Genomic DNA, 121,896 nt, shown 5'->3' on the forward strand with positions numbered 1-121,896 from the left:
TTCGAAATCTTCCACCGTACCGCTAACAAACGGTTCTACGGTAACTTGCATTGGATAGGTAATGTATAATATGATATAGGTAATTTTATTGCAACATTCTCTGCCTAGATCTTGTACAAATCTTAATTTGAATGTGATTAGGTCTTACAGTCCGTCCGTTTTTAGACCCGTTGCAAAACAGTAGCAACGCGATGACTGTTTTCTTTGATAATTAGAGAGTAGAGAAGTACTTAGCTTATTCTAAGACTGAAGTCTTTTTTGCAGCTAACGCATTTTTGCTATAGCTTTGCATCTCTTGCAAATCTTGGCGCCTAACCGGCTTATTATGGCGGTTAATTCAAATCAAGTATTGTGCAACGCATCCCATCGGCGAATATTGACGGCACTGTTAATTAATCATCAATTACCTTAATAATTCTCTTGTGATGTGTATGCCTATTGACTGATACGACTGAGAATATACAAATGATATTATTATGACCCTAATAACGGATTCTCGTATCATGTTCTATCTTGATCGTAATGCTTCCTTTTCAAATTGCCATTTTCAACTATGCGTGTAGATGTCATGACTGAGATTGTGGTAAACATGGCCGCTTATTTGCAGCCTCGACCCTTCACTTGATCTAAGGGTAAATTTATGAAAAGAAATTAGATAATTGGACATAGAGGATGCTAGAGATATTGTAAACTAATGCAGTGATAAGTACGAATGATTTAGTTAAACGAGCGTTTGCATCACTGTTATATATTATTCCACCTCTTTCTGCAATACGACAGTTTTAGGAAATACAGGCTTTGCCTTACTATATTTGTAGACAATGTATAAAAGTACGTTTCGATTTCGAAATTAACATTGACTTTCAGACTTGTCAACCTTTCATTAATTGGAAAACCTCCGCACGAGTTAAGATATATTGAACGCAGTTTCCCTTTTTTTAAGTTTTTTCTTTCTAGTTACTTTGCTGCGTACTCATGCGGTTTCTTTTTTTAAAAAAATCGTACTCCAGTAAAATTCTCTTAATGGACGTCTAAAGGTACAAATATGTATAGGCTGGTAAACATTCAATGTTCAAATAGCGACTATGTAAATGAAAAAAACAAACAGTTCTTTCAGCAACAAGGTAATAATTACGCATCATAATTCTAAGAAAATTTAGTCTGGTATGCTGATTCGGTACCGTCATTTTTAGGTAATTATTTCAATGAATAATCATAGTTCTATTGATGATGAAAATTATCAAAATGCACATAATAGTTTCAAGATGAATTTAGTGAACAAAGTCGCACTCAATATGGCTTATTAATTTAATCTAGCGAACAGTAGACAATCCAATAGGGCCTGTCAATATTGATTTAGCTAAAATATGGGTTCGACTTTTTGACTTTCGCTGCAGCGGTGGTGATATAGCTTGAACAGTAATTACGGTACGGTGCCAGCAGTAAGTCTAGGACGCGAAGTCAACCTGTCCCGGTTTCGCGACAAATGACTCTTACTGATGCTTACTGGCCAAACTTTGAGTGCTTCGTTAGCAGTAGTCCAACAAAACAAGGTTTTGTTACGTGTGTTGCTTCCTCTTTGCTGGACGTTGCTATCGTCTATCGTCCCTGCTGAGGATCGACGACGATGCCTTGCGACCGACAACGTACAATGTGTCTTTTGTCGTGCGTATCAGCCTTGTCAGCTAGTATTAGCCGACCACCTGCATTAACGGTGAAATGATGGACGTTAACTGCGTTTTTCCGCGTTTTCGTTTTGTGCTCTGCTGTCCATCCTCCTTTTTCTCGCATGCACAAATTCCGATGGCCTCGCTCGATCGAGTATTGTGTCACTAATCTGATAAGTGTACAACTTGCTAAGCTTCGCTTTCGGAATGAAACGGACACAAATGGCCAGAAAGACCTTCGGTTGCATAGTAATAGAGCCACGTTCACATATACTTACACAGGGTAGACATACATAGAGAAAGGAGACCTGGGTTATCTATCTGGGTGATTCTGATAGTTCTCGCTTGTGAACGTTCAATCTAGCCAGACCTGTCTCATGGTTTTAGTTACTTTACTAAACGTAGAAAGACACTGCAGCTTCAGCAAATGACCACTAGAACGCTTCTTACGACAACAACAACAACAACAACAACGCAATACTTAACACTGAAAATATCATCGTTACGAAAAATTAATTACCGACCCGGCAGTCCGTGCTATTCCTTCAGAACACGCACTTCTTCATTCGTACCCTATCCCATACAACCCTGCGGTCCACCCCGGCTGCAACCACCTTCACCCTCTACAAATAGCTCCAAATATTCGAGTGATTCCACTAACAGCGAGGATGGATAAGCCCTGAGGGTCGCATCATAGCCGCGGCCGAAGGGCGCAGAGCTACTGGAAGCCGGAAGAGGGAAGGCAACACGGAGAAGGGTGTAGAAAATATCAAAGATACCAGCGGTTATACTGCGCGCCGTCCGTTGCCGGGTAAGCGGCTCATGATCGTATAACCCCCATACCAGCAGGTATATATGTGAATGAAGATAGACGAAGCTGCAACTGGTCTAATAGTCGGAATGGGCCGCGCCAACAACGGCCGAACCAGCTGCGATGGTAGCAAGACACGGCACTGATGGCAACGGCAACGAAGATGGAACTGTCCAGGAGTCAGTGTGAACGGCGCAAAAGACATACCCCTAACTTCGAGGAGCGAGAGCTTCTCTTTAGCTGCTGCTGCTGCTGCTGCTACAGCTGCCTACTTTTTCGGTAGCGGCTGGCTGCCTTACTATCTGACCGCTAGTGACTAGGTACAGGCAACGAAAAAGTAATTTCCTTTTGGCAGAAAAGAAGTCAATGCTTTAGTGGCGGTAAAGGCGGAGAAACCGCACAGAAAGACCCAGGCCCGTTTTGTGTACTACACTAGTCACTCAAACTTGGCGTAGGACAAATAAGGGTAGGCCACGAAGGACTTTAGCTGCAATCGTGAGCAGGGTAAATAGGTCTGTTGATTGGTCCATTTGGTAGAAACAACCAGTCAGAAAAGGATAGCCTGGAACGAGTGCTGCTGATGGTGGTGGCTTGCAGAGCGGTGATGGCGTCTCGGAGAAACCAACGAAAAACAGACAGCCTTTTCTACTGCGACAGACTCCCTGGGGACCGTCAATAAAAGCAACACGATTTCAGCTGCCACTGCAGTAACAATAGTATTTATAGTATAGTCAGTAAACGACGATATATCGAGCGGTGCCACGAGGTAAGGGCCGCAGTGCTTTGTTGAAGAGTTACGGTCAACCCTAATTGAGCTGATGAATTGCCTTACAGGAGTACGACGGTCCTTCTCTCTAGAGATCGTAAAATGCCTTTTGTTTATATATACTTTTCTGCTATCGTACAATTTCATTTCTCAAAGGATTGGAGTCTGAGGAAATCCATTTCATACTGCATGGGTCAACAGGCATATGTACCCACATCACCTGTTTTTTGTAAGGCTTATTTCGTATTGGACACCGTTGCGCGCTGTGGAAGAACCAATTGTACTTTCCTTTTTTTTTTTTTTTGCTACTTCTTGAAGGAGGATACAGTCGGCGCGTTTTCTGTATTTAACTTACAACCTCGTATTCAACCTCGGGTGCACTTAGGAAATACCTAGATTAAGTAGACTCCAACGAACTTTATTAAGAGACCTACAAGTCTTGTCCCTCTATCATTGATATGTTTACACTTTTACGGTTTAATAATAGTTGTTAGAATTATTGGAAAATTCTATATGGCGCTAGCCATTGTGAAGGATAGGTTCTTTTGCATCTCACTCCACCAGAAGCTATGAATGGAAAACTGTTTAATAAATAAAATAAAATATATAATAGAATAATATATAATATAGAATAAAAATTTAAAAACCCGTATCATTTGTTGCAAATGATGAGTCATATTAATTTTATAGTTAAGCAATTTCACAGCTGTCAAAGCAGCGAGATAATTACGACGTAACTATTTTGTTTACTCCTAGCTACTAGAATAGGTTATTACTAAATGTGTTCACGTAATGTAGACTTCTGACGGCCTGTACTTCTAATCCGGCTTGAAATATAGTCGGACGAAAATGCTAGAACGCTATCCCTTATCGGTTATATTTTGTTTTCAGGTATTGGTTTACGACAGCCGTTAATACTGTATGCGTTACTAACGCCAGGTCAAACGTTTTTTTTGACACGAACAGAACGTACCCTTCTCGGGTTGTAAAAGGCGCTCCCGCGTTGGTGGGCTGACTGAGCCTGTATGGGTGTCATCGTATAGAGTGCAGAATAAACATGAACAAAATTTAAATAAATAGTACATATGCTATAATTATATTACTACCCATGTATGCTCTGCACGTGCAACTTACATCATGTTGAATAATGCATTAACTTTTATAAAATTGCTCTCTTTTATCTAAAGAGCTTCGATCATAGTCTCGTTCGATTTCCCATCCTCGACTTTTGCATTGAATATAGCAGTGACACGTTAATTTAACGAAAATGTTAAAATGTGTTTCGTAGACAGAAGAAAGATACGGAAACAACGGTATCCGAAAAAATTCACTTCTTGCCCAAGTCGTCCTTCGAAGCAGAGATTGTGGACAACGAGCCTGATGCCCTTGTAGAATAAAGTGCTAATTCCGGATAACAAATCTTTCAACAGAAGATAACGGCCATAGTAGTATAACCACTAAAAGTGGCTCATGTTCCCGCATTCGAACCGCCTCGAGTGGCAGACCCTTCAATCAGTTTGCCCTTGCGTTCGTGATTGCCTTTCAAGTCACGTTCAAAGTCTGGTTCCGCGCTGGATTTTAACTACATACAGGAAAAACTCCGGAGCAGAACGTTGGGAATCTCCGACGTTTAGTGTGCTTAGCATACCCCCAAACAGACGCCTGCTTCAAGAGGACCTAATCGTTGTACAGCTGGCAGCACGAGTAAACGCAAGCGTCGGGCGGCACAAGCTTCTTTCGGGCTTTGTGTCAAACCTGACTAATACCGCGACACGTATGTTTTGCCACGCTCGGATGTACAGTCTCATGATTGTCGAAACCGTGGTAGGAAAACACACCGTAGAAAGTTAATGAGCGAACATGGATTTGGAACAACTGTACATCGTTTAACATGTATTCCATTCCATGTAATATTACAGCAACAGAGCAGTTATTCCTACAACAGAGATCTCTAAAACGGGTTCTCGACTCGATAATCTCATATATTCGAGTCGACTTCAACAGCTTCCTGAGTTGTTTGTTACACTTTGCTGACCTCATCGAATGCATCAATCATCAACATGTCTCATGTCAACCGTATATATATATATATATATTTCCAAGAATAACGAAGTGAAATTTACGAACGGTCTTCAGTATTCTCAATTGATATTCAATGTTAGATGACATGATAGGAACTGAGTTGTCCGCTGGCAAACATTTGTATACAATAATATAATAGGGTATAACATAGACAATTATAACTGGATCGATGTAATGTTAAGGGCACAAATTTGCTGAAGTTTCACAATCTTCTTCATGAGTACATTCGTTATAGGCCGGCTACTAACGACTTCGAAGAAAATTCATCATTATGAGCATCTCGTATACGCGGTTTCTACGAAACAAGAAAAAAAAATGTTTGAAAAGGTTTTTATAAGTTGTTACCCAAATACACTATCGAAAAAACAACGCGTGCTTCCTTTGTTGGTATAAAAAGCCTAACCGCTCTGTATGTGTCATCGAGATTGAATTAGCTACGTCTTCTGAGTAATCTCATTGAGAACCAAACCCCTCATAACCAAGCCCATTTTACCTCGCAATCTCAGCTTCGGTCTAGTTGATCACACCAGTAGTGTCGATGATGAGTGAAGTAAGAGTCGTTTTAGGAGGAAGAGATTTCTCAGAACTACACCCTATAATAAATAAACAAATCTTGCTACATCATTGGGCTAGCACTTTTAGTTTAATTGCTTTCTGTTGACAAACCGCATTTCAGCAATTTCCCTAATGCGATCTACGTTAGCTATTGGTCAATATATTGAATCGTATGTTTCCCTATACACAGCTTTATTAAAGTCGTACATCGATCCAAAAGTCCGAATCGCTACGTTTGCACCGCTAACGATAAATCTGCGTTTCACAGATGATAAATATGTCTATCTTGGATTCATTGAGAGTACCTTTTCTCGATTACGCGCATAAAGTCAAAACTGAAAATTCTTATCTGTAAGTGTGGGTAAGCACAGCTGTTTCTAGCCGATTCAAATTGGGGGCCACTGAGAATCGAACACTAAATCACAACGCTAGTTTAAAATCTACCTTGGAAGGACTGCCACTTAATAAGCCTAAAATACTATCAAGATCGGATGGAATAACATAGGATGATGAGCGTTACAATGAAATCCTTATACCTAATGAATGAATAAAATAGCTTGAAATTGAATAACAAGAACGTGTTAAACGTAGACTGTCTAATATGAATTAAACTGTGCCCTCTTTTTTGTCATCATCGTATGGATGAGGCGGCTTGTGAAGGACGCACAATCAACGCGCTACAGTCTCTAGCGCCATATTAATGTCTACTTAGTACGTACTGATTCTATTAGAAAAACAAAACATGTTTTGTTGAATTTCTAAATGTTCCTTCTAGCGTTAAACTAAATGAAGCACCTCTAACGATAAGTGGGTACGCGCGTGGTGATACTGTTAAATTTATTGCTTTCGTAAGGTATCTACACTGTGAAATTTTGTTGACTTTAGCCTGTGCCGGCAACCATAGTGTTACTGGTCAAAGGCAGAACTTCTTCGAGAATGTTGTGTGACCCGCGGGAAATGGCCACAGGTTAACCCACGTTAAGGTTAGTTGTCACTAACCTTAAAGAGCGCTGGCTCAACAACTAGAGGGTCCGATTGCGCGTTGATAAACAGCAAACATCTTATAAGACGAGTTTCCAAGAACGAAAAAATGCGACGTCCAACGACACATAGGATCTCACAACGTTCTAATTCTTAATTTAATAAAAAGTTAACAAATCGCTTAGCGCCGGCAAGAAGATCCGTAAAATACTTCGTTCCTTTCTGATTAAGTATCTACTAATGGACAGAAGCATTGATTGATTTAAGCCGCGAATAGCATCCATTGTGAGTAAGTGAAATCGTTGAGTTGATTGTTTTTATCGACTTCGATCATTGTCATCTGAAGTTCTCAAAACGATTGCATCGCACGACGGCTTCTTCTACAGTACAAATCTTTACAAGGCTTTTTCGAAGTACCGTCGAATGTCTAATATACAGGGCGGCAACAATGTGCTCCAAACACAGATATAACACTAATTTTAACTCATGCGATGCTATTTAATATCACTGTTGTATGCGGTTATTAGAGGTAAATTTTTTTGAAATGACTAGATTCGACCCGGTTTTTTGCAAGCACATTTCTCTTCTGATAGAGTCTTTGCCTGAATCCCAGATAATCAACATAGCCGATGCCGTTTCGAGATATACATATTATGAACTATCCGTGGATGATGGGCGACTGTAATCTTTTTACTAAGTCGGAACTATGCAGGTATAAATGAATAAGCACACACACTACGTAAATGCTGTAGTTATGTAGGGTTCTAACATTATTGGCTACAGAAGGGTACAATCGATCATCCTGTGGGAAAGGCGATCAGGAGCTTTTACATCATTAAATCTCGATTCAGCTGTGGCATTGTTCTTTTTTTCAGCTTTGGATGCCCGAGTTCTCATCTTATTATAGAATCAGCGACAAAGGGCATGAAGTATTAGCAGACAGATGAACTAATCGGTTCCTACATGTTTGTCGATATCCGGAGTTAATTGCTTAAATTTCTCGTGTGGATACATCAAGCGGGTAAGGCCTTTTGGCGTTAGCTCAAATCCCGGCTACAAGAAAATACCTCAACTGTGTTAGTTTTGAGTTTAGGCCGGTTCATTGGTGTAAGTTGGTTGTTTTTGCGTACGTCTCTTGCTTACAACCAGGCGATGAGTTATGCTGTATTCTGATGGGGTTGCCAAAAACTTTGCGAATAATATATGTATATATATATATATATTATGCAATACAAAAGAGCTCGCTCGAACATTGTAGACCTGAGTTGATCGTAATGTCTTGGTCTGAATGCTTTTTCTTCTATTCGCTAGTGATCTTGTTGGTGCATTTTTGCTAGTGGTAAAAAAATAATTTTTCTAAAGTATCTCTATTTTTTTCAAGCGTCCGTTATAGAAGAGACTGTTCTATAGGAGATGAAGCGTTCATGGATGAATAGGTGATATCTATTTACACTTCGGCCGGACGCTCACTTAGACCGCAGCGGTAACTGTCTGAACACAGGAGCAGCTTTCCATTTTGGAATTATACGAGAAAAATCTGCGGCCATTAGTGTGAACCTGTTATATGAAAGCAATCATCTTGTTTTACCGGAGGCGCTATGTATGTAACATACAGGCGTATGCTGTGCGTGGGTCAGCAAATCGTGCGACTGAAAAGTGCCATTTGCAATTATTAGGATGAGCTGGGTCAAAGCGCGCTTCTAATTCGCGGTTGATATGAATGTCCTCAAAAGAAATTATTCTTTGTGATGTCAACGCTAATTTTACAATGTCGAATATACGAAAGTTAACTGAAGTCATCTTTAATGAGACTCAGGAACTTTTCGAAGTGTTTTCTCTATCGGGTATGACAGCAATGTTGATTCACATTCAACAAAGCCTAAGATTATACCTTGCAACAAATTCGAAACGCTAATGCACCTAGCTACCCTGTTACTAAATATGTTTTTAGCTTTATGCTCGGTTGATTTTTCGTTTTGCATCACTATTTACTAAGCGTGTACTCAGGTTACTATGCCAACCCGCACCCATCCGCTACCGCTATCATAGAATAAGCAGACTAATGGCGGGGGTTTTGCGAACAGAAGCAGGGGAGAGCAATGTCGCCCAAGAAGGCAAGAGTGCCCACAGAATATAGGTGACAGTAGTTTACCGTTTTCTTGAACCAGTTATAGTAATAATAGCGCCCGCTCTTTTAACATTTTACCCATAGCTATTGTCGTTCCGCTCTTCTCGGAAGGCTTCGATGTCAGAATAAAGAGGCTTCAAGGTTGAAGCCTGATCTCAGTACACCAACAGCAGCAGCAGCAGCAGCAAAGGTTGTGATGTGGACGGGCTGCCAGGAAGGCTAGCGGATTAAAGCCGAGGGCGGTTGGGAATGGCATACAATGAAAGGGACTTCCCTTCCGCCCGAGTCAGATGTCACCCAGGCCTGTGATCGGCCGTTGACTGCTGTGGAGACGGCTGTCAGAGGTCCAAGATCCTGTACGGTGGCCTACCAGGCGGTTAGAGCGTGGGTATGGGAGGGTATAACATCAATGTCCTGAGAACCTCGGCCCATGGTAGGCTGGGTTTCTCGTAACTCTCCGTACCATTCTTTGCGCTCCTCTAGATTAGAAGAAGCTGATGAGCAAGTGCGAAATCCAATGGGCCACACATGCCTCTGGGAAACGAGGCAGCATACGGAACGCGCACAATTGCCAAGCGCCAAAAAGGAAGTCACAGCAAGAAGTTGGCAGCGGCGGTAATAGCTGGCTAAGCTTTGTTATCGTCGCCATGTGATTGTATTTCGAGTCGAGTGCGTGGCGGGTGAAAGCCCTGCGATATGACGATAGGAGTTCCTAACGGCACTCCTGTGAAGGACGCACTTATATCGCAGTGCCCATGGAGACCAGTGCCACTACTGCTGCAGCTGTTTTATATTATGTTCATACACTTGTCCGATCCGGTAAAGTCGCTCTCCAACTGATTGGTCCTGTTACGCTTGCTCTGCCTTAAGCCGCTGCTCCCGTATGCAGATTCCAAGCATGTGCACATCATCTAGCGTTATGTCAAAATTGGTTATATCGTCTATCCTAAGCACGCCCGTCTAAAGAACTCTTTTTTTGTCTGGCAATTGACTCCTAGGTTGACTGAATAAAAGTTTCAATAACAAAAAAGAGCCAATTTTCAAAATTCCCGTCAGGATAATAAGGCTATTTGTTGAATATTGTCTGATGATTACGGTTTTTGAGATCTAAATGTTATGCGGGCCTATAAAGAAACCTTGTTGTTGAGACTTTTTGCCTATGACTGGCTGCTCGTCGAGTCTTGTACTACGACTTGTACTTAGCTGATACATCTGTATGTCTTCTGGAATTAAAACACTTATTCAGGCTATGGCAGGCTATATCATCTGATAGTCGTGTCGCATTTGAGAGCAAAATGAGTATTCGAAGTCTGATAGTCGTGAGTTTCGAATTGAGAGAGCCGTATTATGTATGATGCCTGGTAATTTACCATAAAGTGCTTTCAAATGATTTTAAACCGAGGAATTTCACCAGCACAAATGCCATTTAAACGGGTATGTTATGGCAAATATAGAGACTGTCAAATTTTATAACGGAAAAAACATACGAATTATTTTAAGACGACTAGTAGAAGAATTGTTGGGAAGTAATTTTCTTTAGCCACTTAGACAAGGGAATCAGATATAGGTTGTAATCTCCAAATTGCTACTTTGAAAAATTTACGTTCAACGAGGCAGCATGTAACTTGTCCTTTTTTTTGTCAGACCCTTCCAGTGCGATGACAACGACGCCCAATCTAAAGGTGAAGAGTTGGGCAGTCTACTAGCAGCCTTACCTAAGGCAATGCCCTCAAGCCAATCTAGGCGGCAACAAGTGCGTTGGCAATGCCCATAGCGTAGAAGATTGTTAGTAAAAGGCTTAAGGCTTGGAAGAGACAAAGTCAATTTTTAGCCTCCATAGCTTACAGAAGGCACCTAGACAAGAAACAACATATATTGATCATAAGGACTATTTATATCTGTAGTTCTTGTCTCGTGGTATGTATATCATAATAATATTGTTGTCTGGACGTTGTTTCGAGTGAGTTATAAGTAAGCCAACGTAACTATTCGTAAGCGTGATGATCAGGGAGACATCGAACGGAGTATAAATAAAATCACATATATTTTCAGTGCGGTGTCCCGTTAGTGAGATCGATAGCTTGAATTGTCACAGACAGTTTTGTGTACTCCAAGAATATAAAGAAAGCGTAAAATCACGTTAGGACGACGATGACAGTCTTTTTGTCGTTTGTAACTAGCCCTAGCTCATACAGGGCATAGAGTTAGCCTTTTTCGACATACTATGGGCTAAATGAAGCGTGTTTATTTAGGGATAAAGGGGTCGAACAAGCTTACAAAAATATACCAACACATATATGGTGCTTTGCTATGAAGATCGTCATTGTTTTGCGATCGCCCGTTTGCATGCATGCTGCGATCTTCAGTATTTAACGGGTGATGTCTAATGCTGCAAGAAACGTTTATCGCTAGAATATAGATGATTATTTGGCAAGCACAAATTGAATAAAGACCAATCAACATTTGAAAAACGCGAGGAAGAGCTAGCCAAGTTTGAAATACTTTTTATTGCGATCCATAGAGCACTGGTGACGCGTAATACTCGCTTTAAATAAAAATTACTTAAATGAAAACGCAAAGGAATAATAACTATCTAGAAACACGACGTTCCTCGTTTTACCTCAAATGCAAACGGGTTAATAGACAACCAGCAAATAGTCAATGTCTAAAATATTTGGGCAAGCAGCGGCAGCTTACTTTCACATCAGTAGCTTAATATCACGTGTTTTTCCTCTGTGTCTTTGTCTCGTGTGTATAACACAGCAAACGGTGAGAAGGAAATCGTTCTGCAGAGGGAGGCTTGTCCACTGTTCAATGTATCGGTGACGCTCAAGATCGTCTCGTATCCAATTTCCATTGCCTGTGGCCAGGCTTCTTGTTTCAGGTCTTATCGGCAGGGTTCCGCAAGATACAACAGTAGCCAACAGCACCCCACTACCGCTTCTAGAAACCTTTATTTATACTAGAAGCATTACTTCGTGCCTACCGTAGCTATCTGACTGCCTCGCCTTTCCTTCGCTATCTCTTATCCATTCTCCCGTTTTTCACTCTGCTATGTTTCCACCCCGTCCTACTGCTCCGCTGCTTCTCTAGTTGGCGCGCGGTCCAACAATGCAAACAAGCTCTGTCAAAGTAAGTAAACTGTTTCCGCCGAAACGAAAGTTAGGACATGGGTTGAGCCTACACTACAGACAGGGGGAGTGCAGGCAGAGAAGAGAGGGCGGAGAAAAGGACAATAGAGAACTGCCCCGGGGCACTTCGAGGCAACCGTCGTCCCTTCGAATATTTGGCCAGCAAGTAACGTTCTGTCCAAGTTATGACTTGGTCACGCAGTGCGGTCGTTTTTTGCGTTGTCATTTCGATCAGTGAATAACAGCCATCCGCTAGAGCGAGCGGGAAGCTTTGTTAAAACCAAAAGAAGCACGCGGGAGACTAGATTGAAGGTTCGGTGACCTTCGAGAAGGGCGGGTAAGCAGAATAGTGTGTTAGGAAACGGTTGGGGGTAACATTAGGATAGCGCCAACAGCAGACAATCTTTGTTCATGTATGCTACAGGGTATATCGAAATCTATCGCTACGTGCTAGTGGCGTCAATTTTTTTATGTTGCCGTAGCACGAGACTGGGGTTGCTCTTTCTTACCACTCATGTTTGCTTTGAATCGGCAACAAAAGTGATGGGCGACCGTTGACATAACACGTGTTGTTATCGTCGGCAGAGACAATGAACACTGTGGGATCAAATGAAATACTCACGATCTCGAAGACAAGTCGTGCTTTTATTGTGCTTCGTTGAATCGCAGTCTGAATCTTCATGTTAGATATCTTTGGTCATCTATGGCCCACTTGGAGATACTGACACGTACGAAACAACAGAATAGATATGGGGAATATAAAGAAAAATCTCGAAGAGGTAAGGTATAACTCCCATAATGAAAGGATAGAAGAAGTGTTTTCACCACGTTTTACTGCATATGCAGACTTTAAAAATATATGTTGAACGTTGAATTCGAATATAATTTCCGGGTAGTCGATTTGATTATAAACGCTACATCGTGTTGAGCTTCTGATAATGTGTTCTCATGCTAGATCAGCAGACGATAGAAATGAATATATGTTGGGATTGGTGTTCACCCGAGAGCATTAGACATGACCAGCCAAGTTTTAGCTTACATAAAACTGCATATAATGTTTATCAGTTCAGGGGGCGAATGATTTCCTTGACGAGTCGGTTGATTTCAACTTAAAAGCTTTGAAATTGATTTCGTCCTTTAAATCACCATTTTGTAATCGCGTTTGCGATACGTCTACGGATGGAATAATTCGTGCCGATAAGAAACACACGTGTGTGAATATTCCTACGATAAATTATTAGGGAAGAGGGAAAAATAGTGCGGCTGAGCCCAAGGCAAAGACTATTGTTCGTGTCCTACGTGCTACGAAATCTCGTGTTTTCTTGCAATAATCGTAGCACTTGATTAATTTGATTTGTGTCGTATAAATCACTACATAACTTCAGTCGTCCCTTTATTGAATGCTTGTTGCTTTGATTACAGCATATGCACGTTATGGATTGATTGGTTAACCCAGCAAGTGACAGACACGCTTATGCTCTCTAAGAGACTCTCTGGCATACATAGACAAAAGTCTAAAATCTTCAATTTGTATATGGCATTTGTCGATTTGTTACGAACGTCGGACAAGTAAGTTATACAATTAAGTTTGGTAGCGAACACAGATATTGTAGGGGACTTCCAGCGTGGTAAAGCATAATCGAATCTTGTGAACATGGTGTCGTACTCGTCTACTCCCATTACTATCTGCTGCTGCCTTTCGTGGGCCTTCAATTTGGCCTCAAAAAACTTGCCTGCTTATACGTACACAAGGTAGATAGTGGACGGACATTTTTACGCGGAAACGACTCCGCGATTATAACAGAGATATGGACTACAACAATTATTTTATTATTTATATATTAATGTTATATATTATATAAAAATGATTTATTTTGGCAAAGGATTTGGCCGTTATCTAATTCGAATGGTACAGTGTAAGTGTTATCGAAAAAATCACGATGATCAAAACAAATTTTTTTCCAATGTCAAGCCCACGTGCGAGACAGATAAGCTTTTTTGCATTATGATAGCATATTGTACGGTCAAGTGGTGGGAAAATGAACAAATAAACGTATTTGTTTGATAAAAAGAAAACGCTGTCAGTAAAATAAAACTCCTTTCTGGTCCTAACACCAACGAAAGGAAAGCCTAAATCTGTCACTAGATGGAGTTCTATTTCCCGACTAATAGTTTGGAGTTTTGCGTCCGGTACTACCGTTAAGTTTCTGCTATAAACCGTTAACATAAAATGTGTTTTTACTCAGTTTCGAACCTAGATCATGTCACGTGTCCTTAATTTTGTTAAACTTAATAATACCTGGTAATACCGGACGTAAAGCTTGAAACGTTGATTATACAGAAGGTGCCAAACACGCTACAACTGAACTTTCGCAAAGTGAGAGTGTAAATTTTTTTTTTTATATATTTTTACTGAACAAGAGAAGCTGGTCGTTGCAGCATAACTACCTATATCAGAGATAATGGTAATTTTAATAAATCAGTTGATTAGATAAAACAAATAAAAATACTAATTTATGAAAGATGCTTGTTCTTCGTGACCTGTGCATCTCAAGCAAAGGCAAGTGTCTTGTATAAAGCTACAATGACACGGCCAGTGTACAGGGTGGACAAACAGCCAGGTGAAGTGGCTATTCATATTTGCAAGAAAAGGCTTTTAGAAAATGTTCTCAAAAGCACACTTAGTAGTGAGTTGCTCCTGAATTACTGTAGTAATAAATGCATCGAAAAAGGTTTGAACCGTTGAAGTCAATGAAGAAGAAAGAATATTGGTCCTTTGAAATATCCGTTTAATTTATCGACTTGCGGCAAATGTATTTTTTGTTAATATAATGTGTATCAAAATTTTGTTCAAATCGGACACACATTTGTCTCTCAAATAGATATAGTTTCAATTAAAACATAATTAATTATAATGTAGAAGGTATACATCGTTAAAAAAAAAATAGGGAATTTTTGATAAGTTGGTTTAAGTTGTATGGAGCGTAGATCTGTTGTGTAGAAGAGATTATATATCATTGAAATCTAAATCTGTATTTTTTCCCTAGTACTTCGTAAATTCTTCGTATCAAAAATAACAATAATTCAGTATTCATTCATGAGTTATACTTGCAATTATTGCAAGTGTTTGTTAACTAGATAAATCATAGCGGAAATAAAAAAAAAAAAGCTGCGAAACAGAGGAAAAATTTATTTTACACGATTATTTTACAGTAGCGATACCATATCAAGGTGACTGATGGTACTAAGTTGAATGCAGTTGTCCGTTAAGTGATCTATTTTATGACTTAAACACAGTTCAAGTACTTCAGCTGTTGATTGCACTAGCAATGCTCGGAGATGCCGTTATTCTAATCTATCTAGCTGAAAACTCAAAGGATCAACCAGCTCAAACTAGATCTGATTGCGTTTTTCACCCATAAAAAAATAATGTATAACATCATTAATTTTTCTCTTGCTTATTCAGTCACACATGTTAATAAATATATTATTTAATACTATTATATTACAAAAGTTACTTTGCGACGTGGCGATCATAACATTTATTGTGTAGATCCCGACCCGTTAGATAGTTATGAGGAAACAATAGAGCGCCACGGCCTGAACAACAAAGACTCTTCTTGGTAATGTTGACCATCGACCTGCCTCTATACATTCATCTATATTGGCTAGCGAGTTTGAAACAGTTATTGAAACGCTGCTATAGGGATCCAGTTATATATACATAACTTACTTTCCGTTTTTTAAGAGTGTATGCCATCGAAGTACATGGCTAAGCATAAGCACGCATTAATCGAAACCTGTATCGTTATGTACTATATAATTCTATACAATGTGTTGCTGTTTCTATAGCAATCGAAAATCTCACTTTGTGTCAAAGCACGCGCCTAAATCGCCCACATCCCAGTTATCGCTTGACGTAATCGACGCTGGATCGTACGTTTTTTTAGTTTTTGACCGTTTTCTGACCAGTTATTTTCTACACTATAATAACGTTTTCTAACTAAAATAGACTTAAGCCCAGCTCTGGAATTTGATGGATCGTCCTAAATGATTGTATATTCGGGTGTTACTTGGGCTTGCAGCAGACCAAATATGATGAATTCGACGGTTGATGCGACTGAGACACTGGGTTTTCACTATAAAAAAGAACGGCATTGAAGAGGCGATGCATTATTACCGTGAAGAGGTGAAGGCTTTTACGCAGTTGTTTACGCTTGAAAATTAGTACATACGTGCTAGATATTAGTACGTATTATAAAAATGTGAATTCGTTACTCCCGATACAAGATTATTGCGATAACAAACATCGATTTAAAGTAATTGAAGTCGTTATTTCTGCAGTATGTGTTGTTGATAGGGCCTGGAGTAGCGACACCTGATCATCTCCTTTATTTCATATAAATAGATAGAGGAAAATGCGTGGCAGGCGTATATTGGTTGAAGTGGTACGTTCCATTGTATCTCGTTTTGCCTTTACCGTCTTACATTGCTGATAAGCTCACTGTAGGGGCTCATATCGATTTGGAGGACTGAATCTGTTGTCAAGGTCGGCATTATTCCTGTTCCCGCCTGTCGCTTTGTGACAACTTGGCGATGTGCAATGCCAGTATTCCTTCTTCAAGATAAAGAAAAGCTGGACTGGTCCAAAGAAGGGAGCAGCTTCCGCTCTGTGCTTCAATAATGCGGCCTGCTTGTGAGGCGGAAATTATCGTCCACAGTTACGTGCTTCGCAAGGATGCTGCAATCTAAACGTACTAGCCTCTCATAACAAGACATTTCCTACAGCTTTAATCAAGGTGGTGACGTTTCTATTTCTCACAGTAGGCTGAAGACCAGAGCTATCTACATCTTTAATTATCATACATTTAAAAGGCTGAGAGATCCTAGGAAACATTTTAGGAGAATTCTAGGTTTATTACGAATACCAGAGTTGGAAAATTTATCGTTAACAATCTGAGATCTGACAAGAAATGCAAGGCTCAAGACAGAAGCATATCTTCGAATCTCACTGTTAGAGTTAATAGAAAGAATACTGTGCGCGAGAAGGAGCAAAAATTTATATTATACCCACCGTTGGTTACCATGGATAATCGAAGTGATCCTGAAAGGTTTTAATCCTGCAACAAACCATAAAATAAATCATTAAACAGCACGCAGCTTTTACTATGAATTCTATCCTTACAACCAATGGCGTAACTAAAGGCACATATGCGTCAGTGAAACCAGTCTCTGAAGGACACAATGTGTACGGTACTTCATTTCTAAGGGAATAATACTTACGCTGTTTAATTTTAATTTAATTCATAGAGCCTAGGTCATATCCTCTTTCAGCGTGTGTTGTCATCCTTCAATACGTACGAAGCTTGGACCTAGTGCTATCATTTAGTCAGCATAAGCATATCCCACTGGCTCGCATACGTCAGATCCTGCCACGTTTTACAATTGACTAAATAAATAGCGATTCTGACCTAACATTTACCTTTGAGTTTCCACTTTCAGCGATACACGCTTATTATTAGGAAATAGAGGGATCATGTTAACCACGTCTCAGAGAAATCCACCGATAATTTTTCTCGTTGCCTGTAGTCGATAACAGAAAGTAAACCAAATTGCCCTTACGTAAATAAAAAAAAGCAGCGAATTGGACTTGCAGATGGGTCGAATTTCCTGCGCATCTGATTTACTCATATTCGATGATAAATAATCGTAGCCTACGATTAAGAAAACCTCAGTATCCAGCCAACACTAGCGAAATCGACTGATGTGATATAGGCCAAGACGCATAGATGAACAAAGTAAGAGGCGCAAATGCGGTAGAAACAGCTCCATGTAAAGATCCAGCCAATAAAAGCATGACGAAGCATTTGACAGACCGTCCAAAGGTCCTGAGGCCTTCGTTTGGAAGTTGTGACAAGAGTAAAAAGTAACTGCGATAAGACTGGGATGGGTCGCAGGAACTGTAGAGATAATTACAAAGGGAAAGTGCCCCAGCTGTTGTCCAATGAACAGGCTGTAGTATTCGTCTTGCGCTGACTATCCGCTCTACAAACGTCCGCGAACGGGAGCACAAATGAGTTTCTGAACAGTGCAATCGTTGTATATCTATAGCGTATATTGTTGCAATGTTCATTCGTGTATGAACGTTTCTCCCGCAAGATGCACGCTTATATTCTACTTTTGTTATTGGGCAACATGGACTGAATGAGCGCTAATTTATTTGTGCAAAAAAACATTTTTGAGCGATTGATTTGGACACTTGTAACAGTTATAAGTTACCTAGCGGCCAATACAATATTGTCTATATGTGACTGACAAAGCAATATTCATATAGTTTAAAATAATTGTCCTTGGAAGTTGTAACTTTCGATCATATTTTCATAGGTCTCAGCCTTGTCGAAATAGTACAAGGTCGTCGTTTGTAAAGGAACTTTTCCAATGAATGCGCGTCTTTCAAAGTATATATTATATTACTTTTAATCTAGCACAATAAAACTCTACTCATTCGCCAACTTACGTCCAAGGTTATCCGTGATACAATACTAGATACTTTTATTTGGCGTATGGTCCTGGTAAACACACAGCTATTGTAGTTCTAGTATTAAAGTAGTTTTGATAGCTTCTCTATTTTTAAAAAAATTCTAATTCAGTGATGGTTGACACCTGCGTGCAGATTCTGTTAATGAGAAACAGATAGGATATAACAGATATAAACTTATTGGGCCATTCAGGTCAACATTCCTCCTGCAGGGCGTTGGACGTAATGCGGACGGTAAAGTAGCTTTAGTTAACTATGGACACAAAAGCATATTCAAAGGCATGCGCATGAGTGATTATCTACATATGACCCTAAACACACGTAATTACGCTCCGGTATAGATTATTTCGCCAGGTGTTTATAAGCGAAGTGGAAATAGCTCGTTTGTACGCGCATTCTGTCGGAGTGAGTCAGTGGATCCGGGAGAAACAAAGCTAGGCCTAATGGACTAGCTGTGTGTCAATGCGACGCTACATATACGCCATATGACTCGCCGGCGACGGGGATGGCAGGTGGAGCGGACTGCAGTGGTAGAGGACGTCGCCTCCAGATGAAGATCGCACATGATGAAGTAAAAGCAGCATCAGCAGTTGTAGCAGCTGCGCCGGGATCAGTGACATTCGTTTAACGTAACCCAAAAACGGTTTGCTTCATTATGCAGTACGCAACGCCTGCCGTGATGCCACTCTATTTCTGCAAGCCGTAGGATGGATAGGCAGGCATTCATCGTTCTTCTGTGCGGCTACCAACTATCCCGGCCTACACAGCGAAGGCGATTCGTATTAGACGTGTGTACACTATACGGATATGCCTGTAATCACTATGTGTGAAGACGGGATGCTGAATAGGAGCTTAGTGATGTTTTACCTGATGTTCAAGGGGGGCACCCGACACTGGACATGCTAAAATACGAATTAACCGAATTATTATGTTACATGTAGGGTAGGTTTTGCTACATAACTCATCTTATCGCATCTGTGATGCAAGAGTCTTTTATTCTTGCCAAACATCCTATACCATGGATGTCCTGAGAAAGCATCCGACGAACTTGTAAGACAATTATGATTGGCATCAGCCTTTTAGGGCGTTATAAATGGATAAGTTACGTTCCACCAACGATATATAGCATCAATGAAAATGATCCGGACCTACGAAAGTAATTTTACCGCTTGGTCGAGGACGAGTGTGACCAGGATTAATCACACATAAATTGCACAACTGATGATCTGCTGATGGTTTGCTGAAGCTGAACAGCTTCAGCAAAACGAGTTGAAATCCTAGCCGTATTTGGGGAAACCCGAAAATGAGCGTCGAGTAATCATCTAAGAATCCCTGTGCAGCTTATAGAGCCAAAGTTCCTTTGAAAACAACAATGGAGCGGTAGCAGTAATCGATGGCAAGTTCAGGCTGGATGTCACTTAGTTGGCCATTGTGATTTGACTCCTCTCAATTTCCTTCTATGGAATAATATCAAGGACAGAATCTATATTCAACAATAAAAACAATACATGAACTAACACAGCATCCGCGCGAAGTGATTGATTAACAGCATCGAGTTCTGCACACCTGGCAGGAGATTTGGCTGATATAATTTTTCATGGGTAGGGAAAATTAATTCCCTGTACGGGGCGGATGTAGGGATAAAATTGTACACAGGTACTTCCCGGTAACCCTATGTAGGAGAGCACTTAGCCTTTGGTTTCCATTAGCAGATTTTTTTGCTGGCATTGATCATCAACCCAGTCATTCATTAATTGAAGCTTGATTACGATGCTTCTCCAAGATAGCGTGATCGTTTCGATACATCGGTCAGCTAAAACTCTAGATCGTTCTACTAATCCACGAGCATCGATTTTAGCGGACGCGTATCCCCACTTGCACCACTTCTAGGTCCTATTTCTGTATATCTTCATCATTTCTATATATCAAAATTCTGGCTGAACCATTATTTGACTATACTGCGAATCTAATTATAAATGCGAGTCATAGTTTGTAGTTTGCTTCGTTTCTTGCTACTGAAAGGTGCTTCTGTAATTAGCTATATTTTATAAAAGTCGGTTAGATTTTATTTAATTGATGGTATGAAGTTAATGGAAAAACATTTGGCTTTTCAAGAAAGTCAATTTTAATTATAAATGCTTTATTTTTGTAAAATACAATTTCTATGTTGTTTATAGACTACTTGTGTAAACTACTACTCTATACTGTGGCAAACTTTTGAAGATCTTGAACAGAACGCGTTGTCAAATTTATTCCAAGCTGCCGTAGTGCAGTGTATTAAAATCAGAGGAATAGTTTAACTACTAACCATATTAAAATAGCTTAAAAGTATCGACATGTAATTGTTTTATTAAGAAACAAGCTGACTGATATATTTAAATATAGCCTCACTAAGTACATGGTTTTTTATGATGAGCAAAGCTATTTTGTGTCACGAGTAATTCTACTATGTCTACTTAGCATTGCGGAATGGCAGCTAGTCTTATCCAGGTTAGCAGTCCATGCAAACCTCGATCATCCCTAACTTGATTGTAGTGAAGAAAGACTCACTGTCATTCTAAGGAAAATGAGAGAGTAACCCTACTCAACCATAGTCTCTAGTGTATTATACATTCATATCTGCCATAATTGACCTGTATGACATTTAATTTACCTCGAAAAGTCTGCATTTCTTATGGGCTATGCCAGCAGATTTCACACATACCAGAAGTTTCAAAGTGCATAAACTTCAGAGTGTTACGTCTTTTTCCGTGTCTTTATTCCTCATTAACACAGCCAACAATGACTCGTCTGCGCAACTCCGAGCAATACATTGAAGTATTAATTTGTTTTCGTTTCGTTTCGTTGCTTTCTGACATTCGTTTATTAGGGACCTGTTACGGCGAGAGGGGTCCACTTGCTGCTGTCTTAATCACACGCGCGTCACCGATATTTAGCCTAAACAGACTATTTAAAAAAAAAAGTGAGAAAAATTTGAAGCGATCGAATAGGTTTTTTCATTATTCAGCCAAATGTATGGCATTTTGCGCACAACTGTCTAATTAATGGTGACAATCGCTGATATATGAAGAATATTATGGCTTTAATTTGATCATTCCATACATTTGTTGGTTTTCATCTTTTTTTTTCTTTGACTTAGCTATATTTAAATGAATGCGAAGGAAGTGCAGTTTATGTACACGGTTACTCTCTTCGTGTTGCTAATTCTGCCCCCCCCCCCCCCCCCGGTATGGATCTTGTACAGAACCTTTTAGCTTTACAAAGCATTAGATAGTTTCTTGACAATCTCTTGCATTGGTCCCTTTCACTTGTTATGACTGTGCCTTTGTCAATGGATGCAAACAAGTTTCACCCATGTTCTAATCGCAGCCACACAATGCCTGTTTATGGTTAGCCTCCACCTAATGGGCGACCGCTGAAAATTTATTCTTCATCGAAAGTTTGTTGGCCAATAGCTTTTTGCCAGGAAATGCACTTTCTTTTTATTAATATCGAGCCTGTGAGCTCAAAGTCTGATGAAGGCAAATATCCGGCTTTCGGAGCATGACAATGTGAATAGATCGTTTCGTTTTTAAAGGTGGAAGGCACATGTGCAGTATTTTTGTGCTGCAAAGTCTGTTGGTTGTATTGAAGTTGGCATCAATAGCATATGAAGATCTGAGCTAAGCGTCTGATCTTCTTCTTTATATATTTATTCCTGTTCCATTTACAACACCCAATGGAATCGTGCATGTATCAGGTTGAAACCAAATGGGAAAAACGAGGCAAGGGGAATTAATTCAAAGTTTTAGAGTTACAAAAGCGTTAACTTCTTAAGCGTTAATAAGTTGTTGCAGAGTATGTGCCTTAATACCTTCTCTTTCTTATAGACGTATTATAGAACGACATCTTTAGCTTTCATTGATTTCTTCCGAAAGCGTCGGATGTAAATCAACCAGACAGATTGAGTCTTCACTTTTTATTAGTATGTCGAACATCTAACGTTGCATATTCCTCAAACGAGGCATTATGGCACCTTGGCCTATGCGAGAGAAATTTAGGTGACATCTGAAAACTTTATTAGCTCTGGATCGCGCTAGCAAGTAAGGGGGAAAATACTTAATTTTTTGCAAGTACAATAGAAGGTTTCAATGTATACATTTGTTCAACATTAGCTTTAGATTCACATGTTGTAGAACTGCGCACGATGAGCACGAAACGATGAGCGCAATATGATATAGAAAATACCATTGAATATCATTGATTCTATACCGTCGCTGATCGCTGATTTCAAAGTACTATATGTGCTTATACTATATGCTACTATATGTCCCGTACCGTTACTAGACATTCCATGAGCCGACTTGCTGCCAACACGAAGTGAAGCATATGTCTATTTGTGGGTTCGAACATAAACCATCACGTGTACCTACAATTAGCAGAAAAATACGCTACCATTAAGCTGTCTCGAAGGGTTCCTAATTACTAATCTTTTAAATGTTGCCTACAAGTAACTAAAACGGCAGTGGGTACTAATAAAGATCTGAGCGTATTGGCCATATTAGGTATCTGACTAGTTCAGATATGTTATTAATCCGGAAAGGATTGTTGAACACTTTTCGGTTTTTAGCCCTTTGCAACATCCGTTTAATTACAAACGTGTATCGTTTGACAGCCCTACCAAAGGCCGTAGGCTGCTTGTTTAAAATGTGCTACGTTCAGCCTTCACATGTATTTTAGTTTATAGGGCAATCTATTAAACGATGAAAAGCTGACCAATGTCAAATAACTATTCAGCATTAAGAACTGTAAATCTATATAATACGGAAATTGTGGCGGAAAAATACGGAAAAAAAAAACAGAATATACATCTGACAGCAGGATTTTGGCTTCTCTAATCAACCAAATTAGATGATGCGTTTTATGGTAGCTTTCTAGCCAGATAACGGTGATATCGTTGAAGATGGACTATTTTTTTTTAGGCTAATAGTTATCTTTCACTTAATTTACATTTATTCGCTAGAAAACATGGTACGATACAGTCAGTTATGCATCGTTACAATCCATATTAATGTCGTCGAACAGTGTATAGAGAAATACAATTTAATCAGATCTTATTCACTACATGTTGAATTGCTACATGCCTTAGCTTACACTAGTCAATATACTTATTCAGCCAGGGACGATATAATCATAAGCGTAACTGGTGCATGGGGCAAAATTTCACTACATAAAGTAGAGGCTAAGTTAATTTGAAACTGGCCGGAGATACTGCTTCGTCTTTAATATTAAGCCTCGTTGGTTCTAAAAATGAGCTCGTTGGGTAGTACGTTACGCATATTGATGCGGTGGTCTCGTTTTATTTGGTTTGCAAGCTGTAAAATAAAAACCAGGATATTTGAATGTTTCATTGACAGCTTTGTTTTTCTCTTTTATTGCATTAATATGACGTCCGAAAGGTTCGCGGATGCATTTCGCATCAATGGCTCCCTCGCGTAAAGAACAGCAGGAAAAATAGAAGGAGAGGAAATTGAGTCAGCGTTGTCCTGTCGTCGGCCCGTGGCAGTGGTACCACTCGTAACTCCGTCGAGTTACAAGTGCTTTGACTGCCCTGTTTTGGCTCAGGATAGGCAACGTTAGCGTGCCTTAGGGTTATGCGTATACACCTGCGCTCGGGATTGTCTAGGTATATGGCAGAACGACCTGAGAGGATACTTACTGATTATTTGGCATACCCATCTCTTTTGAACGAGATCTGCCTTATATTGCGTTTATCCATCACCTGATCTCTTGGATCCAGACATGGGACGTGAGTCCGTTCAACAACAGACATATGAAAGCTTTAGCATGCTTTCAATGGCATTAACGTTTCTCATGGCTGGATATTTTAATCTCTAAAATACTGACTAACAATGGCTCGTTGAGAGAAAAAGAAGTCTTAACCGAAACTGAAGTGAATATGTCTTATATTTTAAAATAATATTACTAAATTAAATATGCGGCGTTACCATCGATAACCTTCTTCCGTTTTTCTGGTAACACCGTAATTCAATTAGTGCAGAAATTCTGGGTGAAAAATTGTTACAGATCATCTTTACATCTTTCCATTGAAAAGTTCCGCGGCGAAGTCCTCAGATTAATACCCGTAAGGGGGCTCTACAAAGGCGAAAACAAATGATAATCTAGTGGGGCATGACGGGGTCTATACGGCGCACGTATTAAAATTTTTGATTGAAATGATCTCAATTTTTGCCAGCTAGCTCGAGACGTACATGGTTTTTTTCGTTGTTAAGGTGGTAAATACTTTTCCGTTTACTACTTCTGATCGATTTTTTCCAATGGTTTGTTCTCATTTTGTTAGCGGTTGACACTAGAGGTCCAAATCAATCGTTTCGCCAGGCTATAGCGACTCATCTCTAATTTTGGCGTCAGCGCCACAGGTTGTGTAACCTATTTTTGTTGTGTTTATTTACATATTATTGTTGTATGTGGCACACTTTTTATCGCCCGTGATGAAATGATTAAGTTGCTGTACAGTTTTGCAGAGGGAAGTACGGTCGAGTGAATCTATTTGGGCTGATTCGTGTGGCACCAAAAGATCGGGCTTCTCTTTGTAGCTGGCGTTCTTAAGTTAATTTGATGGTGAATATTTAGTCCCTTGGCAGTGTTGTAGCTGTTGGTCTCGCTCAACTTCCACAATGATTGTATCAAGTTTTTTTGTAGACTGTCACAAAAAAAAAAAAAAGTATCGTCCACATCGAAATTTCCACGCAGGATCTTTTTTCGGGAAGTTTTTTGCGACCGTGCATCTGTACTATAGTAATACAATTGTTTATATGCTTAGAATGTTTCTAGCGTAACGAGATTATAAATTATAGTGAATTTTTATAGAACTACGAAACGTTAAGTCTAAATAAAGCTATTCAAACAATGTAAACACAGTTCCGACTGTCAAATGCCCACTTTCAAATGACCCAGACGACCCAAGTAACCTGAATTTAAAGCCATCTAGATAGAAGGACAGTTAACACGTTTTTGACAATACAATATTATTAATAAAGTGCGCGTGCGAAGCTTGTTTCAGTAGAGTAATTGTCCTGGAAGCCGTCAATTCATTAAAAATTGATCAATATCTTCGCGTTTGCCTTCGCATCAGCACGCTGTCGTTCCCGACATTAAAATAATAACATTACTGTATCTGCCTAAAGTGTGTTTTTAAACAAAACATACAACCATAAATGGCGCTTGTATTGCTACCAGATAACTACCAGATGCTAACAGATACTATTCAATAAGTTACTAGTAAGTGGCATTCACTTGTAACATAGAGGAAATTAGTACGACGAATATATAACAAATTTGATAACAGCAAAATTGGACGACGTCATTTGTTCGAAAACTTAGTAAGTATATGAATAAAAGTGTCCTTTATTATTACTATTAAATATGATTAAGGCTTAGAAATGTAATTCTGTTCGTGGCTTCCTCCTATCTCAGCAATTGAGCGACAATTTTTCAAAAGCAAGATCTTTTATGGATTCAACAGCACCTGTGTCTGCCACGCTTCGAGACACACTGCCCGCGTCATCGGTACGCTTTCAAAATAGAGAGTTTCGAGATATGATTTGTTGTCCTCTATATCACTGCTAATCCTGTTGGCGACAAATACGAAAGCTAAAAGAGCTGTTCTTAGCCAATCCCGCCTGTAACCGGCAGCCATTATTTAAGGGATAAAAATGCAGTATTCTACATTGCCTTTTGTCAACCGTACGTCCTAGAAGATGAATAGACCTTTGCATGCGGGGTCCAGTGACACCTTATGGATATAGCGGAATGTCGAAGGGTTCATGGTGCGAAGTAGATCCGCCGTCCTACCGAGCCTTTATTGGAACCTGCGCAAATATTCTGTCACTTTCCGTATCGAAATCAAATCAAAGGTTTCGGTTATCATCTCATGTCACATTTACGAACGAGTAGTGAAGCTGCCTGTGAAATTTAACTGGCATTGCTCATATTCTAAAACTTTTAGTACTGCTATACGTAAACCTTCAAGCTCAGTTGCTTCAAGGAAACAGCTTTTACAGCTGATCCGTTTGCTTTCTGTGTTTTTTGCTTACGTACATCGGACATAACCGCTAGGTTTTTCCCTAAGCTGATGTTCTACCTTAACGATTTATAACTTCAATACTCACTAAAATTTTAACTTTTTGCCCGTTTTTTGGTCCTGGGCCGTTACGTGTCTTGATACGTTACTTCTGCATGAGTTATTCTGCTATCTTAATTGGACATTGTACGCAAACACATACGAACCTAAACCACTGCTATGTTGATGGACCCTAATTATTAACATAATCAGCAGCGCTTATATAAACATAATAAATGACTGAGGCGATCGTAATACTTCGAAATCTATTAAATGGCATTAAATTTAATTTTGTACGAGTTCACTTAATCTCGCAACGCCTCTCCCTGTTTGTCGAATTTTTTGCCTACGTTTTATCTAGCTCGATTGAAATATATGCGGATCGAGGGCAGTAACAACAGTTGAGTAAAATATAATTTCTCTATCCGAGTACAGATTGTCGTCTGTATTGGATCAGTTTCTGCACGATCAGAACAGGCCTGCCTCATGAAACGGCCCGAATGTTCCCGAACGAGTATACGGTTTGAACGTACCTCAGGTATATATATATATATATATATATTAATAGCATTTTGGTAAATTAAACTTTTACAAATGCATTGAAAACAATATTATGCGCTAGAAGCGATGAAGATAATCCGATCAAATAACACTTGTACTAATCTCGATAATAGGTTCTGTTATACACGATAAACGGTAGAGCTGTTACAAAAGAGGCCCAACGGTAAGTCACAGCATTTTACTCACGTGGACTGCGCGATACGAGGTCAATCAGATCCTGTAAATCAAGCCACTTCAATAAAGACTTTTGCGGTAGGGTTGTACAACTGAAGAAATCTGCCGTTTGACAGGTTGCAGTTCATATTCTTTTGACTTTGACCACGAAGTCATTAGCGGAAGATAATGGCCTTTAGCGCTGATCTTTACATGAAGTTATTGGAACTAGTTTTCCATTAACAGCGTCAAGGACAGATTGGGTCATCCAATCTAGTGGCCTAGATAACAGGCGTTCTTCATATAATTTCCATTTGAATGAGTCTGGGTTTCCTTTCTTTCATCAAAAGAGTTCCAGCACACATCTAAGACCTTCCAATATATTTTATTATTAGGCAGCAGGCGTCGAAATCCAAACAGAGAGTGGATCCGGAAGATATTAGAAAAAGAAGAAGAAGAAGACGACTGTCAACAGAATTGGTTTGCTCTACTGAATATTATAATCGGATATGAGTAATGGATGAATTTTATATTATTGATTTTCATGAAGACCATCTTCGCCGAAGGGGCGATTCTTACATAGTAAAATTATAGTAAGGTCTCTTCAAATTATCACTAGTTCAAGACAAATGCCAACAATTTCAATTGACTCAGATTCAATACGGTTGATTAGTTTTCTAGTGATAATCTAAGCTCACGCCTTATGCATTCCGATAACGCTGAGTTTGTGCTTTTTTTTTATGTATAATTTAACCACGATTATTTAATACTTTTTTTTCTGAAAATACTTGGCCTGTATTTGTGGTCTAGTACTAACAGAAAGCTCTCTACGAATCTCTTGATCTTAGGATATTTCAGTTTGCTGATGGAAGATCAAAGATATTGAAGGGACCATCCGAATATCATGGCTGATCATGTCCATCAACGGCTACATACCCAACAGCTAAGGTCCGATGCTTCGAAACATAGCCATGTTCGTATAGATATAAACAAGCAATTATATGCGGTCAATTTCTTTTTTTGTTAAGTTAATATTTGCATGAGGTTTTCAACTGATTATTGAAAGCAGACCAGGTGTAGGAAGAGGTCACAAATCAATAACTTTTACTAACACGACAATCTATGTAAATAAACTCTTACTAGACCAAGCAGCCATATCAAATGAAGATCGAAACTGTCATAATGTAATAGTTAAAAAAAAAAAAAAAAAAGGTACGATTATACTCAATTTCTAGAGAATAGATAAAACGATCTAAGTAGAAGTCTAGTGCCTAAAGTACGATGGATATACGTGTTGCGATGTCCCCAATCAGCAATTCTACGTTTGTTTCAGAATAACGGACAGAAATGGACCAGAATTCGATTTAACTAAGCTAGCATATTGACCGTTTAGCTTTGGCCTATCGTACTGCTGAAGACATTCTTCTGGTTAGTGGCCATGGATTCTGTGGCCGATATTAAGTTATTGCTAGCCAAGTACGGACGGACCGTTTTAGTCATGTCAACCCTTAACTTGTATCATTTCATTAGTAGTAACTGGACTCGCTGCTGCGCCTCTATTGGCTCTCACCAAACGATAAGTACATATAGTTAATACTAGCTGCTTTTTGCAACATACGAACTGGTTGAATTGAATTATATTGAGGTGAAACTAGAATAACATGCAGAATGATCCGAGCTGGCCTTTGTACTCGTGCCTGAATTTATAAGAGACAGTTAAGCCTAATGTAACGCATGATTTCACAACTTGAGCCTTTAGTTTAGGAAACCGATATATTCATCTTTCGATAAATCGGTAGACGTAGGCTATCCAAGATGTATTGTATAAGCCAATAATTTTTCTTAGTTCTCAGTGTCTTAATGATGTGCATTCGATATTTGAGGATTATTTAGTATACGATTACTGTAATAATAACGGCAATAACGTATACACGTATACATGAATACGCTTAGTAAAAAAAAACGTCAGATGATCCACAATTACGAGCCACATGATCAAATGAAGGCTGGCCTAGCCGCTTCGATCGTCGGGGTGTGACGGGGGTGAAACGATATCTCGGATGACGAACCGAACGAACAAAAATAGCTCCGATCCTTTTCTTCTTGCTCACGAAATCGATGCTGTTATTGTTCCTGCTCCTGCTGCATAGTCTTCTATATCGACTCCAATGGACTCTTCTCATTTTGAGATAGAAGAGCGACGAAGGACGTTAGCTTAAGCCTTTTTTTCCTACCACTTACGACGGCTGAAATAGGCTCGTTCCAGTCGCCACGCTGGCCAACGCCGATATCCTCGGCACAGCAATGTCCTAACCAATGCAGATTCATTTGGACACGCTCCAGCTAATCAGTATAATATATTGTCTGAGTAATCGATGTGTAGGGAAGGAAAAACACGATTAACTTAGAAGAACCCTCTTAACACATCACGCATAGCCACCTCTCCGCCAGTCAATTGCGACGACTCGTAACGAAGACTGACTATTCCGATCAATAAAAAGAAAAAAAAAATTGATTGTGATGTTGCGTTTCCCGCGGATGCTGTCGACAGTGAATTCGAAGACGTATACCAGAAACTGGACAATTCGTTCATCATCTTCTGCTGGGTGAAATTTATGCAGAATTTCGGGTACTTAGGTCCAAATGCGATAAATAACCAATTTGTGCGGCCTGCAAATAATCGGCAAAACAACCTAAAGGCCTTAAAAATAGAAAAGGGATAATGCTTTAGCAAAATATATTCTAATGATCATTTTGCTAAACTGCATTTGTGGTGCCTTCTCTATCTAATAATCGCTAGTCGGAATCACCCTTCTTCCTTGCCCTTTTTATTTCTGTTATTGATTATTCTGACTTGACCTGTCCGGCCTCGCTGGGTATCTTTATAGTAGCCTATTACTACAAGGAGGATTTTGTCGCACATGATTTTCATTTATCAAGCAATTGTCATCATCTACCCCCCTGCACAACTACGGCAAGAATCGACAGGGCTGATCAGATTAACTTCTCGATAACTTAACTACAAATGCCGAATACTATAGCACAAGTATAAATGGCGGATCTACATTCAAGTTGCCCTGCATTTATTAGTATTAGTGTCAAAAGCTTACGCCGCAAGTGGAGCAATTAACCAGTTGATGGAATCAGGCAGGTTACCAGCCAAAAAAAAAGATATCGTATATCCCACAATCGCGATATCTTCAATGCTATCGAAACTTTTAAAATGTTTGAATCTATCTTTTCAATGGATCTGAATCGCGGTGATGATATAAAAAAAAGGAGTCACATTCATCAATAGAGTAGTGCTGAAAAATCAGCAGGCGCGTCATTTCCTGATAAGTCGATGCGCCCGATTTTGTTTATTGGCCTATTCTATAGATTATGACTGAAGCGCTGCGGCGATTTGCGCTAGCGAAATTTCTTCCTAGCCTAAAAGGACACTAACTTTATTCTGGAGGTTTATCTCAAGCACAATAAAAAAAATCGAATAGGAAAGCCACAAGTTGTCTGAAGGTTCACTTGAGGAAAATTATAGAAGCCATCACGTTGAGTTCACTACGAAGCTTCGATTTACTATTTATACATAAATATCCATGTTCTTAGCTTTTTGTTCCTATAGTAGAGACTAGAGAAAACCCTCTGTAGTCATGATATGAGTGAACATAATTGTCTTAGAAATTAACACCATACGATATACATATATAGCGTGACCTTTGCCTAAAGTAGAAATTGACTAGGTGGGTCGAGACGATCTACTACAGGCACACGAGGATAATACCGCGTAAGTTTCAATGGGCGCAGCCAGCAGCGGCCTGCCGCAAAGAACATTGTCGCCAGTAGCCAACTCTAACAGAATAAAACGGCAGTTTTTTTTTTACAGCGGGCATTCACTGTGCATTCATAGAGCGGACGAGAAAGTTATGGAAAGGCTCTGACCAAGAATGCAGGTTCACTGGCAGGCCCTCGGTTTAGCCCTGACTCCATACATGCAAACTTTCTTGTATGTGCAGGCGTTCTTGTCGCGCGAAGTCTCTACCGCTGGCTATGAATAGACGGAACAAAAAAATATGCTGAAGGCTACATTTATACGTATGGTTTCGTTACACAGTTCCTAGGCTCAGAAAGAAGACAGCCTAATAAGCAGTAGAGCAACCGAGCTTAGACTACGCAACTCTTAACGGACGTAGAAAGGACTAGTTATGGTGAGAATTTGATGTCAAAAGCAAGCGATACGACGGGGCCCTGGCGGCGGCGGCGGTGGCAGAAGCAGCAGCAGCAGCAGCAGCTGCTTTTCCTTCTGGCAGGGCGGACTATAAAGAGGACAAAAATGCGGTAGGAAATAGCACTGTAAGAATTGCAGATGGTTCCGTTTCGCTAATAATAGAACAGTATCTTAGATGCACGCTAGTGGAAGCTCTATGCAGAGTCGAAATACGTATGTTTTAAAAAGTGGAATCATCGGCGTGAAGAAAAGTTACGGCAAATGTTGACACGTACGAGCAAATATATCAAAGTCCGAAGCACTGTTATTGCTACGAAAAAAACCAGTTAATACTTATCAAGCTGTTACGTTTTTTCATCTAATTCGGATGAATAAAAGGAGGCCGCTTCTGGCCGTAGTTCAAAATCGAAAGTTCAAATGCAAATCAGTAAAAACGCTGGTTCGTCGCGCGATATGCAACAAGGCCTTTGAAAGCACTGCTAACCAAAGTAAGCATCTCAATGAAACACCGCCATACATTCTGCACTATGTTGGTTTCGGCAAATGTTCCAATAGAGCTGCATTTTCCCGATCGTTCGATCATCGTCAAATGTATGTCATAGAACACTAGATAATATCCAGCGTGCACTCTGGCGACCTTAACACTGTTTATTCTCCACCAGTCGACTTCGTCTGGTAGTCTTCACCCAGAGATAAAATAACCGCAAAATTAGAAGTAGCACGAGCGTGCTGCTACCTCTAACTTCGAGCCCGCGTACGAACAGGAATTATCCAAGTCGATGGCGCAGAATGAGGATCTTTCAGTAAGGCAATTTCCACTAAAATTCTAAGTTCTTCTTTCAGACCCGTCAGCGTTGCTAAGAAGATTCGTACACCATTATGAACCAATGTACGCTGGCGATGTTCTAATCTAGTCGACCTTTAAATTTGTGATCCTTCAGTTACTTATATGGCGATAACCGCCTGAAGATAAACCTAAACATAAAAAAGCCATAAAGTTTCGAAAGTCCGCCTTGCAGGTATATAACAGACTCTACCAACTAAGAGATACTGAGTTGAAGTAAATAAACTACCTAAGGTTGGTTTGCGTCAAATGAAAGCATCTTTGCCGAGCACATCGAGAGCAGTATGGAAAACGCGACAATTACTTTTATTTGAATATGTAAACCATATCTGTCCTGTTTCTTTGCTTTATCAGACGGTTCACAACATCCAACACCAGCACAGTTGGAGAAGCTGAATCAGATTACGACGGAGCTCGTTGCGCTTTGTAGGCCTGTTCATACGGAGTGCCATGATAAATGGTGACTGTAGTTAGTTGTGCTATAGCTAATTACATAGATATGACCACATTCTCTATGATGGCATGCTTTCGGTGCAAATGTAGGGGCCTTCTGGCCACGGTACGGTAGTACAAATGGGTTCTTCTCGTCTAGTCCATCTCCGCCTATTAGTTTATGGTATATTACATTTTGACAGAGATGACTGAATATATGAATGAATGGCTAAGAACAAAATTACAACGAAAATCCACATCGTGGGTTAATCGTACCATTTTCACGCAGTGAAAAATTTCTGGACGATAACTGTTTGCGCGGAATATAGGTGACTACCTGTAATGTAAAGGAATAATTGATAGGAACCTTTTTACGCCGAACGGCGTCTCAACGAAACTTTTCGTTGATTCGTATAAGTATAGTGTGAGTTTAACTATTTTCGATAGATTTCCACGCTCGAAAATAACGCTCAGCTAGACCATATGAGTTCCTTTATTAGCACGTTTGCCGAAGATGAACATTCAATCAATCATTTAGATGTTTTACTTAAGCAATCAAAGAAGAGCCTGTTCTACCTAACCTGCATGAATAAAGAAAATTCTTTATAAAGTTCCATTGTAAGGCATACGCACAACATTGTCACTTCCTTAATTAATAATATGAAATGACTATGGGTGCGTTGACGATTGTTTTTGTGTGAGCCTACAATTGAAAATCATTATTCGTGCCGTAGTCTTTCATCTCAGGCACCCAGGTTACGGAAAAAAAATGTAGTTGCTGCAATATAACTGCATGTATTTTAGTATGAAGTAAGGAAAAATACTCGTTTATAAAGGTTAGAATATTCCGAATCTCAGTGGGTAGGTATACACTTCTTAATAAATGACCAGCTAAAGGAGCCATGTTTAAAACCGTAGCATACTACAACTTTAACATTGTTAACCATTCAAACGGGACATTTCAAGTTTAGACTGTAACGCGACGTGAGCCTATGACATATTCAAATTAACGTAGATTAGACACGCCATAAAAATGTTGTAGCTATGTTGACCTTTCTTGCAATAAAGGATAGAATATTTCTAGCTTTGTACCGTGATTGTACTGCGAGAAGCTATAAAGGCTATTCACTAATGTAATCTTTGTATTTTATTTGACAGAAACTAACAGGATGACGGTAGCTTTTGCTTTCTGGATAGAAAGCGATTGAGAATGGTGTTAATAGTCACTCTCGTCTCTCTAACTGACGTCTCAGAAATAACCGAAAGGGTCCGTTGTTCTCTACGCTGCTGGCTCATTTCACGGGCGACTGCTCCCGCTTTTTCAACTGAATCGCCTTAGCCAGTGGGAAGTCCTTGGCTAGGCAGACTTCAAATTTTTGATGTCGAGTGCCCTAGAAATGTCTTGAGAGGCAAAGCAATTCAGAGGGGTAACCCGTTGCCTGCGATATCCAGTCGAAAACGAGAGTGAAAATGATGTTGTTAGCACCAAAAAAAATAGCTGGCGTGAATCGGCAGCCCTTATGCATTGAGCTAATAGGACCACACAGTGTTTATAGGGTGACGGATTGTATATTGGGCCACAAGTACAAACGCTACCAGCAAAATTTGATTGTGCAATTGTAGCGATGTTTCGCGTTTGTGAGACTCGAGTTACCCATATAAAGGGCAAAATTAAGGTCAAGGTCCGGATAGGAGCGTTTTCGAGTCGAGGAGTCTATCGAGCCTTCTAAGTGGGAACATCTTCGTTTCTTATCACATTAGCAGTTAACCACCGGTATGCGGTTACATATAGTGGGTTAAGCATCTATAGTTAGATCCTTTCAAGTTTACTGCTAGGACGGAAGGGCGCTTATCGTCTTTCAAGCTACACCTTAGCGAGTTACGTAAACCATATAAAAACACCGTAATAACCTGAAGGCATCGACACAGACTGCGAACCGATGGTCTACAAGGTACAGTATTAATCTCATAATTTAACATAAAGATATTTCGCAAGACTTTTTTTTTTATGTTCGAGACGCACTTGTACGTTTTGAAATGCCCGTTTGAATGCTATCACTTGAGCTTTTAGCAGACGATTTGTAGTGAGCTATGGAAAATAAGAAAATTTAACTGATTTAGGAATATGAGTTCCATTTTAGAGCGATGGCGGAAAAGCCAGCTCATCGTGTAAGCCTAGTATTCAGTGAAAATTTTACTATTACTAGAATTAAAAGCATGTCGGCAATAACATTTTCAACTCTGATGATGACTAATGATCTGTCGTGATGGTGAAGGACGAAAAATTGCCAGTCGTGATGGAAGTCAACCCACACCAAAGTGCACCTATTTCGTACCCATGTTTGATGTATGTGTAAATTCTATATCTTTAGTCACGTTGCTCAAATGAATAAGGCAAGAAGATAGAGAACTAGGCTTTGCAAACAGAACCCTAGAGACGCTTGCGCTTCTTGTTGACCTGTCGTTGCACCGAATAGTGACTTGGGATTAAAAACTGATCTTGCACAATCATCGCAAACGGTCATATCAATGTGCCAATACAACCGAATCGAGGGGCTATCGCTCGAAAACTAATGTACAGCTGCAAAAGCCTACGGGGTCTGCTTGGTAGTTTAGCAAAGGTGTTATCCACTGCAGCTTCACGAACTATCATTCATCGATTACGGCTCAAGTGCAGACATCGACTGGAGGAGGCAACGAAAAAACGTCACATTACATAGACAAGACCAATGAACAGAGATAAATCACTACGAAAGTGCTCGACCTTACATTGAAAGAATCACAAGGAAAAAAGTTACAATTTTTTTTATCATTTACTGTACTCGCCAGGCGTTATCTCTAAAGATTCCATTTTTTTTAAACCTCGACAACTTGGAAAAACTACACAAATTTAAACATGGCATCGAAATTGCTTTCTGAGACCTCGTAGACTCTCATACCTTATACGTCTACAGCAGCAGAATGAATAGTTGTCATTCATACGGCAATAGATTATAGATAGAACTGATGCAAATTTCCAATGAGAAGAGCTATCCTCGTAAGGAAGTTCTAATAATTGCAGTTTACTATATCACGTTTTATGCCAAAAAGCTTAACATATCTACTCGTAGGCACCGCGAAACTATGATACTATGCTCATTATCCAAAAGGAGTCCAGTTTAATAAAAAAAAATATTGTGCTTTAGGATATAAGAAGTATGGTCTCAGCGACGTAGCCATTTCAAGCATAGTGCCATCCATCACCCAAATTGCGGAACTCCGCACTGCTCAGTCCTTGGATCTCTGAATCAATAACTGGCACTCCGCATACAAACTGCTTTAGAGCTTCTTAATGTCGCTTCGAGTCTAGATATTTCCCTTACTCGCATGGCCAATAGTATAGCCATATGTTTTCTTTGACCTTTTGGAGCTCAATTAACTTTTTGAAAAGCTATTGAATAACTAAGGGTCAAATAATGTGTCTCTAAAAAGATAGTGACGGGAACGTTATGTATTAATGAAATTATCTTTTCTGTTAAATGTAGTCTTTCAATCATTTTTCATCACCCTCCTAAAGTATTTTATTTTAACTTCCTCTATAGCTGACTTTCAGCAATTTTTTTAGGGCGACAACCCAACGAATGGGTAATTCTCCATCAAAGGTATACAAGCCAATTTTTGTAACTTCACCTGCGTTGGTCAACTTCTTTTATTATATCGGAAAACGTGTACATAAGCAATCATGTAATATCAATCCTTTAGATGTATTGGCTCTCTGCTGAGATATGCAAATGCAAAATTTTCATTCCTCCTTAAATCCCAAAATGACCTCCAAACACGCGAGTGACTACATGACTTTTATTATCGTACCGCTTTCCAAACAGGTCAGGCATTTACAGGTGTTTGTGTGCAGTCATTTCCATTGTCCTGCAACGTTCGTCTGCCTTTCTGTTTGGTCACATTTTTGCTTGTTCATCTCTCATCATCGTCTCCGTTGGTATCGTACTTTGTATTCCGCTTTGTCTGACCGACCCCTGTGCCGGTTTCTCTTTCTTAAGCGCTTTTCAGATATCACACCAATGGCGGTATACGCTTTAAACAATGTGACCACTATTGACGCTTGTACTAGCGCCGGCGTTGACGCTCGAAACTCAACCATAATGAACATTAGAGAAGGCCGTGAGCGAGAAACCGAGACGCCGCGAACCAAATTGGTACCATACACTAGGTCCACAGTGATCGGCGATTCGTGGCAACTGCTAAAAACCGTGCGACAAACGGCTTTCATGTACAGTGAGGTGCTAGGTGAAGATGTGCTGCTACCGCAGCTAGATAGCACGCGTGTGTGGTGTGGGCGAGGGGCTTTCGGCTTACAGGAAGAATGAAGCTATGATAGCGGAAGAGGATAGCAGAGGCTAGATCAACCTGCAGAAGCAGCAGGAAAAGCACTTTTCTTCACAGTGTAAGGCATTGTAGAAAAGCAGGCTAGCGAAGAATGCACTGAGCCCATAGGCCAACCGGGGATCTAATTGTGTTCTAGGAATAACGATCCTCAGGTCTGTGCTGAATGCAGTGGTAAACGATACAGAAGAAATGGAGCTGGCAAAACACGTCGCCAAGAGAGCAACAATACGATTTTTCAATCTTTTTTTTTTCTATTTAGCGCTTGCTACTCCGTAGGCTATGGTTTAGAATCTAGTCGGCCTCGATTGCCCTTTTTCTGCTCGTCGTTCTCCTCGTTTTGTGTGATCGCTGCCGGTAAGACGCAACGCCAAGAATAGCCAAACGCGCTGCCAACGCACGGTAAGTGCGAATATAGCAACGACGCTGAGTCGCTACTTCTGCTTCTAAGTGAGTTAGTTCTTCAGTGATACTTTAGGCCTTCCGCCTGACGTCCAAAAGCCAAGAACGTACTCGGAATACCTTTGGTTCTAATAACGGTTGGACAAAGTTGTACAACGGCGGGCGGGTGCAATGCTAGACTAGCATGTACAGGAGTTGTACGTTGATTAAGACGAAAAGTAAATGTTTTTGGGTGGGCGATGATGGGTGTGGCTAAGAGATAGGGAGTGCAAATAGTTTTGGCGGAAAAGCCTCCTCGAACACCCTCGGGCGTTAGAGCTTTAGAGAGAACTTTCATTTTTGCTTCCTACAGGTGTCAACGCCGCACAAATTAAAGCTTAAAGCGGTGAAGCTATTGCAGTAGAACATGAGTTGCCGCGATGCTTGACATTCGCTGTTGTAGTGCCAGTGGCGTTACCAAACACGGGACTGTGAAGTACATCCGGATCTATATGTCAAGGTAGCTATAATCTCGAAGCTTTTTTAGTTAGCTTTTTTTTCAGTTTAGGTGGCAAAAGATAAAGAAAAAAGCAAGCACAAAATGAATAGCAGTGCTGTAAGGAAACGGAATAGTCGGCCTTTTTCGAAGAAAAACGAGATCAATGGGGATTGCTACTTAACAACCGGTGTGAATGATGCTTTCCTTAAGGTGGCTTTCCGCCTTCAGCTGTGTGAAAAAAGAAGTGCATAAAACAATGGATGAAATTGTCGTTATATTCGAGATATGTGCGCAAGGGCCGTGTGCAGTCGCAGCGTTGACAGATATCTAATGCAGTACAAACGTGTGTGATGGAAGAATGGTGTCAGAAGGCATAGGTGGATAGTGGAGAGCAAGATAGGCCCTAAAGGCTGAAAGAAAGGGACTATAAGACTCTGGATATTCGAAAGCCCTGTGGGTGTATGATAGGTAGACTGTCCATGGAATATAAGTATAAGAGAGGGTTGCTATAGGGGTAGAGAGGTAGAGGACGGGGCACAGCGGAAGGGAAAAGAAAGTCTGAAATTGTATGCAGTCTGAGCAGCAACAATTGAGTAAGGTAGAATTGCCTGACGGAACGAGCCCATCATAAGTAGCAACAGATATAGCCAATCCTAATTAGAAGCTGAGTTAATGGGAAGCTGGGATGAGGTCAGACATGATATGTCGCTTACCATCCACCGCCCATCCACCGTTGTGGAACGATCAGGGGCAGCTGCCTTTGGAAAAAATCGTCTACGTAAGAGTTCGGGTACTTCTAATAAAGCAGGTGTTAGATAAGCAAACCGTTTTTGTACTGTGCTATTTCGATGATAATAATTTATCGGTGAAGACTGATGATTTGACTATGTCACCGTAAGAAGCTTTAGCAAAAAAAATATGACAGGCTAGGCTTGTGCTGTTCAGATGTTCAATCAATGCAAAGAAGGCTTTGTTAGAAAAGACGTAACCGTTAGCCTGGGCGGAAAATAATTATCTGCCCATTATTTTAGTATACGTCTAATAAAGGAAAAAATATAATAGATATATAGATAAAATACGCAGCTTGCAAACTTTAAGATATTATTTGATCTAAACATTCAAGCTAATGGGGCAAAACTGTATAGACTCTACAACCAAAGCAAAATCTTGCATCACCATTCCCCCGCTCGCGATCCAGTGCAACGGTTTCTATTGCTCTTTAACTACTATATATAATAGCTTGTAGTTGATTTTTGAAAATGGAAAACTCTCGTAGCTTTTGAAGCGTTGTTCCGTAAAGCGGAGTTTCACCAGCAGGGCTTCAGCACATGAGCACCGCATTCCTCTGCTGTACTTCTCTTAATAGCACTTGGAGATTGTTGTGCTGCATTTTATGCTAAATGGTCCTTCCAGGTGATTATATTTATGCATATTTCACTGAGAGTTCCTTATTCATACAGTTCAAGGCTGCTTTAGATCTTCAATGTAACGCGTATGAACTTACTTCGCGACGACTTCATTTAAACAATAGCTCCTTTACAGCACAAGAGTTATAAGGGTCATATCATTTCGGATCATCGACGCGAAGCTGGTACACAATGCCTACGCAATACTGTTAAAAGGGCATTGTTAATATCAATGAAAAGCAACCAAAACAAAAGGGGGCTTAAAGAAGGCCTTTGGGGATTGGTTCTTGACGCGCTTCTACATATGAAGTTCAGCTTCGGGTTTACTCTAACCCGATTTTTCCTGTTAATCAGATAGCAGCAACTGCAGAGCTAGTCCATTCCCTCTATATTGGCGACACGAAGGCATTTGGTTGGAAGGTTATCTATAAAACGTTTGAGGAAAGTCAAAATCTTCGCATTTGGAGTTGCGTTCCCGGCTTACTCATATCGTCCATCCCGGTATAACATTAACCAACTGCATTAAAACTATTGCTGCTATTCATAGTTTTGCTCATAATAATCCTGGGCAAAATATGGAAAAAGAGTTTATATCTGAAATTGGACCTAATCTGACACGAATCGTTTGAGAAATTACCAATTAAATGCCGCGTAATAAGCGATTATCCTTTACTATTTTTTTTTTCCTAACAAAAACCATCGATTATGAACAAAAGTTATTAAAGCTATGAGTGTTCAGGTTATGTTTTGCTAAGCTAATCCGAACACTCATATCTAACGCCATCGTACTAATCCTGTAATGTTTAAAAAAGAAAACATTTTTGAAGTATACCTGACGGCGGTGGTGTTTTTATTGTTGAATAGCATGACGCATAAATGACGATCGCAAAAAACAGCCTAAACTAACTGGGAAGTTAAGTTCATCCCAACACCTATGCCCAGCCAACCAATCTGTCTATCATCCAAAACACATTGATCTGAGCGTTAATCACGTTTGCTCGGCCTATATTTCCCGATTCCGTAAAGGGTGGATAGTGTCTCTGCCGTCCTGAATCTATTACCGTTATATTCATACAATGAACCGGGTCTTTAAATACAGCAGCCATCAGGCGATTTGCTCATTGATCACCTGAGTAACATAAACGTTAAGTGATAGTAACCAGCCAATAGTACGTCGATCAGAAGCCGCAGCGGATGTTCCAGGCTAACGCGAATGTCGAACGCCCCAGCCGTGGAACTGCCCCTACCACGGCGACCTCAACCGACGTTCAAAATCGCCAACCGGTAACAATGTATCAGCTGTTTCTATCTAGGTCCCGCTTCGTGGCAGATACCTATATGTAGGATAGCGTGTGCTTCATGTATATATATACATGTGCAGATATTCCATAGAATAATGGATTCATTCATTATTACAGACATAGGTAGCATTATCGTTATACTAACTCTTGTTGTTGTACCTTTGGTCACCAGTGGTATGATGGATGATTCGTAATGAAGAAGATTGCATGGTATAATAGAATATATGTATGTATATTTATATATAATAGATACATTAATTATCGTTATTGGGTAGAGTAACGCTCCCGCCTCCAGCGCCGATGATGTATCTTAAGTTAATTAGCAATATATTATAGCTACCGTTGTAACTAGTAGTTCATAAATTATATATGTCGTATGTATATATACGACATTCACTAGCGGTATCATCGTAACGTTATGTATAATATCTGCTATAACGATAACACTTATATATGTTACTTTCATGATTTTAGTTGTTACTAATAGTGACGTTATAGTCAAAGCGTGAAACCATTCACTCGTCTAATCGTTACCTAATCCAGTATCAAGCTGGCTGGCGATCTTGAGGATGCGGTATTTGTGTACCAGAGTAACCACGGATCATTTCGTAAACAGAATCAGATCAGACTGGCTCTTAACGAAACCGACTTTCTTATTTACTAGCGGCCCCTTCTCTCGGTTAGCAGCATATGCGCGGGTATCATGCAATGAAGACGGACAGAAGGCTTCACATCTTAATGTACTGCAACAAGTTAACTAAGTATATCTAACGTGCGCTATTCCTGCTTGTGCTTGGCATATTGCGGCTTTACGGATAGCCACCGCATGGGCAATGACCGGCAAGTTACTCTTCACAGTTTGCCTCTCACATCCGCCAGCGTGTGTCGCAATTATGCTGATGATGTAAAGAGTAAGAAAGCAACTTACAGGGTACGAGATTAATGCTGTGCTCTATGCATAGTAAACCCATTAACCAGTTTATGCATGTGATCTTATACTGAGTAGCTTCTTTTTCTTTTTTTCTTTTTTTTTTTTTCTTTTCGTCCATTCTCAGCGTCGTTGTTCCTGCTTACTCGTCGTTTTGGCGGACGTTTTCGGCTACCCGATACCATCAGGACTAATACGATGACCATGTCTTGTTGTAGCGGCTTATTTCTAATAGCGCTGAAATAAACAAACCGCCTACGTCTCTTTTTGTGTTTGGCATACCGTGTGCGCGGCTTAGTTCTCTTCATCTTATTTTCCTGCACGTACTTTTCTCTGTGTATGTATATATGTGTATTAGTATGTGTCTCATGTATGTGTCCTAGGGTTTAACGTTATTATTATTATTATGATCAACTTTTCAACAACTAATTCTCATACTGCCATTCCTTAGAACGTTCTGCATCCTTATACTTTTTTTTCTACTGCGGAAATCTAAATTAGCTTTTTTTTCTTTTCGGATTCCTCTCATTCTACCTTTTTACCTTCTCAGTATGTTTTTTTTTTTTGTTTTTTCACCCTGCATTTGGCATGGTTCTGCTCTCGTTTTCGATCTTCTTTTCAATAGAACTATATTGATCACACCCTGTTTGGATCTAGAACTCTTACGTATAGTTACCATTTTATGTTTATTCATTTACAGTTAGAGTGTCTGCGGATAGCCTTACTTGCTCTTTTATTCTCTTACACTTGCTTTCGGTGCAATAACCGTATTACTAAACATTTCCGTTGACAATAAGTTCCCTAGACCGCCCGTCTCCACGACCACAGAAATGTAACCTCAACTTGCGAACGCTGGTTCGCAGCCAAACTCATCGACCGTTTCCTCTCCGTAGTTATGATAAGCGGTACGATACTTTTCGGTTTTTTTAAACTATCCGGCTATCTTGCCCACATCTATTTTTCAGCTAGCGTCATACTAACTAATCATTTGTTTTTGTCATGTTCACTAGTACATCTCTGGGAGGATAAACTGTCCTAATTTCAAAGGTAGATCAGGTATAACGGGTAACAGGGCCCGTTACAAATAGAGACGCCCCAAAAGCCCACGTTATGTTCTGCCGCAGCTTGAGCGAGCGTTGTGTCGCTCCTTTTTTTTTAATAAACAAAGTGCGAAAACCGATATCTGATTGAAGGTCGCTTTCTGACGCGACTACTAAACTTCAATTTCACACAATTACGTGTGTGTGAGAGGAACAATTTTACATTTATTGTCATCAAACCTACAGCAAGACGGGCAACAAGCGCGAACCACAGAGTCGTCTATCGGTACATCCTAACTGGAGGTCCCAGTTTTCGTCCTAATGATAGGTTAGGGCATAATTCAAGGAAAATCTCCTCGCACCTTTTCTTTCTTTCTCCTGTTCAAACATTTTATTGTTGTTTTGTGTATGTATATATATATATATGTACATATACATATATATGGATATCCTTATTCTAGTACATGGTAGAGGCCATCACGCACCGACAACTTAGTTCCGTTAATCTTTTCTACAGCAACTAACTCTGTATATATACTTATATAATTATATTTTTGCGTATGCGTATATAGTTATTGTCTTATCTGTAATAACGTTTCGTTCAAGTTGCCTACAGCATAATAGTGAAATAGAATAAGATCAAAAAGAGATTAGGATGACCAAAGCATTCTGTGGACCGAAAGCTCAAACCATTCTATGTGCGTCTGAAGTTGCGCGCCAAACACGATCTCCCCATTCCTGAGGGTATCTGCTCTTCAACTGACGCTTTCTTCAGGCTCTCATTACAATTTTCCAGGCGCCCTTTGTCATAATTTAATAGAAACTTAGTTACTGATCGATTTTTGCGCAACATCAGACCGTCGTATCACGTTATCGCAATAGTACTTTACATATAATCGCCCTTTTTATAGTGTATTCTTAATAGTGTACTTAAAATCATTACTCAATTTAATTGCCAGGCTACGAAATGTGGTTGCAATAATATTACTACTATCCCTAAGTATTATATAGATGACAACTTCAAGTTGTTTTCAATCTACTTCTCCGCTACCTTCATCGGATGCTCTCCTGCATTACCTGACTATTATTAATAGTCCTTCTATCCCCACGTCTAAAAGTGCCAAAAACACGAATGTCAGATCTGTTCTTTTGGAACTTAACCAAAAACTGCTCGACATACATCAGCAGGAGAAATAATCATCACTATCCTACAAGTATCAAGAATTTTCGTTAGATAAACAAGAAGCGTTCCAGGATGGGAGACAAGTTGCAGTAATGGAATTGAAAATTCAACGCGTTTCTCTGTATTACCTTACTTGCTTTTTCGTACGCCGAACTCACTCGTAAGAAATACGTTAGATTCGAAACTCAGCAGACTTCACATTTCTGATGTACCGCCACGTAAACTGAACGACCAGTAAATAAGTTACCAATAATGCTTCGACAGCCTAGTAGTGACTAGCAGCCGTGGAGCATTATAACAGGAAACGAAATGAGTTTGCATTTTGCCTACACGTTGCTGCTAACGCCTCAGGTATCCATTAATGCCCACCGTCCATTACCACGTGGCCATCTGCTCTGTCGGGCAGAACTTTTACCTGAAGGATATATATATATATATATTGATACCATGGTGAGGTGGCTCGTGGAGGGACAAGTGGGAAATTCGGCCGTTTAATTCGAGGTCCCATACCTTTAAATCGTCGTCTATGTGTCATTACCCGATAAGGAACAGAGAGCACCACGTTATTCGGATGTGTTTTCTATCCTTATTTTTCGGCTAATCCGCTTTCGTTTCTCAGGTCTTCTACTATCATAATTACGTTTTCAAAAGAGGCAATAAGTTGATGCAGGTCCTAACTGTAAGTTAACTAGCATCAAAGTAATTGACATCACTAACAACGATTACAAATTGTTTTTTGTTTTGCTAATTCATATGTTAGGATAACGAAATACTACGACGATAAGTAGCTTTTGTTTCTGTTGACTGTTTTATGTCAATATATAGCATACATGTATTGGGATAATGCTTTTCTGTCATCATTAGGGCTTAGTTGGTAAGGAGTTTTGGCGGGGAGGTGGAGGTCTCACTTGTCTAGGAAGCGGTAAGGTCCTTGCTAGAGTTGGACGGCGGATACTAGAATATCTTGCGTGGTCCTCCCGAAAGCAAGGTCTATCCTTCTCGCCATGTCTCCCTTTCGACTGGCGACTAAATCCGAATAAGACTGAATTCACTTGTATTTTACGTTGTTGTTGCTACTATTATGTTTACTATGTACTACTAATTATTTTTATTATCAATTAGTGGACTTTTTCACAAGGTTACTTTTTACTTTCTCACTGTCGCTTAATCATTACGCACAGTCTTGCTCTCTATTTATTATTGTATGTATATGTATTTTAGCTTATCCGCTGTAATTTGAATTGTCCTCAAATATATAATTAGTTTATTATTTCGTGTCATTATCTTGTTGTCAGTAATCACGTATCCGAACCTAACAGAATCTAGAATTGTTGAGCTTTTAGTATTTTTCCTGTTTATTTACTAGCTGTTGTTAACCTGGATGCATATTATTGATGCTATAATATATAGCCGCTAGACTGTTTGTTCTATTGGTGTTCGGTAAGCCGAATTTCAGTAACATGCTTTTCATTTTCCGATGAGTTAAATCGTCACTCTAATTTCTAACAAAGACAAACTCATTGTAATGATTCCATCGTTGCTCTTCTGAATCGAGGCCGGGTTTTAAAGGTTCGCCGCCATTGCCGCCGCATGAAGTACCCGAGCCGCAAGCGCACACGCACTTTATCGAAAGCATATAACAAAATATGGAAAAAGTAACTTCAATTGCTAGTCAAACTGCACGGTAACTACGCGATTACTATAAAATTATGGATGATAACAATCCAAAGGAGAATTTAATTTTTGCTGAAGTTTGAAGGGAGATAGTTCTTTTTTCGTATTACTGCTCAGTTATTACTTAAAGTAAGGTAATAAAATTTATCAGCAATCCATTTCTTTCAATCAAATGGAAATTAATTTTTCTTTAATGGTAAAAATAGGATATGAGTGCTACACGCATTTGTTTTCGTCATCCATAATCAAAAGGCGTACTTTGTGCCTGGGCGTCAGTTTTACCTGAAAGCGTGCTTCTTGCAGCATGTCGAAGGCCTGCTCAAGGGAATTGTGTTTAAGAAAGAACCGTGAGGTGTAACGATCATCTTGGCCTCGATCTGGGTCACGCGATTCGTTCAGGGTGTCCCCGAATACCTCCCTACAGATGGTCACCTTTCCACAAACGAGGATGCGGGTTAGCTTGCGGAACTTTACATCCGCCAAACCGTCGCGGCCGAAAGCAAATGTCCCCCTGGAATGAAAAATTATGTTTTCCATTAAGTAAGGCGATAGTATGCGCACGGATTGCGTTGGACACTCACTGATGTTTTCTTTTCCAGATTTGCTCTTGTAGAGTAAAGCAGAGCTTTTCTACAACAAAGAGGCCTAAACAATGAGCGGTATGTTGGGTGCTAGCGCAAACAGAGAACGCTTGGCCCACGGATCTGGACTTGGAACAGAGTGAACGGGCTGTTGTCATTAAAACTTCATGCGAGTTAGAAACACGGATTTTGAGAAAAAAGAAATTCACTAGATCTACATACAATGTGGTATCCATTATAGATTCTATGTTTCAGAATGGGCCTTGAATAACCAACAACTCAGTTTCCAACCTTTGTAAGACATTCACTATCTGAACGGTCATAAAATACTGGTACTCTGATGTGGTTCGCTGGTTGTACTGAGAAGGTAAATGTATGATGATAGCGTATGAAGTGGTCGATGTTCCCCCGGTTTCGTACCAAAAGCCGTGCTTGAGCTGCCTTGACTTGCTATTGGTTTATCCATAGACGCCAGAAGAGGCTAAGTTACTTTACTGTTTATATTAGAAAAATCTACGAGCGTCAGTAACACAAAGTGGGTTATTTGGTTACGATATTGACAAATAAAACAAATTTTTATTTTCTTAGAGAGATGATCATATACACGCACCCAAAGCGGTCCATTTACCACTAGATGTTACAATATTTTGGCAGAGTTGTTACTTCTATCCTAAACAAGTAGTTAGCACTAGTTTAGCCGAACATTTTTTGTAAAAGCTATCTATAATGCATTAATCAGTATCAGCTATCGCGCGCACCTTGTACAAAATATACCCTGAGCAATAAACTTTAAATCACGCTTGGGTAATGGACAAGTCGAATGAGGAAGGCAGTTCATACTTTCGCAACGTCTTCTGGCCTTTCGACTGCCGGGAACACGAAAAGCAGCGGCGTAAGGATTACGGCCGAGTTGGTCCTATGTGAGATAATTAGAATTCCAGAATTGGTAGAAGAACACCAACAATGACCCTCTACTACAGCTACTTCCTTTACAGGTATAGCTAATTCGACTGCATGAGCCAACGGAAGTTCACATTAGTCGATAAAAATTTGTGAGACCAAATGGACCATTTGGCACTTCGGCGGACGAACTTACCACTGCATAAAATTGTATATAGTACCTCGATAAGAAGAAATTTTTTTGTTTATCTCTTTCTGCGCGTAATTTCTTCTATGTGTCACAGTTTTTTTTTAGATGTGATCTTAATATTTATATTTGCTAACTTACTACCTGTCGTCCACGCAGTTAACGACACCTATTCAAGGTTAATTGCCTCAGTAAGTACCAACGTGATTTGACTGATTTTTCTTTTTGTTAACTATGTCCAAAATTCACTCGTTTTTTTTATAAGTGAACGTATCTACGAAACAGTGTCCAGGTAACATTTCACATGAAGAGTCTGGCAGAAAACGAGTTGACTATGATCACATCTTCTTTTTTTTTCTTTCTTTTGCTGTTATTAAAATTTTTTGTTTGTTGTTTCGACTTTTGCGAATGCGGACAAATATATAAAACACGACAGTTGGTTCTTCCTCAAGTCAAATACTTTTAAGCAATTTCGTACAATTAGTTATCGTTTTGTACGTAAAGGTACTAAACTAACACGATGTTATTTCGTTTTGGCTTGTGAACATTTTTCCGGAGAACAGTTATGTTAAATAATTGACTATTTCGGTCAACTTACTTATCTCCCCCAAAGAACATGAAAAGCTATCAAGCATATATTGCTTCCTTTTGTAAGTGTACCTCTTAGAAGGGTAGGTAGGAGAAGGACGAAACGCGCGTTGATACATCTTGGATCAAAGTACAATGAACTAATAGCCTTCTTTTAGGAAATATTCTAACGATCCGTGAAGAGACCCTTATGTACGGTCCTTCCCTTCTTTATGCAAGTATGGCAAACCTCAGATACTCGCTTGACTGCACTGCTATCCTTTTGAGTGTACAAAGCATGCGTGCGCACATCTGCTTATTTAAAAAAATAATATACCTATATATAGTTCGTTTACTCTCAGACGCATCCGCATAGACTAACGACCGCATTTTGTTAAAAGGAATCTCAGTGAAGCCTATGCTTGTATAATATTTTGGTGAGATTATTTGGAGAGATTTGCCCTATTATTGTATACGCCATTGGCAGTTCCCGAAAGGAAGAAGACGTCTGTATATGATGGATGTTAGAACAATGTGGGGCATTTGTTAACGAAATACATTTTATTTAAAGGGGGAAGAAAAAACACGGAAACAACAAAAATGATGATAGCACAGAATTTGGGTTTTCTGGTGTGCATGTGGTGGATTTGGAAGCAGTGCCTTGCGTCTAAATTGATTCCAAATGTATTGAGGAGTGCTGGCAGAAAAGGGCGTTACGAGACGCCAAGTCCATCGTAAAAGACGGGTAAAGTGGTTTTAGGGTCAGAGGAGCACAGAAGTAGTGCAGCTCGGCGCGTCTGTATGAGCCTACGCCTGGAACCATCCAATTGGATGATGCGATGCCTAGTTAGCCTTAACCAGGCCCTCTACCTAATCTGGCCACAGTGTAGCGCTCGCTCTGGCGAAGGATATCGGCTTGTTTTAATATGAGTATTCATCTCTTATGAAACCAGTAGCGTCGACTAGCTAGAGCGAGGTCAAACAAAGGCTGAAGGATAGTTTATGTCGACCCTTGAACAGTCTGGGAAAATCTTCAATGTTACGATGTTGATACTATCTCGTCGTTACGTACCTAGTTCTATGAGCTGCGGTTCCTTCTCGTGGGTTAAGGTAAGGCTTGATAGGGTTGCTGCGCTCGCTAATACGTCTTTCGTGTCTAAATAGCCTCGAACTTTCTTAAAATGTGCTATATAAGCGTATGGAGGTTGTTTACTTGTACAATTTGAGCTCACTATCGTGGCATATCGTAAAAATTTGAAATAAACGCGAAGCGGACAAATTATATATTACTATTATTCTATTATAGCAACTTGAATCGTATATGGAACTTACCTATAAATTACTGTATATAAACGAAACTATGATGATCATTTTTCTGTCAGAGCTGAGCATCCACCCTCACACGAAACATTGCATATATATTGCACCCGCATCAGCCAGGATTTAAACGAAGAACCTCGCAGTTGAGAAATTCATGCTTCGTCTAGGCATCTCCTTTTTGTAGCCACTGAATATCTAAAATGGAACTTACCTACTTCTCATATCGGAAATAAACTCATAATTATTCGCCTTATCTATTAGCATTACTTGACTCCCATTTTAAAATCAATAGGCTTCTCTCGATACACAGATAGAGACCGTGTATGAACACTCACAGTACATTAGTTTCTGTTTTCTGGTTCATCTGCGTTAGCTTTGCCAGTCTGCCTTTCAAGTCACCTTTTTTCTTGAGGCCTTTTGCTTCCAAAATAAAACACACTCTAGCGAATATATTTACCTTGGCTGAAAAGGAACAGACTTCGGCTTTAGGTTACACCTTTCTAACAGCGTTCTCTTGCGAGCCCTTACGATTAAGAAGGAAGTTAAACTAGAATTCGTGACGCGATCCAGGTATGGCCTGCTTATCCATTCTGCACGGTATTTTGCACACCGAACCCTGGCCAGCGTGTGTTAGAGACTCAACAGGAGTGCACGTTCAAAAACAGAGAAAAACTCGTAAACTTCTTATCATGAGATACAACGACGAGTACTGAACATGTCAATACTAAAATACGTCTATAGTTATATATTTGTTAAGTTCTCGAACCGTACATAAAACACATCCCTCATAGTCGTGCAGTCGCACACAGAAACATTCTACTAGGAGATCTATCCTGAATTGGACACCTGATATTGGCCTACTACATATATACACATGCCAAGACTACTAGGAAGTGCCTTCGATAGTATTTCGATATTGTCCCGTTTTGAGATACAGCACTTTCTTTAGTAGCATAGCTTCTTACTATTGGCTCTGCAAAAACATTAGTTATAGAAAGTTAAAGAAAGCTAAATCTTTGAAAATGCACTTAATGAAGGCGTGCGTATATCATACCTTATTTAATACACAATAGCTGGCTATGTCCGTAGAAATCATTTCACCAACCATGAGATGATGTATTTAGAGAGCGTAATGTTTTTTAAAAAAGAAAAAAACTACGTAATTCTGATGGTACGTATAGCTCGTTGCCTTTAATGGATAGTTCATTAAAAATGTCGAGGCCCATATTACCTAAAGCACAGATCATTGTCCAGAAAATATGAGCACTATAAAACGGAACTGATAAACCTTCACCAGTTAACTAAGCTATTAATCAATGAATCAAGTTTTTAAAGAATTTCTATGTTCTGTTTGCTGCCATTCCTACGAACAGTGAGTAATAGATTTAATGTGTTGGCCCCGACAAGCATGTACCTATTAAAATTAATTTCGATAGTAATGCGGGAGGATTACCCCCCACTTTATTCGAAAATGCATTGTTTCGTTGCGAAACTTGTCAAACCGTATAATATTATTCCAATTAGATAAAAATCTTCCTCTTTAGCTTACGGTATATGCCAAGCGAGATATTTAGCGCACTCTAAACCCACACCGACAATCGACGTCTGTCTAAAAAGTTTTATTATGTCGAACAAAATGCCCACGTCAAACGCTACTGATCAGGTCTATTCTTGGCGCAAGGCAAATTTACCTGTAGCTGACCGTGACGTAGCCCGGCTGGCCGGGGAAGGGTACGAGTGAGGTAGCATTTCCGGAAATGTTGAGGGCAGCCGAAAGTTCGGCCAGCCGGAAGAATTCGGCCTCTTGGCGAAGTCGTTCACGCTCTGTGAAGCCCTCAGGTAAAGTCACTTTACCGTTGCGAAGGTAGTCGAGCACATAGCGAAACAATGCACCATCACGGTCCACGAACAGGCGACCCTAAATAGAAATCCAGGACAAAACGACGAAATAGTATGATAAATAAGCGGAAAGCAGGGATCTACCCTTTGCCCTGTTTCACAAAATCATCGTATCTGTCTCTATTAGTGAAGCTACTGATATTTTGTTCTGTGAGATATTAATAGTATATACCGATAGTTGCGAACGGTTGACAGCATTCATTTGGTGAAATCTGAATTATTTCTTTTTATAGCGCTCAATGCTAATCGACAGTTAGCAAAACGGATTAGTAGAAAATTGGAAGAAATGAATTATCCTATAGAGGAAATCTAAATTATTTGATTTATAGATTAGTCAACGTAAGTTATCGGGCAAAACAGCAGAAAATATTGTATAAATGAGCTATCGCTGAGACATGGCTCATTGCCGTGCTTAACAAACGTTAGAAATCGGGTTTGATCTGAATCAATGATCTGAAGCAATTAAACGTATTTGTCCTTGAAAACAGCCCTGTAGCAGTGTTCCTTAACGTTAAAAAAAAAATCCAGTCTCGAATTAAATTCAATTTTGAAATGAGGGCAGATAGCCTGCTTCGATCCTGACGCTCATGAGATGACTCTATCATTAACCAGAAAATCGTTGATTTATTAGGATGTGCAATAAGAGCCAAGTGAATAAATTTTATAGAACCTTTATATATAGAACCTGGCTGTTGGTGCCAGTACCGTAGATAACTGAACAGGGGCCTACTGGCGCGTCCTCTACGCAGGTACTAGGCTGTAATCATTTCTATAAACTCTAGCAGTTCAAAAGCAACAAGCCGTAAAGTCGCTAACGGCCATGTTGCTTCCGATTCATTTCGTGTCTCTTTAGTCAGCCTTCTGTCTACCGTCTTCCGTCGAATGATAAAGCAGCGTCACTGAAAAATGCTTTCATTGTTTAGTTTTGCTTTGGATACGCGCTTGCGGTGACAACACGAAAAAGCAGCTGAAACGTATAACGGAAATTCGTCTGCTTTGGCGTTGGCTTTTCTCTTATTTCGTAGCTCTGGTGCGACTTGTAGCTACCACTAAAGGAGACGTTTGCCTCTCTCTACGCAGTGTTCGTCCCAAGTACAAACGGCCCACCGAATGGCAGTACGACTTCACTGTACTTTAGAAAGTGGACCCATCACATTGACAGATCTTTGACTTTCACCACGTCGTGATTTCGCAGTATCCCATTATTGTTATTAATGAAATACTTCGAAGCGAAAATTAAATTTTTCTCTATCCAGCCGGTCAGACGGCAGACAAAGTTCTCGTATAACGCCCGACGATGGATGGATGGATGAATTGCCGAGAGAATCAGTTCACTGTGTGCTCCATGCCGTATACTGTACGTTATTTAGGTGTAGTGTAGCTAGGCCGTGGTAACTGTGAAACGCGGCGCGAAATTTAACTTTTTTAGATGAAAAAGCTGGCTTTTACGTATATTACTTATTTGACGTAAGAGCATTAAAAGGGTTCTAACTGTTGTGTACAACTAATGTTTGCTATTGATGTAGACAGCTAATGGGGAGACTTAATAAAGAGCCATACGACTGTTGTAAGATCAGATTGGGTTACTAGTTAATGCTAAAACGATCGATTTTCGATCGTTTCAGCATTAAGTGAAAGGGACTTTTGAATTGACAGTAAAGCGATCCGAAATAGGAATGAAGGCAAGACGATATGTTGATAAAGGTAACGACAGAAACCTGTTTGCAAGCCCCGTGTGCTTCACGTAAGTGTACGCATTAGCACGAGGATTCTATGTTGCCAGGTTTGAATTACGTTATAATAATTCACTATATACTGAACGCCCGCGATTCGCGTAACTACCATTGATTTCATGGATTTCTCAGTTATCAGAGCGTATAGCTCCATCCAGCTCGTTGGACTAGGAGAAAATTTGATCATGTACTTTTAGACATGTGGAACTGTTAAAAATACACACGCGAACGTGCAATCGTCACTTTGGTGATAGAGCGTCAACGAGAGATTGGAACATTGGCACTACTGCAACGTCCTTCACACATCCTCCAGGGGTACGTTTTTTTTTACAGGGGTCATCGAGCAAAATCAGTAGATTACAAAATAGAGGGGTTGTTCTTGTACAACATGGTGTCAGGGGGTAGCTGTACACGAAGGTGTAGTTTATAAGAATGTCTGCACGAGTTAGCATTATCTTTTAAGCGAATACGAGGAAAGGGTCAGCATTAAGTTGTGTCACGTCTTGTGAAAATGCGGTACATTACAAATCAACTTCCCCATCATAACCAGCCTATAATTTTCGTATGTCTTATAAAAATACCGTAACGTAAAGTTTACTAGATGAAAGGTTAGCGGTGACGACTGGGGAAATAGTCATACTGATGTATTCGAAATACATATAGCGCTATTACTAAAAAAACATGCTAAAAAATATTTAGTTCTTATTTCTTCTAAAGTTTAGCTTTCGTTTGTTGACGTATCAATCGTGCTGAACTGTTTTTATTAAATTCTAGTAAATCATCTACTTATGAATGTAACCGAAAATATTCTGTTTAGGTAATAATTGTGCTTTTTACCAGAAACTTCGTGTGAAGTCTCATTTGGTGATTATAAATATAGCAGTCAAGCAGCGGGCAAATCCATATATGATGCAATGATTGATGCCGGATTATATATATAAAATAATTGTAATGAGATAACAACACTAGCTAGAACCGATCGGCTGGTAAAAGCTATCATATCTAGCTGCGGGTATACCAGAGCTTCTCATCGAGCCTCATTCTTCAGTCGTTCTCAATAGCAGCTCAGTAGATCGGTTCTATCGGCCAAATAAACTACATCAAGCGGGCGTCGCTGAATAAAAGATCGACATGTATCTCGGTAAGAAACGAACAGACGCCTTCAACCCTAAATCTTTACAAATTTAAGAATACTTGCAATTTTGACAAGAGCTTTATTGTTGTGGTACGGTGATTAACGTGTCCTGACGCACGACATGCTCATGAAAGCGTATAGGTGGGCCGCCCTTATACGAAGCCGTAGTCTATATTATACGTTTAAGATGCTTCCATGTAAATCATATAGTAAGGTCATAGACTATGTAGCCATCTTATAAAAATATCTACGTCAAAGAATTTGTTTTTTAACAACGACAAGATAATGTACTTACCAAGTTTACTTTGTGTCAGGATACTGGATTAAGAGGTATTATTGAATCACCTATGCGCAATTTTCAAGGCCCTGTAATACTTTGAAGTACCGAGGTATTCGCACAGTGCTCTCAGGCGTAACGAAGTCTTCTCAGCCTCTTCCCTATCGCTTCCATGTGCATATAGATATGCTTCAAATTTATTCAGCTTCACCCAATACATCAAAGCTGACGTTTCATTAATCCGTTTACGTACGGGGCAGATTTATCAGACCAATCTTGCAATTATTGCCAGCTGTGGACTAAAGCTTGTCTTCTTTCAGCTAATCATTTCTTCTGACAAATTACCTGAGGGCTTGCATCCGAGCAACGTCTTTTTTAGGACTAAGATTTATGAAGCTTTATGGATTCTTTTAACTTAAAAAAAACAAGGGTTTTTTATGCAGCTCTTACCTGGGAGTCTTTGGCTCCGTCAGTGAAAAGATCTCTGAGAACACAGGATCCCTGTTCTTTCTTCATCAAGGTGGACCTCTTTGTTGTGTATGAGGTCCCGCCAACATTCAGCTCGATGATTTCGTCCGACATTCCTGCATCAGGAAACGTTCACAAAACAAGTATGTACCATTAATATTACTGTTACTATTACATAATTTATTTACTAGACCTGAACTATTCAGTCAAAATATTAATTTACTGACAAAACTTGTGTTGATTTTTCTGCAAAAGGGTAATCTTAAATTTTTAATTTTATCTCTGATAATATTGGACGAATTATATGGTTCTATGCCAGAAGTAGTTCTGCGAGTCACATTGTGAGGCGACCTTTACCACTAGGTAAATGTTCTTGCATTGGCTCCAAAATAATTATTTATACTCTGAGCTGCTTCAAAGATGTACCCAAAGTATACTTTTCTACCTACAGCCCATGCCACCGTCAATAATATTCAGTTACATCCAAACAGAGCCCTAAAACCAACAGAAATATTGATCCGTCTGAAAGGAAGTTATTATCACTAGTTTTGTTTTGATGACAAGTAAATTCAACTCATGGACCGGTCTTCATGTTGTACCTGCGGTTTGTCTTTAGCTTGTTTAAAAATGGAGCGTAGCTCCTTTGTGACTACGAGAGTATGGAAGAAACCATGCCATAGACTGTATAAACGTAGCCAAAACCCTAATCCTTCTGTCTCCAAATCGTCGTCGCAAATTGGAGATTTGGCATCATCGTTTCAAAAATGCCCTGAGGACATACCTACCGCCATAATCGATCCACGATCGTAAGTCTTGTGGATGAAGGTAAACTGCAAAAAGTTTGAGTCACAAATGCGGTCGACGGAGTGAACTGGCCAATGAGCCAGCCAGCCAGCCAGCCAGTCGATCAGGTGAAGATCAATAACAATTACAAGCTGCATCAACAACATAGTTTTGCGAGATAAATCGAGAAGACTTGAGTCGGACCCAACGCGACTCAGTTGGCGAAGTAGCAGCTGAACGTGATCGCTTAGGCGGGCATAGATTTCCATTCTTTGGCCTTTTCATCATTGATCTACCCATACGGTTCGCCAAGCCTGCCTTTAATGAATCGAGTGCTTTGCATATGTTGTCGCTTGGTCGGATTCGGAAGCAAGCAATACGATAACCGACCGATTGTACATAAAATGTTTTGTCACCTAATAACTAGGATTCTGGTGGATAAACAGCGATATCGGCGTCAGAATCGATTCGTCATCCTCACGCCATCCTTTGTGCCGTTTATTCGTCCCGTCACGTCGTACAGTTACGTCGAATACCAACGGCGATGTGTTTTAAAATGTTCTTCCTACCAACACTTTCCCAGCGCTATTCGGTCGTTTCGAAATATTATATTAATGGAAAGATGGCAAAAGCCCTAAACTACGGAAATTATTATGGCCGCATTAAGTATAACGTGTGTTCGGCTAACTTTAAGTATGTTGTTGACTAACCCATAGCGTCATATTGATGCGTCTGTCCATCTGTCGTAATTACATGCTACTCAGATTTAAACAACAGTTACAGATATATAAAACGTTGTTTTATATATGGATAATTCTGAGTCTATACATCCGACCGATCATTGAAGAAGCTTAGATACTATAGCTTTATTTGTTCTCTAGTTTTATATATTCGATATGTTTAGCCGAGTAGAAACAACATCGTACTTACTCAACAATACGACCTTATCATAAGCTAAGTGAAGCTTAGTTTAAAGCAATACTTCGACAAGGCATTACGTTCCCAACTCGTCAGTCACTACCATTTGAATGATATTGCTCCATTTGATTATTGGCTTACAATCATTTGTTGACGTAAGCAACAATTACCGGCCACTTTCGGAGTGAGACGGAAGGACTGCTGCTGTTATACTTTCGTTGTCTTACGACGGTTCCGGTTAAAAGACCGATGCAACTGAAAATGCTGATGTCTTCTTCAGAGGTATCAAGCACCTGCCTGGTCAATAACTACATTGATATAAGCTGGCAGACCAGTGGCCCGAAGGGCAGCTGCAGGTTTTTTCTGCTCCGAGCGTGTGTGACCCACTACAATATTTGTGAATATTGTTCTTTTTACTAATGTCTTACGGCGAGAGTCGTCCGGAGTTATTTAGACGGCACAAAAGGATGTACAAGGTTAACCAACGACCGTCCTTACTATCTAGACCTGACTGTAAAAGGCGACGATCTAAGAGAGGCTGACATCGTCTTCTAGGCTATGATTTCGTTGACTGTACTGCTAATCATCAAAATACCTTGATAGATAGATTTTATTATACTTACGTTTGGACGAACACTTGAATACACGTCGATATAGCGCGTGTTATTACCAATAAATAATTTTTAGAAAAAATACACTCACGGATAGCACTACGATGGTTGCTTCGCAAAACAAACAGATTAGGCATTACTCGTTAAGACAAACGATTTCACATATTAGTATTCGCTGCACCCTGTACGTACTGCAATTGCAGTTAACCTTCGGAAGAAAAATTGCGGCTATATCAAAGTACTATTATAGTTAGAGTGTAAGGTCTGTGCACACACTTACGAGGCTGTATAAGAAATAGGGGCGGTCCATAGAGATCTACATTTGACACCGAATAATCATAACTCCATTCTGAAGGTCGTCCCTTTACAAAGAAATAGATTTCTCATTTATTTGAGTACATCGATTTGAAGAACACCCGATATGAACTGACTGCATTCCCAACAACAGACATCGAGCATGAAAAATTCGATTGGATATTATCAGCGAGGCTGGCTCGAAGGAGTAATGCATCTCCTGGAAGATTCTAAGATGGTACAAAGACTTTTTGTGAAAGGGCCGTTTAAATTCTTGAACCTTTGTTGGGTCCATGTTGCTCTATTGTCATCGTGCAAAGTAGTACAAGAAAAAAGAGTCCATACTGACTACGAGTCGACTGAAAAGCGGTTTGGATCAGGCCTTTTTGCGGTTACATGGCTAAATATGTATACTGCAAGCAGATGGTATAAGGTGTACGTATGAGGGCCTTTGGCTTTTGTTGCAGTAGCGCTCTCCTTTGTGAACTCGCTTGAGCGCGCCTTGTCTTAGCTACGCAAAAAAGCATTACTTTCAATGATGAACTACATTCAAGTACGAATAATGCACGCTTGAAGTTACTTTATCGTTATACATGCTCATCTATCAGCAGTCAAATACACCCGTTACTGAAGCAGAGTATATTTAGGGGAAAAAAAATGAGGAAATCATAGAAAAAAAAAAAAAACACGACTATTGTCATTCCTTCTCGGATACGAACGAATAAATCAAATGAGTTTTTTTGCCCTTTCTTGTTAACATCGTCTCGTTCCTTGTACCCTTTCATTGAGTCATGCTATCAATACAATTGAGTAGAAAGCTTCCTTAAGAATTTAATTAACTATTAGGCGGGGTCGTCGTTACAGTTGGTTCAATGTGACCATTTTAATGGGCCACCGCACGACATATGTCGTGATTACCCTATGACCATTAGGCAATGGGCTACAGACATGTTTGGCTTCTTCTATTCGAGGTGACTACTCTAACAATGACTCTTTGGAATAAAATGAGCAGCGTATTCCGCATAGCTAATAGCTGACTTCGATTTTTTTTACTAGGAGGCCATCACTAGAAGGCCGCGTACAGAGAAGATACATTTTTTCTTTATTCATTTTCCAAAAAATGATATGTTCATCTTTAATGTGATTCACGTTTATAGGCTGATAAGATGGCAACATGTCGTACCGAGTTGTTTGAAAAAAAGCTTTCTGCCCAACCCAGTCAACAATCTATAGGCACACTACAACAATGCCATGGTAGCTGCGACTTCAGGCCGAGGCCGTTTTTAACTCTTGCACCCTTCAGAAGGTTTTTCCAGTATTCTATAAACACACTTAATAAATGCTTGTCATATTATAATCACTGCATAGCCACTCTGTGATCACAAAAAGATACTGGTAGTTAAATAACTCCCGTCGTTCTCAAGCACTCTTCTTAGGCCGAATAGATATCGCTAGACACATTGTTATATAGAGCGCGAAATGATAATGCATTGCTTTATTTACATCTTATTGACCACCATGGGTCCATCTAACCTGTCTAAACTGCTAGTTTACCCATAAAAAGGGTAACCCCTGCGGTGGAGCACAAACAGCCCAGTAATATGTTGCGAGGATTCAATCTATCAAGGAGCTCTGTTCCGCGCACATGTACACAATTGCAGCACTAGCATCTAGTACGCCCTGTATACGTCGTATTGTGAAGATTATGACTATTATTTTGAGACTTTTATATATGTATATATATATACACAAACAAAACTTATGTTTCATAGATCAAGTATTACTCAATTTCGCACTGTTATCCAACTGGGTCTTGATGCGTTGCTTGTCCGGTATATGTGTAAAAATTGTCTATATGAGAGTTAAACTTTCGAAGCGGCCGATATTATTGCTTCACGCATTTTTTAATAGCAAGTTTGAATCATCAACTAGACTTTTGTACCAAAGTTTTATGCTATAACCTATATGTGCTTTCGATGTAGTCAGCGGGCCTTGCGTATTTTCATATTTTAGACTATCCCAAATGCAACTGGTCGGCTAACAAAAGATATACATATTATATATAAAAATTCAATACATTGCGTACTTAGTTTTTTATGTAGGAGTTATAAATAGCATAACGTGAAACACGTCTACAAGTACCTTCGTCTTCTTCTAGTCACTTATAACAGTATAGTGATAAATCTGCTTATTGGACGGAAATTAAGATGCCATATATATATATATAATATATATATATATATGTCATAAAATTTTAACATCGTCTAATTGTGATCAGAGGTTATTTTGGGCAGATAAATTCAAATTTAGGGCACAGATCTATTTTCGAAACTCGGGATTACAGAAACTCGGGTACCCAACGTAGATGCACATATATATTATATAATCGTATAATCATCGTAACTTTTCAGGTCCCTTTGTTTGCATTTCAGATTAACACAGAGTGATTCTTCTCGGCTCTTGTAAGTGATACGATTGTCATAAATATGTTTTTAGTAATTAGCGCGAGTGATGCGGGATCTATGAAAAACAGCTGTGCTTTATTGTAGCCTAATCCTAGCACATATCATTGTTACAATTATAAACAATATATACAATATTCGTTTTCCAAGTTTCTACTTTATAATCTGTGTTGGAAAGTCAGTGCTGCTGTGAATCTGTAACCAAGGATATGTTAATATTAATATAAAATGCATGACCTCTGTGCCGACTATGTGTTTCGGTCAGGTACTGTTTTTAAATATTGCTTCAGCGATTGACCGTTAACGTATAGGAACATATATTTACGCCTAGTTTTAGATCTGCCAATGTCTGCAAAGTTAATCGGCAACCATGCCATCACTGAACTGTCGTGGCAAGGTTTCATTTGTCTAGTGGGACTATGAAACAGGAAATAATCTAACCTTTAAGATCGTAATCAAGCAACTTCTGTGAGTTCCCCTTATTTCACACACCGAGTCTAGAATTTCAGACGAAGAGATATACTTGATGTTTATTAGGGTCAACAAGCTCTAGTCCCATAGTGGGGTTTACTATGCCAAATTTAATAGTCATAAGCAATTTCATTATTTTTAAAGCATACACCGACCGGATTTTTGAAGATAGATTGGCTAAATGCGAATTTCAACTTGCCGAAACCAGTGTAGTAAACAGTGAATTTATTGCTTTCTAGAGTGTTTTCCTCTGACTGAACTTACCTCTTCCTTTGTTGTTCGAACGAAAATATTAGTTGGAAAAGGTATGCCCAAGGGCTTTGCGTTTTGTCATGTTTTACTGTATCTTACAGACTATAAAAGAAATACTAGACGCACAATCTGCTCTTTATTTCGACCCATATCGACAGCACTTTGGCAAGCCATATGCGGCCCTCACTCGAGATGTCCCCCGGCGAGTGCGTGTCTGAGAGTGACGTCCTCCCGAACGGTTTAGGGGAGTTATATCTCAGTAGGACAAACTAAAATTTGCTGCAAACGTGGTCTTCTTGGAGAGACTTCTAAGAAAGTTATTTCGTTATACTGTGAAAAAAAAACTATCGATAGATCGTTACCTAATTAAAGGTTCTTTCTTAAACAATAATTGCTTTTAGTCCGGAAGTTCAATGATGGAAGCTTAGAAAAGAGCAGCTTCAGTGTTTCGACATGGTAGTCTTCACTTAAGGTTCTCCGACGCAGCGAAACCGATAAGTTTAGGGGACGATTAGTTAATAATTGCATTCTACGTTTAGCCTAGTATGTCTGCCCATTACCTAGTCACCGTTCCAGGTATCGGTCGTATATCGCGGCAAGTAGGTGCTGAACTGGACGTGCCGTTTAGACCGACATATTTCTTTATATTCGTATAGGGATAGCTGTTATTTAATCTAATTTGGCTCAGTTCAACGTTAAGCTGAATTAAGCGAGTTTCTTATGCCAGGACGTGCCATGAACAGTGAACACTTAACGCAATTGTTTACCACCTTCATTAAGGTGTTCAGACGATATAACAGTACACGAAGATTATAGTTCAGGATTTCGAGCCGGGAATCCTGATTGCTGATTACCTTTAGAAGCAACATTTTTCCCTCATCTCAAATAATGCAGAATAAGAAAAAAAAAACAGCTTAGCAGCAGCCTGCACAACGGCTGAGGTGCATTTAGTTTAAACCACGCTAAGCAAATACCGTTTAAGCGGAAATTTATGGAAAAAATATTACTGTATTAAAAGCTTCCATGGTCTAATTTATTCAGTAAACTAAGGTTTAAGTATCTGGATGTATGGCTCAAGTGATAGTACAGGCCAGAGCTGTTCAGACATTTAAAATTTTCGAAATTATAAAAAAACTCTATTACTTCATGGCTTTTGACCCGCCAATATCGTCGCTAGTACATCAAGGTTGTTATATGATAAAGTCAAATTCTTTTCGTCATAGAAACCCAAATAGATCTGTGTGACAAATTTAGTACTACAGTAAACCGTATTGAATCGCGCCTTACGCGATTTCCTTTAGAAACGTCTGCATTAGCAGTCTCCTAAGGCCTTAGTAGTCTACACTCAAAGGCTATTTTACATCACCTTTAAGCTCCACGGCATGTCGTGGTAGAGACAGAAAAGCTCCTTGTATTTGCCTTCGCAAATCTGCTTACGTTCAATTAGTATAATATTGAAAACAAGACTGAGAGAATAGGTTTTATCTTCTTCGATGCCAGTTCGGTTGCATTTCATAACAGTAGCAACAGGAACGACAGATACATGGAAGTCGATAACAAGAACCTTCGCAGTGTCATCAGCTCAGAATAGTCTCGAAAATACAATTACAGGAGAACTACATTGAACTTTGCATACGATAGATGGCCAATGATATTTACGCGATTTCTAGCCTTTGTCATTGCGATTATACGTATGCATACAAGCATAGGACGCGTCACGAGAACAATCGAATACTTCTCAAGATCGAATGCTGCGGCACATAACGCACGGCGTGATGTCGAATCATGCGTACATACATCGATTGCTAAATAGGATGAAAAGAAAAGCTTGCCTTGGCGGCTTTTGCGTGCATAATGCCTTTTTCGCTATACGATAACAAAAACTACTACTCGTTACTAGACAAGATTTTTGTTGTCAAACGAGGCACCCATCATTAGCATACACGAGTGCTCGCCTCCATATATGAAGCTGTCAGATGGTCATACAGGTTTGTCCTCGGAGGGGTTACGCTAGGGTTTGAGGTTGGAAAAAATAAGGTCATACGCCCTTTATTACATGCGTAAGGGATTTTTGAACAAGAACCGATTTTCCTTCTCTATTTAAAGTTCATTATTTGGAATGAGCTTCTCTAAGACGAACAGGCCAGTGTTTACCTTTCCTCAATCTAAGGCATTAAGCTTATCGTTTGTAACTTTCCAGGTTGTGGCAGGCTCATTTAGTTATTAAAACACTTATTGTTGCTTTTTTGGCCATCGGCTATCATCGGTGTACAGAAAATATGCTTGTAAATACGCAAGTACAAATAATTTTGGCGCCTGTTAGTTTATACTGCACACTGTCAATAGAGTTTGAGTGATTTGAGTCGGCGCTGCGGTGTTATGCTGGAAGCCTCTGATGTACTCAATGTATACAATAAGGACGTTTAGCGCTTAAACACTTCATCGATTAGGTAACGTGATTATTTGAATATAAGGTGGTCAATTCATATTCAGGAAACTATAGTATCTGAGCATGAGCTGAGGCGATGAGAAGCAGGTTCGTCTTTACGTCGCCAGGGCAGAGTACATGTGTTAAAAGGGAAGCAGAAGCATGTCCAGAGCGTGCCGCTTATCCCGAGCAGAAATGCATCCAAATTTGCATTATATTTTCTATGAAAACTTAACGATATTTCATGCGTATTTCAAAAGGACTATTAAGATAATTATTAAAACGTCAAAAGCAAACAAATATAAATGTAAAAATTATTTTTTGCCTTTCGGCTTTTGAGGCTCCAGTCCTTCCAAGATAAACTTATTGGAAGAAGCTGCTCACCGGATTGTGTCAACTACATGAGACAAACGTATGAGTTAATTTCTACTGCAACAACTTGTATTAGATATGTTAAGAGGTAATGAAATTGCTGCATCAAGTCTTCTAGGTTGAGACTCTTCTGGTTTCAACTGGGTTCGAAATGTTATAAAAGACATTTTTTGTGCTTTAGATGTGTTCAAATGAGCTATATATACATAAATTTAAAAAAAAACGCACCGTAAATAATTGACCCCTATTCCACTGACCTTTGGTTACTTAACATTTGATGTACAAATATATTCGTATTCACGTAGCATGACTATTGCATGAAGTAAAGCTTAATCAGTGCAAACGTATCCTTATTCTTCTTTACGATATCGTGTGTGCTGATGCCTTAGTAGGGTCTTTGTCGGAGACAAAAGCTCTCTGCTAAGGACAACCCTAACATCTAAATAGGTAGGTGGGGTTTAGATGGACGGATCCGTAAATCGCCATTGATTTGAGCTGTGCTTGCTGCTGTCGCTGTCAGGCTTCCTCTGAATCGTCGACATTTGTAATCTAATTTGATTCAGCCTGCACTTCAATCTTATACATGATCGATCTAGTTTGGCGTTGATAAAATTGCCGCCCCGCTCATTCCCGCTGCGGCCGTTCCCTGTGGTGAAACCAATTTGAACGACAATATTACTATCGTTTAATTGGTACAAAATTCAAGCATATTTTCATGCGACCCGGTAAGTGACCTAGGCCAAACGTCGATGAGTAGAACATTTGAGTGGAGGTAACGAGATGTCTGGAGTCGCCGAGGGAGGGACTGATGGTCCACAACTTAAGGGTCAGCCCAAAAGGACAGTGACATTTTGGAGTTGGAGGGAGAGTAGAAATCGCTAAACGAGTGTGGGAAGGACATAGGGCCTGGAAACTACTGACGACGAACGTACGCAGAGGGGTAGAAGAGAATAGCGGCACGAATGTCCAAATCGGCAGCAACGATTGCAAAAATAACGAGTCTGAATTTCGGCGCCTTCGGCAGCTCCCACAGTGTTTCTTGTCTTTTTGAAATGTCTAATTCCATATTTAGATCGAGTGGTACCTGTAGTCCTACGCCCAGTCAAACTTACCCGCAGTCCTTTCGTCACTTATCGCTGCGTCAACTGCTTCTTACCGATCTACCACAAATCAACACAGTATATAAAGACAAAGGGGAGTAAGAGGTCAAGGCATAGACGGGGGGGGGTCATTTTGAATCTCCGTACGGAAACAACATTCGATAAGCTCTTGGTAAAACTGTGGCGACATGCCGTTGTCTTGATTTAGCTTTGGCCGCTTCGCTCTGCGAACACGCTGATCAAACCCTTTATCTGTGCTGGCAAATATTTACGGGGCATCGCTAGTCCAAAGGGATAAACGATAGTTCGAATCTGCCAAATAATGCTCGAGAAGGTGACTAGGTTTAGGTAGGTTGGCCAGGCGCACGAGATCGGGTCTTGGTGATTATGGTAGTCACCGTTGGACTTTAGTCTTAGGCAGGCATGGCTGAAAGAAGAAACGGGCTCCATCATTCTGTAGGTGAGGAAGACGTGAGACAAAAAAAATGAATTACCCTATTTAACAAATGTAGCCCGTCTGGATATTGCTCCGTCATCAGATGAGATTGTTATTTTGATAATGCTCCGCTAACTGTCACTACTGAGAAATACTATAGAGACATTTTGTTGGCCTTTGTTATTAGAAAAATGAGGAAATCATTAATTATTGTTTTAATAACAGGTAACAGGTTTTTCATGTTTTACCCAAGATGGGGTCGTTAATTAATCATTTAATTATCAGGTCTGTATATATATATATATATATATATATATATATACACATACATACATATTTCAATTTAGCAATCTTAGCGTACGAATCATGGAAGAATAGCCGCTAGTTAAAACTGGCAGATCACTGCCTATCGCATTGCGAATGCCTGTGTGAGGAAACTTTTTCTGGCCCTATATCTCTGTCATCTATCCTGCCCATATTTATTATGTCTGTTAAATACTCTTTTCATATACTACGTTATTACCAATGAACATCCGCTAACAAACCCTATCGAAAATTGTCAGTAAGACAACTAGTAAGATATGTTTCTGGATATGCCTGAAAAATATCCTCATACACTGACCATCACATAACGACGAGAGACATACGGAACGCCGTTACATAGGCTTTCGTTGGCATACGATCCAGATTACTGTAGCTTTGCTTTTTTAATGTACCGTAAATCACTCCCGTTATAAAGCGAGCTATAATTATCATATATTGAAATCATAATTTTGTATAGCAAAACGTAGCTAATAATAATTGTTGATAGGATAACGACGATCATCAATAGTTCTTAGAAATACGCCCTATTTTAGCCTATGCCCCATAAGTTTTGGAAGTCAGATTCAAAAATTGTTGTTGCACCTGTACATTAATAACATCTGCATATATATTTTTTAAAAGTATCATACACGTAAAGGGTGCCCCATGTTTCCCTAGAGATAGAAGGAAAAGCTGTAACGTGGCATAAAAGCTAGTTTTTTTTTTATTCTAGCTAGGCCTGTGATCGATTTTGCCACGACAAGAGGCTACTAGAAACGTTTTCCGGTGTCTTGTACCAGTGCATATAGTGATATATTAGGAAAAATGTACTATTTATATCATAGCGCATTTAACATCTTTGAATAAAGGTTTTAATTAAATCGGTTACAAGCTGAAAAAATATACTGCTTGAAGAGAAAATATTATCTGTCTACACTGCTGCTGCACGCGGTTCGATGACGCAGTCGAACAAATCTTTCTTGCGATATGGAAAATAAAAGCAAGCAGACGACAATTGATTGGAGCATGTATATTAGTTCTAAACAGACCATCGTAGCGAGGTTTGTTTACTTAATTAAACCATCAGCTTTAAATGCAATCACACATACGCATTTCTACCAGACCTTTCTTTGGTCCCTTTAAACTGGTTCAATGGTTAAATCGAGCCTTTAAGAACGACTACTAATGCCATTATTCTCACAGTCCCGCATCTTTTATTGTCGACAACGTTTTGCGTTTCGCTCGTTCGTAATAGATTTTTTTCGTAAAAAGGATCGATGGCTTAAAAACAGCGTTGACGACTCGATTTATCGTGCCCTATCCTATGCAAGAAGCGCCTCAGGACTAGATGCAACATACTAACCAAAGTATGATTCAAAGGTTTCATTTAGATTTTTGACGATGACGAACTACTCAAGTGGCTGTCGGACAAAAATAGTGCGAATATGATTGCGAAAGACGTGTGTCAAATGACGTGCTCCAGCAGACGTGCTCTTCTTTAAGATTATTTTAAATGAATAGAAATAATGGAGGAACGGAGGGAGAGGTAAGGGGGAATCGCTGCCGTGCTCATCGGCGCACGTTCGAGGCGTACGCTCACACGTTTCGCCTTCGTCCCAGCTAACTCCAGGCTAGTGGACTCAACTAGATAGAAATTCTCAATATGAAGTTTACTCACCGAGAGTGAAAGTCTAGAAAAACTCGTTGGCGATAATGGATCTCAGCGATATTGCAGTATTTTGTTCAGCTGTTATTCAGTGCATGTAGATCTGCTACTCAAGGATTTGCATCGTGCACCCGTCTGATCCGTCGAAAGAGATCTTCATTTCTCGAAGACAAAAAATTTTTCAGATATCAAGTCTCATTCCAACGTCGTATCTCTTCTGCTGCTGCTGCTGCAAGGACAACGATGTATTCAAATTGCATGGTGGACAATAGCTTCAGACAACGTTTGTTGCGGAAAATTCTTTTCGTTTACTCCTATTGAATATCTAGCTACGGATACACTATCTAGCTAAAGAAGAGCTTTTCCTGATTGGCGAACGAAAAGGTTGCTTACCTTCATATATATATGTCTGTGCATATAGTCGAAAAATATTATTCAAAATTAGAACTTCTCAAGCGTTCTACGTTGTGTTGAAAGGCTTGTCCCATATCCGTCGAAGAGTCGACGGGATCAACTCACTTCGTAGTAGAAGAAAAACTGTGAACAAATGTCTATTATGATGAAATTTAATCATCAGTATGCGTGCATTTGTGTGTACGTGAAAATTGATTCCCGTCCAAAGAAACTGATCACCGTCCCATAAGCAGTTGCCACTAAATGCTGTGCACGTTGTCCGGCCATGAAACTCGAACAAGGCCAGCCGACGGAATAAGAAAAGACTCTGGCTAACTCCATCAAGATCCTGGAGTGAGATCGCAGTTTTAGGGCGCGATAACCGCTTTACAACGCTCAACGTGGAGTAATTTTTAAGAAAAACTAACGTGATATTTGCTTGCTTAGCCAGCAACAGCCCGACCATGTAAAGGGAGCGGCGAGAGTCAAAGCGAGCTCTTTCGTTCGCGATTACTTCGCTCTTCACTGGCTGAAAGAAAGAGCAAACAGAGAGTGCAATAGAATTTTTCAACGACGTGAAACAAAAACTGCTGAGAACCTTGATATTGACGGGAACACTGCCGTTGAGCTGAGTTTTTCGAAATATTCCCGAAAACGTTCGTTAAGATAAATCCGTCGAGGATAGAACAGATAACGACGTATGAAAAGTCAACGCAGAGTGATAAAGACATGGGGAGATTAGTCAAGATGAGATCATGGACAAAGATCATCACTGTATCGTTTAGTAGCTTGATTTGATTCATTATTCGGATCAAAACAGAAAATGACACGGGGCAATATCTGAATGAACACACGCAACCGCTTGTAATGAAAAGTATCTTGCAGATAAGACAAATAACACAGTTATTTAGCAGATATTGACATGAAATTCCTATGTAAAACCAAGCGCACATCAGAGTGACCGCCGGACGAGGGGCAACGCTGCACGAGCAAATCACCCAATGTAAGGCCTGCAACGTTATAGAAGAAGTAAATATAACAAAATAGGTACTCTAATAAATGAATTCGGCTGACTTCGTGTTAACTTGAAAATGAATTGGTGAGTAGAAGAATCTGACGCATCAAACCCTTAACGTGTGTAACTTGCCGAGCTAGCTTTTAGGTTTACCTGATCTCGAGTAAATGTTTCTGTTTGGTTTTTTTCGTGTCAACTGAATATTCTTTAACATCCTCGATTATTTAACGAATTCCTCTCCTCAATTCGGTGCAGCTTAAGCAGACATTCGAACTTGCAAAGTGCTCTCGAACCTTCTGCGAGCTGTGACCGACCTTTTCTAGAAAAACGAAAACTTATGCTAGAAACGTCCGAATTTCCATTAAAAGATGTAAGGCCAGCTTATGTAGGCTCATGTGTTACAGTCTCCAAAAGCTTAGAAAAAAAAAACGAAAAGTCTCTGAAACTTTTGCCTAGGGCAGATGTTGAAAGGAGCGCCAGGCACTTACGCGTGCTAGTCGTCCATAGTAATGTAGTTCCTCATTCCGCAACTACCAAATCATTTTGAAATCTTACCTAGTGAATACTAATCGAAATTGATTTTGTTTAGTATGTATCTACATTAACTATTTAATCTCGAGCTTGGATAACCTAGTATTAAACGCACATAAATTAGATCTTGATAAAATCATCTGATAAAATTATGTTTGGGTTTTTTTCCAACAACTTACAATCGAACTACCAATTTGACGCATAACTTTTATTATTCACTCCTCAATCTAGACTGTCAAATGTGCCAGGTAAGCAATCGGCTATTGTTTTTGCGAGTTCGATAGTAGCGATGACACGTAAAAGCCCTGCTCTACTTGGTGGTTTCAGTCTAATAAACAGCCAGTGGTACCATTGACGCAGAATCTTACGCTATGGTAGTCAAAGTCGGTAATGATAACTTAATTGGGACTTTACCTAGGTGTACGGACCTACTTTTTCGGCTGTACTAGCATTAAAATGAGGTAAATATCACAGAAACTTAAGAGGCCACTACTAGGTGTCGTATGTACAAGATTACCAATCAATGCAAAATGAACGAAGTAATCTATCTACATAAGTGTTTCTACTTCACGCTGTCTACCTAATAATATTTGAATTAAGGCTCAACTATATGACACGACGCCATTAATGTGCAGAGCTTTGCAGACTGTGCGCAGGTATTCATCACAAGGCACGTATAATGTACCGATTGGTTGAAGCATGGCCAGTCATGATTGCCAATCTCTGTAATAAGTAATTCATTCGCATAACAGCTGACATTATTTTCATATTCAGGAGACCATTAAAGTGAATTATATAACAACTAAACACGGACCGTCTACTGGAAACGTAGCAACTATGGAGGTTTGTTGAGTATCATAGTACTTTTCAATTGCAACCGCGGCAAGAAAACATCAAAAACATAAAAAGCTTTCTTCCGTAAAACAAATGTTTAAGCAACAATCGTTTTCCACAAAATATTCGTGCTCACATGGTTAATTAAATATGACAAACTAAAGGTTTTGAAAAAAGACGGTCAAACAGTGCGTTGTATTAGCGCAAGTACATCTTTTCATTGCTTCTCAGCCTCGTCCATGTGGCAGCAAAACTTCGAAAGAGGTAAATGCTATGGAGAGGTTAAGCCAATATGGCCGTAAAAGAACGGTCTGGACGATACACTTTTACAATGCAAAGTACGCAGGGATACAGGTCTGTAATCTGACATCCGCCCTTCAGCGTCAAACAACTGACAGCTTCATCTCGTGGCTTTCGTCAAAGCAGTCACGCATATAGTGACAGCTTTTGTCACTGAGACAACGATCACCGTTCATTCCACGGGAATGAACCATACGGGAAAATCTCAACGTAAATAGGGTGTTGACGATGCTTAAAGACCTACTTTCTAAGATGCACCTATATGTGCACACGAAACTTTGTTGCCTTAAAGAGAATACGTCCAAGAACAGGCTATATTTACTGAACTAAAGTATTGCAGAGGAAATTTTTGCCGAAACGTTTTGAGGCATTAGAGTGTGAGGAACGTTTTGAGATGTGAAACCTCCACCATTTTGGCTATATCGTTATATTTATTTAGGCTTAGTGCGGTGAACCATACATTGAATACAGTTAAAGTGGAACAACCCCAGTTGACTCATTGCATTAGGTACCCCACAGTGGAGGCTTAGCGGTAGGCAAGAAGCAAATGTAAACGCGGCCGTGAGAAAGGAGGCTTTAAACAGGATTAAATTTTTGTAGATTTCATCTTTAAAAGCTAGTGGAGTTCCATGCACAAAAGGAAATCAACGCTGAATGTGAGGGACAGACGAGAGATGCCGGTGCCTAAGCACCCTTAAGGGATTTTTACGCGCCAGCGAAGGAACGCGCTCGTTGTATTGTTTGGCCTACAAAATAGATCGCATATAGAGGCGATGTTCGTACGATGTCAAAGGAACGATAGCAGCTCGAAGAAACCAGTAACTAATGAAGTCGGGGTCACCAAAGGGCTTTAACAGCCTGAAATGGAAGCGGCTGGCCTGAAATCGAAATTTTTTAGCGAAAGCTGTTTACAACAAGCAGCAACGCAATCAACAGAGCTAGCCGCGGGAAAGCTTCCCGAAATCATTGAATAGTCACTGGCGAACAATGGAAAATCGTTTTGATAAAGGCTTTTCTGAAGTTTAAGCCTCGCTGTTTCTTGCAAACCTACTACTGGAAAATAAAAATTTTGACCGGAAATTAGCTCCACCGACGTTACGACGCAACCGTTGAAGTTCGTTTGTTGTGCGAATCATCATTGCAACCCACTTGGCAATAAAACAATATTAAAGCTCTTATTATGATTAGAGGAGCCATAGGTCATTCTTAATCTGTAGGTATTCCTTAGTTATTCTTCCACCGGCTTACTCGTCAGCTGTTAGGGTTGATTAGTAGAAGAGAGGACCAACACAGACGTAAGTGCAAACGAGTATGTTGGTAATCACAACTTCATATGACCTAATATAAATATATATGCTATAACATATAAATATCCGAGTAAGCCTATCTTATTTTTACGTTGCGTAACTATATTTATTTAAGTAATGACTATAATTAATTAACTAAGTAAGTCGATGTACTGGCTCGAACGCCTGAATCTATAGCTCACTCGTTCAAGTTCGGCCAATGACTTATACTGTACAACCAATGTACTTGAATAGAAAAGCAATAATAATTGTAATCCTCAAACAGCTATCAAGATATTGAATAATAACTTAAGCTGCTCTTTTATATTGGCGAAATAAGTTTATCGTTGTCTTAACTCGCGTTTCGGCATGACTTGTAGGAGTTACGCCATTACGAACGTTGAAGGAGCTTTTGATCAAATCCATCTCACGGTTTTTGAGCAATCCTTTTCCATTGTGCTATTGGCCACCGCTTTGTTAACACAACAATGAGTTTGTACGTGCTGTGATTTGGCATTGAACAAAGTGTATCGCTACAGAAAAACAATTGAAAATAGCATAATTGAACTGGTTACTCATCTTTTAATCGGTAACTTTCCCGCATAGCAATTTAGCCGGGTCAACATTTAGGTGACGCGTTAGTGGCTGCGGGGCATCATCCATAACCCTCCGTCCGCTGTCAACGTGGCCGATTTGCCCTCATTACAATCCCGCGACGTTTGCCGCGCATAGATATTGCTAATGAGATGGCAACTAAAGATAAATGTGAGTAACATTATCACGAAGGAGATAACAGAAAGTATAGGGCTAGACGCTAGTCGTAGCGACAATTATTATCGAAAATATAGCTAAAGGGTATGCGCCTATGATTTTTAAGCTTCGTCGGGCTATCGTTGGAGCTACACTATTAATACCGTTGAAATACTTTCGAAGCGTGCCAAATACCCGAATATTGTTACAACTGATTTTCTATTTCCTGTAGCTTTTAGTCACTGTGCTTTATTCGATGCACGTTTCCACCCGCTATTTTACTGCTAGTACTTCGTTGCTCTTTTTCTAAAAAAATAACGATGGACTCCGCACACGCGGGACTAAGCAAAGAACACCAATGAGAGCTACTGACTTACGGTGACGAGGGTGTAATAATACTTCTGTCATCACTTACGCGTCTCCAGCCTACTTTATATATGCTCAATTTAATCTAGCGCACAATGTATCGTCGTTACAGATTAAATCTCTGAGGTGTGATATGTCTAGTCAATTCACTTTTGTAGCCCTAATCAAAATTCCCTTTCAGAGCTAAATCGTTTTAAGATCAGAGTATTCACTGTCTTGTTTAGAGATCTGGATCTAAACTAGTTCATGGATAATGAAAATGCATTTTCTATCTTCGTCAAATATATGCACTTTGAAATTTTTATATGCTTTATATCAATCCAGAGACATGAACCCCATTTGGGAGAGGCTTTTGTGTTATATTGTCCTGGGCTTATAACCTTATTCTGACCCTTTGTCAATTTCGTGGCTTGATATAAATATAAAGACAATAATTTCCTATGACGTAGACCTCGTAACAACTAGTAAGCGCCATGAGTTGTGTGCATTAATATGCAACAATTTTTTGGCCACGATGATCATGGTCCTTATATCGTTCGGTCGATAAGCAACTTTTTCCAGTCGTATCATCCTTGAGTCTTTCGGTATGTCCACCCAAAGGTCTTTCATATCATCAACATGGCCGTCGCACTGCTTCTTATTCACATGAAGGTCATAGCTCTATTTTTATCTTGATATACTAAAAACAGTCATCCTTAAAGGTGTCCTTAAAGATTATGCTCGATACGCTATCGCAATGGCTCAGGAATTTGCGTCTCTCACAGACGAGCTTTAATACGCTTGTCGCAGCCGTCCGTACAATGCGCAGGCGAGCTAAGTTACTACTTGCGATCAATGTCTGGATCGACATTTGATAAAGATCATGTCTGCAAGTGCTATAGTAGAATACAGGCGAAATGTGTTGCATGATGTACTAACTATAATACTCTGCTCAGCTACTAGGCCAGCCGGCTGGCCTGCTTATTACCCGTTTATGTGCCTTCGTCCAGAGCAGCTGCTTGGACTACCAGACTTCTAAACAAAGGTATGACGTCGGCCCGGAGCTGATCATATTTGCTGGAAGAGACTCTCGGAATGAAAGTTGGTTCCTGAACAAAAAAAGTCAACTGCCCTTTATTTGGTATGAAAGGGAGCCAGCCATATCTCAGTTGACACGCTAAGATAATGGCTATAAACTAACACTTGTAGCGAACGCGTTGTGGGCGATTTTGCATATACTTTCGGTTCAGCGAACTGTGGATTACTTAAATAAATAGTTAATGGTTAGGACACTGCTGTAAAGGTATGCTAACTCACGCGCCTGCCGAAAATGGAATCGGTTACGTGAGCGTAAAAAAATATTGGTTATGACATTCTATGTATGCAAAACCAAGTATTTGGAATAAATAAAAAGAACGTATCGCTATTATAAATGAAGAATTAGGATAAGGCTCCAGTTTGTAGCTACGTCCGTATATAAGGGTTCGTTTCGCATCGGATGTCTGACCTCTATGTGACTGGAATTTAATATTATTCATCAAAGAACTCCAATCGATTTTTTTTGCTACAATTTCCTTTATTGACAGTACCTCTTTCGATAACGTAAACTTATACTATTAGTCCGTCCTCGCAACCCGTTTCATTATGGCCTTTCTTGTCAGGCTTCGTGGAGACACAGAGGACAACCACAGAGATCAAAAACTTTTTTCAGTGCGCGAACCGCTATTATGAACCTACCTTCGCGAATGAAAGGTTGAAATTAGCATTGATCTTGTTTCTCACACGAGATGATTTCTCTGGGGACATTGAAGAACTTTGTGCGCTTATAGAATCGCCAAGAAAAAAGAGCATATTTCCTTTAAACAAACTACTACCTCGAGGATTTTCCTAGTCCTTAGGAAGGCGATGCGCGTGAGACCGCTGAGGTGTCCAACCGCGGTATCGAGCATAAGGATTTAATTGCAGTTTAAGAAATATGTAGTTTTCTAGCAACTGTGGCTACTGTTTTCGTATATATGAACCCAGATAATTCACGTTATGTTACGCATAAATGGATCGATTGGTTTGTTTTCTTTTTCTCACTGAAATAAACGTTGCCACAGGGGTTTTATCGCTGTAATACCGATTTTACATTGTGCTATGAAGATCTGCCGCAGTCAGCCTTCATGTTTCATAGAGCTATCTACACCCGCTGCAAGCAAGCTAAAAGTCATAGGGTGGATCTTCGTCCAAAGGGGATGCGTGCTAATTTGTAATCATTCGGTGTCTTCAATAGGCATTTGCTTGAAATGTGCTATACGAACAATTCGAAGACTACAGCTGTTGTGATTGTCAAATCATTATCTGGTCGATCCCGGCATGGCGCGTGCATTATTTGAATCGCGTAGCTTTGAAGCATGTATCTGGTACGAAATAAAATAGTGCTTCTGTCCACTAATTTACGCCTCATATGTTTATATAATCTGTATTACCTTATGTCATCAAATACCAATTGTCGTAGATAAAGTAGACGAGTTGAAGACAACATGATGTCCTTTGCCAATTTGAATTCGTTACGTACTAAAAGTGAGCTCATTTTCAAGTTCCTTCATCTTGTGATATTCTTTTCCATTTTATTTGCTACAAAATTGTAGCTCTGTATAGTGAATTTATCTGTGTGTGTATGCGAGAGGTCATTATATAGCTGCCTCGTTGCCTCACCCCTATGCCGTTGACACTTATTGCTGCTAATAATTGCCCTAGGTAATTAATATTACCACGTACTCTTTAATCTTTCTTATTTTTTAAACCTTTAGCCGTTTTTAGAAATTGCTTCATTATTCTAGTCTGTGGAGTTCGTAGTTGTTGCTAACTAGCCTGAAAAAGCGTCCACGTTGGCCAATTTATACGTACCTAAGTAGTACCACCAAATTAGAACAAGACCGAACTTGCAGGCCGTAAGAACACACATGTAGGTATGTAATGTATGTATATAATGTATGCATGTGTATATATCTCTACCGTGTATGCATCTTTCTTATCTATTCAAGCCACTTTACTGCTACTACTGCTGCCGCTGCTAGTGATATTGTCGGTTTTCCCTTCAGTGCTAGCTGCGGCGGTTCTGTAGCTAGGTGGATGGTCATCTAATTGGGTCGAGAAGGGTGGATAAGATCTGTTGCTCTGGTCAACCTTTCGTAGCAACCGTGTTACAGTTATGCGGTTGTACCTGGTCGGTAACAATGACGTCAGCGGTGGCCGCATGGGCCGTGGACACGTTATAGGCACAAAGATCTTTTCAAGCTTCGCCCACCCATGTCTTTCGATGGTCTCCTTGACATCAATTTTCCAATTCTCTCTCTGTTTCTCTGCATTTCTATCTACTTACATCTAAATGTCTGTGAAAATTTAGATAAACATAAGGCGATAGGTTGCACTTTTTTGTCGTTCATTCGTTTCAGTTGTATCCAGTGGATAGATCTCAGGAAGGTGCTTTCGCTGATCTTGTGACCCATTACGTGGGCTAGTTTCAGGATCGATCAAATGCCAGTTTGATCTGTGTCCCTAAACAAGGACGACAATGTAAATCAGAGCGCAGCGTGATCGCGTGCGCGAAGCTTCATGCTGACTGCGTTGCATCGTCCGTCATTTCCTTCATTCTACTGACTGAGCCGATTACCAGATGGGTGTGGTACTCGCGGCATTACATACGAGTTCGCCTCTGTCGCCTTCCTCATTCTACTCACCCCCCTTGGTATTCGGCAACCCGCAGACTATCCTTCCTATACACTAGATCCCGCGCTCTCATTGTATTATTTTTCCGCTTCAATAGAGACGAGTGAAAGAGTGAACTGTTTCTTTCGTCCGACCTTCGCGGCGATTGGGTGAGTCGTCGATGGTGGCGCAGTCGTAATGGCCTTTGCTGCATTTGCGACAACTAGTCCAGTACCGTGTAGAACCCGTTGTCGGTTTTGCTGTTTCGGCTTGGAATTCTGAAGGTAATTTTCCTCTCGAAACAAGAAGCGAAAGTCGCGCTGACTAATGAATTCCTAAATTGTTAAGAACCGCCCGAACTCTTACAACCTGGTACGCAGGTTTGACACGGATCTTACGGAACGACATCAAAGTATGGGAGAACCTAAGTCAGTGACGATGGAGTGAGTGTTGACGCTCGTGAGCCCAATAAGTGAAGTCAGTCGCGCGGAAGTGGCTAGGCACAATAGCGGGATGGATGGCGTACTGTTGTGAAATTAAAGTTGTGTGCAACAAACAGGTTAGGTTTAATTAAATGCGGAGCAGAAGTAGCACCAGCCCTGGAGCATACATATCTTTTCGGCCAATAAAAGAAGGAATACCTGCAAGCAATCGGTAAACAGAATCCGCTGAGGGTAGACCAGATTGTCCTGTTTGCTCTACGGCCGAATAGGTAATCGCATTTTAGTTGGTATATAGATGCGCACGTCCCGGAGACGTGTATGTATTGTATCTATATTAGACTGTAGCATAAGCAAGGTTGGATGTATAAAAAAAAAATGTAATCATTCACATATAGTTATCTATATCATGTACAGCCATATACACCAATGCGTAAAGCAGCAGATGCTCACTGAGACGGAAGGTCAGATAACCTGGTAAAAGAAAGACCTTTCAAAAAGAAGAAAGACCTTTCACTAAAGAGCCAATATGTGTGCATATTTGCTGGGAAGTGCTGAAATAGTAACAATTGCGAGATTTGTGTAATAGCTTATTTTTGCATGCTAAAATCAATTAACAGTAATTAAGTACCAGTAATGAGGTAGTTTAATAATTACAAATTGTCTTAGTGGTGCCTAAATAGATAAATCACGTCTGATTTTATCACATTGTTACTGACATCTGACATTCGAACATCACGGACGAAAGATCGGAATCATACATGACGCAAATAAAGATGAAAAAGGCCAAAGGGGAAGTAGTGGCTGCGATTAGTTGGAAAGGTAAACGTTTCAAGTGTAAAAAAGCAAGGGAAGTCGAGCTTTCACTGAATCTCTGCATCTTGTTTTATAATTTAGGCTCAAATAATCCGGCTTTCAACCTCTTCAGAGGTATGTCTCGCAGAGAAGAGGGATTTTTCCGATCTCAAGCAATACTCGTGGGTAGGGTTTGGACTTCGTTCTACTTGTCTATCCTTCTGTGCTCGTTGTTTACCCGGTACCTTGTACTGAAGCTTGCTTAGTGACGCAGAAGTAAAGGCAACGTTTTTCGCAGTGAACTGGCTCGGTCCTTATCCAACGTTTCTGTCATCGACGTCGGTCGTTGCTGTCCCGTTGTTCGCAACTTTCGTATCGGTCCAAAGCCTAAAATATCCTTCGAAGATGAGCGACGAACCTAAGTCCGAAGGCATGATCAGCCATGACATAGCTACCAGATTTACACCAGACGAAGAGCTATCTTACAGCTGTTCTTGTCGTTGTTATGTCTGCCTCTATTTTAGGACAGCACTGTGACAAGAGCCTGCAGCAATAAAATAACGACAATTGGTCGAGTGAAGCTAGTCGTTTATCCAGGACCTATTTCGGAGAGGAACTGAAGTCATATTTCTGACAGAAAAAAGCTACGCCAGAACAGTGCACTCTTCCAAGGATCTCACCGACATATGAAGCTTTTAAGAAATCTGATGAAAAACAGAAGACACGACTTACTTTTTATTGTTTCATACCGCAAAGAAAATGACTCCTATCCTTTACTATAGTATAGTTAATTTTTTATTATATAATGTAAGCGTTAAAATGGCTGTTTGCTTTAATACGGAATGTATTACTTAATTTTAGTGTACATATATATATAAAGCCAGAGTCCGCTTTCTTATTTGCTTTCGGCACCTTTTCCTATGTCCTATATAACTATATACTCCGACTGACCATCGAAGCAAAACCTCAGTATGTCGTGGATATTAAAAATTATGCTTGATGCCAATAAACTTTGTTTTAGTTCATTATATTATTGGTAATCCTTTGGAAGAATAGGCTTGTTGGCAACATAACTTATTTTTCTGCGCATAAATATTAAATCAACGTTTGTGCTGGCAATGTTGCATATTGGAACAACCATTAAGTTTATGAATTGGCAGTATCAGCCAAAAAAGGCATGATTCACTCTGACTTTGTAATACAAGTAATCAGCTTACAATAGTGACTCAAGAAAGTTAAAGATAGTACCTGCATTATACTCGCATGCGTAGTTACCACGTGTATCCATACCCCCAGCTTTTTCCTATACGCAACATATGGGATTTTGTCGGATAAATGCTTTCTCTACGTGCCTATGCGTACCACAGAGATATCAACAGTTTGTTCAAGAGAGAGGTAGGCTTCCTAATTAAGATATGCGTACCAGTTGCTGTAGTGCTAATAGCAGAAGTTGTAACCAGTTATATTAACTGGGAAAAACCCTTGTCTTCCTCGGTCGTTTTCAGTATTCTGGTAATCCTAACGACACTACATTGTTGCCGTTTAGCTGGCTACCTTACTTGATCACCAGCGTCCGTAGCGTGGCCCATTTTCAAATGACAAGATAGAACCAGGCCACATATATGCATGTGAGCTAGGCTAGGGTACGGACAAAACCCAGATCGTTTGGTTGATTGTGCCGGCTGCACGTCACAATGGCGTGTCATTATGCCGTCCGGCACGTAAGGAGAATAATTTGTATTAGCACGTAGTAGCATTTACTACAACTCATATCCTATGCACGTGGGCTTCGTTTTTTTTCTTTCAATCGAAATAAGAGTTCGTTTTTTTTTATTTTCTGTAGGTACAAGGCACAGGCTGGCGAGGAAATTGCCGACCATTTATGCACATCGAGGTAAGCGGAGCGCTAAGGAGAAACGCTCCGTCTAACTAAGCATTATAATTATGACGCGGGAGTTTTGCAACGTCGCCTGTTCTCAACTGTATAATACATTTTTTATTTATTGGTTATCGTTAATAATGTCGCTGCAAGGACTTACCTGCTTCGTCGAGGACAACAGTAACAATTCGAGTTGGCGTTTACGGACGAAGGACGCGACCCTAAACGACACAGCATGTGATACGGAAACACGTTAATCTTACTAGGCGTACTAAATCCCATATGAAGAATTAGAATATAACAACGAAGCGTCTTATTGCTCAATGCTCTGTTTTGCTGCTATGCCATTATATTATTGTTTTCAAACCCATAAAAAGTGTTTCAAACGGCGATCGAAATCGTTTAATATTATGCAGGTGTTCGATGTTCCTAATTTTAGACACGTCTGTATAAATTCTACAGCCCTATATCCTGTTCGCATAATAAGAATCATATGTAGCCACTGTATGGCTGGACAGAGGCTCACCACTTATAGTAAAACCAGTCAGACGCTACCAAACTACGCATAGGACATAAAAAAGTGCGTTACACCGATTTCGCTGCTATTGTCAGGGCTCTATTGTATTGACAAGCCAGCGGACGGTATATTTAGTCTTGTACCTTAGGTCGAATCAAAAACGCGTCAAGGAGAGGTTAATGTTCATTGTCGTTGAATAGAGCACTTGTGCGCGGTCTGCGAACCTATCAAATATCAGAGTTATAGTGGCAGGCGTGCTGTTTCTAAATCAACATTCCTTTTTATCGAAGAGTCCTATGGAGGGCCGCATGGATATGGAATTTTAATGGCACAGTTTCTCTGCCATTGGCCATTTCCGACGGTCATCAAGGTAACTAGAATAAGACGATAAACCAGGCCAAGTGTAAGAGCGAGAAGATGGCTAAATGAGGCAGCGCAGAAGTTGCCTCCACTTCATCGTCCTGTATGGGTAACGCTATCTCTGGGTGGGTATCTCTGGGTACGCTTTTATAATTATACGAATGGAACGGGCCAAACAAGGCTAACTCGAGCATGCACCACTAATTACTTTGGCCTCAGAGACGGACGCACCTCGACCGATCACCCCAGAGTAGTCCAATTGTAGTCAACAACTTCTGGACGAGTTTCGCTTTCTTGTTCTGTGTGTCTCGGAGCTTCTTGTTGAACAAAATGTTTTCTCTCAATCACCCGGTTCCTGTATGACGAGAAAATGACAGAGCGGCGGTTGCAACATTCACGATAAAATCTCTGTTTTAGTTCAGCTGGCCGGTCTTTTGTCAGTCGAGCACTATATAAGCATCGGTGGACTATACTAGCAGGTTAGGGTGCGATGGCCTAAGAAAGGTGCAATGCTAGTTTCCAGCGCGCGCAAACTGAGGCTTTCGTTTCTTAAAGCCTTTTTCTGATTCATTTTTCGACTCGGTGCATGCCTCTCATTGTTTAAATAAGCAAAAGCAGATTCGTTGTGCCCTTGTCAGCTTCAGTCCCGATTCCAACCTGAACCGAACTTGAGGTAGTTTCTTCAAAGGTGTTCGCAGCTCTTGACATTCGCTTTTTCTAATTACATTAAGTGGTACCATAGCTCGTCGCTAAATCTAATGACACGAATAAGCATGGAAATTCCCTCTTAGCGACGTAGTCACTCCTTCCACCACCCTGCTGTGAGTGAGGGATTGCTACTAAATATTGGGCTTTAATAAAACGTCGAATGAAGAAAGCAAAAATAGAACAAATGAACTGAGTTTACAACACTCGGATTTACCATAATGGAGGCTTGTGTTACATAAAACAAGCTTTGTGTGGCACATATTATGTACAGCTAGGAAAAAGGAAGGCGTAGCACGTATATGAAACAACCAACACATCCCCCACGGGTAAGCAACGTTGACGATGTCGTTGTCCGCATTGACTTTAGCGATTATCATGCGCTTGCTGCTCCAGAGCTCAAGATGACTTTTTCTTGGGACCACTTTCGACAGTCGGGAGAGAATTTAAATAACAATATTATAGGAAACAGAACAGCTTTAAAAAATATCTTCAGCGTCATTGTTTTAAAAACTGTTTTTGTACATCTCCAAATATAGGCTTGAGCATTCTGTGACACAGATTCACACCAGGGCACTATCTAAGCTTTAGATATTTTCTCTTATTATAAAACATCTGATAATTGTATTTACATCGTGCACAGCACGATTTGATTTATTATGATATATGTTAATCAATGACCTCAGACGAGATATATTGATTTTTTTCACGCATATAACAAGAGGCCAATAACTTTAAAAGATGCTAGAAGAAGCAGGTGACGAAAGACTCAAAGCATTGCCAACCTTTAGTTGAAACCAATTTGCGACTAAGTAGGCTGAAGGCTGTCGTAAAACGGGATGGGCAGATACCCAGGTCAGTTAGCTCCTTAAGTGTAATTTGGTGATCCATTGTAATAAAGACAGACATGCGGTTGAAATCAACGTAGTGCTATTGTGTAAAACTGTTTACTGGCATGGCCCAAATCTAGGCCACTTGACGGCTGAGCATAAGTAAAGCGATGGATAACGAAACCATGTTGGACAAAATAAAAAAGATTCATCTTTACACAAAAATTAGGCATATGATGTTTTTTTTTTCAGAAACGCAGTTGGCGATTCAGCTCTAGGATTTAGGGCGGCGCTCCTCTTATTTGTTTTACTATCTTGTTTGAACACAGATGTGACGATGCTTGAACGAAAGAGATCTGGGGCAACGTCATCATGGTAAAATCTAGCAAAATGAGACTTAGGATTTCAGCAAGAAAGGAGAAAAGTTTTCGTAAAATATGGATAAAATATGCTTGAGTGCCAAATTCGGCCTTATCTCAAGTCGAAATAGTCACCTAATAGATAAAGCTTGGAAATATCAATTTGTGAATCCAGAAACTGCAACTGCTTGCGTATGGAAGAATAACTTATGTTAACTGACGATACCGAAACAATCGGTAGAAGGTATAATGAACGTAGAAATGGCCAACTATAAATAGAGGAATGTGTGGTAGAAGCCGACAGTGACAGGAACAAGAGCAACTTGCGTCCCTTTAGTCGAGGATTGGCGTATTGGACAAGGGTTAATGAAATCAAGCTTCTATTCCCCCAGAATCCTACATCTACAACGACGCCTTGTCGATTTCGCGGGACAGAGCAGTGAAATGACATGAAACAGAGTCGATAAGATAGTTCGAGCAAGCGACGTAACTTCAGATACTTTGATTGGATGAATCAGAGTCATCTGCGCGTAACTAGGGGCAGCACTCAACAAACTGCTGGCACATCTCATTTAAATTCCCACGGATATCAAAGAAGACCTTTCAGTTAGTTTGGCCTAAATACACTATGGTTGACTCACATCGAATTTTCCTGAAATAGAACTTGTTCGCTGAAAACGGATAGTCAGAATCTTTCAGCAGTACTTCGAACAAAATGGCTTAATTATTCGTATTAGCCGGCCAGTTACCAGATGCCTAGTTGCCATTGAGGTCCGGGCTTAACATTAATAAAAGATTTAGATATGGCTCCGGTATATGTGTAGCGTTTGTAGCTAATGGCCCGGAAACAACGGGAAAAAAATACTGCTTTTTAATGGTAGAGCCAGAAGGGGGCGCAATATTCTAGTCGATTCGAACAAATTGAAATCGCCGATTATGATTATCTAACTGTGTTGCGCATAGCATCACACAGGCTTTTAGAATGCTCAGTTCTTGTTTGGCTAAAACACAAGCTTCGTGAAGGACAATCGTTTTGAAAGACATCATCATTAGAGGATAACCCAGAATCGCTGCTGTCAAGCCAAGCTCCATAAATATTAATTCGATGTTATTAAGTAAACAGTACGTACGAGTAAAGTTCAGAGCATTCAAATTAGCACAGCAGCGAAGATCAAGGTACGTACATTTTAATTGTCGATTGGTTGCCGATGGCCAGTTCGGGGTAGTCAGTGGGTGTGTTCTAAGCTCCCCAAGCACTTGTGTCATCAACATCCTCAACGAATTTAAATAGTATTTTATCCGATAGCAGCTATATAAGTAACGAATTTCCAATAGTACCGACCACTCAAAGGTTCGGATCTAATACAATGGCTAAACCCCTTTACTGACAACGAGGCAAATATTACGTTACGTGGGAAGCGCCACACCAGTAAGTGTTGTCTCAAGTCTTACAATCATATGTAAGTTGGACGCTCTAAAAGTTAAGTGCTAGTTTCAATCCAAATATTTGCATTCTCCTGCTGCACTGCTAGCGGAAGGTTGGTGCCGACAGCAGCTGTTTTGATTATGAGAATTATGAGCACATGATCGTGCCGGTTATTTATACGTTAGCGGATACGAGCGCACTCGGGCAGAATGTTGCCTAAGGTCCCGTAATGATCGGGAAGGTCTCTCCATGCAAGGGTGCGCTAACCGAAGAACCAACGTGGGTATTTGCATCCAAATAAAAGGACGTTCGATTTTGACACTGAACAGAAAGGATGGCGAACTTTTTCTTGCAATTCACTTACGCAAGCGGACAGCTTGATTTAAGTAATGCCAAATCCTACGTTTGATGTAAGATTATCAGAGATCCGTCGGGGAGCTTTCCCGCATAGATTGAGCACGCAAGTGGTTTGTTTATCGTAGGACTACTGGCAAAACATTTTACGTGATCAGTGGCACCAAGACCGCCGCATCAAAAAATACCGGGACCTGTCGGGCATAGTCCGAGATCCTAATAAAGCAGAACATGTGCACTCGGATACTAGGTATCAAAAAACGTACTACGTAATGAACGAGTCTTCATTTGGTTCTTAAGTAATAATAATGTAAATAACAATGATAGTAATTTATTGGAAAAAAAAGTTGATTTAGAAATATCGTTTCACAACATATGGGCCTTCTTTATGTCGATGTGCTACTTTGTTCTCAGGCTACATTTTATTTCATTATGTGACACATTTATTCCTAACCTCGAATGTATGCCCCTTGCCTTGACACTTAAAAAGATAGATGAATTAATGGTGGTCATGGCTAATAAACAGTTACTTCACGTACAATAACAATGAAGCACGCTTTTAAGAAATTCGAAGTTGAGTCCCTAGTTATTTTAGCGCAAGTAAGATCATCGTGTTAGCTTGTGTCAATATTCCACTTCGATATTTATTTAGTTATTATTGAAAAACGGTTTCGACTCAGTACACCCTTTTTGATGCATGATACCACCACATTTTATGATTTGATTACATGACCGGAAAATTTTGCCAAAAACGACATCAGGAAAATTGAGCCTGTTCCTTACGCTGTAGGTTTGTATGATTTTCGCCATATAGTAATATTCCCTTCTTAAAGCTATTTGAGCTAGTCCCATGCTCGACCTGAACTCTGGGTATTTTACAAATTCATCCAAAATAAACGCGTGGCCCCATTGGTAAGTATCATTAGCCGGCAGAAAATAATTATGTCTATTAATACTACTCTGGATGCAGTTACAGCAAGCACGTGGTTTCGATTGCTTGCGTTCTTTTTAGAAAAATAGTGTTTTTGTCTTTTTCTTTTAGTTTTCCTTTTGACATCATACCAAATAAAAAAAATATCACCAGAGAGAGGGGCCTATGATATCGATATATAGCAATACGTGCCTTTGCAATCTAATCGAAGAATTACGTAGATGGCAGTTACATCAATAACACGTACTTTTTTTTTTGCTATATAAAAATATAGACTATGAAGTTTACGTCTTTTCTTCTTTTATTTTCAGTGTCCAGATAGATTCCGTTTGTAGGTAGAGTAAAGCTGAAAAACAACCAGTTCTCGTTTTTCCCTTAGCCCAGCTAGCCTTTCTTCGGCTGGCTGTGAAGGGTCATGAAAAAACTGGAATGAGTGAGTGAGTTTGGGGAGGCCTACATAGCCTTAGCAGGCCAAAGTACCGGTTATAGCTATAGAACAAGAAAAAATGAGGGTCATCTAAGAATATTTGACGGCTGACTAGAATGTGTAGACAGATATGAATGGTATATAGATATTGTTATCTAGAGTCGTTTAAACATGAACGACCTTATAAACGAACCACTTCCATAAGTGTGTACCATCACCACCACCATCCTCGTCAAGTTGTAATATGTAGGCTTACCAACATACAAAGGCGAATATAGCTGTTGGTAAAAACCTAATTTCAATTAAGACGACCCCTTGAAGTGAAATAAAACAAGGACGAGCAATAACTTAAAGGACGGTAAGCTATGAGATCTCTATAAATAAAAAAAAAAGACATTCCTAGGACAAAATATTACCAAGCTATGTTGATGAATGTGTATACGACAGGCGAAGCAAGCAACGACAAAAGATTCCCAACTTCTATATATAATAACAGTTACCTTTAATGAAATAGTAATACTCACAATAATAACAATAATAATGGCAATATTACTGTGTATTTCAAACGAAGAATCTTACTACAGCCATTACAATTTTACTCTTTGGACCGTTTTTATTCTAAGAGGATGTATTACCTACTAGCAGTGACCTTAAATGCAACACAATAACTAACAATATCCTTGGAATATGGCGTACGGCTTCCTTTCGCCCGTGTTTTCATATGAAAAGAAAAAGCCAAAAAATCATCATTTCGCAGCTCTGTGCAAAATACATAGCCTTGCTGAATAATCGCTTTATCCGTCCAAACGATCACAATCCTTTTATTGTGAACAGTCTGCACAACAAATCTGAGTTTTACTCTGCCAAATTCAATTGATTTGATTGAGTCAATTGAATTGTACAGAGAAGATCCTGCGGTCCTTTCGAGTCCGTCATCTCTCCGGAAAAATTTTCTCGTATTTGCGTCAAAAATTGAAATGTCTTGCACATTCCTTTTGGTACAGCTGACAAATCCTCCGAAATGTGACACTAGCACAAAGCAAATTAAGATCATGGCTTCACGAACCTTCTAAATATGTCAATAATACCGAGTAGTAGGTAGCTAAGGCCGAGTCTTTGTCCTACTTTTGCTTCAGCTATCTGAGCAAATACTAATTCGAAAATGATTTTTATGGGTTTCGGTGTTGAGAGGTTTTATCGCCTGTAAAATGACGCGTGATTATTGTTCCATACTGTAAGAATGTTTGCATTTTGAACCCTTTCATTTAGACCACAGAATGGACCGCAATGTACCCAAAATTCACACATTGTCCTTCGAAGTCTGTGGTCTTTTCGAATGTATAAAGTTCGAGATAAATTATGAGGATTGAGTGTTAATTTTTTCGACCTTATCACAGTCACAGATTTTATGGCCTAATGATATTTATATACGTACGTATATGTACTTCCGCGTATTTCGAGCGGGGATAAAAAAAAGATAATAGTGAACCAGATATATAGCGAACAGTAGTGACTGGCTCCGATTCTCGGAGTAAGTGTCACATCTTAATTTTAATGGTGATTTATGATCTGAAGACAACTCAAATGAAAAAATCGGCTAGTTGTATGTAATTAATAGCTGAAAAGGCTACATTAAAAATCCCTACGTTTTCTTCACCGGGCTCGTACTTCATTATTCCAATGATTGGAATTACCACGAACAGCAATAACCTATTGCCGTGTCAAAAGTTGCAACCGTTTCAGGATTACATATAACCGATTTGCTTTATTTTGAAATATAAACCTGATAGACTAATATATAAACATTAAGTTGAAGTAAGTAATATACGATCTGAACGTTTTTAATGACTGTAATACCTGTAAACTCTGCTATATCAAAGGATTTTTAGTACAAGATGGGCTACGGGGTAAGCTTACTGCTAATAGTCCTTTTCGTATGATTTTATTTTTTCCGTTCTCAGTCCCTTTAGCCTTTATGCGTAGTGCGAAATAACGACGTATGGCGAAGCTATGAGACGGTTGATCGATAAACATCGGTAACGATGATAGCTCGTGGCATGAGCCAAATTGATACAAGTGAATCTAATTTGGGGAAAGGAGCGCGTGCTGTAACCGACCAATTCGTGTAAACTTCGGCACGAGCGTAGGTAACTACCAGATGATACGCCTGCAAGCAGCGCGAGCCGTCGTATTAGTTGGCAAGCCTCTGTGTGGCGGGTGATATTATACCGAATTACGTTCCATAGGTAAACCCCAAAAAATAAATTGGAACCTAAGGTCACGGAATATACTGCCATTCTGTGACAAAGCAGAGGTACGGCTCGCAGAGGTCTAGAAGTACTTTGTTTTAAAAGGGCGTTAGCCATGGCCAAGTGCAGCGCTTACGATGAACGTTAGTATCGGTTGGCTTCACTTCGATTACGGAATTTAAGACCAATACATTTAGATAGATACAGCCGAGTTCTGTCTGTGTTATTCTATAGAATAACACAGACAGAAAGGAACAGAAGACCTTTGTTAGGCTTCATTTTTCGTTGAACCCGAGATCCAGTTAGAATGTTCGAACCGAACGGACGTGTGTGAGATAGCTTCGTACCGAAGCTTTGCAGGGCGTCTTGGAGTGAGTCATTGCAACATCGTGCATTTATGAGCATTGAAAGTGATTGGTTTTTGCTAGAGCAAGTCTTTGAACTGTGCGTGCCGTGAAAAGTGCGAGTAAAATTCACGGCGGCTTTACGTACGTTTTTTTGAATTCCATCCGTGGGTTAAGTTTACACAGCCTCTATCTGACGATAAAGCCCAAGAATCGCTTGTAAACCACTTCTGACTCTTTTTTGTAAATTCTACGAGAGTAAGTGTAATGACCTTTTGAAATGGGACTACAAAACACGATTCCTACAACAGGTGCCATGAACAACAGAGCAATAACTCAAGGCCCCAAACTTCTAAGTCAGCGAAAAGGACAGAAAAATTTCCCACATCAGAGGCACTACATTCAGGCGTATCCTTTCTGTTATGTGCGCATGGTAAAAAACTGTGATGAATACAACAGACCCGCAAGTTGGAGCAATGAGGAAATAGTTTTAGTCTATGAAGGTTTTTTTTATAGCGAGCTAGTCATATAAAGCATTTATATAAAGTATGGAAAGCACACAGCTGGGAAGCGAAGTCGCGCCGTAAACCGCAACCCTACTGTGTCCTGTTAAGTACAAGGCTTGAGAAAGCAAAGTGGAAACCCTCAAGAGTAGGCCGATACGACCATCAAATACGCGCTTGGAGGATAAAAGGATGTACATGTCCCAACAGCGGGCAACCACGCGTGTTGTAACTCTGTTGAAAAGACAGTGTTGGTTGTGGGCGATGCTGCCGTCGAACCGTCCAGATCGGCCCTACAGGAGCTTTGCCCTGAAAAATACCCATCACGATATGCGCAGCTACGAAAATGGATATTTATATCCATTCTCGTGGTTGCACGTAGTGTGATAGCTGAAGTGCGTAAGCACCTCAAGACTTGAGAAGGGATCCGATAGCCGTCTTCTTACAGACGAGCTATTATGAGTGCATAGAGTTCGAAAAAAACAAACACTTTCTACAAAACTGAAAGGGCTATACCCAGAACCCGAGCTGCTCACTGTATCTGTTTCCCTTCTGATGTCGGACTCTAAACTCATTCATAAAATATTTGCCAGAAAGGTAGCTGAGCAGAATGCGCCTTTCGCTATGCTGCCTCTCTCAGTCACACAACGTCAAGTCATTGAGGGTGGTCGATACAGCTATAAAAGTGATATAGCTAAAAAGATCGCGTATAATAAAGTAAAGCGAATAAAATCTTTTACGGATTAAGGATCAAGAAAACTTCGAAAGGAGACGTACAGGTGTATTACACGGACTGCCTGTAGCGCTGGTGACCTGCAGTGACCAAACCTGATAGTACAGCTTGCCGGCTTGACTGCAGCAGCCAAGAACATTGTGAGCTTTGTTTGCACCGCATCAGAAAATTGGTGTCGCGTTATGTTTTCAAAAACCCTTCATAATCCAAATCCAAATATAACCAAATGGGATCTCCGCAGCCACCGAGGATCGAAGGCTTCTTGAAGCTAGCCCTTGATTCGCTGAAGATGGGCGATGCCAAGAAACAACAACTCCAAATCAGGATTAGATGGGAAACGCTTAAACCTCGAATTGCGAGGGCACCTCTACAGAGCGCTACTCATAGCGGAAACCTCGGATACAGTCGACATCTTTGCGTTTATGAAGATCTGGCAATTGGCTCATTTGACTTCCCAGATATCCACTCCGTCTGCTGCCCTGTGGGGAAGGAAAAGAACTACACCTGTTCCAGAGGCAGAATCTTAGTGTTTTACAATCATAATTAGAAAACCTATCCCACGCTATGTGCAAAACAACGTCAGGGTCTTTTGTGGTCCCACAATACGGCTTGTGGCGACCTATATGCGGCCCAGTGACAAAAAGCGCATTCTGACCTTTGTAGAAAAGCTTGCCGTAGCAGATCCCACATGCAGTGCTACCATCATCGTAGTAAGGAACTTCAATACGCATCATGATGGGCATATTCCGAGCCGGACATCAGCTGGTCAACCCCAACATGATACTAACGTTGTAAAGAAAAGCTCAACGAACGCGAATAGGAATAAAATCGCATACGTAAAGAAGCATCACTCTCTCTGTGAAAGAAGACAGCTCCAGGCATACATTTCTGTTGAACTATACCTTAAGGCCTTAGGACCACCCTTCGTTCAAAGAAATAAATTAACTGCGTAAATTGGGTTCCAAGAAGGTCCTGGAAACTCATACGAACCTGCCAGTAATAAACTCGATTGATGTTCACGTCTACTCGCTTTACCTCGTCAACATCCTGCAACCTTAATTTTGTCTAGGCCGGCCCGGAAGGTACCGATCATGGTTTGATAATAACTGCCACGTCCCCTGCTGTGCGTAGGATGCCTTTAGACTGCTGGCGACACTGCAACCAGCAGTGAGGCGCGGCACGGAAGTCATATGTCGGAAGACAGGTCATACAGTGAAAGAAATACTAGAGGCTATTCTCATATGAGGCCACATGGCCAAATGACTTGACCACCGCAGGCCTGAACGAGTCTCATCGCCTCGCCAGTGCTTATCGACCACTTCGCTAAAGGTTTTCATCTAGTTGCACTGTACATTAGGGGGTCTCACTGCTCAGAGCAGGGTCGGACAAACCGACAACAGGCAAACGAGAAAAGGATAGGCCAGGGGTTTTCTCCTGGAGATGATTCAAGCGCCTGAGAAAGGCAGCGGTAGCGGACAGGATTCGGAATGAACATCTTAAAGTGGGCCTGATGCTTTTTACCAGCCCACTTTGTTGTAGTAGAATGTAAGTGCGACGTTTGAGGAGCAACAAAAGTTCAGGAAGGACCATTCGACTGAAAAGCATACGAGGTTCGACTTATCAATATAAGCAAATTTCAAATTGCCTTCGGCCATATACCTACGAAACGATTGCCTTCGACCTTGCCGCAAGAGATGTAATCTTAAGCATCCTTGTCGACATCAACGTTTCCATGAAGGCGTTTAACTTAATAGCAGAAATACTTTACGAAAAGAGGGTTAGAACCAATGATGCAGTCTGGACTTGCCAGCATTCTCCCTGTCGAGAGGAATGGCTTACGATGATCACTTAAGCCCTAATCTTTGCTCAGTTTCACTTAATCGAGAACCATCCTAACAAGTTATATGGATATAGAAATATGACGAGGGTTTTCCATCACGCAGACGCTTTATTTATTTAACAAAGTAGTCACTTCCATATGCAGCAAGCCCTAAATAAAGCACATTCTGTCGTCAAACCTAACCAAAACAGAGGCAATTAAATTCAAGGCAGAGTTGTGGCCCACGACACGCTGTGTCTTTTTGGCGGATCGCTGTTATGTAATTATTGATCCATCTACCTAGGGTTGGTGATTTATTATAACAGCGGAAGTTCCCAACATACTACAGGAAGAAACAGAAGGGCCTTGACAGCATCGTCCTGAATACTAAGCCCCTACCAATCCCGCATACGGGGTGAGCTTAATTTAAGATGATTTTACAGTAAAGAATATATTGTACGAAAGCATCGTTCCCCAAAAGAGCCTTCGGATTGCACTAGACAACCCGTAATAGGTTCCTCTACCTACTGGAGAGGACGCTACTTTTTGCCAAAGACTTCCGTTGTCGTCACAATATATCGGCAACTCCAGCACTCCAAGAAAGCCACGTAAAATAAGGTTCAAAATTCGCGGAGTCGATCCTGAACTCTATCAAACAGGGCCCATGATGGACGAGACCTTGAGAGAATTTGACCAGTTTAAAAGATACGTAGTGATATGCTATGCAGTGCAGGACTCTGGCCATAACCTATGCACTATTTCATTGATCTGATGAATATTGTATTAGAACTAGATTTAGACAACCTTGTGATCTGTAATGTGCACGGCTTCAATCGCTAGGTAGCCTGGCTCGGTAGCTAACCGAAGAATAACAGTGACATCATACATATCGTGTCATGCCATTATTGGTAGGTCCTAAGGAAATAACCCTAGGTCGACCATTCTAAAGACCGTCTTATCGTTCGTTTTTAGTCTCGTGAGGCCGTCATACGTATGGTACAGGAAAACGTATAAATCAGTATGCGAGGTTTCCACAAATGTACATTTCAAATGTGTGGAACGCTAACTGATGAAGATGAACGAATTTGATTTAATCCGTAATCAAGCGAACGTAAGGCTATTTATTTGGCTTCTGTCTGTACTTGTCAGGCGCTCAACACCTCGTCACTTCGAGGTTAGTGGGCCGCAATTTTGAGTCGGAATGTTTCGAGCTTCACGCTCGGTATCGCCGTTAATAATTCCATCGGAAGGCGGGCTCCCACCACGAAACAAAGTGCGTCCACGCTTGAATTCGCGTTCAAGCCACCACGTATCGCGTAAGTATGCCGCTCATTACGCCATCATGGGGACGTTTGATTCTGCTACGATTGTGGCTACCTTTACTTCAAAAATTCTTGCTAATGCGAAAAGAAGCGCAAAGGATAAAGATTCCTGGATCCATCTAAAACGTTTTTTACTTGTCTTCGTCTACTACAACTACAATCATTGATTCAGTCACAAAATTGAACCGAATGACCTTAACCTGATGTCGAGCCAACATTTCTCTCTGCTTCCTTAGATTATTTAGCAAGCGTAGAATATAAGCTCACTACCCATATATGTATGTTCCAGCATACTACATAATGCCGTCCTCGCTCTGAAATGATTCTTGAAGGAATGCAATGATGTCTGGCAGAGACTCGTCAAGAGTTTGCTGTAACAAACTCATCAGCTTATTCCCAACAACAGATTCATAAGAAAAGAGATCGATAATTAAGAGCAGTCATTGTAGCTCTACGACGCGTACTTTATTTGGCCGAATCGATATTTTTTCCCCGATTGTTGCGATCGCGTTCGCTGATGTACATATGCATGCGTACGTGCGTGTACCTTCACATCCTCCGCAACCACTGAGCTAGGAAGCCGCACTTCCGGTAGTGACTTCCTCCACGCTTAAAAGCAGTATCATCAACTTCAACCTTGCAGCCCAATGGAACACTTCGCTTGGCTTCGACGATTAGTTCTCTTCCCACTGCCAGCAATCGTAGGAATAGCACATTAATACTCGCACAAATGCTATTTATTTAAACGATATCTCGACCCTAACTAGCGATCGCATCGAAAGTACCTAGAACTGTCGGTTCAAGCCGTAATAACATAACGTAATAGCTCGTTCCTGAATGTGTATCGTAAATAATTTACAGGGCTAATGCTCTTCCGAAATTCGAAGCTACTGTTATGCTGAATCATCGATATATGTTTAAGGTCATCATCCATTTAGAACAGTAGACAAATCGGTCATCTCTATGAACAATTAAATAATGGCCTTGAGACTTCCCCAATGATGACTCAATGATGTATTAGAATAAAAGGAGAAGTCATCCATAGTGCTGACGTTTTCCCCGAAAGGTCGCATTGCTCTCCATATGTGTAAGCGATGATCTTGAGCAAATGATTTTTCACCATGAAGGTTGTTAGTAAAATATCCGCAGACATCATTCAGTGATCGATGAGCTTCATGCGACTTTCGTAGTTGCTTAGCGTAGTCGAGAATCATAAAATGCGTCAAAGGCGAGAGCCACGCAGCTACCACTCCCGATAATTACATTGGAAGTTTTCTTTTCCCAAGGCCAACCAACCAGTCGTATTCAAAGGGGAAACTCGGTAGCAAATGCATTGCCTATAGTATACATAGCAGAATTATAAACAGTACCCGCAGCGCGCTGCTTGGTAAAAGTTTGTGGCTTTTCAATATCTGCTCACGCATTAAAGATATTGGGTAAGAAAAGACAATTTAATTATGATGATTTCATGTAACGACTTGGTCGGTCGCATCAACACCGGCCTTATGAAATATTTATAAGTTTATAAATGTCTTTACTTTAAAACATCGTCATGCTCCCATTTCATAATCGAAACCTTAATTCAGTGTCGTCAGAAAGCCAAGAGAATTGTAAAATCGTAGTGCATATATACGCAAGAAGCCATCGCATACTGCTTCAAAGCTGACGAGAATTTCTCATATAGAACTAAGAAATATACAGGTCTAAGATGGACCACCTTCAACGTGAAACTGAAAACGATAAAACAATTATTCTTGAGGAACTGTGTAAATTTGCTCCATGTATCTCCATGTATGCCCTTCCCCCTGCACCCCTCCTGCTTCTTCAATTCATCTATTATATAGGAATTAAACAAGGTAATGCAATCACAACTCTGACGTGCCATTCATACGTGTCATAGGAGGAAAGAATCCCTTGAAGTCCAATATTGCAAAACTCCTGCCAACTACTTGCTCACTGTTTCCTTACAAATTTCACTGATTTCATCGATTAGTCAGTTTTCTGAAGCTAAATGTCTATGTACTTTAACGTAATTCATTTGCATAGGGAGAACAGAAACTTAAGACCCAGTCACAACATTTAGCCGCTTGACGCAGTAACCCCACACGCGACCCATCTCCTCTGCAGGCAGTTCATTTTAGACTAAGTGAGCCGAAAATCTTCTTCGAAGAAACTTCTTCGAGGTTTGTTATCGGATACACGCTTTGACATGCATAACGTCATATAATACTCGCTTTCAATTATAATGTCACAGCGGAATAGCTTTTAAACCATAGCACCCAAGCACGTTAAGTAAGTTACTAATAACAATAGTCGATTTTTAACGAAACGTCAACTTTTAGGTACCAATAACTGTAATACCCTGGCTTTAGTGAAGGTTCATGTGCGTATTGGACTTTTCAACGATAACGACAGACCGTTGTCTGTTTTAGGGTAACTGGCGAAGTGGCTATTACTTCACAATTGTCGACCATCTGAATATGACGAGTAATTTAACTACACGAATTGCTAATGAGGCTTTCTGGATTTTGTCCTGTTAATGTACACCCTGTGACCGTCTTTTCTGGTATGTAGAGCCTTGATGACAGCGATGTTTACACGTCATGCGCGATAAGATATGCCCTTGGTTGGAGGCCTGCCCAGGCCTCCGGTTGGAATATATTAGTGGCAGAAAATACCACGAGCCCTAGGTTGCGGTAAGGCGTTTATTTTCGCTAGCATTGTTCTGCTAATCGGCACCTAACCTTACGATAATCCGACCATCGAGAGCCAAAGAAACACGCTAGCATTGGAGTAAACTTGTACATTGTTAAAATCATACTGCTTCAGGCCGCCTGTCAGGACTTAATTACCATGCTTGTCTAGATTGGCACAGCATGGAGGAGAACGTGTGTGTCCGTTATATAATTATATATGGTAAGGAACGAATTGAAGTCGTCGTCACAGCTCTAAAGACCTTTTCTCGTTTAAGTGAACTGTAAGAGTAAAGCCGATAATGATATTAGTTTTATTAGGTTTATTTGTACGCATGCGCGGTGTCGAAAAAAAACAACTGCTTAAAGCTCCCTACGCCGTCAAGGTCGTTTGTTTATCAGCTAAATCCGATGTACCGAGCGGGAACTTGAAGGCAGTGGCGCTTACCCTACATCACAGGAGCGCTAATGATGATTACTCTATTATGATAGGGGTTTGCAAGGTTGAGACGTGCACTCTGCTACGCATTTCTAGGCTTGGACAAATCCGTCTCATAGATTACGCATTACACATTCAGAACAATCTGTTATACAATCTTGGCCTTTTTTTTTTTTCGAATTACGTTAAATATGAACACACCTGTTCAATAACTCCAAAATTTTACAAAGTAGGCAAGGCTCGCTATAGGAAATAAAGCCTCTGGCACGATTTTCCGATCGCAACTTTCTTTATTCTATAGACAAGTATAGAATATTTACATATCGTTCAAATTTTATCCTTTGCTTACCAATGTGCTATAGCACACTCTGGAACAGGCCGAAATTCTGTAATAACCTGTGCAACAATCAGTTGATATCCTGTGGACAACCGCTGCGTCTTCGACGACGCAAAAGAATTTCTAAATTGTATGTGAGCCGATACACATTTATTAGAGATTGACCTGATTCGCTTTGACCGTTACTATTATCTTCAATGTTAGGGAAGCGATTTTTTAAATATGAGTACGTAGTTGGCCTCAGTGAAAACGTCGAACTTTCAACTTCGATGTCCGAGTCAACGATCAGGGCTGCACATGACCGTTAACAAGAGTTGTCTATCCGCCACAGATCTCCAAATGCTATTTCTACTTATTATAGCATTTATCTTTACGCTACCAAAGACGCTATATTAGATATATAATATTTACAAAGGATAAATCCGGCCTGATTTTAGTTTAAAATGTTCATGCAGAGGAACTATATTGATGTGTGTATATATATCATGCTTTTTCTTTTAATACACATTTTCCGTAGTCGCTTTGTCGATCACCAGTACTATATTAACGTTATGCACCCGAAAATCTGCCCCTAATGCCTTATACTCGCTCAAGGCGCACTCAAGTATTGTCCCTGTAAAGCTAAGGATCTCCCAGTTCCACACCTTAGCAAGCATTTTTTTTTTATATTCAATAGGTGCTTCTTTTAGACGGAGAAAGAAATAAGCATACATCTGCAAGACTGCTCGGTCAAACGTGAAGGTGCCTCTTTCAACGTTTGCCACGGGTTGACTGTAACATCAGCCATACAACAAAGATGTGTCGTCCCTCATACTCAAGAAGCAGGTTTGTGCTTAATTATGAACTAGTAATTTTATGTGTAGTTATATTTACGTTTTTTCGTCTACTCCTGTCGCTTCAGTCATGATCCGACGCCCGTAAACCTATATTCACTAAGTGCATACACATAAGTAGAAAGCCTCGTTTTTCCGAGCTGCAGTGCGATGTATCAGTTGAAGGAAGAAGCTAACGACCTCTCTGGCAGGGTAGTTGGTTATTTGGCTTGAAACTGCATTAGGTGAAACATAAACACTGTAGAAATTTTTCTTGATAACGTTTCTTCTACGCTTAGACCTGAATTTGGCGGAAAACTGAAACAGTATGTTTAGCGACGTACGTAAGTGTGCATATATATATATGTATGTGTATATATATATATATATATATAGAGAGAGAGAGAGAGAGAGAGATAATATTTAGGTTATTAGACACAAATTTGGTGGATTTTAAGATTGAAATGGAATAGATACGTCACGCTAACAAGCGAAATCTGGTAAACACTCGGGTTTTCTATACTCTTGTGAGTGAAAACCGGTAATGTTCGTCTCACAAGAAGTGAGTTCAGAAATTAACTTTAACGCATATGGTGCATTTTGCGGAGTTTTAATCAACAAAAAATCTGCTATGAGTGTACGGTCGTTATAGACAAGGTCCGATCTTCACCCAGTCGGAAGAGAACTAAGCAGGAAAAATCGAGATCGGTGGCAGTTTCGAGCAGTGTTGAACATATGGTGATGGTAATACTACTCGTCGACATCAGAGCGTGAATACCCTTTGAACGTGAAACAATAAATGCAGCTTGCTATCTCGAGTGTCTTAAGAGACTCACGGACCGCTAACACGGCAATCGAAGGCACGCACTCTGGTTATTTAATGATAACGCTGAGCCTTATCGCCATACTTCAGTTACTTATGGATCGACCAAAGGAATGTCCAGCGTTGGTTTTAATCCGCTCCTTCTTCAAATCTTACTCCATGTGATTGCAGGGCCTTTCGTGTCCTAAAACGGGCAATAGGTGCGCATATATTATGCACTATTGATTTACTGTGAAAAGCCATAGCTAAAGAAGCTACATATGAAAAGGTAGGTATATAGCTGTTCAGAAGCTGCCAAGGTGCTGGGACACGTGTAAAAAACTAACATACCTCTAATATATAGAGAAAATATCACTCTAGACCGACTAGTTACAACAACCAATTTATCATTCAGTTTCAAAGTACGACTTAATAAATATATATACTGGTTTAATCTTCAAGTATCGCTGTCGTTTGCCACGATCTGCTGTTACTATGGATTAAATGCAATAGTTCAACCTGTTATTATAAAGTATACTGTACTTATACATCGTACAAATGAAATCAAGTTCCAACATTTTTCGTCTCTTGGGAGATGAGCGGCTTTGCATAATCCGGTGCATTTTCGATGCTTCTTTCGGCCCGCTGAGGTCATCCGCCTTGACGAACGTTGATGGCAGTGGACAGAGACTCATGTGACATGCTGTTTCATTTGAAGAAAAAGACAAGACTATACCGTATTGTGCCCAAATATAGAAGACAGTTTTGGGCGATGCGATGTTTGAGTGAAAAGAAGCGGTAATTTGGTGTACTATATTTATTAAAGACATTAGACACAATTAACGTATAACTATCATGTAGTTTGCGTTCTCCATACATAGCTCAACGAGCATTAAGTACTTCAGATAAAATCAGCTGTGCTAGTACGTTTGGTCTCAAACAACAGAAAAAGTCTATAAATTATGCCTCTTTGATGATCCTTGACTCTGACTGGATGACGTTTGGGTGTGAGGATGCGTAACGTTGGGATGTTGTTTGCGGGTTGTCAACAACTTAATACTAAACTCTTTGATTGGACGAAGGATTTAAATAGGCACCTTCCACATTCGTAAACTGCGTGCCATTTTGAAATAGCAAGGTATTTTGGTCACATTTCACGAAGCAGTCCCGCACAACTTGCAAAAGTAAGAAACTTTCTTTTTATTAGAATAGGATAATATTAATACTATATATCAGTTTGGAAACGAGAAGTAGTTTATACGTATTATAGTGTATGGATGAGTCTTGCCTAGTTCGAGGAATCGAGCTACACAGTCGAGCGGCCTAACTAATCACGCTGGGAATATACCTTTGGAATCGCGCATCCTTATCACAAGTGACTCCTTTTTCCCTGTAAAATGTCACTTCTAAGATTATTTCGTTATTAATACGTAAGTTATATTATAAGGAACAGCGTTTAGAATGACACTTTTAGAAACAGGGAGTCAGTCACACTTGGCTCTACCAGCATTATAACGACACGAGATCCATCGTGAACATTGGCTTTACGTCGAGATCTGCGCAGGATCCGAGCAACTGCGAATGACAAATGGCTCCGACTAAACAGACCATCGGTCGCCAGCTTTAGCACCGAGTGGAATATTAGAACAATAGGTCAGACACCAGACGCGGACTCGAGATCCGATTCTGAAGATTGCCATATTTTTCAGCAGAAAATGCTGTAATTTACCGTATCGAAGGTGAGAGGAAGACCAAAATATGTACTGTGCACTGTAGTATTTCGATGATGTGGAACGATTTAATCACAGTCTATTTTTAAGGGGTTGAAGGCTGTTGAATGTCGTTTGCTCAGTCCACTTTGTGCAGGGTAAAAGAAATCGTCAGTCCTCAGGTGCCCAGCTACCTTGTCAAGCAACACTTCACTCACAGGTAGAAGTGCAACGATGTAGCGAACTATGAGTTAACATTTTGATGGCAACTTGCCCGCAGCCTTTGCGCATAGTGCTGTGACTATAGATTAATGCAACGAAAACGATACAGGCTTCTTTTTAGCAACTTACCGAATATCACCGTGAATGGCAAGGACGCCGGCACGTTCATGAAATACAATAGGCGGTAGGTTGTCCGACGTAGAACTGCACTTCGTTTTGGTTTTTCTAATCAAGTCCAGCTTTAAACACTTGCAGTAGACAATGTGTCTCACCGTAGTTCCATCTTTACGTTCACCTATATTTCAACGTTAGGCAATCATGAGGTGCTCTCACGATTATGGGTGCTACCCAAGCAGAAAGGGCATAGCAAGATTCGTAACGGAGTTTCATCACCGAAAACGTTTCTCGTATATATTCACGAAATGACTGCAGTACGGCAAATCTTGCACTAAGAACCACATGGTCATAGTAAACACTTACATATAAAGTATATGTATGTATTTTGCTTTACATACAGAAGATAATCAAAATGTGTTTGCAGAGAAATGCGCATAACAGAGATATAATTTCTTCGTATGTGTAAATCGAGTTTTCTTCCAAGTCCTGCAAAATTAATGTTTGTTATCTCCCTTTACCACGAAAGCCGTAAACAATAAGTATTGCTTAATAACACTACCTGCTTCATCTGGCATTCCTTCCGAAGCGAACTATAATTAATGGAAATTGTGTTGGCATTGTATTTGGCTTAGCATTTGCGGCAGGCTCTACTGTTTTCTCCGTATACAATTTCCAAATGGTCTAAGGTATTTCCAGGATCTTAGACCAGGACGTTTCTTCTTTCAGAGGATAATGATCGTTTCGTGGTCCTCGCGTAGCTACAATCCGCTTTGCTTCGACAGGCGAAACGGCCTCCAAAAAATGGGGGCGGGCAGGCAAGGAGAAACAAGGCGCTAGTTTTTGACAGCCACCAAGAACGTTTTTCTCCATGCTTCTCACTGACACCATCCTCCAGAGAAACCTTCTTTTTTGCTCCCTCCAACCTAGAATAGCAAACCGCCCGGTTTGATTCAATACGTTTCTTCTATCGATACTACTTTATTAAATCTGTTTCGAAGATCTCGATTCAAGACTTGCAAGATGCGAACGAGGCGCTGGTCTCGCTCGATCGGTCGAGTGCGTCTCCTCCTTTTTTGTGGTGAAGTGGCCTTTTCGTTCGCAAACGCTCTCGCCTTCAGTTGCCCCCTTCTTGCGGAGACACTCTCGGTTCTCCGCGGCTAAGAGCGGCACAAACGCGAACACGCAAAACGATTCCGTTTGCATCGGCGTACAAGTATTAAAACGCGGGCCTATTAGCTTATAATAATCTTCGTCGGGGTTTCGTTGATAACGACTTTCCTAGAATTCGCTTTGTCTCATCGTATTACGCTGATGCGCGGAGTCAAAGTCTGAGACAAAAATGAAGAAATAGCAGCTTAGCGAAAAAATAAAACCGATTTGTATGTTTGTGTATGTTATTATCACGGCAGAAGCGAAATTTTAGTTGATTATAATACTTCAGCATGAAATGCGTGCGCAGTGAGCCTGCGGACCAACAGGAAGAAGTGCTTTAGCATGCGAAAAGAGTCAATAAAAAAAAAAAGTGCAAGATATAGCCTACATAGATTGTACAATAATTTTGTTTATCGTAGAGATCTACAAATGAAGTACAGTTAGCTCAGTTTATATATAGTGTTTGTTAGTTAGATGATACGATTCGAAGCTCAAAGGCTGGCAGTCGCTGAGTGGCCATAAAGCTTTCTGATTTATCGCCTACACGCACATCGGAAATCGTACTTAACAACTTAAAGTAGATCTTGTTCGCCTTACCAACTACTAATTACGCCTCAAAGTTACTGCCTATTCTGCTTATTTACTCTTAGGCCTACTACGCTCACGCTTCGCAATCATAAACGCCACAGAACCGCATCTGAATGTCGCGCATCTAGAACCAACCTGAAGAATCCTAGTCGACAACGTTTGTCACTCATATATGCTTTATATAGAGAGATAATGGCTGTCTTTCATCGTGTGGCTCCTTATTATAATGCAAGATTCTTTATAATACAATGTTTTTTAGTTGATATACGGAAATGACAAAGATTTCTTACCAGGAATTTTCTATGGGGGCGCGATTTGTGTCGATCTATTATACTTTGGAGCGAAAAGTTGCTGATACAAATTTCTATTGACTACCCGTCGCCCATTTAGGATGCCTTGCAATGTAGTTCAATGGGCACTCGATGTGACAATAATAATGCACGATTCCGTACATACGCAACAATCGACAAAACGTTTAGCAGTTATTTTCAGCACTTACTGCCAACTTTGCTTCGATTAAGTCAAATTCTACAATAACCTGCCTGTTTTCAACACCAGCTTCATTACGGTTACTACGACAACGCACACCTTAATAATAGGCCGATACTATTGTTAACATTGGCTCAAGGAAAATGAACGCCTAATACACCCCTCTGTTTCTCTCTGTTTTATAGGGCATACGAGTCAATGCATCTTGGTAAATCTTTCGTTCGAATCCAGCCATAGACACACATGGTTCATTTTGTGCTCGTGAGGACCAGCCGTCTTTCAAAATGCCAATGGCGATATCGGATACAAAATTCGAAACATAGAACAAAAAATCCCTGCATTTAGCAGGCCTCAAATATTAATGGTAGCTATTGATGTTGGAAGCTGAAAGCTTTCTGTTCACAGCTCAGCTCCTCTGAAAGGGAAGAAACAAATCTTCCTAAAGATTTGCTTCTTCGTTTTTTTTTGAAAGCTAGTGAGGACATGAATGAATGACGGGACCCAAAGAATAATAGCGAATTGCCGCGGTCGAGACGAGTTTTTACCAAAACAAAGCTTGGAGACTAAGGGTGCTATCGGCCGGAGTTGGCATGTCACATGTTACAGAATTAAAATACAAATATTGAAAATGGAGAAGGTGAGCAAGAAATGCGTGTGCTGTCTTCGACATGTAGTTTACGAAATGTCTGTCAAGAGAAAACCGGCCTGGAGCACAAGGTCGCCATAGAGGAGGCATAAATTGATCTCTATCATCTACCGGATAGCGACCAGACGAGAAAGTGGGGCCGCCCTGGAGAGAAATTGAATTCGGTGGGAGTGTCGAGTCAGCTCGATTGGTAATGGCGTTTGTAATGGATATTAAGAACATTGCCTACCATGGGATACTCGCCGCTGCAACCTACTATCTCAGGTTCTTCAAGAGACTCATCGACAATTGAAAGCGGTTACTCAATATCAACACCGGGTCCCAATGCCATGCTTTCATTGCTCCTTGGATTGAGCGAAAATAATATTTAATGCTGGTCGCAAACCACTTATTTTTTCGACCTGAGTCCGTTTTTTATGTCTTAAAAGGAACTAATGAACAAAGAGATCAATTTACTTCGAAAAATCATAGAGGGATTACATATGGAAACTCTAGTGGCAGATATATGGCTGTCCAGAAACTGCCAGGACGTCGGGATAGGACGAACTTTGAGGATTTGAAAGTTAGTGGCAGTGCTGTCTCCAACGGTTAAATTTACGAAATTGGTGTATTAATTAGAGACAAGCGAACGAACAGCAGAAACTAAGCCGCTCAAGCGAGTATAGGCGCTGTTGATTGTCCATTACGTTTGCAGCCACTTTATCATAATGTATTACAGATTCATTGTCCCCGTCCCGGGCAGGAGTCTTCGTCTGTTTTTACTGGAGCTGGAGGTTTCATTACCCGAGTAAGACCTTGCCATTTTCTTCATGTAGTCCCACTGCGAATAAACTTCATTGTTTGTATCAGCCTTTTCAGTACCCGATGTAGCAAAACAGAATTCTCTTGTTGTCTCTAACTAAGATGACATTATTTTTGTGGCGTGCTAAAATAAACAGTTTCTGTTTTTCTTCATCTATCTATGCCGGATAGAAAAGAAAAACCAATTCCTGACTTTCAATGTTTATGAAGCAGATTCTTCTCCTATAACAACAATGTTATATTCGACATTATTTCTACTAATAGCACCACATAAACATAAAAGCAAAGAGAGATCATTTGAGTTCAAAGAAAACATTATAACTTGAGTTCCGGCTATTCTGAGCTTAGCTTGAGGGTCATGTACATCACCTGCAATCCTCCTAGGCCAGTTCTAAACCGAACTATTTAAAGGACTGAGACTATCGGTGGACGCATATTCGTGTCTACCGATCGAAACAGCTTGACACGTTTCCTCATTGAAATAAATAAACTGTTTGTGGATTAAAGACCATTGTTAGGCCATATCGTTGATGTGCGCGACTGCTTTGGCAATTATGTTAAAATAAATTATGCTCATATATCAGTGTAATATGTCTACTGTATATCATCAATGTCAATATGTAATCTTCCAAGTACTGATTTCGCATGTCCTCAGTTCGGCCTGTATCCAATGTGCCCAGCCTAAGTACGAGTCAGTTTAGGGCTAAAAGTGCTTAGAATGCACTTCTATAGAGACTTGTAGAATCAGCCTGTCTTTCGTTTATCATGATATCTCTCGTTGTGGATCTATCAGACTACGAGACTATTGCGTTTTCTGAAAGTATCGCCGGAAGCTATACGGCTCGATTTTGAATTCAAATTAGTTCTCAACGGCTTTCGCTTGTCGCTTCGTTGTACCTTAATATAGGAAAAAAAAAATGGTAAAAATAATAACGACCGTGTTATAAGACCACTTGAGTTATAAGCTTATTACAGCTATTACTATTTCAGCAAATACTAATACTTCATTTCTTTTAACAAAGCATTTTTCCTATAGCTGTAACCGCTACTTTTTCGTCGCAATTTCTTTCTTTGAACGTTACAACGGCAACCAGAACAGCAAAAACCAAAGCGATTGTTGACATTGTGCCATTGATAAAAATTCTGTCGTGTTATGAGCCACTTAGCTAGAAGGCCGTCCTTGTCACGCGTTGACGCGCACCGGTACAAAAACGAGTCAAAAAGTTATATCATATGAGGATTACATGTAATATATTGGAGTGCGACGCTCCTACTACGCAGCGCATAGAATGGATGCTTGCTGAACTAAAATACTATATACTGAATAGTACTTATATAAGGAAAGACGACGATCTTAAACATCGCCTTGATTTAAGACACAGGCTGCTTAAATGTCGATTTCTGCTGTGGATATGATCGGATTGCCGTACACTCCTCCGGATTGTGCTAAGGGGCAGCTAGAGTGCTTGAGGATACGGCCAACTTTTTTTTACAAGTATGTCAATATATATCTTACAAATATATCCTCTTAAGTGGTCTCCGAGCTAACTTCAAGGCATAAAAAATGGAGACCCTAAAATAGATGTATGCAGTTAGTCATAGTTATGGCTTCCATCCTTAATACGCGCCGTTCCTTTCGCGCGATGTCACGATGTAAACGGGGTGTCGTTTGTCGCCTGCGTCACGCTTTCGTAGCATCTCAACTTCCACTTACCTCGTAAAATGGCTGATAGGTAGTATAGTTTTCTTTTCTTTTGGTTTGCCTCAAGCGAATTTTAGCCTTGCTACAGCCACTGCCTCTGCTGTCGCCGCCAAGTAAACGAACCAATGCTCCTGGGAATATTGCGTAAAAAGGCGGTCAAAACGAGGCGATGATGATCACCTTTGCGATTTAATGATGATCCAAAGCAATGTGGAAGACGGCCTATAGGTTTGGTCGGATTGTCACACTTTCCTTCGAACATCCAGGCAACTACCACGACGGATACCTTGCACCCTAAAGCCTCGAAGAAGAAATACCCAGCCATAATCTACCGTCGGGGTCTATGACTGGGCTGGGACCAAATGATAGAACAGCAAACCTATTCTATCCAATAGATCCTACTAGGTTGTTGTCGCATCAGCGGCATAGGAAGGGCCACGCAGTTCAGTTTTGGACATCAAAAGGCTGCAAGTGCTTTTTTAAATCGGCTAATTTTTTCGGAATATGGAGCAATATTGTATATTTGTTCTTTATCAGTAAGTGGCACAAAAAAGTAATAGTTAACAAAAAAAAAATCTAATTAGCTGTTAAATATTATTTTATCGGCGTCCATGCGCGGGCTGGGCATAATTCAAGCTTCCCTGTATTACTTAGCTCAGTTGAACCAATCGAGATTTTGAAATCCATTCTTCTGACAAAAATTTTATTTTTAGCACTAAAATATCCTCGTTATGTTTTTTCATTTTTCTGTCATGATTTGTTATTCCTCCATTAGCCAAGGCTTTTTTGGCTGTCCGTCGTTCGTCACCGACAGTCAACTTCCTCACGGACACTTCTGATCAAGAAAGGCTTTTGCGAGGGCTTCATCACTGAGCGCTTAGGTTAACTAGCTAGATATTGGGATATCGATCAGAGTAACACTTGGAGAGGCATATTGTATTTAAAGGATGTAGGTTCAAAAAAAAAACTAAGCTGGAGTCGATGTTCATAAACTTCGATGATAGCTTGCTAGGTGCTACGCGAGTATTTACCATTGAACTTTCAGATGCAAAAAGATACGTACCTCCCGTTTCCTCTCTTTCCTTCACACAATTAACAAAAGTCCATGAATAAACAAAAATGTATGAGTGATCATTCGTACGAGTCACAGTAAATGTGTCAATTATTAATTTCACTTCGTGCTTTAAAAAGAGAAATGTTCCCTTTGGGTTTTAGTTTCCTACTTATGGCCGGCTAACCGAACGACCTATTCATCATCGTTCGCATGACGTTTTTTCATCTTTTATTGACGTAAAAAGACACGCATATATATCTATGGAAAGCTTCATCTGTCCGTGTATACATTCGCACACAAACAGTTCAGGCATGTTTGCAAGCCCATGTCACGATGTATATTAGTCAGGTTAACAGGTCGAATGAATAGATGTGTGGGACCTCAAGCCAGAACAGAGCATCAAGCGGTATGTACCGCTATATCGACAAGCGTCGGTATCGAAGAAGAGACCGATAGACAATACCGTATGTACAGCGTTTATGCCGATGTAAACTAGTCCGAATGATGTTACGCGGCGACGAATACAAGTGAACAAGAATGCCATTGCTGATACAGATTAAAAAAGAAGGACAATGCAAAGTGGACACTGAGTCTGTCCTTCAAACAAGGACAGAGTAAAGGTCGCTACCCGAACGATCCTTTACAAACGATTTCTACTCAGCAAAGAACGTTCGCCACATCGAGGTCACACAAAGTTGATGATGCAAACTAAATGCACGATTCTCCCAATGTTCGACAATGACGCGCCTAAAAAAAAATAGAGTCCGGAAGATCACTAACTCGTCGCTTCCCCCGAATGTTACATACTATATACTTACTAATCGATCTTTCACATATACTGTTAAATATTCATGTAAAATATTGAATCTGGGACATACTCGTAGAGGGAAAACTTGCTAACGAATGTAAAAAAAGTTTTTCGTACCTTAAAGCAGCAAATCTCGATGTAAAGTTATTTCTTCTGCTCATATATTCCTTTTTAATATGTAAGTGGCGATTTACAATGAGATATGCATCTCATACAGGTATAGATGAACTTAGACAGCTTATCTATATCTATGCACGAGATGTGTAATTATTAAAAAAGACATCGGCTATTATATCATCAAGCAAATTTATGTAGAAGCATCTTATGCTGAAGACCTCTCAAATATTATTCCGTGTATGTGTCCGTATGCATTCTCAGTATAATCGGAGGTCGCTGTATTTTAGGTACCACTCGATGACCACAGAGCTATATCTATATGACTATATGTATATGTAGGTAAGCGTTCCATAGTCGAGACTACAAAGCCAAAAGACTTTTCCAGTTCGCCATTCTTACTTTTCTCTGCATGTTCTCAAACACATAGGTTCGATAACGCACACAGCAGCTTAACAAGTGTCCAACTCCTTAGTTTGTGAAGCTAATTTACTGCATGCTGTTTTTAATATCATATAGCTGGTGCTGTATATAATGTTGATTATACTGTCACACTGCTCCCTATAGCCAATCTCTGGGCCCCCTTAATACATCCTCTTATTTTTACCATTTATTCGGTGAGATCGTCTTACATTTTTGTGACAGAAAACGTTTTTTTTTTTCTCACGAAATTTCATAGTATCCTTGTTCGTAATAGTAACCGACCTCCTCTTACGCTCATGGCCGTTAATCTTTCCCTTGTTGTTTGTTGCGGACTCTGTGTTAAAGACAATATAGAATTCGCACACGAATAAAGCAGAATTGGAGATTATTTTCCTTTTTAACGTCTCCATCTCATTGCAGTTATTAGTTAGGTTGTGCAGAGAGGAAATGTTCCGGAAACGGTTTAAGCCGATTGCGGTATACTCAGAAGATCACAGGGGCCAATACCATGTATCTCGGCCTCTGGGCGAATACAGTCTCTAAGATTAGAGCTAGAGAGTTAAACCCTCTGTATTACGTAAAAACTGGACAAAGTTTATAGTAACACTGTAACACAAGGTTGCCGGTAGAACGTAATGGATAACTATAACTAAGCATAAATCGTACCTTTTGTTTGTTTACTTTCCTTCTATATCTAAGTGAGCTAATGAACGAGGGCTTTTGTCCTCTAGACGTCTTAGAACAGGGCTCAGCCTCGTTGAATCGTCCTAACGATGAACTTATTTACACATATGAGGTAATTACGAGATTAGGTTCACCTGTGTAATACAAACATGCAAAATGCGAAGTAGCCCCGAGAGTTTTTGCTCGTATTTGAAATTTTCTAGGCCTTACGGGCACCTTGTTAATTGAAAATGATCCGCTAATAAAACCGCGGTTTCTGTACAAACCAATCAGGCTTGCGCTATCTCTACATATTCAGCAGTTTGAAAAGGGGCCTATTTCATTTACTTGATCAATGGGAACTTGGGAAAAAGCTGTTTGTAGAGCACCCACATATCTAATACAACCCAGTAATAGATTATTTTTATTTATTTAATTTTGTTTTTATTATTATATTTATATTATTAATATGGCATTTCGAACCCACCTATATGGAAATGGACTTTTGAACTATTTGGTACTACCAAAAGATAATGCCACATCATTTTTACTATATTTTTAGAAGAAGACGTGGTTTCGTACTAGTCTTATATTGGGGCTGTATTTTTTTTCTTGCGCACTAATAGTCATACGGGACCTAGTTTTTTCACCTAGGTTCACTACATTCTGCAGAAGTCAAAATAGCTAAGGGAATGCAAAAGGATACGGCTCTTTCCCACGATCAGTCGATAGATTTCTAACGGGAAAAAGATTTCACGCAGGGGTTGAAAAGAGGCAAATCAGTCCATCATACATCCGCCTTATTGTAGCGGCTGACGCTGACTAACTTGAAACTACACTAGACAACACTTGATAATATGGGTTTTTTTGACTTAACTAACACAAAAGTATGATACATACATCCCGTCGCACAGTAGTTTATATATATATATAAACTAATATCAATATTCGTGAAGGGGAAACATCGTTAGCTGCGTTAGCCTTTGGTCAGTCCCGTGATAGCTCCTTAGGCACCCAGATAACCTTTTATTTCGATACGATTGTTACATCTTACAATTATGAGACATACCCCATCCCCGCTGCTAGGTAGCTTTACTGTCACTCGAGAAATGAATTGCCATTGTCAGGGTTTTCATTTTACGGCAACTTGCGTTACAGCCGTAACGCAGTCAATTATTCTTATAGCTATACCTTCTCCCGCCTACCTTTTGTTTGTCTATAGATGGTCACGATTAACAATTATCTACAAAATGAATAACGATAGCCTAAAGTGTGTATAGCGTGCGGAGATCAACTTAGCAAAGGTTTACCTCTGTCCTCGTAATAGTAAAAGGCGATATATATATATAGCTGTAATGCTTTGTCCCGTTCTGGTCTACGTTCTCTCCACCCCTTACACACACATGCGTTCACAGGGCCGTAAACCGGCAACGCTACGGTACTGTCCCAGCCGCGGCGACGGCGGTGGTAGCAGCGGTGATGGCAAGGGTTAATTCCGTTTTTGTCAGCGTTGCAGTCTTTATCAGGACTGTTCTTTTTTTCGCAGACGGTTTTTTGGAGATCAGCTGTTACGGCAGAAACAGCAGCTAAGGTGTGTTCCTTTCTGCTGCTGCCGCCGCCGCCGCCGCCTGTTTTTGACGATGTCACTAACAGTAGTACTGTTTAGCGGTTAATAGTGGTGGTCCCATTGTGAACGATTTCACCGTGACCTTTCCTCGGCTGAATTTGTACGCAAAAGACGGGGTCGCTCGCCGGTTGCCCTGTCCATCTGAACTAGTTACCTATCCAATATCTTTTCTTTAGCCATTTCGCCCTCCCGCTTTCACTTAGTGGAATCGACTAACACCACGTACACATATGTACTTCTTCTCTGTCCTCATGACACAGTGTCAGAGTCTAGACGAGGCTCGTTTTCCTTTTGGTTGTCACTTCTTCGAAGCTAACTAACCCCCGCCCGGTGAAATCTATCCAGCCACTGAATCGCTACCGAAGACTATACGCTCATACCCCCTCTCCTGGTACTATAGTGTAGTAGCATTTCAGCGCCGGAGTACAATAGCTGAAAACGCTTGCTTCGATCAGATGGGGCCTGGTAACAACTCATGCTATACGTGAAAGTTTTTGGCGGACACGTACATAGGTAACAGTTATAACGTCGATAATCGTGAAATGCTGGTACGTTCCGTTTGTGTGAATTGGGACATATATTACTATTCTACCTGAACTATCACCCGCGTCATCATCTTCATCAACGGCAAGGATAGCAGTCAGATAAACGCCATAGTTATACTATACGTACATACTATACATAACGCCGTCCCTGTTCTGCTCGCGTCCTAGTGCTTGGTCTTTAATGACTCCTTAATTATTGTTGTAGACGCTTAGGATGAGAGAGAGAGAGAGAGAGAGGGGGGGGGGGGGCAATTGCGTGTCAAGTGGAGTGAAAATCAGCATTAGACATTGACATCAGTGCCTACTCGGATTTCGTAAAGCGCGCGCACGACAAGGCTTCTTTCAGCAAACCATTGGCTAGACTGTAATTTGCCGTCTCAGTCAGCTATTCAGAAAGACCGCTGGCCGTTTCATTAGTGACACACATATCGGCGCGAGAAATCTGCCTGCCTGCCTGCCGGCCGAAATCGTTTGATTGAAACGATTGAGCCGAAACGAATTTTGACAAAGACAACAGAACCTCAGCGAGCTTATAAGAGACTAGTGATGTGTACCTATGAGCACTCTAAGTTATCTAAGCAAAATATTTGTCTCAGTTTAGAAGTCGTGCTCACAATTTCGAAAACGCCTTAGGCCATTTGTGCTGTGTGAATCCAAAATATAAGAAGTCCAAATAATCTTTTCGATACAACGACAAAGATCTACTCTCACCAGAGAGATTAGTATGAGGTTTGTCCAACATACCTATGAAATAACAGGCCAAAGTGACATACAATGCAATTCGAAACATCGATGGTTATTTATAGAACATCGTGGATATGATATACCAGGCATATCATTATGGCCATATTAGTAAATTTCATCCCTTGCTCAATTTAACTAACTATTGCGGGCGAGCTGTGCATAAATTGTTATGATGCATTAATTTGCCCCTCGCACCGAAAGGAGATAAATCTCTAATGGACGGCAACGAATAAATATAAAAGTCACAGAGCAGAATCGTTTATACAAAATCATGGTTTGTTGCTATGGCCGTATTATCACTAGCGGCACGATGTTCTCTTTCTTATTTTTCTTCTTATTTTTCTTATTTTTCTTTAGCTATCGCATTAATGTATTGCCATTCTTCAGTCTGATTCACTTTGGTCTACGGCGAAAGCTATAGTGTCATACTTATTTTTGCCAACTTTTATTTATCTATATCCAGCTATTAACATGGTCGATCTTTTTGAAGGCAAGCATTATCACAAACAGCAGCACTCTGAAGAAGCTCTAACGTGGACAACTAATAGCGTATGCTTACTTTGTGCATCTACGATATTAACTTCTAGAGACACCTCCGAGGACGATGGAAAAAACGTTTCCCTAAGCACATTTAAAATAAAGGAGTATATTCATTGCACTCCCGGCTTATGTAGGTACGTTTGATCTTCAGTAATAAGTACACGAAGACAGAGACCCTGTATGTTGTCTACGTATTTCTCTGTCCGCTCATTTTCCTATCACAAACACACTTCCATGGTGGGTGTAGTATGTAGGCACATGGGCATCGTGGGGCATGGCCAATTTGTGCACCATAAGACACATACGATGAACAGTACTGGAGGTAGTTAAGACCAAAACTCACGTCCCACACTTGATCTTTGGCGAGGTGGCTTTGCGAATAAGCCTCTAGAAAGTCAGCTGATACGGCACACAAATCTGAGCGTGAAGACCGAATAAATTGGCGACGCGAGCTTTGATGGCAAACGTTTTCAATATCTGTTCGTCGATACATACTTGTAGTTGAATTTTTAATAAAACCAATAAGCTAACCTTTTAAAAGCTTGTTTGCTAAGATAGTCCCTCTGACAAATAGGATGAATGTCTATTAGTAAAAATATCTACTAGATGATATTTTGCTTTCTTCGTGTCTTATGAACTTCTACTTGTATCTCAGTTTTCTGAAATACATTTATTAGACATCATCAGGAGCATTTCTTCTATACATATATTACAGCCTACAGAGAGTTTATTACGAATGTACATAAACATTCATAACGGCTGTAGAACAGGAATTCCCATCTTGTTTAACTGCTGCGAGCGTACTGCATTTATCGAATGAGTACACAACCATGATAAGCGAAAGAGCCTTGCAAACATCTGTAACTGGGAAACCGGGCACCAATTTGTGGTCCTACGTTCATTCCGACGTTACCCTAAGAAGCGTACCCTTGCATAAGGCTCAACTTGTTAAGAATACCGAAAAAAAATAAATAAGAGTCCCTATCTGTGGAAGCACTTTTCTCACGTACAATCTTCCCTAGACTGATGAGGTACATGTGTATAAAAACGACAACTTTGTCACGCTAAATCGAGGGAGACAGAAGCAACAAGAGCGCTGACATATTGAACTACCGAAACAAGGCTTACGGCTCTACCGTCATTTGAATAGTTAATAACACACATACCAACTCTCGTTTAGCGTATGCAGTAACTATAGTCGGCAATTGGCAGTTTTCTAATAAAGGTAATAAAGTTGTGTAGAAAACGAACGAGATAGCAAAGTGGCCGAGGTACAGTTATCGCTAATTCAGGCGGCACGTTTTTTTTTTTTTCTTTACGAGTTAGTTGGGATAGAAGTGCTTCATTCGTTCGCTGAAGCACACAAAACAAGTGTGTGTAGTGCTTAAATATTTTCGGTTGTAGCCCATCTGTATATCCTTCTCCAAAAAGGAGCCGCCATTCGTATGAAGACTGAGGCGTAGTGTTTTACTTGATTGTCGGAACTCCCATTCCTTGAAATATCTTATTTTCAATCGGGTTTAGTAAGAGGTTTGTAGACCGTGAACGATGCTTTTTCTGCAGCTCTTCATTTGACTTTTTTATGTTGCGGTGGAGGCAGCAAAAACAGGATCTAATTAATGCTACTTATTGTTATCTTTATTATACAAACTAAAGGATACATGTTGATTGGCTACATTAGAGGTTAGATGCAACAAGGCTCGAATACTGATTGATAAAGAAAAGTAAAATACATACGATCTTAGCCTGCAAACCATTCAATGCATGGGTACGCGTATGATGTTCTCAGAGTCAATATCACAAGAGATTCTAGAGTCGCAATATGCATCTAACTCCTGTGCGAGTCAAACCTCTACACACTTGACTCATGTCTGAGGAGGAAGTGGGCTGAGGTACTCGAACGACTCGCGAGCACTTGGGGCACGCTGTGAGCTTCCATTGAACAAGAAAATAGTTGTTGTTATTGTCGGCCTGTTTGTCGCTCAAGAACTTTGCTAACATTTAGGATATTCTTGGCATACATGAATGCATTGCATAGCGGACTACGTGGTAGGCATCATATCGGACGTCACTGAAAGTGTTTTGTACCGTATTCAACAGATTGGTAGGTATGACAGGCGTGTTCGTTTCGACAACAATTGCACGGTAAACTGAAAATAGGCCCGACGGCTTAAAGTTTGAGAATGTGTTATAGCTTATGCAGACTAGAATAGCATAGCGTAATTGCCTAACTGGTCATCTCTCGTCACAGAAACCCAAATGATCACGAGCTACGACCATTTTTCCGCATTACGAATGTCGCGAAAAACATTTTGCAAATTTAGTAAGTATTATTACTTTATAAAGCAACGTACGCACGCAAAACATCGTTTCAGATTTTTTAAACTCCTATATAAAATGGGCGCAATTTGTTACTAAAGGCTGCAGTTGGAAGGCCGTTTGTATATGGTTGTTACTGATCGGTTTCATTCGTCTCAGGAATCCCATACAATGGTAAGAAATGTTTAATTACAACACACACTCATAAACTAGAAACGCAGCTTAGAGAGTCATTGAGTGCCAAGAGAGCACACATTCATGTAACACGTACCAGATAGAATTGCTTGAAATACCATAAAGGTCACGCTTATAACCATCTTTTATCAGTTCTAACTTCAGAACTATCAGATATAATACATTTGTGCCAATATAGGCATACTACCGAAGACTGCGGTTATGTTGGACGCTATTGCTTTTTGCTATTTCTTTCGTACACGAAAGCTACTTGGATGATCTATACAGGGCTCAGACAAGATTAAATCAATGAGTCAGCTAATGCAGATGGAAGCTGCATTACGATCCAATAGGCGGTATTGCTCTTTACAAGTCAAGCCACTGTTTAGAACCAGTATCTGTGTGGATGTCCGATTTCATTCATTGTTGCACGAGGACTACGTGCCCGAACCTCAAGTACACTCTTTCTCGGACAAAATACATGTACATTTGGTTTTTTCTGACTTTCCAAGAGCTTTCTTTCATTTTCTCTCCTCTCTCTGTCTCTCCCTCTTTGGTTTTTTATAGCCTTAACGTGCGGACGCCTACCTTTTAGCAGAGTGCAAGCTCAATCCACGCCTGCATTCTCCTGATTGCTATAGGAGCCATTCCTCAAGAAAAACCTTTACTCCGCTGAACGGCGCCCGACCCGGCTAGCTAATCAAGTGACCCTTTGCTGTCCTTGAGCAGCTGGACCAAAAACCTAAGAGACAGCCGAACCTAGCTTTCTCCTAAAAGCTGCAACCCTTAAGCGACACGGCGTGCCTCTTAGGCATGCTAAGGGACGTATACGTACACATGAGGAAATTGCGTTTAGGGTAGACTCGAAATGGCAGCGTTCACACAGGCGAACATCTAATTTGCTGCAAGCACATATAGTGATACATCTCCTCGACAATACGCAGAGGCTGGATCATTTTGTCTAGTAATTGATGCTGGTCGTGAACTCGTGGCAAATGACATACTTAGGGCATCGCTTTCGCAGAAGTTGCTGATAAATATAGGTCCTCGAAATTGTTGAAATATTACCATCATTTATAGCTAACCTACAGGTGCAAAGGTCAGCAAGGTGCTCTGGAGTTTTTTTTGGTATAGTGTGCTTGAGAATTGAAATAAGTGACAATCAAATGAATTATTAAGCATACTTATGAGCAAACACTTTTCTGGGACATGGTTTTTGCGTGCCGTATATAAAACAGCATGTAGTCGATAAACAAAAAATATTCCTTTTAAGGCCAAGAATGAGCAGGTCAGTATGTGCCTATCGGCTCGTTTGTTCAACAGATAACATCAACCATTCGCTTCTATATGTGAAAAAACGACATTTAACTATGGCAGCAATAATATAATTTATGTGCGTTTACAGTTAACTTGGCCAGCTATTTTTTTGATATTACGTTTGTTCCGTTAACACATATTCTATGGTTCTTTTGGGAAGGTACGGTTGCACTTGTCATAGCCTCAACATCTAGCCCAGGAATGCTTCAAACGACCTCCCAGGCATAATAGTTATTTGTGCTGGTCTCTAGCCCCGGATGTAAGCCATGGCTTTTTGCGGAACCTGATGTCTGTTTGTAGTATAGTAATTTCATCGGCAACATTTATTAGCAAGCAAACAGAGAGACTAAAGCCGTTTCTGACAGGTTTGATAACTTCGAATATTCTGTGAATATATGAGTCGAATATTTTGCGAAACATAAGGAGAAATTGAATAGTTGAGCGGCTTAAAGTGAAGCTATTGCAGGAGGCCCAGGCAGAGGGCGCATCCTGATCTTCAAATCCGGCTTCTCGTATGTCTTAGACAAACTGAATCGTACAGGTTTTTACGTGTAGATTCGATAACGATTTCATTGAAAAACTTCAATTCGATCGGTGAAAAACCGCTCATCTACGGCTGATACTTAATAGTTTATTGACTATTACCTGAGAGCAGCTCTTCGTATCTATCTTTATTAAGAAAGGTCGATACTGGGTAGTTTTGCTTTGCCGAGAAGTTAATACTCGTGCACAGCTCATTACAAACACACGCTAGCTAGTATATATGTATATATAGCAGGTACACCTGGATTTGTGTGATTAAAACAAACTTTCGCCTACTATTCACTGGGCCGTTTCCAAATATATAGGACTTCAAGGGACAATAACGTCATAGGTTTGTTTTCTTTCGACCTTCAGTGGCACATTTACAGTATGTATGCATGTACGTCCATATTTATGCAAATATGGCAAGGAAAAGAAATCTGTGTTCTTACATTTTTAAAGAAAAATCCACAGCAGGATCCGTTACATGACGACAGAGTCGCTTTACCGATTGGCCAAGCGGTCTGCGGACCCTAGAATGTCCGTTCTGTAGCCCGCTATCGTTGAGGATAGCGGGCAACGGGACCAAGCTGCCCTGGGCTAGGCAAACCAGCTGGTGACCAGACATTCCTCTCGCCCCTTGCGGGATAGTCGCAGAACAGTAGGCAGCATAGAGAAGAGAGCTTTTCGGAAAATGGCAGAAGTAAAAAGCAAAAAGGAAACGACGGCCTGTTCTGCTCACCGACCGATCGAGCATTATCACACCGGCCATGATTGTGTATTCCTGACTCAAATCGGAATGGGGAACATGAGTCTGGAAGTTTGCGTTATTCGAAAACAAAAAAGATGACAACAATCCGAAGCACCTCAACAAGGGATGCGGTTTACCGTGGTTAGACGCAACTATTTGTTGTTAGTTTGTCTGCCTGGTTGCTGCCTAAGACTATGCACCCTTGAGGCGGCAGGGATGTTAACAAGGGCTGGATACCAGGAGAGCGTACTGTTAGCTCGGGGGAAAAAGAGGTAGATGAGACAATACTACTACTATTGCGCTTCATAGCCTCGGCCTGGTGAAGACATGGCTAGCTTACTAGCCAGCGAAACTAGTTTCTACGTTGCCGTCGTCGCTGCTTGTCAGAGACATTCCACGAAAGTTCCGCGTGCAGCAACAGAGTTCGCAGTGTTCCTTCTCCACTTCAGTTTCCTCTTCTTTGACAGAAAAAAAAAACTCTTGACGACAAAAGCGAATTGCTGCTGGCGTCCTTTAGAGAGCCAGTCGTGCTACTATAACTTTAGATGCTGCTTCAGCGAAAAGAAAGATGCTTGTGGTGCATAAGTGTTAGAAGCGTTAAAAGGCAATATCGTTATCGAAAACGAGGCACAACTTTTGACAGAGTTCGGACGCCAACTTAACTTGGCACGTAGAGAACAAACACGCGGACTTGCGGGTCGGTTTTGGTATGGTACGTATCCACTGCTTGCAAAATGCGGTTTCGAGCTTCTGATAAAAACTTCATATGAAAGGATGCGGGTGAGGGAAGCGGATAAATAGGACCTTAAAACCGTTCCCTGGGAATATGTTTAATTTGCCGTATGGCGCGGAACTGAAGGTGTTGTATGTATCGGTAGCTGCTAGTCATCGTCAACGAGCAGGCACCTAAATATAATTCATATATAATAAAATTCATTGGATCGTTGGCAGGACCGGGCTCAGGTCGAGGCAGATGTTCCGAAGTCTATTTTGTCACTTATTTCTAGCCGCTCCGGAATGACTAAATTCATCATTTACCCCATCTGCTATTGGTAGTGTACAGTATCAATGTTAACGTTTCCATCTGTCTAATTTTAAAGCGATATTAAACAAACGTTTTTTTTTACTTTGGTTTGCCGCTGGTGTGTCATGCATCCGCCACTCAATCAATGAGTAAATATCTAGGGCACAGTTCCAGGACTCCCTGCTAAACTATACAAATTCCTTAGCAATCCTTTCATCGAAAGATAGCATAAATAGCACTGCTTTTGTCAGTACTACCCGAGGGAGAGCCGTTAGATAGGTGAACCCATACACTACCTTAGCAACACAACTGCTACAGCATCAGCTTCATGAAACGGGCAACTGCGAAGATGGACGGCTGTCCTGATGCAGCTGGTGAGGCAGACTGAGTAAACGCCGATTTCGAGAACGCTTATTTGCTGCAGAGCACGAAATTAATTTATGCAAGACGTGATTGGGTCGATCTGATCGTCGGTAGACCATGCATCACATGCATATTGTTACTGTTGCTATTTGCTCAGTAATCGCTTACTTGCACAGCCTAGCAATGTTGGATAGCATCTATGCACTTACCTAGATGCGTCGGTGTTTGTTGTTCTAAACGGCCGTTTTCTCCTCCGTGTTTATTGTTGCTAGTGAGCACGCGTCGCTTCAAGCCTGCGTACTGCTAATCTCAGCTGTTGTATTGTAGTCGAAGCGCTGTCTGTTATTGAAGATTTCTGTGACTGAATCTAACGAGTTATATCCCTTAGTCTTCACGAACAGTGATACGCGTAACCGCGCACACACACATACACAATCTTGCTGAACAAACAAAAAGCACCGAGATGATATCTGCGCGACTGGCCGCGCTCCAACGTATGTTATTTCTACTTCTGTTACGTAAAGCTCGACCAGGTGTTTGCTCGTGACCCGCACTGCGAAGTCTGTTATTGAAGCAAGGCTAAGCAATGCAGCTGGATCGGGCTAACGCACCTCGTTTGTTGCAACCTATGACTGCCCCGGAGTGTTCCGACCCACTCGTTTGCGCAGAGACCGCTCATCAAGTTAGCAGAACAACATGGCTACTGCCGTTGCTTTGTGCTGCTACCCCTGCTACAAACCAAAGCCAAATGCTTCGAGCACCAGCGGGAATCCTGTCGCCGGCGACTGGCGCAATGGACGGCAACTCTGTGCGCCCCCAACACTCACTTATCGTAACCTCTCACTACACAAGTTGTACGTGCTGTCACGTGGCAAGGCGAGGAAACGACTACTAGGACGGACCGTCTGGCGACAGGCACAGGATTTCGTGCTGGCGTACCCCGGTTGCTACCTCTGGCGCGCTCCCGAAACCGTCCGATAAGCAAAACAGGTGGATACGATGAGCAGCTTGCTGATGGTAAATGAGGCCCTATGCGAGAAAGGGTGGCCGAGGCGAGGGTTGGAATTGTCGGGAGAGGGTATCAACCTTCATACGATGAGGGCATGCCATGTGGTACAAGGTGATGCTTGGTGTCATTCTGTATAAGAAACGAGGGTTCCGTTCCTGGTAGGAAAGAGAAAGAGAATATTACGGAGGGCCTCAACTGCAAGCGGTTCCAACGTCGACGTCGACGTCGACGCCCTTCGTCTCCGAAGAGCCGAGTCGAGCCGAGACGACGAAGCAATGATCAGAGAAGCGTCTAGTGGCAAGAGCTTATCAGCCTGCCAAACAGGCTGGTAGGTCTGAACAAGCAAAACAGTTAGGTTAGGTTTACTCGTAAGGCAAGCCGATCCAAACCTATACTAGGTTTAAGCTGGTTAAAGAAGGCAAAGCAAAGCGGTCTAGGGAAACATATAATTCGGCACCAGCAGCTAATGTACATATAGTTCAATTCCATTTAGAGAGGAACCTCATTAGGTTCCTAGATAACGAACCGGATCGTGTTGGGCGAGCGCCGTGGTTTGTCGAGCGCGTCATTGATTTTATCGCTTCATAGAGTAATTCATCGATTCGGGAATTTTCCGACGAATACACTTGTCCGTTCCTTCTCCACACACTGATCAGCCTATTCAGTCAAGATAAATATGTCCGTCTCGAACCGTTGCCATGCTTACCGCTTCCGATGATCCAACGCCGTGAGATGAATGTGTATGGCATTCTAACTCGCTGAATACGACGAAGCTGGTAAGCGGATGAAGAAGTACGGCAATGGGACGAGAAACCAAGAAACCTGATGAACCTCTGCAGCACCTTGGTGTGATTCTGCAGCGCTATGCTGTTGGTTAACTTAGGTCTCGAAGCATTAGGCGTAGATGCAGTACGTGAATTGACACACGACCAGCCATAAAGTTCTCGACTAACATCGGTACATGCTGCGAAGCAAGTTCTGCACTGCCGATCGGTTGTTTCTGCTAAAACGTTATCATAGCGCCTAAGTGTACCTATTCGGTCGGTTATTCCCATTAGGCTGCTGCGCAGAGCAAAGGGTAAGCCCGGACTATTTACACTGCGACTAGTCAATGAGTCTGTTGAAATTCATATTGCATGCATAATAGCTGCAAACATTCAAAGATGTCATTAAAAAAAATGTAACAATAATGTTCAATCGAAGTAAGTGATTATTACGATACAAGACAATTATAGTAGTTCAGGATAGGAAGAACTGATAAGTTGGACATATAGAATATACTAACAGACATATGAAGGCGTTAAAGATATATAGATCGACAGTTTTGTAAAACGGTCTAAGTTACAGCCCGCAGAGAACAAGCGTTATCAATCCTCAAGCGCGGTGAGGGTAGCGTCTTCAACCTTAAACAATAGTTTTTCCACGACTTGCAAGAGACATAGGCTCATCAATTCGTCAGCTCCGCTTTACCTGCCAACCCAGTTAATAATGCCCCCTAATCGCTTGACGGCCATTATCCAGCCTGACTTGAAGCCTCTTACCATTGACCTCTATTTGATTTTGCTTTCCACAAGGCCTCCTTTCTACTAACTGAGTTCATTTCTACAGTTTGTTAACACCTAAAAGTAAAGAGAAACGAGAAGCAAAGCCTGTCATGCAATGAGTATGGAACAAAAAACGGCAGACAAATTCAATACGTGCAACTTAAAAATTCGCAAGCCATTGCCTTGCACCGTTACTATGGGTGCCGCTGCAACATAAGCCCAGAACGAACATGGGGGGCAAACACCGGCTTTAGTAACACTCTCTCTTCTTTCGTTCGCTGATGGTTTTCCCTCTCTCCCTCCCCCCTCTCTCGGTGACCACCTTCCTTTTTCTATTGCCGTTACCGCTGTTTCCGACTTCTATGCCGGTCTCGTCTGTATTGCCAAAATACCAGCATTGTGCTTTTTCTCGCCATTTTTCATGGCGTTTCGTTCGTTAGCGCGTGCTTCTACTTTACCTCGTACTGTTTTTGTTTCGCATGTGACTCTCACAGTACCCGACTAGGTTATGCTGCTAGACCTGCCTACATTCAGTTATCAAATTGTCGCAGGTTGGGATGCTCCCGTAGGCCAAGTAACTTCCGCGACTACTGGTACACAGTCACGACCCACCTATCTTCCCGTAGCGTCTTCACCGCGACGACCGTTTGGTAGCCTTTTAAAGGGGAGCAGCAGCTACTTAGCAAACAGTTACCAGGGGACAAAGCAGAACCCAGCAGGTACAACGACATGTCGCACGTCTCTTTAAATGGGCTGCGTAGTCGTCGTCGACGTTGATGCTGTAATTATGCTACTGGCGCTGCTATTACCGTCTAAGACATTATTCCGCTGCGCTTCTATTGCCGTTCTGAGTCATTTTTCTGCTGCCCCTGTGCCCTGGCGCGGCTGTTGCTTTTTTCCCGCTCATCCGTCTACTCAGCCTTGCGTCATTCTGCCCCCTTCGGCTAACAGAGAACGATCACACCTTACGCTGTTGCTTTTTCCGTACTTATACCATCGTCATCTTATGAGCATTACTGCTGCTTCTTAATGCTCTGCTCACAACCGAAAGACGGCCGAGATGTCGATCACTCGAATCCCTAACCGCTACCCTGAACCCCGCTTAACGTGCCCCATTACAGCCTATGTTCATCTTACTCCACTAGGCCTAGTAGGACGACCAGACATACTGGCTGCCTTCTTGTTCAAGACGCAGTCCCTCCCCCGTTCGATAGTCCTACCCTCCTCTATTGTCCCCTTTCTCACACTCTCACAACCTAGTCCGTTGGTAGCCGCAGACCAACTCGACGCTCTGCGTCCTGGTTTCACTAGTTCTGTCTGCTACAAAGTTGGCGGCATCAGTGGCAGCCACTGGCCGTTGTTGCCGCTGCTATCCCCTGCAGCCTTTAAGCCTTTGCGCAAGCCGTCTGCGCGTTGCCGCTGCGGACATAGTCACCAGCCTACCTAACTTACGGCGGGGCGCGTGGATTACGTAGTTCTACAGGGTTTGCCTGCAAACTGGCCACCTTTCTCCTCCTCTCTTCCAAACACCCAACCGAGGCTTGTGGTGGTCACTGCGCTCGCAGATCGGCTGGAGCGGACACGGCCTAGGAAAAACGTTCAAGCGAGGCCGAGCTAACGGAATAAAAGTCCTGCTAACTAGTGCACAGCATTGAACAGAAACGCATGCAAACTTACTGACTCTGACCAACTGAGCAGCTTTTTAGCCTCTTGCAATACGGTCCTGCACTGTCCTGCCTGCAGTCACAGCCAAAGGCC

General features: G+C 40.6%; 1 protein-coding gene and 1 long non-coding RNA gene across 6 annotated transcripts; one reads left to right on the plus strand and one right to left on the minus strand.

Moving 5' to 3' along the window:
- Window positions 1–15,291: 15,291 nt before the first annotated feature.
- On the minus strand, window positions 15,292–118,598 carry Ktl (BTB/POZ domain-containing protein Ktl). 5 transcript variants are annotated; one of them, XM_086977795.1, is made up of 7 exons: window positions 117,795–118,598; window positions 79,370–79,430; window positions 54,835–54,968; window positions 51,032–51,258; window positions 46,068–46,296; window positions 17,196–17,241; window positions 15,292–16,260 (listed from the first exon to the last, which is right to left on the minus strand). In XM_086977795.1, exons 3-6 carry the CDS (start codon window positions 54,964–54,966, stop codon window positions 17,236–17,238), a joined length of 594 nt encoding a protein of 197 aa, XP_086833921.1. In that variant the 5' UTR covers window positions 54,967–54,968; window positions 79,370–79,430; window positions 117,795–118,598; the 3' UTR covers window positions 15,292–16,260; window positions 17,196–17,235. The 5 variants fall into 5 exon arrangements, with proteins under 5 accessions (XP_086833921.1, XP_086833920.1, XP_086833919.1 ...); XM_086977794.1 differs by having other exon boundaries at window positions 15,292–16,811; XM_086977793.1 differs by having other exon boundaries at window positions 15,292–17,241.
- LOC147758817 (uncharacterized) lies at window positions 26,771–81,845 on the plus strand. Its single transcript, XR_015319400.1, has 6 exons — window positions 26,771–27,319; window positions 27,891–27,975; window positions 28,344–28,468; window positions 28,829–54,995; window positions 59,891–59,920; window positions 77,855–81,845. It is a non-coding gene; the product is annotated as an uncharacterized LOC147758817 (long non-coding RNA).
- Window positions 118,599–121,896: the final 3,298 nt, after the last annotated feature.

Source organism: Varroa destructor, unplaced genomic scaffold (assembly GCF_002443255.2).
Source record: "Varroa destructor unplaced genomic scaffold, Vdes_3.0 BEIS01000001.1, whole genome shotgun sequence".
In the NCBI taxonomy this organism is placed as follows: domain Eukaryota; kingdom Metazoa; phylum Arthropoda; class Arachnida; order Mesostigmata; family Varroidae; genus Varroa; species Varroa destructor.

Excerpts from the sequence above, each read along its gene's own strand:
- Ktl (XM_022815634.2), bottom strand. The coding sequence starts at position 54,966 with ATGTCGGACGAAATCATCGAGCTGAATGTTGGCGGGACCTCATACACA. Across the intron at positions 46,297-51,031 it reads TACGTCACGGTCAGCTACAG|GGGGACATTTGCTTTCGGCC; the intron begins GTAAATTTGCCT and ends TTTTCATTCCAG. Across the intron at positions 45,733-46,067 it reads TGCAAGAAGCACGCTTTCAG|TGCGTGTGCGCTTGCGGCTC; the intron begins GTAAAACTGACG and ends CTTTCGATAAAG.